This window comes from Gossypium raimondii, chromosome 7 (genome assembly GCF_025698545.1).
Source record: "Gossypium raimondii isolate GPD5lz chromosome 7, ASM2569854v1, whole genome shotgun sequence".
In the NCBI taxonomy this organism is placed as follows: Eukaryota; Viridiplantae; Streptophyta; class Magnoliopsida; order Malvales; family Malvaceae; genus Gossypium; species Gossypium raimondii.
Genome location: NC_068571.1, coordinates 50,694,161 through 50,835,444, shown reverse-complemented (window position 1 = coordinate 50,835,444; position 141,284 = coordinate 50,694,161). Strand labels below are relative to the sequence as shown.

The 141,284-nt window shown below is 32.5% G+C and overlaps 14 protein-coding genes, 2 non-coding genes and 3 pseudogenes across 19 annotated transcripts; 6 read left to right on the top strand and 13 right to left on the bottom strand.

The window, feature by feature from the left end:
• Positions 1-2,335: 2,335 nt before the first annotated feature.
• Positions 2,336-4,715, top strand: LOC105764287 (uncharacterized). The gene is given in 8 exon segments (XM_052633100.1): positions 2,336-2,536; positions 2,690-2,817; positions 2,905-3,008; positions 3,116-3,203; positions 3,381-3,445; positions 3,556-3,623; position 3,807; positions 4,044-4,715. Coding segments are annotated over 8 exon segments (720 nt in total). The 5' UTR covers positions 2,336-2,423; the 3' UTR covers positions 4,197-4,715.
• A 185-nt stretch (positions 4,716-4,900) lies between these two features.
• LOC128032049 (disease resistance protein RPM1-like) lies at positions 4,901-7,770 on the bottom strand (annotated as a pseudogene).
• Positions 7,771-11,069: 3,299 nt separating this feature from the next.
• On the bottom strand, positions 11,070-14,939 carry LOC105764371 (hypothetical protein). The gene is made up of 12 exons (XR_008198029.1): positions 14,730-14,939; positions 14,439-14,598; positions 13,437-13,637; positions 13,292-13,356; positions 12,975-13,002; positions 12,791-12,873; positions 12,630-12,716; positions 12,487-12,537; positions 12,115-12,335; positions 11,850-11,943; positions 11,613-11,753; positions 11,070-11,502 (listed from the first exon to the last, which is right to left on the bottom strand). It is a non-coding gene; the product is annotated as a hypothetical protein (transcript).
• Positions 14,940-17,530: 2,591 nt separating this feature from the next.
• On the top strand, positions 17,531-19,826 carry LOC128042316 (uncharacterized). Its single transcript, XM_052633101.1, has 6 exons — positions 17,531-17,645; positions 17,790-17,918; positions 18,009-18,112; positions 18,220-18,307; positions 18,489-18,550; positions 19,155-19,826. The coding sequence occupies exons 1-6, from the start codon at positions 17,531-17,533 to the stop codon at positions 19,305-19,307; spliced, it is 651 nt and encodes a 216-aa protein (XP_052489061.1). The 3' UTR covers positions 19,308-19,826.
• A 485-nt stretch (positions 19,827-20,311) lies between these two features.
• Positions 20,312-22,742, bottom strand: LOC105803272 (putative disease resistance protein RGA3; annotated as a pseudogene).
• Positions 22,743-24,860: 2,118 nt separating this feature from the next.
• Positions 24,861-28,728, bottom strand: LOC128032045 (sulfite exporter TauE/SafE family protein 3-like; annotated as a pseudogene).
• An 8,969-nt stretch (positions 28,729-37,697) lies between these two features.
• Positions 37,698-38,842, bottom strand: LOC105764494 (60S ribosomal protein L37-3). Its single transcript, XM_012583124.2, has 4 exons — positions 38,690-38,842; positions 38,466-38,601; positions 37,998-38,099; positions 37,698-37,910 (listed from the first exon to the last, which is right to left on the bottom strand). The coding sequence occupies exons 1-4, from the start codon at positions 38,690-38,692 to the stop codon at positions 37,864-37,866; spliced, it is 288 nt and encodes a 95-aa protein (XP_012438578.1). The 5' UTR covers positions 38,693-38,842; the 3' UTR covers positions 37,698-37,863.
• Positions 38,843-42,482: 3,640 nt separating this feature from the next.
• LOC105764574 (indole-3-pyruvate monooxygenase YUCCA6) lies at positions 42,483-45,975 on the bottom strand. 2 transcript variants are annotated; one of them, XM_012583239.2, is made up of 4 exons: positions 44,919-45,969; positions 43,991-44,239; positions 43,441-43,563; positions 42,483-43,313 (listed from the first exon to the last, which is right to left on the bottom strand). In XM_012583239.2, the coding sequence occupies exons 1-4, from the start codon at positions 45,621-45,623 to the stop codon at positions 43,086-43,088; spliced, it is 1,305 nt and encodes a 434-aa protein (XP_012438693.1). In that variant the 5' UTR covers positions 45,624-45,969; the 3' UTR covers positions 42,483-43,085. The 2 variants fall into 2 exon arrangements, 1 of the variants encoding a protein (XP_012438693.1); XR_008197535.1 differs by having other exon boundaries at positions 43,165-43,313; positions 43,441-43,580; positions 44,919-45,975.
• Positions 45,976-66,557: 20,582 nt separating this feature from the next.
• Positions 66,558-69,264, top strand: LOC105764717 (protein ANTI-SILENCING 1). Its single transcript, XM_012583462.2, has 4 exons — positions 66,558-66,690; positions 67,000-67,351; positions 67,969-68,137; positions 68,243-69,264. The coding sequence occupies exons 2-4, from the start codon at positions 67,016-67,018 to the stop codon at positions 68,926-68,928; spliced, it is 1,191 nt and encodes a 396-aa protein (XP_012438916.1). The 5' UTR covers positions 66,558-66,690; positions 67,000-67,015; the 3' UTR covers positions 68,929-69,264.
• A 4,702-nt stretch (positions 69,265-73,966) lies between these two features.
• LOC105764652 (putative pentatricopeptide repeat-containing protein At3g15130) lies at positions 73,967-76,438 on the bottom strand. Its single transcript, XM_012583343.2, has one exon. It carries the CDS (start codon positions 76,223-76,225, stop codon positions 74,147-74,149), a length of 2,079 nt encoding a protein of 692 aa, XP_012438797.1. The 5' UTR covers positions 76,226-76,438; the 3' UTR covers positions 73,967-74,146.
• A 645-nt stretch (positions 76,439-77,083) lies between these two features.
• On the bottom strand, positions 77,084-78,386 carry LOC105764835 (uncharacterized). The gene is made up of 2 exons (XM_012583644.2): positions 78,121-78,386; positions 77,084-77,781 (listed from the first exon to the last, which is right to left on the bottom strand). The coding sequence occupies exons 1-2, from the start codon at positions 78,302-78,304 to the stop codon at positions 77,261-77,263; spliced, it is 705 nt and encodes a 234-aa protein (XP_012439098.1). The 5' UTR covers positions 78,305-78,386; the 3' UTR covers positions 77,084-77,260.
• Positions 78,387-78,510: 124 nt separating this feature from the next.
• On the bottom strand, positions 78,511-78,594 carry TRNAL-CAA (transfer RNA leucine (anticodon CAA)). The gene has a single exon. It is a non-coding gene; the product is annotated as a tRNA-Leu (tRNA).
• Positions 78,595-79,330: 736 nt separating this feature from the next.
• LOC105765170 (potassium channel KAT3) lies at positions 79,331-87,060 on the top strand. Its single transcript, XM_012584167.2, has 13 exons — positions 79,331-79,509; positions 79,643-79,858; positions 81,663-81,824; positions 82,277-82,334; positions 82,431-82,748; positions 82,973-83,212; positions 83,500-83,598; positions 83,680-83,712; positions 84,347-84,532; positions 84,882-84,959; positions 85,109-85,175; positions 86,028-86,180; positions 86,957-87,060. The coding sequence occupies exons 1-13, from the start codon at positions 79,331-79,333 to the stop codon at positions 87,058-87,060; spliced, it is 1,893 nt and encodes a 630-aa protein (XP_012439621.1).
• Positions 87,061-87,314: 254 nt separating this feature from the next.
• On the bottom strand, positions 87,315-88,587 carry LOC105764912 (uncharacterized). The gene is made up of 3 exons (XM_012583905.2): positions 88,448-88,587; positions 87,941-87,992; positions 87,315-87,497 (listed from the first exon to the last, which is right to left on the bottom strand). Exons 1-3 carry the CDS (start codon positions 88,539-88,541, stop codon positions 87,347-87,349), a joined length of 297 nt encoding a protein of 98 aa, XP_012439359.1. The 5' UTR covers positions 88,542-88,587; the 3' UTR covers positions 87,315-87,346.
• Positions 88,588-91,851: 3,264 nt separating this feature from the next.
• LOC105765246 (pyrroline-5-carboxylate reductase) lies at positions 91,852-99,382 on the bottom strand. 2 transcript variants are annotated; one of them, XM_012584509.2, is made up of 8 exons: positions 99,215-99,382; positions 98,808-99,029; positions 97,567-97,615; positions 96,357-96,448; positions 94,523-94,595; positions 93,461-93,581; positions 93,128-93,233; positions 91,852-92,263 (listed from the first exon to the last, which is right to left on the bottom strand). In XM_012584509.2, the coding sequence occupies exons 2-8, from the start codon at positions 99,006-99,008 to the stop codon at positions 92,075-92,077; spliced, it is 831 nt and encodes a 276-aa protein (XP_012439963.1). In that variant the 5' UTR covers positions 99,009-99,029; positions 99,215-99,382; the 3' UTR covers positions 91,852-92,074. The 2 variants fall into 2 exon arrangements, with proteins under 2 accessions (XP_012439963.1, XP_052489446.1); XM_052633486.1 differs by having other exon boundaries at positions 99,169-99,380.
• Positions 99,383-111,980: 12,598 nt separating this feature from the next.
• LOC105765519 (uncharacterized) lies at positions 111,981-113,268 on the top strand. Its single transcript, XM_012584751.2, has 2 exons — positions 111,981-112,348; positions 112,425-113,268. Exons 1-2 carry the CDS (start codon positions 112,199-112,201, stop codon positions 113,055-113,057), a joined length of 783 nt encoding a protein of 260 aa, XP_012440205.1. The 5' UTR covers positions 111,981-112,198; the 3' UTR covers positions 113,058-113,268.
• A 3,145-nt stretch (positions 113,269-116,413) lies between these two features.
• On the top strand, positions 116,414-130,418 carry LOC105765655 (protein ENHANCED DISEASE RESISTANCE 2). 2 transcript variants are annotated; one of them, XM_012584890.2, is made up of 22 exons: positions 116,414-117,145; positions 118,189-118,263; positions 118,532-118,585; positions 119,528-119,593; positions 119,716-119,774; positions 120,218-120,294; positions 121,059-121,184; positions 121,552-121,586; positions 121,983-122,083; positions 122,162-122,257; positions 122,596-122,660; positions 122,745-122,816; positions 123,199-123,369; positions 123,917-124,119; positions 124,276-124,336; positions 124,572-124,747; positions 125,548-125,649; positions 127,526-127,573; positions 128,119-128,262; positions 128,358-128,453; positions 128,991-129,092; positions 129,850-130,418. In XM_012584890.2, the coding sequence occupies exons 1-22, from the start codon at positions 116,840-116,842 to the stop codon at positions 129,940-129,942; spliced, it is 2,328 nt and encodes a 775-aa protein (XP_012440344.1). In that variant the 5' UTR covers positions 116,414-116,839; the 3' UTR covers positions 129,943-130,418. The 2 variants fall into 2 exon arrangements, with proteins under 2 accessions (XP_012440344.1, XP_052489222.1); XM_052633262.1 differs by having other exon boundaries at positions 116,991-117,140.
• A 941-nt stretch (positions 130,419-131,359) lies between these two features.
• On the bottom strand, positions 131,360-132,283 carry LOC105765785 (60S ribosomal protein L39-3). Its single transcript, XM_012585069.2, has 3 exons — positions 132,122-132,283; positions 131,826-131,929; positions 131,360-131,703 (listed from the first exon to the last, which is right to left on the bottom strand). Exons 1-3 carry the CDS (start codon positions 132,122-132,124, stop codon positions 131,655-131,657), a joined length of 156 nt encoding a protein of 51 aa, XP_012440523.1. The 5' UTR covers positions 132,125-132,283; the 3' UTR covers positions 131,360-131,654.
• A 4,193-nt stretch (positions 132,284-136,476) lies between these two features.
• LOC105765733 (class V chitinase CHIT5b) lies at positions 136,477-138,303 on the bottom strand. The gene is made up of 2 exons (XM_012585009.2): positions 137,126-138,303; positions 136,477-136,683 (listed from the first exon to the last, which is right to left on the bottom strand). Exons 1-2 carry the CDS (start codon positions 138,237-138,239, stop codon positions 136,655-136,657), a joined length of 1,143 nt encoding a protein of 380 aa, XP_012440463.1. The 5' UTR covers positions 138,240-138,303; the 3' UTR covers positions 136,477-136,654.
• Positions 138,304-141,284: the final 2,981 nt, after the last annotated feature.

Sequence of the window (141,284 nt, the reverse complement as noted above, 5' to 3'; positions counted from 1 at the left end):
TCGAAATTAGGGTTTATTAGTGAAATTTTGAGAGTTAAGTTAAGTTATAAGTAGAATTTAAGTAAAAATAAGGTATAGATTGTGATAGAAATAGAAATAATTTTAGTTATGAATTAAATTGAAATATGAGCTAAGGTAAGAAATTATGAAATTATTAAATCATATATGTTTATTTTATTGAATAATATAGGAAAGTCATTTGATTGTTTTTTTTCTAATATATAAATGTTATATGTTTTATATGAAATTGAAGAGAAAGAAAAGAAAGGAGAGGACCTAATTGAAGAAAAGGAAAAGAGAAGGCTAAGGAGTGAAGGAAGACATCATCTCAACCTTTTGTTGTAAGTACTACAAGATTATTTTTTAAATTATTTTATTTAAATGCCTATATTATAGTATAGAATTATTTAAAATAAAATAAAATAAAGTAAAATAAAAGATTATGGAACTATGAAATTTGTAAAGAAAATTATAGATGGAAAATATAAGATGGTATATTGTTTAAACATTAAGTAAATATTGTGCACTAAATTGTAATGATGGAGAAATAAGAAATCTTTTTCGAAATAATTCTATAAAGTATTTAAATGAATGAGATTCAGATTTAATGCCCAAGTAGATGGAATTTAGAACTACCAGGATATTAGTGGCATGCCATTAAGGAACTTTAGCGCGCTCTCTGATTATTAGCACGTTGGTACTCTCTGATATTTAGCACGTCAGTGCTCTCTGTTTAGCACATCTGTGCTCTCTGTATAGCACTTTAGTGCTCTCTGTTCATTAGTGCATAATAATGCACCTCTGTATTTGTTCCGTATATCCGGTGTGTTCTATAAAATCAACTTTGGGCTAAGATTATGATTTATGGACAAAAGCGAATCATTAATGTGTTAAGGTAAGTTTTATGAAGTTTATATGTATGTAAATACGTAATAACAGAATGAGTTTGAAATATTTTATTTAGATTTATTTATCTGTTTATTCTTGTAGTGCTTACTAAGCCTTCATTGGCTTAACGCGTAGGTACAGTTTGACTCGAAGAGGTAAAGTCAGATTAGAAGATCTCTTATCTCATCACATCCTCAAGAGCTTCAAAAGTAGGTACCATATTTTGAATTAAAATGGCATGTACATAAGCAGTCAGTTATGTTCCCCTGTATTAGGAACTAAAATGTAAACTCTTGAACTTCTATCTATTTTAAGGTACTTGAAATATTTTGGTATATATATGAAATGAATTAATGAAACTATACGTATGTTTGCAAATATGGTTGGTAAGTTAAAATACTATGTATAAATGTTTTAATTAAACAATATCTAGCTATAACCATTTTGACACCAAATGTAATAGTCTTATACCGGGTCTGTACGATTAGACCAGGTATAGGGTTTTTGGTATATATATTAAATGAATTAATGAAACTATACGTATGTTTGCAAATATGGTTGGTAAGTTAAAATACTATGTATAAATGTTTTAATTAAACAATATCTAGTTATAACCGTTTTGACACCAAATGTAATAGCTTTATACTGGGTCTGTACAATTAGACCAGGTATAGGGTTGTTACAGGTCCACATGATTGTCCATGTACCAGTAGAAGATTCAACAGCTACCGCGACCCCTGCTTCCTCAGGCAGAACTTTGGTTGAGAAGTTACTTGGAAGGCTGCAATAGTCTATTTTCTTTCATCTTGGGCGAAATATGATCAGATGAGGTTAACTCAAACCCTTTTAGTAAAATAAGAACAACACCCACATTCAAAGCCCTTTTCTTACCATTAACAAGAACTTGTTTCAAATCATAAGGAATTCTAACAACTGCTTCAAATACAATAACGGGAAATATTGCTTGTGGATCCTCAATATCCACAGGTTTATTCGCTAAATGGCAATTGACACATACAATACACCCAATTGCTTCTCGTGGATTTTCATACCTCTACCGCGCAAAAATGGGATGTGGATTTGAAATGAAATCTTCGGTTATTATATAAATCATGAACGATACAAAAATAGATTAAGTAACCTCCTCTTTTATCGAAGAAAAATTAAAGTCAAAACTTATTTAAATGGTAATTTATGGGATTTGAACTAGAAATTTAGGTAAAAAGATTAAGTAATTTTTTGTGTTAAAAAGTAAGTTTTTTTTTTTTGAGAAATAAGTAAATATTCTTAAAGCCATGATAAATATTCTTTACATTCATCATAGATATAGATTTACAGATATAATTTAAATAGGATTTTTTTGAATTGGCGGATTTATATTGAGGGGGATTAAAGTATTTTTATGGGTAATTTATCCCAACTTTACCCTACTTTTTAAACCATGGTATGAGAAAGGCTGGTCTCCCAATATTTCCTTAACAGAAGGGAGGAGAACCCTAATTTTGTCTCTCCCAAGAGACGAAAGGAAGGGAAAAATGGTGTTTTACTTCAAAGCCCGGCCAGAAGCTGGCGATTACACCATTTTCATGGGTCTTGACAAGTACGAGAACGAGGAGCTCATCAAATATGGCTTCATCAAAGATATCTGGTAATTTCTTATTTGAATTATTTCTCCAGATACATTGAAAAATTTCGAAATTTCGCCATTGTTGCTATAGAGGAAATTAAATTAGGGCTTTTCCCCCTTCCCTCTTTTAAAATTATATGTGAATTTTGGTGATTGAAATTTGTTTTATTAAAGGTTCCATGTGGATAAGATGTCTTCTGCCCATGTTTATTTAAGACTTAAAAAGGGTCAAACCATTGATGATATAAGCGAAGGCGTTCTCGAAGATTGTGCTCAGCTTGTTAAAGCTAATTCCATCCAAGGTTTATTTAGATTTCGTCAAATCTTTTTTTTAAACGTAATTTTAATAAGTTAGCAAATTATTTATTTTGATTATTATGTGAGGTTAGGCAACAAGGTGAATAATATTGATGTTGTTTACACTCCATGGTCCAATTTGAAGAAAACTCCTTCAATGGATGTTGGCCAAGTTGGCTTTCACAATTCCAAGATGGTAAAACTTCTTTATTACTTTGATTAATGTCACCATTACTGTTTTTTTTCTTTGTTTTCGCTTTGATTCTAGAATAGATCATTTTCTGATTTTATTATGTGATTTAGGTTCGGACTGTGAGAGTGGAGAAGCGGATAAATGAGATAGTTAACAGTTTGAACAAGACTAAAGTGGAAAGGAAACCTGATTTGAAAGGTATGCAAAAGCTGTTAAGACTTAGGATTGATGATAGTGATATAATTGTTTATGAAAGAAACTTGGTGTGATTTCTGTCATTTTTTTGTTTTGCATCTTCAATACTACACTGATTTAAGTATACTGAATATTTTTTATTAAACCAATGCCACTGATGTATATAATATTTTGTTGCAGCTGAGAAAGAAGCAGTTTATGCAGCGGAAAAAGCCGAGAGAAAGCAACAGTTGAGGGAAAAGTGAGCTCTGTTTTATTTGACTGGTTTTTCCCTTACTTGGTCAATTTGAAATTGGCTACATTAACTTATGGTTTATATGGATATCCTTAACCGGTTCTATCATGAAAATAATAGTTATCCTACTTGATTTTGCTCATGGCGAAAAGGTAGTTATATTGCAGCAGAGTCATGAAACTTAGGCAGTAACAAGATGATCCATAAAGAATAAAGCAGAATAGCACATATACATTTTCATTTAATTGAACATAGGTACAATGGTGCAGCTTTATATGCATGATAATATAACACAAATATAATAGAAGGCTGGGGTCGTAATGGCACAATGTTTGGATTTCTGTTCAGCTTTTCTTTGCTAAAAAGTTTAGGGTTTAGGGTTTAGGGTTTAGGGTAAGAATTTCCTATGGTTATATTCATTGTGGGTTAGATGTGGCTTATGTTATCCAGTATTAATAACATAAGTGCTAAATGTTAAAGTGTATTTTGCAATTCATGGATTGTGATTTCAAAACCTGCAGATTATAGTCTCAACTCGTACTATATATGTACATTTTCACATTTTAATTGGATGCTGAAGATGAATCCATTTAATTTCTTTGTGGTAGAAACGCCGAGAGGAGATGCAAAGGCTTGAAAAGGAAAGACAAGCAGAAATAAGAAGCTACAAGGGTCTGATGGTCTCTGAAAAGATGACATCAAACAAACAAATTGCAGCGACAAGCAAGTCTTTCCAGGAAGTAGAAGAGGATTTTATGTGAAATATACTGGTATTTCATCGCTAATTACGATTCTTCTAGCTGCCAGAAACTTGCTGTCTGTCAAAGAAGGGTGGTTTCTTTTTACTTCTTTTTCATTGCAAGCTTAAGTTATTTGCCTTGATTAAGTCGGCTCACTTAGGATTTTTACCTCCATCATTTTGGGTGAGATGAACTTCTGCTATAGGTGCCATAGATTCTATAAGACACGATTCAGATCTCCATTGTTGATTAAGGTGTTGTTTCTCTTTCAATTTATATTTATTCTGATCCCAAATGTGCAAATGATCATGCCGTATGGTAGGATGGTTTTTATGGTATTGCAGTTGAGTGCGTGTTCAAACAAATGACTAGTTTAATTTTCTAGTTGACTCTTGGTTCTGCTCATTGGGTGTGTACTTTAAACTTCGGAAGACGTTATGCATTTAAGTTCTTAAATTGTTTACTTTACGAGGTCTGGTGGATACATGTAATTTGAGTTTAATATTTAGTTGGCTGGATGAGATTGTTGTGATTCTTTTTCGTCTTGTTTCTAATTGATTCTCAATGAGAATGAAAATTGTAGAATTTTCCAAATTCCTGCTATTGAAATATTCCTGAAGTTGTTAAATAAATGTTTGTTAACCTTAGTTAATTATTTGTCGAAACAAGTATGAGTATCTGAAACTTCTCAGGAAAAAAAATTTATTAGGAATATAAAGCTCTTCTTATAAACGGTGAAAATCAATATTATTTTTACCTGAAAAACAATGGGTACAAAAAGAAAAGAAAACGGGAAAAATTATTGTAGGAGGGAAAAAAGGGTTAAGTATGATAGTTTAAGATAAAAAAATCGTTTTATTTGAGTGATATTATTTATATGTATATGATAGTATTTTTACGAACTTTAATTGTTTATGTATTAAATAATTATCTAACCAAATCTTTATTTATTTTACCCAATACACAAATTTCCATATATAAATAGATAATACCTTGCATGAAACACAACAAATCGCGGAGTTGCAACAGGCGCTGGTCGCCAAGTTTGTAGACATAAGATTGCATTGATCCATTGGTGTAATAGAAGACAGCATTTGGTATGCTTAACTTTCCAATGATCTGTTCCTTCATTAGGCAACAACCTTCGAGCAAAGCTATGTGGCACTGGCATGTTATGCAATGCTAAATGCTTAAGGCTATTCAAACAAGAAATGGTCCATGGCAACTCCTCCAAGTAGGGACTGGGCCCAATGGATAGCCATTCAAGAGAAGGGAATGCTCCTTCATCTATTGTCAACCTATTGAATCCATTCAACATACGGAGAGCTAGTTCTTTGAGTCTGAAAAAATCCCCGTTCAAAATGCAGTTGGGCTCCATCATATCCCATTTGTCGGCTGAAACTTCAATAGTTTAGGCAAAACCCCAAGGATTTTAAGCGAATCATCGGATATTCTTGACCAGTGTAACCCAATTCTAACTAGGTTGTGCACTTTAGAAACCCAGTTTGGCAGCTTTGTTAACCTCCCTCGTAGGCACAGCTTCCGAAGAGAAACTGGAGGATAAGACATGGATTGCAGTTGAAGGAACTCTTCATCTTTTATGGAGGTAAGGCTCAATGATTGACGCTTGTTCATTTGCTCTATGGCAGTACAGAAAGCAACCCCATGCTTTGGTTTTAGCTTAGAACTTCCCAGTTTCTTCAACTTCTTCAACCTTCCCAATTCAACGCAAAACTCATCCCCTTCAAGTGTGTCCACGCCTGCACTTTAACAGCTTCTCCAGAGAGTTTAAGTTGGCAAAGCTGTTAGACACCTTCACCTCTTTTCGACTATAGATATTGGAATTTTTATCACAACTTCTATAGTAAGCTGCAAGATACTGTAGGTTATACAGCTTGTTCCCCTCAGCTGGTAGCTCGTGTACAGGAGAACGTTTTAGATCCAAAGACTGGAGATTATGCAACTTACCTATGGACTCTGGTAGCATTTTCACCTTTGTATATCTTGGACTCGAGTATCTCAAGTGTAACAAATCCCCAATTCCTCAGACACATAACTCAAGGAACTCCTGCGAAATCTACTTCTTTCAAGAACTTAAAATCCACTTGAAACGCAATGATGGAATGAACTTGTGATTTACTACTGCTCCCTGGAAAATTATTATTTGCTCTATCATATAGTGATAGATGCCTAGCTTTGCCCTTAAAACTTTCCAAATTCCCTACTGAAGTTTGAATCAAATTCAATTCATCCCATTTGGAAAGGATGACTTCGCGCATCAAATCACGAACTCGACACTCTCTAGCTTGTCCCATCGAGTCGATCTATTTGACTTGAACCTAGCTTCAATAAATGAGCTCCATGAAGTAGTCTCTGGCTATTTCTTCCAATGTTGCATGTTGCTTTTGTTGCACAAAACCTTCTGGGAATATTCCCAAATACAAGAAGCATGATTTGAGATGATAAGGCAAATCGAGATAACTGAATGGTTCCATAAATCATCAAAATCGAGATAACTGAATGATAAGGCAAATACAAGAAGCATGATTTGAGATGACAAGGCAAATACGTGTTCTAAGCTATGCCAAAAACCTTGGTTCCATAAATCATCAAAAACAGCAACATACATCTTGTCCAGTAAATATTCTCTGGATTTGCTAATGAGCTCCTCTTCATCCATCCGACTGATCGCATTGGGAGGTGACTCTTTCCTTGCCTCGTAAAAATCGGCTCAACAGGGTCCTCAACAGTTGTTCCACCTGGAATGACTGAGATACTGTGACCCAAGCATCGCAATCAAAGTGTTGAACCACAGTTTGGTTTTCATACACTTTCCTCGCGAGAGTGGTCTTGCCAATGCCACCAATACCGACAAGTGAAACGATGGTGCGCACGGAAGGTCCGGATATTAATCTATCGACCAACTCATTTCTGAGAGAATCAATGCCCACAAGTCCATTATCCTGGACAAATTGCAGGCCAACTCGAGGATCACGCCGAGCAACAGCCTAATTGCCAGATCCTTTTGTTTCAGAGATGTTCAGCCCATATCTTTTTCGTTTTCGGCCAATTTCACAAACAGATCTTTTGATATCTTGAAGCTCTGATGCTATCTCATGACGTTTTTTCATACTCTTAAGGAAAGCAGCTACTTTGCACAAGTAAGCCTTGATGAAACCATGATGCTTATGGTGGTTTAGTACATGGAGACGATGGATGTAGTCATCCATGTTTCCCTTACAAGTTTCACCCATGTTTCCACTCCATTAATACTGTTACCATCTTGATCTCTAACAGCCCTTGCATCTGCTTCTTTTAAGAAACATGTAATGAACTCAAGTTCAACCTTAATGTCCTCAACTTCTTCATGGATACCTCTTAGCAATTCCACATCTTTACTGAGCAAACTTGTTAATTTCTCCATAACCAAACTCACAGCCACTTCAGCCATCACAATTTCATTCAAATCCTCAAGATTGCAAGTTCAAACAAATAACACCAAATTGGATTTTGGGGCCAAAACAAAGACTTCGTTTACAGGATACTTACTCGCTCCTTTGGCATCTTCTTGTATTTCTGCCTCACATTGTCTTTAATTTTTCTTTTGCCCCAGTCCACAAGTTTGGGAAATTTGTGCCCAACCGTATAAATTTCGATACGACCTATAAAACAAGAGATATTTAACACTCACAATTTTTATATATTTATTTTAGAGTTTGATAAGATATATATATATATATATATATATATATATATATATTTGTATGGTGAGTGAATGTGATGATAATTTTTTTAAAAAAATTACATTCATTTTAGATGATATATCTTTTTGCCGATTGAGTCTTAACTCGATTGGCATGAATATTATTGTCAATGCAGGAGGACGTGGGTTTGAGTGCGCTGAAGCATATTATTCTCTTATTTATGAGTTGAGAAGAGGCTAAGCTGTAACGAGATTATTCAAAAAAAGAAAAATAAAGTTGTATCCTTATTTTCATTTATAATTTGTAAACAATAAGCTTAAAGCTTGTTAACATTTAAATCTAATTTTTAATTATCTCAAAAAAGAATTTAAATTAATTTGAAATTTGAAATATTTTATTTTGTCAAATAAATAGTTATAAATTTAAAAATTTTAAATATAAAATTTAAGTTACCAAATGCTATCTTTATAAACTTATAAAACAAGTGATTGAAATTCTAGTACATTAAGATTTAAGAATAAACCCTTGATAAATTACATTTCCTCTCCTAATATGAATGTATCTATATATACGAAAAACTCATTAACATCTCGTTAAAAATCTAATACAAATAATTATATTCTTAATAAATTTTATAAGATGATTTCCTCTCTGTCCATGCTAGAAGTGACATTAAGTTAGATATCTATCTTAATATAAAACTCAATTCATTTATGATTTGAAAATGATCCGATTATTATTATTATCTAAATCTAAAATCGAATTAAATATTATTAAGTTTGATTCAATTTTCACAAATTATTAACAATATTATCGAAATAACATGACTTTACATGGATATATTGCATATACAAATAATTATATTAATCCAATATGAAAATAAATGTATGCATTTATTTCTTTAAATATGCACAATTGAATCAAAATTAAAGTTTCATATATACATATGAACAAGTCAAATTTCATATGTATAGTTACATCAAATCAAAATTCATGTATAAATTTAATATTTATCTCAACAACATATTCAAATGTGATGATTGTCCAATTAATATATCTTTTGTATCATATTCATGCTTGAGCAGTCTGCTTTTAGTATTTCTAGGATGCCACTAGTTATGTTGGATTTTATTTGAGATTATTTTTAGGTGAAAAATTTTATTGTTTTATTAAAACTAATAAAAAATGAATATATAAAATTTGATAAAATATTCAAACTATACTTTATATTCATCTTAAATTACATTTCATTATGATTTAATCTGTTATTTTATTATTATATTGAAACAAAATAAAAATTAAATAGATAAATTTAAATAAATATTGAATTATACTTTATAATACTATTGAGTTACATTTTCATTATAATTTAAACTATTCAAGCTTATAAATAAACAATATCATATTATTTCTTACTTAAACATAATAAATATTATTATATTAAAACTAAAAATTTTATAAATATTAAATCACACTTTTATATTCATCTTGAATTTAGCAATGTAAACTATTAATTCAACTCTTATATTAACACTAAATAATAAATTCATCGAAGTTAAGTTTTGAATTCTACAAACTGAAGTAATGAAAAGATTAATGTTTGATGTATTGATAGTTTATAATTTTATGCATCATCAATGAATCAAATGATATTACCTACAATATTTAAAAATAAATCTAGGTAATGCATAAAATAAATTTTATATCAAGTTTAAAACCCTAAATAAGCTCAAACTAATTTTGAATATAAAATTTAAGTTACCAAATGCTATCTTTATAAACTTATAAAACAAGTGATTGAAATTCTAGTACATTAAGATTTAAGAATAAACCCTTGATAAATTACATTTCCTCTCCTAATATGAATGTATCTATATATACAGAAAAACTCATAACATCTCGTTAAAAATCTAATACAAATAATTATATTCTTAATAAATTTTATAAGATGATTTCCTCTCTCTCCATGCTAGAAGTGACATTAAGTTAGATATCTATCTTAATATAAAACTCAATTCATTTATGATTTGAAAATGATCCGATTATTATTATTATCTAAATCTAAAATCGAATTAAATATTATTAAGTTTGATTCAATTTTCACAAATTATTAACAATATTATCGAAATAACATGACTTTACATGGATATATTGCATATACAAATAATTATATTAATCCAATATGAAAATAAATGTATGCATTTATTTCTTTAAATATGCACAATTGAATCAAAATTAAAGTTTCATATATACATATGAACAAGTCAAATTTCATATGTATAGTTACATCAAATCAAAATTCATGTATAAATTTAATATTTATCTCAACAACATATTCAAATGTGATGATTGTCCAATTAATATATCTTTTTGTATCATATTCATGCTTGAGCAGTCTGCTTTTAGTATTTCTAGGATGCCACTAGTTATGTTGGATTTTATTTGAGATTATTTTTAGGTGAAAAATTTTATTGTTTTATTAAAACTAATAAAAAATGAATATATAAAATTTGATAAAATATTCAAACTATACTTTATATTCATCTTAAATTACATTTCATTATGATTTAATCTGTTATTTTTATTATTATATTGAAACAAAATAAAAATTAAATAGATAAATTTAAATAAATATTGAATTATACTTTATAATACTATTGAGTTACATTTTCATTATAATTTAAACTATTCAAGCTTATAAATAAACAATATCATATTATTTCTTACTTAAACATAATAAATATTATTATATTAAAACTAAAAATTTTATAAATATTAAATCACACTTTTATATTCATCTTGAATTTAGCAATGTAAACTATTAATTCAACTCTTATATTAACACTAAATAATAAATTCATCGAAGTTAAGTTTTGAATTCTACAAACTGAAGTAATGAAAAGATTAATGTTTGATGTATTGATAGTTTATAATTTTATGCATCATCAATGAATCAAATGATATTACCTACAATATTTAAAAATAAATCTAGGTAATGCATAAAATAAATTTTATATCAAGTTTAAAAACCCTAAATAAGCTCAAACTAATTTTGAGGATCATAGAAGATAAAAAAAAAGTTCTTGAAATATTGAATTTTTGCTAAACATGAAAAGATTAGATGATTGTTCTGATTGAAAGAAAAAAAAAATTGACAGATCATTTAGCAAAATTATTAGCCTTACAATCTAGAGTAAAAGGTTGTCTTGAATATGTAGGTCTTTTGACACCAGCAAGGACAAAGAACCAGGAACTTCCAATAATACAAAATTACAACATGGAAAGTGAAAAAACAATTGGCAAATATAAGTTGGTTGAGTACTCGTTAATACTTTCGGGAATTGCTAAAGTTCGAGACTCACGCTACCCCATTTAGCCTAAAAACAAAGCTATGGCTAAAACTATCGAAATCATTGGTATCTTTCTTGCCTACAACCCAAAGAATGAAACAAATACAAGGGCAATTTTATTGCTTGCCTTTGAGGGAAAAACACTAGGGTAATATGAGGAAAAAACAGAAGAAGAAAGCCTAAAGTGCTAGCTTTCATACTTGCAGAGGTTCTCGAATCCCATATATTCATTATGATGAATCTTGTCAATCATGTTTGATATGCCAACGCCACCTACCAAAATATATTTGAGTGAGCTTTGAATCCAGTGAGTTAGATAGTACCTTTAAAAGCTAACATTCGAATATGGTGATACTGCGACTTATTTGCAAATCAGAGCTCACCTAGTGATACTGCGCTAACGAATATGGTGAATGCTAGAATGAAGATAATCAAAGATGCCCTTCCAAATACAATTATCAGCCTTCTCACGACATGTTGTCCAACAAAGGCAGCAAAAGTAGCCACAGCAGTGAAGTAGAGAGCTGCCAACAAATAAAAGTATGAAAATAAGTTTAACTCCAGAGCAATGTAGAACGACCACTTCCTCCTCTAATCAAATGATGGCAAACAAACCTTACCATAAGGTACTGGAAAACGTTTCAGAAGGTAATATTCTACGACTGACATAGATGAAGAGAAAGTCATGGCAAAGGTTGCTGTGGCACTTGAGACCTACACAGATGTTGATAAGAAGCCTAAAGATCAGAATATAAAAACACTAGATAGACTCATGATCGTAATGAGGTCATGTTACCATCATTTCCAATTTAATGTATGAAGAGAAGGGTGAACTTCAATGTAATAACTTCATGGCATACATTTGAAGGACACAAAGGTACTCACCTGAGGGGGGATACCTAACTCCAAGAATAGTGGACCCATGATAAATCCTCCACCCAGGCCAAGTAGACCACCAACAATCCCGGCTAGTACTCCGAAAAAACAGTAACTAACAAGCTGATGCGCTTGAAAATTTGAGCCTTGTTCTCCTTGGATGCAATTGCTCTATTTCCTTTGTAGAGACTAACTGCCTCATATGCAGATACTGCGACTGAAACTGGGATCTGGGAAACAGAAAGGATGCCTCAAACCAGGTTTAAAAAAAACTGTTACTGTAAGTATCATAATTGATCCATAATGTTCAAATGTTATATCTTGCTCATGCAATTCAAAAATGGAAAAGAGGCAACAGAGATGAAAAAGATTAGAATGTACCTGCAACAAGTTCAACACCCAATACCCTACAGAACAAGTAGTTGTATGGTTCTGTCATCAAATGTCATATTTTATCAGTTCTGGTACAACAATTTATATTCTGCAAATACTTAAAACAGTAAATAGAGCTGAAGAAACAAAACCTTGGAAATCTGCAGTACAAGGAATGCAAACCAAACAAAACAAAGAAGCCCAAGTTCTTTCCAGCAAACGTTGTCCAAAACAGTGACCTGCAATGATAGCATTAAATAAGTTTTTAGAAAATCCGGATTCATGATTAACAGCAGGGTTACAGTCAACCCACTTTTTGGTCTGTGCTATCCTTCGGAGGAACAGTGTTTGGGCCACTGGGTAGAGGCCTGTAATCCACATTTTCACTACTAGTACCTAAAATCATGTGAGAAATATATGGGATTATTTCATAAGAAAAAAAACATGAAAAGATCGCAATGATCTTAAGGATTTGTTAGAGGAAAAAGGCTACTGACCATTTGATTCCAAGCGCCTGGCTGCCTCCTAAAATCCAAGGCAAGCAGATTTCAGATAGCTTTCAAGTAATTATAATAATATAAATATGCCAAACACTGAACGAGAAAGTTTCCTTGAAATTAAGAAGCAAAGCAAAGGCGGAAGGCACAAAGTTATGTTTGAAATTAAGTATCCTTGAAAACTTTTTAATTGCTCATTCGTGAAAGCCGGAAAAGACTTGAACTCATATTTAAAATCACAATAGAATGGAGAAAAGGTATAAAGAGCTCAGAGTTCTGTGCATATCAATATGAGACTGAGTTAAAAAAGTTACTACCTGCTTCAGTATGGTTTCCTTTTTCCATGTTTCGACACCCTTGAAGAATGCCTTAGTTGATGTTCCTACAAGCCACACCATCGAAATTGATAGATAGTGCACATTATCCCCAGTAAATACAACAACAAATCAGAAAACAGCTTACCTACAAAGAGAATAATAAGTAAAACTGTGACCATCCAGTCCGCAAAGATCACATTAAAAGCGACTCCTATGCTAATTCCAAGCATGAGCATTGGCTGGATAAGAAGAGCCAAATCATAATCAATGATAGGCATATCAAGTGTGGGGTGCCTTAGCTTAAGGTTGTAGTAAACAGTTGAAGCTGCTGCACCCATGATCATACCTAAAATTGGCAAAAACATAGAATCAATGAACTCATATAGAGTATAAAAAATCATCTGTGAGCTTTGAAGTTCTTAAAATGCTACACAAAGAACTTACATAATTTATACATATTTTTTCTCATTTTTTCCTGGCCATAGATTTTCAAAATAATCATATATAGCATACAAACAAATGGTAACTGCAACTTTGTCTTACTCGAAAGATGAGTTTAAACCATTCTTGACGTTTTTGAAGTCTACTTTGGGCTTTGCAACAAGCTGAGTAAATTTCAATTTTGTTCTCTTCAGAAAGGAATCATGATTTAACAGCAGAACTCTTCAATAAAATTATAATAAATTCCACTTTTAGCATAAATTCAAGGGCTTATGCAGCCAATATCAGAAACACAAAAACTCTTAAAATTTACCCTTAAATAAATCCATAGATCCCTATATTACTCCTATTAAATCCTTAACCTTTAATTTACATTCAAGTAAGTTCCAACTTTAATTTGTATCCTGATAAGCCATAACCTTTATTTTGCATGCAAATAAGTCCTTAAGATTAATCAATTCAGTGAAGTAAGTGCAATTCAAATGTAATAAGAATATAAAGATTTACTATAGAATAATTTAGGTGTTTTTAGTATTTTACAAAAGGAAATACAGTGCATTTCTTTTCTTTCTTCTTCATAAAAATCTTTACATATTTACTTTACCTAATTCTAAAGTCACACTTGTTCAAATGTAACAATTTCTTCATGCCATTGCAAAGATGTTTTAAGAAAAGAAAAAAAGAAAAAGAAAAAAGAAAACCTTACATTTTGAAATAGCTGTTGCAGACTTTGGATCAAACCCAACAATAAGGCTAAGCATGGGAACAAAAATGCCACCTCCACCTACCCCTCCTACACTCCCAAACGCTGCCCCACAAAATCCAATACAAGTTCCCAGCACAGATTGCCAATTAAATTCCATTTCCTACACCAAAACAAATACTAATAATAATTCCACAAAAAAAAAAAACAAATGATAATAGGCTTTTTGATGACAAGAGGTATAATCACAAGAAAGTATATTGAATTTGAATTTGAATTTGAATATGTTCTTACAGGCCAAACATGGTGATAACCTGATTGATCAGGTTTCCATAAGAAATGAATAGCTTTGACAAAATAATTATCATTCGTTTTAGATTCCTCGCTCGATTCTCCATTCTTCAAGCTTCTCTCAGCTGAAACTAATATGAAAGCCAAACCAAAGTTAATGAAATTCAACATTATCGATCTCGCAACGTCCCGTTTTATTCCAAACCGAGCCATCTTTGAATTGAAAGAGAAAGTGATTTTCGGGGTTTCGGATTTAGGGAAATTATTTGAAAAAATAAAAATTGGCACCAAAATTATATAGAAGGGTCTTTGACTCTATTTCTTTATTACGTCACTCGTCTCTGTGGATGATATCATGATAAGTTTGTGAGGTCAACGTTTTATTATTAATTTTCTTTGTTTGAAGTAGTTAACTTCGAGCGGACCCCACTTCCTCAGGCTTCCCCTTCCATCTCCGCTTTACGTACTTTTTATCTTTGTGTATGATTGGTATGAATATTCGGACCTGAATTTAAGTGTAAAAATGTATTATTCTCTTATATCCTCTACTGCTTCCCAACTTACCCAGACTCTATCCAACTTTCTACTGCTTCCCAGAGCTTTATATCCTCTTCTAGTGGTTCTCAGAACAATTATATGAACCCTCTCCATCATCATCTTCAACCCTTATATCAACAATTGGTGTCATATGTAAAAGGAGAGCATGAAACCATGTTTTATCTAACAAGAAGAATCCAAACATGCAAAACCAAAAGATCCCAGCCAAGTACCAATAGTAGCACAACCTAGTTGCCTTATCCATGCCGTTCAACATAAACAACCAACCCCCCAAAAATAGGCAAATGGTTCCAATTTGACCTCTATATGACTAGTATCTTTATTACAATGACTATTCATATAATGATCCACACTATGATGGTTATCACCAATATGCTCTACGAAACCACACAAAACTCAACTCCTATACAATCTTAGGCATCAAAACCATCTGCCACACCTGTCATCCCTAACAGAAAACCCCACTATTTACAACCTACTCCAAACAACCAATAGTACTCTAAGTTACAAACTCAATTGAAACTCCTCCAAATCCTAGTTTGAACAACAAGAGTTGCTACATTAAAATGTCTAAGAACTTATAAGTGGGTAGAACAATCTTCCCCAAAAGGAGAACCCCACTCCAAAAAGAACTATCCCATAAAACGAAAGACGTAGCTTTCTTAGCCTTTGGTCGACGCAACAACCAGAATAGAGCATCAGGATATGACGAGTATGAACTTTTAAGTTTTTGCTCCTCAATAGAAAATGCACCTACTAAGGAAAAGATGGAAGCATGGAGAAAGGAGATGAGTACTCTACAGAAAAACAGGTCCTACGAAGTAGAATGGGCCACCTCCAAGTTAAAGAGAAATGCCATTTGCGAGAAGTGATGTCAATTAACGATTTGACAAAGAAGTCCCACCCAAACTCAAAGAAAAGGTGGTAGATAGATTTTAACAAAAGAAATGAGAAAGAAGTTGTGGATGATAGCACAACCCTTTGGTGGTCTCCATGATGATCGGTATTATGAGGTCAAGAGAATAATGATTGGCTGTGGTAGTGCAGTTGAAGTGTTGCATCAAGAAGCCTTCTAGCAGATGGGCCTCTCAGAACGAGAACTAAAAATGGTGAACCCCATCTTTAGCTTTACCACCCAACCTATTGAGCTGAAAGGTTCCATATAACCTTCTCGGTCGCTATGGGAAACAACAGACACACTACCATTAAGATGGAAGAATTTAAGTCGACCATTGATGAAGAAAGCCAAGATACTTTTAATGACCCTCCGTGTTAAGGTGAAGTTGTCTACCCCAACAAGAATGGTACATTCAGTCCAACCAACAAAAAACGAGGCAATGTCATGTCATTTTTAATTAATATCTTAAATGTTTTTATAATTAAATTTAAATTTAAAAATATTTTTTATTATTTAAATTGAGTTTGACTTATGGGCCAAATGACCATCCTACCCTTGGACGAGTCTATACTATGACTAAACGGAAGTTCAGAACCCACCCTTATTAGGAACTAGGGTTCCTACCCATCATATATGTATTGTGCCTATTGGATATTCTACATGTATTTGGTATAATTTTATGTTTCCTTTTCATCTTTTAAACTAATCCATATAAGTTATCCAACCTAATAAATTGTTTTTATTCTCAAAATATTATTTATTTATTTAATTCACTCAATTAAATTATTTTCTAAGCACAATTCTAATTTCGTTAAAGTCATTGCAATTTCACCATGAGTAAATGAATTTCACCATGAGTAAATGGATTTTCATACCTCTACCGCAAAAAATGGGATGTGGATTTGAAATGAAATCTTCGGTTATTATATAAATCATGAACGATACAAAATAGATTAAGTAACCTCCTCTTTTATCGAAGAAAATTAAAGTCAAAACTTATTTAAATGGTAATTTATGGGATTTGAACTAGAAATTTAGGTAAAAAGATTAAGTAATTTTTTGTGTTAAAAAGTAAGTTTTTTTTTGAGAAATAAGTAAATATTCTTAAAGCCATGATAAATATTCTTTACATTCATCATAGATATAGATTTAGAGATATAATTTAAATAGGATTTTTTGAATTGGCGGATTTATATTGAGGGGATTAAAGTATTTTTATGGGTAATTTATCCCAACTTTACCCTACTTTTTAAACCATGGTATGAGAAAGGTGGTCTCCCAATATTTCCTTAATGTAAGGGAGGAGAACCCTAATTTTGTCTCTCCCAAGAGACGAAAGGAAGGGAAAATGGTGTTTTACTTCAAAGCCCGCCGAAGTGGCGATTACACCATTTTCATGGGTCTTGACAAGTACGAGAACGAGGAGCTCATCAAATATGGCTTCATCAAAGATATCCGTAATTTCTTATTTGAATTATTTCTCCGATACATTGAAAAATTTCAAATTTCGCCATTGTTGCTATAGAGGAAATTAAATTAGGGCTTTTCCCCCTTCCCTCTTTTAAAATTATATGTGAATTTTGGTGATTGAAATTTGTTTTATTAAAGGTTCCATGTGGATAAGATGTCTTCTGCCCATGTTTATTTAAGACTTAAAAAGGGTCAAACCATTGATGATATAAGCGAAGGCGTTCTCGAAGATTGTGCTCAGCTTGTTAAAGCTAATTCCATCCAAGGTTTATTTAGATTTCGTCAAATCTTTTTTTTTTTAAACGTAATTTTAATAAGTTAGCAAATTATTTATTTTGATTATTATGTGAGGTTAGGCAACAAGGTGAATAATATTGATGTTGTTTACACTCCATGGTCCAATTTGAAGAAAACTCCTTCAATGGATGTTGGCCAAGTTGGCTTTCACAATTCCAAGATGGTAAAACTTCTTTATTACTTTGATTAATGTCACCATTACTGTTTTTTTTCTTTGTTTTCGCTTTGATTCTAGAATAGATCATTTTCTGATTTTATTATGTGATTTAGGTTCGGACTGTGAGAGTGGAGAAGCGGATAAATGAGATAGTTAACAGTTTGAACAAGACTAAAGTGGAAAGGAAACCTGATTTGAAAGGTATGCAAAAGCTGTTAAGACTTAGGATTGATGATAGTGATATAATTGTTTATGAAAGAAACTTGGTGTGATTTCTGTCATTTTTTTTGTTTTTGCATCTTCAATACTACACTGATTTAAGTATACTGAATATTTTTTTTATTAAACCAATGCCACTGATGTATATAATATTTTGTTGCAGCTGAGAAAGAAGCAGTTTATGCAGCGGAAAAAGCCGAGAGAAAGCAACAGTTGAGGGAAAAAGTGAGCTCTGTTTTATTTGACTGGTTTTTTCCCTTACTTGGTCAATTTGAAATTGGCTACATTAACTTATGGTTTATATGGATATCCTTAACCGGTTCTATCATGAAAATAATAGTTATCCTACTTGATTTTGCTCATGGCGAAAAGGTAGTTATATTGCAGCAGAGTCATGAAACTTAGGCAGTAACAAGATGATCCATAAAGAATAAAGCAGAATAGCACATATACATTTTCATTTAATTGAACATAGGTACAATGGTGCAGCTTTATATGCATGATAATATAACACAAATATAATAGAAGGCTGGGGTCGTAATGGCACAATGTTTGGATTTCTGTTCAGCTTTTCTTTGCTAAAAAGTTTAGGGTTTAGGGTTTAGGGTTTAGGGTAAGAATTTCCTATGGTTATATTCATTGTGGGTTAGATGTGGCTTATGTTATCCAGTATTAATAACATAAGTGCTAAATGTTAAAGTGTATTTTGCAATTCATGGATTGTGATTTCAAAACCTGCAGATTATAGTCTCAACTCGTACTATATATGTACATTTTCACATTTTTAATTGGATGCTGAAGATGAATCCATTTAATTTCTTTGTGGTAGAAACGCCGAGAGGAGATGCAAAGGCTTGAAAAGGAAAGACAAGCAGAAATAAGAAGCTACAAGGGTCTGATGGTCTCTGAAAAGATGACATCAAACAAACAAATTGCAGCGACAAGCAAGTCTTTCCAGGAAGTAGAAGAGGATTTTATGTGAAATATACTGGTATTTCATCGCTAATTACGATTCTTCTAGCTGCCAGAAACTTGCTGTCTGTCAAAGAAGGGTGGTTTCTTTTTACTTCTTTTTCATTGCAAGCTTAAGTTATTTGCCTTGATTAAGTCGGCTCACTTAGGATTTTTACCTCCATCATTTTGGGTGAGATGAACTTCTGCTATAGGTGCCATAGATTCTATAAGACACGATTCAGATCTCCATTGTTGATTAAGGTGTTGTTTCTCTTTCAATTTATATTTATTCTGATCCCAAATGTGCAAATGATCATGCCGTATGGTAGGATGGTTTTTATGGTATTGCAGTTGAGTGCGTGTTCAAACAAATGACTAGTTTAATTTTCTAGTTGACTCTTGGTTCTGCTCATTGGGTGTGTACTTTAAACTTCGGAAGACGTTATGCATTTAAGTTCTTAAATTGTTTACTTTACGAGGTCTGGTGGATACATGTAATTTGAGTTTAATATTTAGTTGGCTGGATGAGATTGTTGTGATTCTTTTTCGTCTTGTTTCTAATTGATTCTCAATGAGAATGAAAATTGTAGAATTTTCCAAATTCCTGCTATTGAAATATTCCTGAAGTTGTTAAATAAATGTTTGTTAACCTTAGTTAATTATTTGTCGAAACAAGTATGAGTATCTGAAACTTCTCAGGAAAAAAATTTATTAGGAATATAAAGCTCTTCTTATAAACGGTGAAAATCAATATTATTTTTACCTGAAAAACAATGGGTACAAAAAGAAAAGAAAACGGGAAAAATTATTGTAGGAGGGAAAAAAAGGGTTAAGTATGATAGTTTAAGATAAAAAAAAATCGTTTTATTTGAGTGATATTATTTATATGTATATGATAGTATTTTTTACGAACTTTAATTGTTTATGTATTAAATAATTATCTAACCAAATCTTTATTTATTTTTACCCAATACACAAATTTCCATATATAAATAGATAATACCTTGCATGAAACACAACAAATCGCGGAGTTGCAACAGGCGCTGGTCGCCAAGTTTGTAGACATAAGATTGCATTGATCCATTGGTGTAATAGAAGACAGCATTTGGTATGCTTAACTTTCCAATGATCTGTTCCTTCATTAGGCAACAACCTTCGAGCAAAGCTATGTGGCACTGGCATGTTATGCAATGCTAAATGCTTAAGGCTATTCAAACAAGAAATGGTCCATGGCAACTCCTCCAAGTAGGGACTGGGCCCAATGGATAGCCATTCAAGAGAAGGGAATGCTCCTTCATCTATTGTCAACCTATTGAATCCATTCAACATACGGAGAGCTAGTTCTTTGAGTCTGAAAAAATCCCCGTTCAAAATGCAGTTGGGCTCCATCATATCCCATTTGTCGGCTGAAACTTCAATAGTTTAGGCAAAACCCCAAGGATTTTAAGCGAATCATCGGATATTCTTGACCAGTGTAACCCAATTCTAACTAGGTTGTGCACTTTAGAAACCCAGTTTGGCAGCTTTGTTAACCTCCCTCGTAGGCACAGCTTCCGAAGAGAAACTGGAGGATAAGACATGGATTGCAGTTGAAGGAACTCTTCATCTTTTATGGAGGTAAGGCTCAATGATTGACGCTTGTTCATTTGCTCTATGGCAGTACAGAAAGCAACCCCATGCTTTGGTTTTAGCTTAGAACTTCCCAGTTTCTTCAACTTCTTCAACCTTCCCAATTCAACGCAAAACTCATCCCCTTCAAGTGTGTCCACGCCTGCACTTTAACAGCTTCTCCAGAGAGTTTAAGTTGGCAAAGCTGTTAGACACCTTCACCTCTTTTCGACTATAGATATTGGAATTTTTATCACAACTTCTATAGTAAGCTGCAAGATACTGTAGGTTATACAGCTTGTTCCCCTCAGCTGGTAGCTCGTGTACAGGAGAACGTTTTAGATCCAAAGACTGGAGATTATGCAACTTACCTATGGACTCTGGTAGCATTTTCACCTTTGTATATCTTGGACTCGAGTATCTCAAGTGTAACAAATCCCCCAATTCCTCAGACACATAACTCAAGGGAACTCCTGCGAAATCTACTTCTTTCAAGAACTTAAAATCCACTTGAAACGCAATGATGGAATGAACTTGTGATTTACTACTGCTCCCTGGAAAATTATTATTTGCTCTATCATATAGTGATAGATGCCTAGCTTTGCCCTTAAAACTTTCCAAATTCCCTACTGAAGTTTGAATCAAATTCAATTCATCCCATTTGGAAAGGATGACTTCGCGCATCAAATCACGAACTCGACACTCTCTAGCTTGTCCCATCGAGTCGATCTATTTGACTTGAACCTAGCTTCAATAAATGAGCTCCATGAAGTAGTCTCTGGCTATTTCTTCCAATGTTGCATGTTGCTTTTGTTGCACAAAACCTTCTGGGAATATTCCCAAATACAAGAAGCATGATTTGAGATGATAAGGCAAATCGAGATAACTGAATGGTTCCATAAATCATCAAAATCGAGATAACTGAATGATAAGGCAAATACAAGAAGCATGATTTGAGATGACAAGGCAAATACGTGTTCTAAGCTATGCCAAAAACCTTGGTTCCATAAATCATCAAAAACAGCAACATACATCTTGTCCAGTAAATATTCTCTGGATTTGCTAATGAGCTCCTCTTCATCCATCCGACTGATCGCATTGGGAGGTGACTCTTTCCTTGCCTCGTAAAAATCGGCTCAACAGGGTCCTCAACAGTTGTTCCACCTGGAATGACTGAGATACTGTGACCCAAGCATCGCAATCAAAGTGTTGAACCACAGTTTGGTTTTCATACACTTTCCTCGCGAGAGTGGTCTTGCCAATGCCACCAATACCGACAAGTGAAACGATGGTGCGCACGGAAGGTCCGGATATTAATCTATCGACCAACTCATTTCTGAGAGAATCAATGCCCACAAGTCCATTATCCTGGACAAATTGCAGGCCAACTCGAGGATCACGCCGAGCAACAGCCTAATTGCCAGATCCTTTTGTTTCAGAGATGTTCAGCCCATATCTTTTTCGTTTTCGGCCAATTTCACAAACAGATCTTTTGATATCTTGAAGCTCTGATGCTATCTCATGACGTTTTTTCATACTCTTAAGGAAAGCAGCTACTTTGCACAAGTAAGCCTTGATGAAACCATGATGCTTATGGTGGTTTAGTACATGGAGACGATGGATGTAGTCATCCATGTTTCCTTACAAGTTTCACCCATGTTTCCACTCCATTAATACTGTTACCATCTTGATCTCTAACAGCCCTTGCATCTGCTTCTTTTAAGAAACATGTAATGAACTCAAGTTCAACCTTAATGTCCTCAACTTCTTCATGGATACCTCTTAGCAATTCCACATCTTTACTGAGCAAACTTGTTAATTTCTCCATAACCAAACTCACAGCCACTTCAGCCATCACAATTTCATTCAAATCCTCAAGATTGCAAGTTCAAACAAATAACACCAAATTGGATTTTGGGGCCAAAACAAAGACTTCGTTTACAGGATACTTACTCGCTCCTTTGGCATCTTCTTGTATTTCTGCCTCACATTGTCTTTAATTTTTCTTTTGCCCCAGTCCACAAGTTTGGGAAATTTGTGCCCAACCGTATAAATTTCGATACGACCTATAAAACAAGAGATATTTAACACTCACAATTTTATATATTTATTTTAGAGTTTGATAAGATATATATATATATATATATATATATATATATTTGTATGGTGAGTGAATGTGATGATAATTTTTTAAAAATTACATTCATTTTAGATGATATATCTTTTGCCGATTGAGTCTTAACTCGATTGGCATGAATATTATTGTCAATGCAGGAGGACGGGTTTGAGTCTATTGAAGCATATTATTCTCTTATTTATGAGTTGAGAAGAGGCTAAGCTGTAACGAGATTATTCAAAAAAAGAAAAATAAAGTTGTATCCTTATTTTCATTTATAATTTGTAAACAATAAGCTTAAAGCTTGTTAACATTTAAATCTAATTTTTAATTATCTCAAGAAAGAATTTAAATTAATTTGAAATTTGAAATATTTTATTTTGTCAAATAAATAGTTATAAATTTAAAATTTTAAATATAAAATTTAAGTTACCAAATGCTATCTTTATAAACTTATAAAACAAGTGATTGAAATTCTAGTACATTAAGATTTAAGAATAAACCCTTGATAAATTACATTTCCTCTCCTAATATGAATGTATCTATATATACGAAAAACCATTAACATCTCGTTAAAAATCTAATACAAATAATTATATTCTTAATAAATTTTATAAGATGATTTCCTCTCTGTCCATGCTAGAAGTGACATTAAGTTAGATATCTATCTTAATATAAAACTCAATTCATTTATGATTTGAAAATGATCCGATTATTATTATTATCTAAATCTAAAATCAAATTAAATATTATTAAGTTTGATTCAATTTTCACAAATTATTAACAATATTATCGAAATAACATGACTTTACATGGATATATTGCATATACAAATAATTATATTAATCCAATATGAAAATAAATGTATGCATTTATTTCTTTAAATATGCACAATTGAATCAAAATTAAAGTTTCATATATACATATGAACAAGTCAAATTTCATATGTATAGTTACATCAAATCAAAATTCATGTATAAATTTAATATTTATCTCAACAACATATTCAAATGTGATGATTGTCCAATTAATATATCTTTTGTATCATATTCATGCTTGAGCAGTCTGCTTTTAGTATTTCTAGGATGCCACTAGTTATGTTGGATTTTATTTGAGATTATTTTAGGTGAAAAATTTTATTGTTTTATTAAAACTAATAAAAAATGAATATATAAAATTTGATAAAATATTCAAACTATACTTTATATTCATCTTAAATTACATTTCATTATGATTTAATCTGTTATTTTTATTATTATATTGAAACAAAATAAAAATTAAATAGATAAATTTAAATAAATATTGAATTATACTTTATAATACTATTGAGTTACATTTTCATTATAATTTAAACTATTCAAGCTTATAAATAAACAATATCATATTATTTCTTACTTAAACATAATAAATATTATTATATTAAAACTAAAAATTTTATAAATATTAAATCACACTTTTATATTCATCTTGAATTTAGCAATGTAAACTATTAATTCAACTCTTATATTAACACTAAATAATAAATTCATCGAAGTTAAGTTTTGAATTCTACAAACTGAAGTAATGAAAAGATTAATGTTTGATGTATTGATAGTTTATAATTTTATGCATCATCAATGAATCAAATGATATTACCTACAATATTTAAAAATAAATCTAGGTAATGCATAAAATAAATTTTATATCAAGTTTAAAACCCTAAATAAGCTCAAACTAATTTTGAGGATCATAGAAGATAAAAAAAAAGTTCTTGAAATATTGAATTTTTGCTAAACATGAAAAGATTAGATGATTGTTCTGATTGAAAGAAAAAAAAAATTGACAGATCATTTAGCAAAATTATTAGCCTTACAATCTAGAGTAAAAGGTTGTCTTGAATATGTAGGTCTTTTGACACCAGCAAGGACAAAGAACCAGGAACTTCCAATAATACAAAATTACAACATGGAAAGTGAAAAAACAATTGGCAAATATAAGTTGGTTGAGTACTCGTTAATACTTTCGGGAATTGCTAAAGTTCGAGACTCACGCTACCCCATTTAGCCTAAAAACAAAGCTATGGCTAAAACTATCGAAATCATTGGTATCTTTCTTGCCTACAACCCAAAGAATGAAACAAATACAAGGGCAATTTTATTGCTTGCCTTTGAGGGAAAAACACTAGGGTAATATGAGGAAAAAACAGAAGAAGAAAGCCTAAAGTGCTAGCTTTCATACTTGCAGAGGTTCTCGAATCCCATATATTCATTATGATGAATCTTGTCAATCATGTTTGATATGCCAACGCCACCTACCAAAATATATTTGAGTGAGCTTTGAATCCAGTGAGTTAGATAGTACCTTTAAAAGCTAACATTCGAATATGGTGATACTGCGACTTATTTGCAAATCAGAGCTCACCTAGTGATACTGCGCTAACGAATATGGTGAATGCTAGAATGAAGATAATCAAAGATGCCCTTCCAAATACAATTATCAGCCTTCTCACGACATGTTGTCCAACAAAGGCAGCAAAAGTAGCCACAGCAGTGAAGTAGAGAGCTGCCAACAAATAAAAGTATGAAAATAAGTTTAACTCCAGAGCAATGTAGAACGACCACTTCCTCCTCTAATCAAATGATGGCAAACAAACCTTACCATAAGGTACTGGAAAACGTTTCAGAAGGTAATATTCTACGACTGACATAGATGAAGAGAAAGTCATGGCAAAGGTTGCTGTGGCACTTGAGACCTACACAGATGTTGATAAGAAGCCTAAAGATCAGAATATAAAAACACTAGATAGACTCATGATCGTAATGAGGTCATGTTACCATCATTTCCAATTTAATGTATGAAGAGAAGGGTGAACTTCAATGTAATAACTTCATGGCATACATTTGAAGGACACAAAGGTACTCACCTGAGGGGGGATACCTAACTCCAAGAATAGTGGACCCATGATAAATCCTCCACCCAGGCCAAGTAGACCACCAACAATCCCGGCTAGTACTCCGAAAAAACAGTAACTAACAAGCTGATGCGCTTGAAAATTTGAGCCTTGTTCTCCCTTGGATGCAATTGCTCTATTTCCTTTGTAGAGACTAACTGCCTCATATGCAGATACTGCGACTGAAACTGGGATCTGGGAAACAGAAAGGATGCCTCAAACCAGGTTTAAAAAAAACTGTTACTGTAAGTATCATAATTGATCCATAATGTTCAAATGTTATATCTTGCTCATGCAATTCAAAAAATGGAAAAGAGGCAACAGAGATGAAAAAGATTAGAATGTACCTGCAACAAGTTCAACACCCAATACCCTACAGAACAAGTAGTTGTATGGTTCTGTCATCAAATGTCATATTTTATCAGTTCTGGTACAACAATTTATATTCTGCAAATACTTAAAACAGTAAATAGAGCTGAAGAAACAAAACCTTGGAAATCTGCAGTACAAGGAATGCAAACCAAACAAAACAAAGAAGCCCAAGTTCTTTCCAGCAAACGTTGTCCAAAACAGTGACCTGCAATGATAGCATTAAATAAGTTTTTAGAAAATCCGGATTCATGATTAACAGCAGGGTTACAGTCAACCCACTTTTTGGTCTGTGCTATCCTTCGGAGGAACAGTGTTTGGGCCACTGGGTAGAGGCCTGTAATCCACATTTTCACTACTAGTACCTAAAATCATGTGAGAAATATATGGGATTATTTCATAAGAAAAAACATGAAAAGATCGCAATGATCTTAAGGATTTGTTAGAGGAAAAAGGCTACTGACCATTTGATTCCAAGCGCCTGGCTGCCTCCTAAAATCCAAGGCAAGCAGATTTCAGATAGCTTTCAAGTAATTATAATAATATAAATATGCCAAACACTGAACGAGAAAGTTTCCTTGAAATTAAGAAGCAAAGCAAAGGCGGAAGGCACAAAGTTATGTTTGAAATTAAGTATCCTTGAAAACTTTTTAATTGCTCATTCGTGAAAGCCGGAAAAGACTTGAACTCATATTTAAAATCACAATAGAATGGAGAAAAGGTATAAAGAGCTCAGAGTTCTGTGCATATCAATATGAGACTGAGTTAAAAAGTTACTACCTGCTTCAGTATGGTTTCCTTTTCCATGTTTCGACACCCTTGAAGAATGCCTTAGTTGATGTTCCTACAAGCCACACCATCGAAATTGATAGATAGTGCACATTATCCCCAGTAAATACAACAACAAATCAGAAAACAGCTTACCTACAAAGAGAATAATAAGTAAAACTGTGACCATCCAGTCCGCAAAGATCACATTAAAAGCGACTCCTATGCTAATTCCAAGCATGAGCATTGGCTGGATAAGAAGAGCCAAATCATAATCAATGATAGGCATATCAAGTGTGGGGTGCCTTAGCTTAAGGTTGTAGTAAACAGTTGAAGCTGCTGCACCCATGATCATACCTAAAATTGGCAAAAACATAGAATCAATGAACTCATATAGAGTATAAAAAATCATCTGTGAGCTTTGAAGTTCTTAAAATGCTACACAAAGAACTTACATAATTTATACATATTTTTTTCTCATTTTTTTCCTGGCCATAGATTTTTCAAAATAATCATATATAGCATACAAACAAATGGTAACTGCAACTTTGTCTTACTCGAAAGATGAGTTTAAACCATTCTTGACGTTTTTGAAGTCTACTTTGGGCTTTGCAACAAGCTGAGTAAATTTCAATTTTGTTCTCTTCAGAAAGGAATCATGATTTAACAGCAGAACTCTTCAATAAAATTATAATAAATTCCACTTTTAGCATAAATTCAAGGGCTTATGCAGCCAATATCAGAAACACAAAAACTCTTAAAATTTACCCTTAAATAAATCCATAGATCCCTATATTACTCCTATTAAATCCTTAACCTTTAATTTACATTCAAGTAAGTTCCAACTTTAATTTGTATCCTGATAAGCCATAACCTTTATTTTGCATGCAAATAAGTCCTTAAGATTAATCAATTCAGTGAAGTAAGTGCAATTCAAATGTAATAAGAATATAAAGATTTACTATAGAATAATTTAGGTGTTTTTAGTATTTTACAAAAGGAAATACAGTGCATTTCTTTTCTTTCTTCTTCATAAAAATCTTTACATATTTACTTTACCTAATTCTAAAGTCACACTTGTTCAAATGTAACAATTTCTTCATGCCATTGCAAAGATGTTTTAAGAAAAGAAAAAAAGAAAAAGAAAAAAGAAAACCTTACATTTTGAAATAGCTGTTGCAGACTTTGGATCAAACCCAACAATAAGGCTAAGCATGGGAACAAAAATGCCACCTCCACCTACCCCTCCTACACTCCCAAACGCTGCCCCACAAAATCCAATACAAGTTCCCAGCACAGATTGCCAATTAAATTCCATTTCCTACACCAAAACAAATACTAATAATAATTCCACAAAAAAAAACAAATGATAATAGGCTTTTTGATGACAAGAGGTATAATCACAAGAAAGTATATTGAATTTGAATTTGAATTTGAATATGTTCTTACAGGCCAAACATGGTGATAACCTGATTGATCAGGTTTCCATAAGAAATGAATAGCTTTGACAAAATAATTATCATTCGTTTTAGATTCCTCGCTCGATTCTCCATTCTTCAAGCTTCTCTCAGCTGAAACTAATATGAAAGCCAAACCAAAGTTAATGAAATTCAACATTATCGATCTCGCAACGTCCCGTTTTATTCCAAACCGAGCCATCTTTGAATTGAAAGAGAAAGTGATTTTCGGGGTTTCGGATTTAGGGAAATTATTTGAAAAAATAAAAATTGGCACCAAAATTATATAGAAGGGTCTTTGACTCTATTTCTTTATTACGTCACTCGTCTCTGTGGATGATATCATGATAAGTTTGTGAGGTCAACGTTTTATTATTAATTTTCTTTGTTTGGAAGTAGTTAACTTCGAGCGGACCCCCACTTCCTCAGGCTTCCCCTTCCATCTCCGCTTTACGTACTTTTTATCTTTGTGTATGATTGGTATGAATATTCGGACCTGAATTTAAGTGTAAAAATGTATTATTCTCTTATATCCTCTACTGCTTCCCAACTTACCCAGACTCTATCCAACTTTCTACTGCTTCCCAGAGCTTTATATCCTCTTCTAGTGGTTCTCAGAACAATTATATGAACCCTCTCCATCATCATCTTCAACCCTTATATCAACAATTGGTGTCATATGTAAAAGGAGAGCATGAAACCATGTTTTATCTAACAAGAAGAATCCAAACATGCAAAACCAAAAGATCCCAGCCAAGTACCAATAGTAGCACAACCTAGTTGCCTTATCCATGCCGTTCAACATAAACAACCAACCCCCCAAAAATAGGCAAATGGTTCCAATTTGACCTCTATATGACTAGTATCTTTATTACAATGACTATTCATATAATGATCCACACTATGATGGTTATCACCAATATGCTCTACGAAACCACACAAAAACTCAACTCCTATACAATCTTAGGCATCAAAACCATCTGCCACACCTGTCATCCCTAACAGAAAACCCCACTATTTACAACCTACTCCAAACAACCAATAGTACTCTAAGTTACAAACTCAATTGAAACTCCTCCAAATCCTAGTTTGAACAACAAGAGTTGCTACATTAAAATGTCTAAGAACTTATAAGTGGGTAGAACAATCTTCCCCAAAAGGAGAACCCCACTCCAAAAAGAACTATCCCATAAAACGAAAGACGTAGCTTTCTTAGCCTTTGGTCGACGCAACAACCAGAATAGAGCATCAGGATATGACGAGTATGAACTTTTAAGTTTTTGCTCCTCAATAGAAAAATGCACCTACTAAGGAAAAGATGGAAGCATGGAGAAAGGAGATGAGTACTCTACAGAAAAACAGGTCCTACGAAGTAGAATGGGCCACCTCCAAGTTAAAGAGAAATGCCATTTGCGAGAAGTGATGTCAATTAACGATTTGACAAAGAAGTCCCACCCAAACTCAAAGAAAAGGTGGTAGATAGATTTTAACAAAAGAAATGAGAAAGAAGTTGTGGATGATAGCACAACCCTTTGGTGGTCTCCATGATGATCGGTATTATGAGGTCAAGAGAATAATGATTGGCTGTGGTAGTGCAGTTGAAGTGTTGCATCAAGAAGCCTTCTAGCAGATGGGCCTCTCAGAACGAGAACTAAAAATGGTGAACCCCATCTTTAGCTTTACCACCCAACCTATTGAGCTGAAAGGTTCCATATAACCTTCTCGGTCGCTATGGGAAACAACAGACACACTACCATTAAGATGGAAGAATTTAAGTCGACCATTGATGAAGAAAGCCAAGATACTTTTAATGACCCTCCGTGTTAAGGTGAAGTTGTCTACCCCAACAAGAATGGTACATTCAGTCCAACCAACAAAAAACGAGGCAATGTCATGTCATTTTTAATTAATATCTTAAATGTTTTTATAATTAAATTTAAATTTAAAAATATTTTTTATTATTTAAATTGAGTTTGACTTACTGGGCCAAACAGACCATCCTACCCTTGGACGAGTCTATACTATGACTAAACGGAAGTTCGCAACCCACCCTTATTAGGAACTAGGGTTCCTACCCATCATATATGTATTGTGCCTATTGGATATTCTACATGTATTTGGTATAATTTTATGTTTCCTTTTCATCTTTTAAACTAATCCATATAAGTTATCCAACCTAATAAATTGTTTTTTATTCTCAAAATATTATTTATTTATTTAATTCACTCAATTAAATTATTTTCTAAGCACAATTCTAATTTCGTTAAAGTCATTGCAATTTCACCATGAGTAAATGAATTTAATTGTCTTGTTCAATAAAATTGTGATGACTATTAATTTAATTTCCACTTCAAACTTCAATTATTTAATTACAATCAATTAAATAATAATTCAAAAAATTAATTTAATCTCTAAATCATTTCTTGTTCATAATGAGAAAACACATTCACTGCGGATATTGATACATGCAATATATTTCTCTAATTTATCATTTTTATAGCTCGTGCTAATTCCATGCACATAGATCAACAAATCGACTTATTTGCTGCTGGATTATCAAAACCAATCGAATTAGATTTGAAAATGCAAACACCCCCAATTTGGTTCAAGCAATGAGTTTGGCACAAGCATTTGAGAAGAAACAACAGTTAATTAGATCTGTCAATTTGCACGACACATCATGATAAAATATAATTTCAAACTTGATGGGAACTTCTCTCGTGACACCCATGGCAGCGTCATATGTCAATTCGAATGGAAGTACTTCATCGGAAAAAAAAACTCTAATGTCAGTAAGACAAGCTATCATTTTATTAAAAATTTGACTCCTGCAGAGAAGGCAAAACGAAGAGGTAAAGGTCTTTGTTATAATTGTGACGAACCATACTCGTTCAGATACCGATGTAGAAAATTATTTTGGTTGGATATAAAAGATCCTAATTATATTGTGCAAAATCAAGAGTGTAGGGAAACTGAAATATCTTAATAGGCATAAAAAAATGCACGAGCTGTTCAATTTCGAGCTTGCAAACAAGTTTTTTTTCCAAGATGAAAGTAATGTTAGACGCCAACTAATTATTAAATCAATTAATTATTTTATTAAAAAAATTATTTATGAATATTTTATATCTTTAAAAGATTTTTTTAATTAAAATTATTTTTTAAAAGATATTAGGAGCTTATTTATTTAGCTTATAAGTTCTTTTATTCAAACAAGTAAATTTATGCAACCTCTATTTAAGAGGTTGATTTATTTAGCTTATAAGCTTATAAGACTCTCTTAACGATTACATTCGACGAATTCCATTTGTTCATTATAGATTTGCGCGAAAGAAATCAAAACAAGGGGAAAAGCCTCACAGAGAAATGATTTTCCTACAAATTATTTGGTGACTCAACCCGTAACTCAGTACCGTAACATTGAGGGACTTATCCTCCTTTTAATCTTGCAGGTCCAGATCGACTCACTTGGAGTTGGTCAAAACTCGGCAATCTCTTGGTGGCTGATGCTTTTAGACATCTCATTAAAGAGAAACCAGATAAAAAAGATGATACATGGATAGTAATCTGAAATTAGAAAGGACAACAAAGAATTCAATAATTTCTTTGGCTTCTTTTAAATGATAAATTTCTTACCAATAGCGAAAGATGTCAATGTAGCATGGTGAATGAAGGCACATGCCAAATATATGGAAGGTCCCAACAATCTAAGACTACCATGGTTCACCGATCGTCTAGGGAAGGATTGTAACAACTGATAGATTGCAAAACTTCAACAACTTACCGCTTAAAACTTAGTTGCTCGATAATTTATAGGATGATCAGGTTCAAATATTGATAGGATACCATTGAGCTTTCTCTTTGGCGTGTTGTGTTGACTCATATAGAGAAGTCAAAATCTGATTGTATTCAAAGGTGAGCCTTTTGATTCTGAAGCACTAGTGAGGAAAGGATATGCAATTGCTAAAGTTGCTATGGAAGCTTACATTAAGGCTAGGGAGCAAAAACAATCAAGAGTAAAATTGAAAGTACCACACAAGGGATGGTGGAAATCAAATACTGATGGTGCTTGTACAATGGATGATTTTAAAGTTGCCACTAATGTCACAGGGCTAGATCTTTTATCTTGCGATCCGTGTGGCTTTAGGCGATCCGTTCGTCCAAACTCGCCTAAGTCAGCTTTTACTCAAGTGAGGATTCCTTAAGAACTCCTCCAATACACCAATTTGTATAGCGGAAGCGATTTATGCCAAAAGAAGCAACAAAAGAACAACAGAAAGAACGCACACAATGTGTTTGAGTGAATGCTCTCTATATTCTCTTATTCACAAAGAATAATGAAACAATGAATGGAGTGAGTACAAATGAGGGGAGGCTCTCTATTTATAGTTGAGCTCCCCCAAAACCGATGGTCAAGATACAATTGCATCGACGGATGAGATTAATTATATCCCTTAAATCATGAGATTTACAAGATATGCCATATCAAATCTAATCTAATCTAATCTTTACAAGATATGATTCTATCAATCTTCTAAGATTAGTTACCAAAATAGCCTAAGTTGTCATATCTTCATTATCGGGCCAACCAGGCTTCAATCTGACAGGCTTCTCCAACAGGTTACCGAATCGGGTCAGTTCTTGCAAGCCAAATGATCCCCATCTACATAATAGACCTCCATCGGATACATTTGGTGTGATGGTCACGGACTTTGAACTACGACCCGTAACATTCTCCCCCACCCATTCTCACAACGTCCTCGTTGTGACTTTTGGAAGGCATTAACTTGATTCGCCTCGGTCTCGTCTTGACGCCTTAGCTTTTCCCTTCCTTCGGGACTTATGCCTCGGTTTACGTCGCTTCTTAACTCGCACCGTCTTACTTGTTGCATTTACTCTGGTCAACTGTCCAACTTGCATCACTTCGTTTTCCTTGAAGTCTGATACACTACCCACCTCTCCCATAGGTGGAAGCCTTGTCAATGACTCAGCCAACTCCGACGCTTCTCTCGAATTGAGCCTCAATGGTCCTAGCTTCACTATTTTCATCACAATTTTTTCCTCTAAGTTCAATGACAAACTAACTTCTTCCTTGGGTAGAAGCCCCTCCGATGACTCACCAAGCTCAGAAGTTGCCTTTCTTTTGACTACGACTTGTTTTGGATTGTGCCGCAACTCATGCAGACCACGGCACAAGAAGCATTTTACTCGCTTCTTTTTTCTCCCCGTTACCCTCTTGGCTTCGACTTTTCTCTTGCTCGAACCAAGATTCTTGGGCTCCTTGTTTGCTCCATCATCCCCTTAGATGACAGACTTCTTCAAACACTTCCGCAACCTATGCGGACCATGACGTAAGTACTCTACTAGCTTTTTTTCGCTTTCGGCCTCCTTGGCTTCGGCACCCCTTGTGCTCGAACCAAGTCCCAAGACCTTACCCACCGACTTCTCGTTAAGCGTGAATTTCTTCGGACATTTCTTCAACATGTGTGGACCGTCGCAGAGAAAGCATTTCACCTTGTCCATTTTCCTATAGGGTTTCTTCTTCCCAACTCGTGGTTTCCCTTTACCACCATTGTCGTCGTTGCCATTGCCATCAACAACATCTTCCTTGTGATCCTTTTCACATACGTCCCTTTCCTTGGACTTGGAAGACTCAAGCTTGTCTTTCCCTAAACCAAGCTTGACCACGAATTTCGCTACTGTCATGGCTTCCGACAGCTTTTGAACACCTCTTTGTTCCACCTCCTGTCTGACCCACAGCTTCAATCTATTCTGAAAAGCAAGTAATGCTTTTTTTTGTCACATCTGAAACTTAGAGCATGAGTTTCTTAAACTCTCAAACATACTTCCCCACTATGCCCCGTTGCGTTACCCCTTGCAATTTTGCCCGAGCTTATTTCTCGGCAAACTCTGGGTAAAATTGTCTCTTCAACTCACATTAAAACCCTTGTCACGTCCCAATCTCACATTGCCTTTTATCTGTAGTTCTGCCTCACCACCATAAAAGTGCAATATTAGTAAGAAACATTGAAGCAGTGTTTACCTTAACCACATCACCCACGATACCTTTGGCACGGAAGTAATTTTCCATCATCCTCAAGAAATTGTCCACATCGCATGCAGACCATGTCCACATAAACTTTTTTGGCTTCAGGACATCCTCGCAACTAAGTACTGCACTTGACATTCATTTCCCTACGGCTGATCGGCATAAGGTCAGCTCTCCCTCAAGCTCCTCTATTTTTGTGCTCAAAGCCATCGTCGTTGCCATTTTTTCCTCCTTCAAAGCCATCACCATGGCCTCGAGAGCATTGTTCCTCTACGACAACTTCTTCCTTTGGGAATCTAGCAACTCTTGCACGCTATCCCTATTGAAAGTGAGACAAATGGTCACCTATGCTTTTCCCAAGCGCATTGTCTGACTCTTTCGCGTCCTCTATGGACTCCTCAAGTTTACCCACGCATTCCTCAACAATCGATAACATCTCCCTCAAAGACTTTCTGGCCCACCTTTGTTCGAACTTTTCTTTCGACATCTCAACAGTGCCTTCGAACCAATAGCTCGGATACCACTTGTCACAATGCTAGATCTTTCGTCTCGCGATTCGTACGGCCATAAGCGATCCGTCCGTCCAAACTCACCTAAGTCAGCCTTTACTCAAGTAAGGATTCCTTAAAAACTCCTCTAATGCACCAATTTGTATAGCGAAAGTGATTTATGCCAAAAGAAGTAACAAAATAACAACAAAAAAATGCACACAAGGTGTTTGAGTAAATGCTCTCTATATTCTCTTATTCACAAAGAATAATGAAACAATGAATGGAGTGAGTACAAATGAGGGACAGACTCTCTATTTATAGTTGAGCTCCCTTAAAACCGACAGTCAAGACACATTTGCATTGACAAACAAGATTAACTATATCCCTTAAATCATGGGATTTACAAGATATGTCATATCAAATGTAATCTAATATTTACAAGATATGATTCATTAATCTTTTAAGATTAGTTACCAAAATAGTCTAAGTTGCCATATCTTCATTATCGGGCCAACCAGGCTTCAATCTGATAGGCTTCTCCAATAGGTTACTCAATCGGGCCAGTTCTTGCGAGCCAAATGATCCTCATCTACACAATATACCTTCATCGAATGCATTTGGTACGATTGTCACGGACTTTGAACTGCGACCCGTGACACTAGAAGATATTTCGAGGTAACCGAGGCTGTTGGAAACTGGGTTATTGTGGTAATATTAGGATCGACTTTATTCTTCAGACTGAGCTATGGGCTATACTAGATGGATTGGTGATGGCATGGGAATTGGGAGTTCAACAATTGATAGTAGAAAGTGATAGTAAATGAGCAACTGGTTTAATCATTGAAGGAACAAACAACAGATAACACCACAGCTTTGTTCAGAGACATATCATTGTTTAGTAAACAAGATTGGTCTTTACAATTCAAACATGTTAAAAATCTTGGTGCATATCATAATGCAAATGTGGGACTCCAAGCAAGTCAAGGGCTGAAGCGATTCTATGATCCACCTATAGGCATCAACAATATTCTGTTTGCTGGTGGTGTAGAACCTCCTTATAATCAATATAGATATTCATAATATTTCATTGAGTAATCTGCTATTTTCTACAAACAATAGTGTAAAAGGACCTTACTTCCTCTTAATGTTGTTTAACAATAACCATCTTTGAGTCCAGACTTTAGATCTTCTGGTTGGAACCTGTCAGTACTTAATGTCAATCCAAACCATACAACTCTTGAAGAGTTGCTGTCATGCTGCAACTAGATGGGCACTGATTCATATATTGGGCTACAAATCAAGTATTATGGTTAGTTATGGCAGGTTTACAGGTGAATTGCTACTCAACTTCAGTGATCTCGTATCGTTTTCCATCCCAAACTGTACATTGATTCCTTGTTTACAAACATCTCTTCCTGTGAAAATACTCGTCCAAGTCCGAGTGAAGGTGTTAAGCTTCTAATCATCCAATCAATATTTTGACGAATTTCTCTTGGCATTTTCGGACAAGCAATTACATTCACTTGTATAGTGAGCGTCTTTGATAAATAATGTAGTTGACTAATTTTGAGAAAACAGTTCATTTTCCTTTTGTTCAAAGGGTAGAACACAGTGGTAATTATGCAAGGGGAGTTCAAGTGGTCGAAGCCGAATTTGGGAAGAGCTAGAGACCAAGACCCACTCATTTTGTTACGACTTTCTGTATAAATATTTCTCATTAAGTATATTACCAGTTTTACTTTGAACCCTCAAATTGCCATCCTCAGATTCCCATTAGGCCATAACCGCACCAAATACAAGAGAAACTATAAAAAATGGGGAACAAAGGACTAAACTTCGCCAGATTGTTGCCTCATGGATTATAAGTTATAACAAGAAATGCCTTGTATGTCGCAAATAAAATGGGTTCTTCAACGTTATTTAGAGTTTACAATATCAACAATTCCTTTGTGGCTGAATGAGTTGGGCCTACCACACGTTCAAAGGAATGCTGCTGTAAACGCCCCAAAAGCTAGCCAGGGTATCAGGATTTTATTTGCTTCAGATGCCAAGTAATGTGTCAAACATATGGCATTTAGGCTTGAATAAACGGGGTAAGGAGCAAAGGGCTTTCTCTAGTATCTATAGCGAAAGTTTATTTTTGTCAAGATTAACATGCCGATTGAATCAGCAATTGACCAAAATAAAAGAAAATCAGAAGCTGGAGAGATTTGACCATTGGCCAAAACAAAGCACGCAAGAATATATTCTAGATAACATCCCTTACGATGCATTCCTATGATTACATTTTCATTCCTATTAGATCGGGTAAGAAACAATGGCATTTTATGGCATTTCCATTTTCCAGCATCTAGGAAACAAAAAGTACACAATTATATAGTTCCAGCTCTAAAATAAACTTGAACTGCAAAGCTAATGGAACATATATATATATCTGATTTTGCAAAACATTTCAAGTATTGACGCCTAACTCAGCCTAATAGTAGAGCTTCACTAAGCCACGTTCAAAATCTCTTTGGGTTTTCCCCACACCAAGTGAAAAAGAATCACATCTCCAAATGCAATAAATAGCAAACAAGACATTTACGAAATTTGAGTAATATAAGATAATCTATGGATGACATCACTATCTCACGAAGCACAAAGTATACTCAATAATCAAAATAAGTTGAAAATATTCATAACAAAGTAAAACTTACCATTTGTAAATATTACTTGAAAAATAAAAGTAACACAGTTGATAAAAACAGAAAACTTGTGTTTATAGGAATCTGAAAAGAAAACACCACAATTAAACTTATGAAGCAGCTACAGCTGCCTTCTTCCTTGGAGCTGCTTCAGTACCTGCCAAGAATTTAAGCACCAACCCATTATTATACACATATTAGTCAAACACAGACAACATATAATACAATAAGAAGTTACCATTACCTTCTCTAAAGCCAGTTTTGAATCTCCTGGGCACATGACGAAGATATCTCATGCGGCCAGTCCCGGTGGTTTTTCTTCTAATAGCCTTCATACTCCAGTTATCTGAAGCAAAAAACACAAGCCAGTAATATTGCAATTAAAATCACTGTTCAGCAGACAGAACTGACTGAAAATATAGATCAGCGAAAACTCCAACAGCTATCTTTAACCAAGCCATGACCATCAACAATGGCTTAATATATTTTAACCCAAAATTAAAACTACAGTCAGGGCAGGAAAGATCAAATGATACAACAGGAAATATGGTTCATGAACTGTTAAACTAAAACCTAAATAAGAAAGAAGAAAACTTTAATTTGCCAACCTTCGCCTAAGTTCAGCTAAGAAAATTAAAAACAGAGCTAAAATTACTAAAATAAATAGACTGGGGAAGGGGGATCTAAAGCAAAGAAGCAAAAGAAAATTTACATTTTCGGATGCGGCTGGCAGGATAGCCACAAGCACCGCAACGGCTCTTTTGGAGATGGAAGCTTCGACGTCCACATCGAACGCAGAGAGTATGAGTCTTGTTCCTTCTCTTTCCAAAGCTTCCAGTTCCTTTACCCTATAAGAAAAAAAGGAATCTTCACAATCAATTTCAATTTCTTTATAAGCAACAATAACGAATAGAATCATTTCAAAAATATTAATACCATTTCTTCTGTTGGTGGTGCCGCAAAAACCCTAGAATTGTGAGGGGCTTTGTCTCTGCGAAGAGAGCTTTGACGGAAAAAGTGTTTTTAATCTAACAAATATACGAATTCCGGATTAGGGTTTTTCGGTTCCATTGTGGGGATTGGTTTTAGGCTTTCGGGTCTCCGGGTTTTGGGTTACAACAAACCATCAGACCCAAAAACCATCGTGTTGCAGCCCAATTATTATTTGGATCAGACCATGTTCTAGGAAATATTTTCTTTGGAAAATTTTATATAATTTAACAGGATTAATATATTATTTGATACTCAATTAAGTATTTATCGTTTTTTAGAACACACTTGTTAAGTATTCATTGTGTCACATGATGTCATTTGGTTTTGTTACTAAATTGAATCTTGAACCAAATTAATGTACCAATTTGAGACAAAAAAAAATCATATGTCAAAGTAAACCTTGAAGCAAACTCAAGTACCAAATAGTACATTAACTCAATTTAAAATGATTGGTATGAAAATAATAAATTTTAAATTTTAAAAGAAATAAATTAAAATTAAAATTAATTACTCAATTAAGGATTATATCAATTACTTAAAATGCTTAAATGTAAGGATTATATATATATATATATATGATGGTCGTGATTAAGCCACCACTTGGCACGCGGTGGATGCTTACGTACACTTAAAAGGGAAAGTAAGAAATGGCAAAATTGGGTATCATCATCAGCTTGTGTGGATGACAAAACACAGCTTAGCCAATAGCCAAGGACCATAATTGCTGCTTAACTAACAAACTAAGGGCTGATCTTTAAAAACATACTTTAATGTTGATCTAACTCCATACAACCCCTTTTGTTGGTTGGCTAAACCTAATCATTTTTCTTAAATATTTAAGTCCTAATTTAATTTAGTTCCTAATGCATATCCCAATTAGTAACCAGTAATATAAGGGTGGGATTCACTTATATCGATGTCAATTTGTAAAAGTTTTACATTTTTTATAATTTTAAACAATTAATATTTTAACAATTCAGTTAACATGTAGTTATTTATGTAGATTATGCATATCAAGTTTGGCATAAATTAAATTTTGTTAACTATTAGTTTTATGTAAAATAATTAGTCATTAAATATATATTAATATAGACAATATTTTAAATTGATATGATAGAGACATTTGATCAATTCAAAATTTGCATACATGACAAGTTAAATATCTTAATGATTTCAATGGTTGGATTATTAAAATATTAGCCGTATAAAAAGTTCTTGAAGAGAGTAAAACCACTTTAATTTTACATTGATGTAAGTGAATTATTCTCTTATGGAAAGACAAAATTATAAAATTATATAGTCTTTGGTTTAACCATAAAAGAAAAAGCTTTTACAAGTTTTGAACTTATATCACTTTTCAACATTAAAAAGATTTGAGAAATCAAATGATATAAAATTCATTTTTAAGTATTTCCATTACAAATACAGTACAATCACAAGTACAATACATGTACAAATATATATCCGATAAATTATAATATAAAAGTAAATCAATACAAAACACAATAGATGAAAAATTGAATATAACTAACCAAACTGAGTAAAACTCATACATAACATACATAAAACAAAATAAAAATTTACACAGTACAATTACACCTTTTGAAACTCAAACCCGAAAGAAAATAATTAAAAATTTCATATCAATCGTGGTTTAGAGGAGCTAGCTAGCTAGCATTGATTAAGGTTAAGAAAAGGTGATTAGAGCAGTGTTTATATATTGCTTTAATTAGTTAAAAAGGGGGTCGTCGCAGCATTATCTCTTTTTTTTTCGATCATAGCATAAAAGTAAGATACCAATTAATAGCTTTGAGAGAGATAACGTGGGTTGGTCAGTCAAGTCTCATCTCATGTAATGAATCGTTAGAGATTTTTTCCTTAACTAATTAAAAGAGAAAAAATTTTAAAATTAATAAAAGGGAGAGGAACGAAGATAAGCATGGCGAAGTGACAGTTGATGGTAATAAAAGCCCAAAAGGGGAGGGGTGGGGGTGGGGGTGCAGATGGGCATATGAGAAGTTGTGAACCATACAAGTGCTAGTATCGTGGTCTATTGTTGATTGCCTTTAATAAGATTGCAGTGTGCAGACCAAGAAAAAAACCCTTTTTGACGTTGATGTTTTCTACCTGTTTCTAACATCCCTTGACTCTTATATACTCCAGCACATACATTAAATAACATGTTCCTATAATTTACATCACTATATTGGGATCCTAACAGTTCTGCATTTAGAGACGATATTGTGGCATATATATATACCTACCAACTTTGAAGAAAGTAAATTCTTGATAAAAGCATCTCATATGTATTTCTCGATTTTAATATTGAGTAATTTGATTTTGTCAAAAAATAGAAGTAATTTAAGTTTCAAAATAAGCTATATTAAGAGTAATTAATCACGATATTAATATTTTTATTAATTATGTTGAATTTAATCTTCGATAGGGGTGAAATTAAATTTTTTGAGAGTTCAAAATTAAATTGTATATTATTATGATAGTAAAAATACAATTTCATCATTTTAGCATCTATATCTTTATAATTTTTAAAAAAGTTGAATTAAAATCTCATCATTTTGAGTTTCAAAGTACAATTTTACTATTATTAATTTAAAATTTTATAAATTATTAAGGGGTCAAAGGAGAAATTTTTTATTTTAGGGGGGTCGGATCCTTGCCAGCCATCCCTAGCTCTACCCTTGGTCCTTGATGTTTATACATTTTGTGTAAATGTGAACAAAATGTGTAAATATTACAAGTTAAATTTATTAAATTAGGATCAAATTCATATAATATATAAAATTTGAGAGCTAAATTTATTATTATACTAATAAAAAATACGTACAATTGACTCAAAAATATTAACCTTGTGATTATTTAATCACTTTTAAATTTGATATGATTAAACTACTCCGACTTTTAAAAAAAATTAATTTATTTAATATCGAAATTAAGAAACACATAAATTTTTGTTTACCATAAATACATCAAATTATTTGAAAACAAATTTCATTGCATCAATTGAAATCCAACTGAATTGACAAAACAACTCAAACTTTTCCAGGTGACAAACAATGGTTACAAATTCCATCCTTTTTTTTCCTTACTATGGTGTGGACACTTTGTATAACCTTTTAGATTAAAAGAAAAGATTTGAAGTGGAGGGGTGGGGTGGGAATCTGTATGTTACATCTGCCTGCCCATTGCTCCTTACCCTTTTATTTTTCTAAAATTAATTAATTTCCTTTCATTTTTGCTCAATCAGTTTTGCCCAACTTGCAAAGGGAAAAGGGAGTACCAGCTACTGTTTTCCTTTAAATATATAGATTAAAATCTTACTTATTTAGAATAATATTATTGATTAACATATAATCAATGGGAATTTCTTTCCTTCACAAATAAATTTGAAATATTAATATATTTTTATTGTCATTTTAATTTAAAATGATTTGTTTTATATATTAAAATAAAAATTATCATCCGTCCTATCTACGTTTTCTTTCGTGAGATTTCATCATTGGTATTCATACGTTTATGTCAGCCAAATTTAAGCATAGGATATGAATTAATAAATATATTACAGCAGAGCAATTAATAAGATTTCTGGTCATTTTTAAATGCACATATTTAAGTTCTCATCAATAGTTGGTGGTCCAAAACTTCTACTACCAGGAATGAAATCATTTGACCTAGTTTCTTGGTTGGGATGAAGCATTCTATACAAGCACACCCCATAAACCAGAAAGAAAGATTGTATAAATGAGAAAGATGTAATAAAATATAGGTTGAGAAACACAATTATATTGCTTTGCAAAAACAAATACCAAACATCATATATTCAGCTTGCTCTGACAAATCTATCTTCTTCTTCTTTTTTTCCTCTCTTTGTGGATAAAGAAAAGTGATGCCTAATTACAGAAAAATGAAATGGCAATGTACAATATCTAAGATATATAGTCTAAGGTCCCCCCCAACCCCTCTCCACAATCCAAAACAACATCAACCCTTTTTTCTCTTAACACTTTGAAATTCAACTCCTTTAATCTTCCTCCTTCCCAAGGCCTGGCTGCTGCCTTATCTGGTGTCATCTTCACATTCAAGGCGAAGGGTTCATTGAGACAACTCTCTCCCTTTTTTCTCTTTTCTTTTTTCTTCTTCTTCTTCTTCTTCTTGTCATTTGAAGAATCAAACCTCGCACTTGTAGGTGTTTGGATACAAAATCCAGGCCAGGTAGGGAATTAGGATAGGTTGTGTAGTATGTATAGTTGTTATCTTCAACCAAAATCTGTATGTCTCTTATCTCGCTTCAAAAACTTCGGAAAGAACAAAATCTGAAGGATCATAATGATGATGATTGGTGCAGCAGTGAATTAGTGAAGGCCAAACGATGCTTTGCCTCTTCTTTCCAACACCGTTGAATGTCTTCTGCAATCCTGATAGCATCCATTGATGTACCTAGCAGTCCACGTTTAGTGAACCCCACCGCGTATAGCCCATATTCACCTTTCCATCCATTAGGGAATGGCCTTCGAGGGTACCCATCTTTCTCTGAGAACATCACTTTTTCCTGACAATTTTTTCAATTGCTCTTTTTTTAGCATCAAGTTGTGAAGAATTTAACTTAAATAGCTTAAAGAATCATATATAATAAAAAAAGAAAGAAAGAAAAGGTTGTAAAATTAAGCTTTGTATACCTTTAGCCAAGAGGGTACATTGCTTTTATAACCGGTTGCTAATATGATTGCATCAAAGTTCTCAGTTGTGCCATTGACAAACTCCACAGCATGTCGTTTTAGGCTCTTGATGCTCGGACGTACCTACAGCAACAACAGTTCTAAATTAAGAATTGTGAATATATATACACATAAATAAATATGCAAATGTAGTATGTAATTAGAAAGAAAACTTCCAAATGCAAAGAAAATTCTAAAATTCCATAATCAAAAGTTTTATAATTGACAAAAGAATAACTTTCAAATTCCATCAATTTTTCTCAAATGGTAAAAAAATTGATATTTCTTATATAAAATCGTGTTTTTGAGAAAAAAATTTAGGATCAAAATGATTTTTTTTTTTTAAGAAAAGATATGGAGCGCAATTATTGCGAAACAATATATTCCGGCAAAAGGAAAAGCAAGTGGTACGATTGTTTGAAACACAGTATTATAGGATCAATCAAACACTTGACATTTAGTTGCCAAAGGAAGGGAAAAAAAGAAAAGTGATATGATAAGGGGAAAGTACCTTAATGTCTCCACTTTTGATTTTAGCAAGCGTGCCAACATCTAAAACGGGGGTCTTTCCCGACAGATTCTTGAGTTGAAGGGGACCCAAGTGCGGGCGAGCCAATCCGAAGCGAGCAGTGTCACCGAGCATCAACCATGATACAATCAACAAGAAACGGTCGACCAGTCGCAAAGGAAACCACCTGAGCAGCCACATCGATAATCCGAATGTTGATGTCCCTAGCATCTCTTGTGGGAGGACATGGACCTTCAGTTTCATAATCCAAACACTTTACTTATAATGTCTTACAAACATAGCATAAAACATGGAGTTGAAAAAAAGGGTCGAGATTCATGATGAAGACAACATATACAGATATATAGGATCCTAACTAGAAAATATATATTTTACGATGTTGCGCATGCTTGGGAATCCCAAGAAAGTGAAAGATCAAAGATCTTTGTTCTTTCTTTTTGCCTACCTAATTTTAGTATGGTAAATTTGCTTTGGTCGGTCTCTTTTAACTGATTAAACCCTTTGGAACTTGTAGCCACGCAGATTCTGGCAATATCTGTCAATTACAAGCTCTTAGCTAGCTTGTCTAATGATTCCATTTGATTATACTTACTAAGCAATAATCACCTTTTTAATGATATTTTATCTGGGTTTTTCTCGATTTATATGAAATTTGAGAGAAAACATAAAATTGACGAAAATTTGTTCAATCAAAAACTACCTTTTTTCTTAACTAGATCAAGAATTTTAAAGTCTGAGGGGACAGTTTGAGAAACCCTTTTTTCTTTTTCTTTTTTTCTTCCAATCACCTTTGTGAAAAAACAATCCAAAAAGTTGAAAGAAAAATCCCATAGTGGGTGTGATTTTTGCTTTAATGTTTAGAAAGAGAAGAGAAAATATAATTTTTAAAAAAGAAAAGAAGAGTTCTTACTGTATCTCTGACCACCAGTGAAGGCCTAGCATTATGATTGCAAAGGTCCAAACACACCTCCATGCCTGAGTTCCCACACCCCACCACCAAAACCCTTTTCCCTCTAAACTCTTCTCCACTTTTATATAAACTTGTATGCCTTATGTCCCCACTGAATTCCCCCATTCCTTCCATCTCCGGCATCATCGCCTCCGCATTCTCTCCCGTCGCCACCACCAACCACCGGCACACGTATTCCATCTCTTTCCCTTTAACCCCAACACTTGTCACGCGCCAAAACCCCAGCGTCGGATCATACTCAGCTTGTGAAACCGTCTCGTTGAACCTAGGCTTAATATCAAACTTCCTAGCGTAAGCTTCCAAGTAGTCCACGAATTGTTGCTTGCTAGGGTAAGTAGGGAAACCAGTAGGGAACCCCATCAAAGGAAGCTCACAAAACTGCTTCGGCAAATGAAGACGAAGACGGTCATACGTCTTGAGTTGCCACAAAGATGCTATGCAGTTGGATCTCTCTAGGATTACACTCGGAACACCTTTCTCTTTCAAGCAAGCGGCGGTTGCTAAACCCGAAGGCCCGGCGCCGACGATAACTGGCCCCGGAACACATAAGCAACTAGACGACGACGACGACGATGACTCTTTCATCTTCTCCAAAAACATGGGATCATGAGCTTGTTTTCCTTCTATTTCACTCAAGTAGTCCATGAACTAATACTTATTAAATTACTAACTGGTAATTGAGCTCAAGAAGAACAAAAGCAGGAGTGAAGCGAAAGCATTTGAGATTAGATTTTTATAAGGGAGTTGTCCCTTGAAACTAGGAGTGGATTAAGAATATAAGAGGATTCTTATCCACTTATATGAAACTGAGTTGTTTTGAATGAATCTATCTGAATTTTGGTTCTTTATGAACGGTTTAGCGAAAGATGAGCAAAGAACTTCGGGGGCTTAATCAGCATTCATTCATTTAAACAGAGAGAGAGAGATGGGAAGAATGAAAAAACAAAATTGAAAGAAAATAAGATGAAGAGAGAGGAAGATGGTGATATGTCAGTAACATCCTATATATATAGATTTATATATATTCCTTTTGTTCATTCAAGAATTTATTTTCATAAGGGAATTAAGTTTGAGAAGTGGTAAAGGAGGGGCAAATATTAAATCAAGTAGGGACATTTTATTAATTTAATAAAAAAAGGAATTGAATGTCAGGAACTGTAAATATTTACTACTCAAACACCTCTCCACTGGGACGTCACCCTATCTGTCATAGCAGAAACTTAGAGAACTCATTGGGTGAGCATTTAATTAGTAAAAGAACTATCGAGTTTCACCTCTTTTTATAATTAATCCTTAACTTTAATCCCAAATAGGATAACTTAGAGGTGATTACATCTAGAAGATTGTTGGTACGATTTTCACTGGATTTGCAGTTCTGATTATGGTCATATTCCATTTCCATTTTTTATTTTGATTCGAGGGTCGGTTTTATTTAAAGACAATGGCGGTCTTATGTTTCAACTAGGAAAGCTAATCGAGAGTAAAGATGGAAAGCCATTTTCCTCTATCACTGCTCAATTGAAGTGATGAATGACCTTACACTTCTTCATAAATTCTGTTCTATTTTTCTGATTTGGTTTCTAACTGTGACCATATATTTTAATTGCGCCCTATTTCAACTTAAATAATATTTTTATTTAAATTTAATGATAAATTTATAATTGATTGAGTTTTAAATTAGTTGTTAAAAAAATTTGAGTTAGTTGCATTTTATCATTTTTGAGTTTTTAAGTTTGAGGTAGGTAATAATATAAATTGTATTAAAATTATTATAAAATGTTATTTTTATAAATTTCGAGCTGTTACCTACCTCATCTCATGAAACATGTGCACTACGAATGATTGGCTAAGTTATTGTCACTCATCGTGCAGATCTCAAGTCAATTAAAAAATATCAAATATCTAATTATTTTACAAAATAACAAACATAGACTTTTTTGTCTTTTATATAAAATTTATAATTTATATAAAAGCATGAGTTTAAAAACTTTTGAACTAATGACGATACTTTTTATTTTCTATCATATTTCTGAAATCACAATTAAAAATAAAAAAGTTTGAGTATGATAGAAGTTGTGATAATTATATAATTTTAAAAATTATAATTTAATCGAATTATGATAATTATGAATTTAAAATAATTATAATTTAATTTAAAATTATTAGTTAAAAAGTTAGGCTAATCTTGAAATAAAGTTATTACTTGAATGAAAATTTAATCATAAAATATAGGAAAAACCTATGATAATTATAAATTATCATAAATTATAATTGCAATTACAATCACAGTTATTAGTTAAAAATTTGAATATAAAATGAATTCTTTATTAATGTAAAATAAAGTTATTACAAACTCTAAGCATCTCAAATATCATTTAATTAATATTAGAGTTAATTATTAATTAATTATTATTTACCTTAATTACATAAAGTGAAATTATATTGTAGGTTGAATATATTAAACATGCTTTAATTATGATTCAAATTTTTTTATTATAATATTTGAATTGATAAATTAATATATTTTAATTATATTTAATAATTTAAATAATAAATACTGCTTTATGTTAATTATTGTAATAAAATATAACATTGAAAAATCAATTAAATATTAAACGTGTAAAATTACATACAACAGTTTTAAAACTACTTCAGAAAAATATAAAATTTAATATTTTAACTTTAATATTTCAACTAAAATTTTATTTAAATTTTTATATAATTTTTACTCACATTTAATATTTATCGAGAAACGATAAAATATTGAATACAGTTAAGGGTTACTGAAAAGTAGAGGAAACGGTTGTAGGGTAGTAATGATGGAGAGGATGTGATAGTGGTCACAAATCTACCGTGGTGATTATAAAGTATGAATTAAAATATGCTATGTTTATTTATTAAAATTTATTGTAATATTTGTAATATTTCATAAATATTACAATTGAAAATATAAAATTAAAATATTGTTGAGATAATTTTATCTCGTATCTTATTAATGAAAATATGTAGGTATTTATATATATTATTACTATTCCGACATGACTCTACTATTCTTAGGATTAACATTTTGAGTGGACTTCAGGAATTTTTGACTCATGTTTTACTCTGGATTGTCTGTCGGATCATGCGATCTCCTTTCCTTGAGTATATACGAATTGAGACTGTCACTTTTTCTTGGTTCGCGCGAACTCTCCTTATGAGTTGGGTCTGCGAGCTCTCTTCGTTGTCCTCTCATAGTTTACCTCATACTCAATCGTTTAGTGGGATCTATTTCAGATTGGTGATCACTTATATTTAACAATCTAGTCCCTAAATTCATTTATATTTTAAAATAATTTGAGAAGTAGAATTGAAGATTAAATAAAAGGTTTAGAGAGTATAAAAGAAAAGAAGAGGAAAGAAGGAGATGGTGAGAGAGACCCTGAAAATCAGATTTAAGCTGAAATGATGATTGAAAAATATCAGGAAAAAAAGAAAGAAGTGAATGAAAATGAATCCTCTCAAGGCAACTAATATATACATGGTGGAGAGAGGGTCTCGGACTTGGACAGGACAAGCTTAGGTGGTGATTAACTACCTCTCTCTCAGGTAAGCATTCGTTCCCTCCCATCCTGCTTTTATGTATTTTTCTCATAAAAAAATAAAGATGTTAATCAGACGGCATTTATTTCAATAACTACTATGTTTAATTATAACATATACAAAGTTTGAAGCTTAATTAAACATTTGATGTCCGGATTTTTATTCTCCGCATGATCACGGCGGATCAATAAATGTACAACAGGAATGTTTCTGTCATCTTGCTCCCCTTATTATTATTAGCCACTGCTTTTTTTTTTTTCTTTCAAAACTAGCAAATTAATTTGAAAGCTATGAGTAGGTGAGACAAAACAGATTGAAATTTTTGTTTTATTTTTAAGCAAAATTGATTAAAATTAATTTGGATTGATATGTTATTTTATTAAATAATTTGATTTTATATTTTAAAATAAATAATATTATTATTTTAGTTTAAACTTAATCTTATTCAAGCTAACCAACTTAACTAAATGGACCCAATGTTCCATGGTTTCTTCTTACAAGTTTTAAACTTTTTTATCTGAAATTCTTGCGACACATTACGTTATTGTTTCTGGTGTTGAAATGTTTAAGATTGTTGGGGTTAGATTAGAAACGAAAATGTAATGGCTATATTACTACGTAATTTGTTAGATTCAAGGGAGCGAATCGAAACTTCTGTCAATATACCGAATAAGGAAAAAGAATTGGAAAGTTCCAATGTTGGCGCTGCAGCTTGAGAACAAAAATTCATATGATGTTGGCAACTCAATATTATTTCATCAAAGCTTTTATGTTTAATCATTTTTGGAGTTAAAGTTGAGTTGACCCATTTATATATATATATATGTTTTTTTTTTCTGATTGCTTACAGTTCAAATCCATAGGCCAAGGGGGACCAACATCTTCAATATTTAGAGACGTCATGTTGTAGGGTTCTTTTTTTTTGCTATAATTCGTCCCATTTCAACCCGCAAGAGTCCAGAATAAATTGATGAATACAAACGTCGTGAAAAATATTAATGAAAACAAACTGAATAAGCTTTTGCCAAAAATCTTTCATGATTAAAACCTATATTATACCCTTGCATTATATCCCCTCACCAGAGTAGTTCACCATTATGGAGATTTCGCGACGCGAGTTTGTTAGAAGAGCTCGGCTTTATAGCCTCTCGTAAATATGATACTTAGTAGGTTCACACAATTCACAAAAAAATAAAGTGTAAATTACATCAACAGTCACTCAACTTTGGAGTAGTTGACAAAACAATCACTCAACTTTGACAAAATAATAAAACAGTAAGTGACATAGCATCCTATTGTGTAAACGGCCCCAATTTAAAACTCTAGCTGGGTTGGGCATTAAAAGAAAAATAAGCAGAGAAGAAGAAGAGAAATTTTTCAAAGCTCCACTCATCACCAAGGGCGTATCACCATTACTTTCAAGCTCCTTAAACCCACTTTCAAATCCCTAGAATCCATCAATCCAAAATCTCATTCAGGTTTCTCGAATTTTGATTTCATCTATAGAGGAGAACAAAGCCCCACAAAGGAAAAGTGATGGCCAAAATTTCATCTATATCTAACAGTGGAGTTGGTAAATGAGGGTATTTTGATTTCTCAAACTTTCAACATGTTTTTTATTCTCAAATAGATGGGTAAATGGTCATATAGATGGGTAAATTTTCGACATGTTTTTTGTTTTCTCAAATTTCGCAGCAATTGATTTGCTTTCGGATTCTTCAAACAATCCATTCTCCCAACCTTCCTTTACTCTTCTCCTATCTCTTTTTCTCTTGATCGATTCCACGATGCCAACAACTCTGCCTTTGCTGCTTCACACAAATCTCTTGATGCCAACAACCTGCACAATCTTGAGTTCCCTTTTAGTAAGTTCAACCCAAATGAATTTCTCCGTCACTTCCCATTCCTTAGTTCTTCTTTTCTCTGGCAGGAACCATTTTTTCTTCAAGGCTTAAACAAGGTGAGCTCTTCTTAAGTGCTTTCCAAACATCTTTTGATCTAGATTGTTGATTGTTGAATGGATGATTGGATGATTGAGATAAGGTGGTAGTGGTTTGGAGGTCAACGATGGTGACGCCAAAGATGGTTGTGGCGGAGACACTGATAACAATATTCTTGGATATAGAAGAAATGTAAACATATTAGGCCATTTACCTAAAAATTAAAAAATATTGGGCTATTTATTAAGAAAACAAAAAAGGACGAAAAAAATAGTCACTAACTTTGCCTTATCCAACGTGGCAAGTTAACTGGCCACATCAGTTAGTTACCTGGTCACATCACCTGTTCTGTTAGGTCTGTAACGGAAAATGTTAATGAGTGACTAATTTGTCAACTTTTGATAATGTTAGTGAATGTTTTGTTATTTTTTGAAAGTTGAGTGACTGTTGGTGTAATTTACCCAAAAGTAAATTGGGAAGGGTCCCTGACGACATCTACAAATCTATCACATTTGGTAGATGTCTCATCTAGTCCTTTTAGGTTAACTTCAAAAGTTCCTTAGGTTGTAACATGTTACCTTATTATTGCACTAGGAAGACTGCTAGGAACCACACTAACTCCAACCCTATAAATATTCATTTATCATTAATGTACAAAGACAATAAGACTTAGTCCTTACTCTGCCAACAATTCATTCTACACATTCTTAAACCTCTAAGTTTAGCAGTTCTTCGCACCTCTCACGGTGTGAACCACCTCGTTGTAGTGACTCTTTGAACCCCTCACGATGAAAATCACTCTGCTATAAAACCCAACATCCCACATAGTCTTAGCGTTGTAACAATTTGCGTCATCTTCGGAAACCTAAAAAAAAGCTATGTCTCTTCTTTTAAAGGATATAATCATTAAGAGCGAGAAAGTCAAAGCATTTCCTGTAACCCATGCAGAAATAAGTTTGAGGAATAAGGCCAAAACAATACAGTGGAGGCCTACCACCCTTTGTACCTACAACCACAACAATGGAATGATGAATTTGCATGTCTTCTCTCATTTGCCTTCTAGTAGACCATTAAGAAGAAGAATATTGTCATTGTCCTAAAGAAGAAGATAAATCCTAATCAATGATATAATAGTATCAAGAGTTGTAAGACCAAAATGAGTTTCTTTGGTCTCAGCTCCAAGAATATGCCTAAGAAAAACTTAAAGGAGTTAATAGCAACTTGGAAAAGAAGAAAATATGTCTTGGAACCAAAGACGATCCCTAAAGTAGCATCACAACCTTGATCTAATAGAACACTCGAATTGTCAATTCACCTAGTGGATATTCTTGTTATTTACAACTTGACCCTAAAATTTTAGAGAAATTACAAAATTACCAATGGGGTAATTCGAAGCGAGCCCACACTCAGCAAACGTGAGTTTGAGGATAACGGAAAAGACTACTCGATCGAAGCGTTCATCCTAAACGAATCATAAATGTACGATTTTGATTAAGTGTTTATTACTTTAGATAACACAATGAAGTTCTTATTTTTTAAAAAAAAACTTTGGTTTTTCGTTAAACCTATTTTTTGTTACGCTTTACGAACCCAATTTTCCAACATACTCAAGTACCAAAAAACCTCCCTAGAAGCTCAAGACAACAAGAGAAGAAGAAGTTTCAGAATATTGGTGTAAAAAACGTTCCATGGATGTACATAAATACACTTATTCCTACGAGAGGATCCCCAAATGTCAAAACAAATAAGAATCTCCATGAGGAAGAAAATGCCTTAAAAGAAGTGAAAGGAGGACTTTTTCTAGGAGAGGAGGTTCACCCCACCAAATTGAAACATGATAAGGGCAACTCGAAGTATGAACTATGAGAAGGTTCCTATGAGGAAAGGTGTCGAAATGCTTGACTTAATTAAAATAATGTTTGGAATAGTATAACATTAGATATTTTAAGAGGCCAACAATGGTACGTAAGAGGTGGCAATGAATCACCATCAAACATATCGCTTTGTCTCTTAATAAGGCCACTCTCACAATTGCAATTTTAAGAAGTAAATCTCGTCTTGGCATAAACATTGGCGTCGTTAAGAAAGGAAGAAATACAATCACCATTAGGCGAGTAGATAAGCAAGTATGAAGGAAGAAATACAACTGCCTCCTAAAATAATGATGGATCGATAAATGTTCTATGGTAAGAAAGCAATCCTAGATCTTTGGCCCCCCATTATTATCACTAGGCATCTTGTTCAACTTCTTCAATACACCACATTCAAAGCACCGAGACGAAAGACAATCGCCACCTCTTTTAGATGATAGTTGTAGTAGAAGGAAAAAATATAAATTAATGAGTAGGTTGAATAAAAAAATATGAAAAATAAAAACTTGATATAAGTCGAGTTGTTTGAAAGATTTTTGGAATACAAATATACAAGTTAAAAAACCATAATTAATCATAGTTACAAATATACAAAAATATCCCTAGAGCAACGTGGTGCACTTGGAGGATCTTTACTAACCATATGTATAGAGCTAGATGAAAGCCTACTTCAAACATATGTAATGGAAGGAAAAAGCCCCTTCCAACTATTATGACCTCACTCATCCGATGAAGGCTCGATGAAATCGAAACTAGTACTATAATGTACCATATGCAAACACTGTAAGTGTATCATGGTTGTCATTTCCTCTATGGTAGTAGTACACAATAGCTCCTCACTCTCTACCAAAATATCATCTATTAAGGGATTGCCAACCATTTTAAACAAAAGAAACAACAAACAAAAAATATAGAGAAAAAGAATAAGCGATCGTGCAATAAAAAGGAATAAAGGAAGGAAAGTTAGGGGAAGAAAGAAAATGCAAAGTTGCTATTTTTAGGCTCCGGCACGCAACCTATTTATAAGTGTTTCGAAAAAAATAGATCAACATTCCAAATGAAATGCCCGCGATAAGAAACAATGCATTCCTAATAAATCCAATCAAATGTGACCATACGTCTAAGGGCAATTAATGCAAAGGTACGACGACCGGTGAGATAATGATGATGTTGCAAAACCTTGTGAAAGCCTCACCAAATGAACATAGTTAACCTCACTACAACATTAACTCAAGCAAACCACCTTATAACTTGCCTTTCTTCTAAGAGGAAAATTGTTATACCCTTACCTTAAGCACCCCTCGCTAGAACAATTGACCATTATAAAGACTTGACGACGTACAACCTCACCATGGCTTGGCCAGAAAAGCTAAACCTGATGGCCAGGCCCAAACAATCCATAAAAGATATATTGAAAAGGGTCTCTAATAACATTATAAATCCATTATATTTAACAAATGTCTCGTCTTATCTTTTTAGGTTGACTCCAATAGTGCCTTAGGTTGACACATGCCACACTATCACTTCACCTAAGGGGAGGGAAACTTAATGCCTAAGACCCACACCCAACCTCCATAACTTATAAAACCCCCTCATCACTACCTCTATTGTAAAACACAACATCTTGTGTAGTTTTACTGTTATAGCAATTAATTATACCCTCGCCTTAAATCCCCATCGTCTGAACAGTTGACCATTACAGAGACCTAGCAAAGCTCAACCTAGCTGTGGTTTTTCTAGAAGTGCTCAGTCTCATGGCCTGGAATAGATATATTAGGAAAGGCCCTAGACAACACTTCTTATCAATCCACCGCATACAATAGATGCGTCGTCTAATTCCTTTGAGTTGACTCCAAAAATGCATTAGGCTAACACATGCCACCTTATCATTGCACTTAGGAGGAGGGGAACTCAATAGCTGAGACCCACACTTAGCCTCCATCCTTATAAACATCCCCTTATCTCTGGGTAAATAAACAAGAATGAGATCTAGTCTTTATTTTGCTGATAATCTATCCCACACACTCATAAACCTCCAAGTTTAGCGGCTCTCCACACTTCCTACAATATGAATCGTTGTTGCTGTGACAACTCTCTCTCATACTTGTGTAATAAAACAAACATCCTTGTAGTTTTAGTGTTATAACAATATCTTTCAATTGTATTGATTTAAGAAGGCAGGAATGGATTAATTTCAAATCTTAAATACTATCTAAAAAAAAGGATTTTATAGACCAAATCCACTTAAGCTGAAGTACATGGGAGGGCTCTTGAATGAAAGCCAAATGTTAATCAATAATTAATTTAAGCATAAAGGTTTAGATAATTCAAAATTTAGCGAATGTAAAATAGCATCACCCGCAATATCTTAAACATGATCTATAATTGATTAAAAAAATGATCCCTAAGTAGTCTAAAAAATATTATCCCTAAGTTAGGTCACAGGTTTGCTCAATATCTCCCCCATCTTCAGCCAATTGCTTCAAAAATTTCCATTTTTCACAACTTGGACCTTTGTCTCATTAATGCACTGAAAAGTCAGGCTGAATATTTATCACAATTTTAGCCAGCAAGTAATAAAGGTTTTCAATGGCATGATTATTAATATTATATTCAGTGGAGTATGCATGCTTCTCTTGTTGCTCTTCTACTGTACTTAATTTAAAGGTTTAGTTTTGTACTTTAATTTGCTTTATTTTGGTCCTTGTATAATTATTACTATTATGACTTGGTCCAAATCATTAGTAAAAGAAATAACTATTTTGTTAATAATAGAAGAAGGTAAGATATTTAAAATTAAGACATACTCAAATCGGGTATAAAATAGAGACAAAAGATGATAATTTCCTCTTAAAGAATGAAAGACCCTGGCTGTCAAAATCAGGTGATTAGCAAAACACAAATGGGTTAACTTTGATCGTGCCCTGATGTGTACATACGTGGAAAATTTGAAAAATACCTGACAAACATATTCCTTTTGATTCAAATCCTATCATCTTGTTTATAAATATATGCATTTATGAATAACCACCTGATTTAGAATTGGACTAATCAAATAAAATGGTTCATAAATAATTTACAATTTTTTTTTCTAAATTCTGACATGATGACCGTCCTTTAATATATATGAAATTAGTTTGGGTAGATTTTGATGATTGAGTTGGACCCGTTTATAAAACGTCTCAATCTTGAAAGAAGCTTGTGAAATTTTGTAAGCCACTTAGGGGGGCTAAGGACAAATGTATGGAGTCCTTGACAGTTGAAAACAGTAACAACATAAATCAATGTCTTAAATGAAAGCCTGTGCCAAATAATTTGGTAAGCATCAACCATATGTTCCTTAGAGAGAGAAGATTTATATATTGTAAGGTGACCCCTTTTTCTTCTTTTCTTTTTTTTTTTTTTTTGTCCCTAACATCTCTATTGTGACATCTTCACACCTTCAATTGTTATAAAGTTGAGATCCTCGCTGTTTCTCCTGTTTGATGTGTCACTTATTGTATTGGGAAGTTAAACCCCTCGGGTGGAAAAAAGAAGAAGAAAACACAGAGTCTTCCTCCACAGCAGTAAAGGGAAAACCCATCATTTCTTCGTTCTTGTTGGTTCTAAAATGGGTTTTAAGATTGGGATTTTCAAGGTATTTTTGTCGCTAATAAGTGACCGAAAGAAGTAAAGTGAATATCATTTCAATAAATTTTTTAAAAAGGGTAAAGTACAATTTATTCATGATATTATCATGTGATTTCTTAAAAATTAAAAGAATTATATAAGCAATTATTTAAGTTTTAGGCGACTTCCAACCCTCCTTTTACGCCTACTTATATGATTAAAAATAATGTATTTATCACATAATTACGAATGAAATAAATTATAATAATTTTGTTTAATGAATGTTATAGTAGGATTAGGGCTCCAAAAAGAGATATCTAAGAAATATATATTGGTTTTATGGATTAATCCTCAAACACATCTTTTAATGAAAGCATTAAGAACCATACAAAATTAGAATAAAGTAACAAATTGCTTTAGATATTGCTATAAAAGCCGAAGAAAAAAGAATGCTGCAAAAATATGAAACAAGACAAGATAAAAAAGTTGGTGGGTTTATACTTTTATTTATAATGGCGGAAGGCTTAAGAGCCGAAAGTTACACATTATTATTAGATTTAAAATGAAGAAAGGGAGGCCTATGGTCTAATGACCTACCAATACTAGTCTCCAATATGTAAGGAAGAGGGAAGGTATCTTATTTACACCTAATATCAATACCAGTTTGAGAACTCTGAATAAAAATAGTTGATACTATATATAGTATTATTCCATTACTTAATTTTCATATGCCCATGGCTTTAGCCTTTGCAGTTTCCACTTTCCAACCCAACCCAACCCATACACACACACATATATATATATTATAATTATTAGATTAATGGTAGCAATGTATTGATTCCTTTTTAAATAGAATTAACTTTTTGTTATTTCTAAATTGTACTGGTGTTTATTGATTGGGCCAGCAACTCAATCAAATACTTTAAGTTTGTAAAAAAATAATGTAAATTACACTCTAGGTCATTAAACTATTAGTAAGTTTATGTTATGATCACTCAACTTCAAAATGTTATGAAATGGTCACTGAACTATTTGAAAGCTTTCATTTAAGTCACTGGTTTGTTAAATTTGTTACTATATGACCTTTTTTTGCACCATTCACACCAATCAAAAGCTCTTCTTCTTCTCCTTCTCTTCTACAGTTTTTTTTTATGAAATAGCTTTGAATGTCATGAATCTACGGACCAAAATTCAATCAACTTTTTCTTTGATCTCTAACACTGACCGTCAGATCGAATTGGATCTGAGGTATGTTCTTCTACTCGTCGATGGGTACCGATCCACCGTACCAATTATTGAATTGTCGCTTAGAGCTCGCTAGCCAAACTTTATTAAGAAAGAAGAAGCTTAACAGCCCAATGACTTAAATAAAAAAATTTTCGAATAGTCCAGTGACTTAAATGAAAACTTTTGTATAGTTTAATGATCATTTTGTATCTTTTTGAAGTTGAGTGACCAAAACGTAAACTTAATAATAATTTAATGAATTTAGGTGAAATTTACCCTAAAAAGTAAAGACAAAATATTATATATTTTATGTCCCCTTGAGCGGTAGCTCCTAAAGCCCAAACCAGCCAATAATATGGGCTTAGACCTACCGTGTGAACCGACAATAAAATAATGTGAATTATGCATTCTATTATATAATTCTTTTTTATATTATGTAGGTTGGTTTTATTGTTTATATTTAGGGTTTTTCTCTAATAATGTGTCTTATCGTTATTTTTATTAGAAATGTTAACTTAAATTTTCATGTGATTTTACTGAATAAAAAAATCATGTGATTATTAGAAAAGAAAAGAAAAAAGACGCAGACATGATGGTATTAGTGTTAGAAAAAAATCGATGGTTCTCATACACACTATCCATCTTTATTCTATTTAATTCAAAATGCCTGCTTTAGCTAAGCACTCCAATATTTGTACGATAACTTTATGGGATTGGAAATTGGAAGGCTAAAAAACAGCAAAGGCAACCCATGCCTATCTTTCTTTTATGAAAGCAATAATGAATTGCATATATAAATATGGCCCCTACGTATACTTAGTTTATCATTTTCAAGTATGAAACTGTGATTCCACGTTATTTTTATCATTTTTCAATAGGAGAATGATAACTCAGATTTTTCTTCCTGATTTTTAGTTTTTTCCTCCTGAAAAAATATAATTTGTCATTCTCTTATTGAAAAGGGATAAAAATGATATGAAATCACAGATTCATACAATCCTTTCTCTTTTGGCATAACTATAATATTAAAATGAACATAATAAAATATAAGTTATTAACAAGTCAAATTTTATATTTACGTAATACTTTAATTACGTTTTTTGGTTATATATATAAAAAAGGAACAATTCTAAAAAAAAAAGAAGGAGAGGAATATTAATATAAATACATAAATTACACATACCATTACTATAAAACCTTAAATACTATAATTAGAAGCTCATCTCTATCACTATCATCATGTGAATTCAATACAAAGTCGCTATCATTTAAGGGCTAATATATTTAGTCAATAAAAGTAATGTGGCCTAATACGAATGGTAGGGTCATAATTTTAGGGTGTATATTTATTCTTGCGATACACATGTTTATCGTATGTATTAATTATATTATATTTAATTATTTTTAAAAAGCATTAATAATATGGTCACGAAATTAAAACATAATAATATAAAAGTTTAATTTTAACAACATAATGATTTATATTAAACTGAATTTAAGTAAACAACATTTTAAAATTATTTTAAAATATATATTATAATAGTAAATAATGTGAAATTCTGTTTTATATATAATTTCTAACTTAATATTAATTATTAATTAGTGAAGGCAGATTATTAAATAAATTTAAATATTGTGGCCCGTTAAAATTTTATTATAATATTATTTATATTCTAAATATCTATTTCATCTTAATAATGTATTTAATTAATTTGTAAAAGAAAAAGTGGTTTAAATTATTTTAAAATTTGTAGTGGATTACGATATAAAATTGTGAGTTGAATTATTGAATATAAGCAAATTGAAAGAAATTATTATGAAAATACAACTTACAAAACCCCATTAAAATTATATAAAAATGCGGAGGGTTTATGTTGCAATTTTCCCTCCACATATGCTTTCTTTCTTTTCTAGCCACATATCAAAATTTCATAGTGTGAACACATTTAAAACTTAAGGATCTTGTAATATATAATATACATTAGATTTAAGGTTTAGACGTGTTTAGGTTAATAATATTTCATGGAGACAACAAAATGAAAAGAAGTAAAATTTTGCAACACTTACAAAACATGCACAAAAAAATCAAAACACAACTTTGAATACTTGTAATATTTAGGTTTGAGTTTAGTTATTAATAATATTTTAGCAATTTGTAAATAATACAAACAAATAGTAGTTACATTTAATTAGTTGACAACTTTGATTCAAATTTATAAATACATATTCGTTTTATCTTTTAAAGAAAATTCATTTTTTAAGTCTAATATGATATCGAGCATAAAAACTATACAATTAATTTTTTCTTGCCATCTAAACAAAATTTCTTTTTATTATTATTATTATTATGTCAAACTTCTTTATTGATATATCTTTTAGAGATCGATTTGAACATATTGCCTTCATCAATTAGATAATTCAACCTTAATCTTGTGTCTTAACCCTTTTTAGTGACAACTACGATTTTTGGAAACAATCCATGCTAATGGCTCTAGCTTTCAAGAAAAATAGTAGATTTATTAATGATTATCTTCAATAGTTTGATGCCTCTGTAGAATAGATTCTAGATCCATTTATAAATTTTGTTCACTTATAACGATCATAGTGTGATATACCTAAATCAAAAGTGTATGATGGACTATACATGCATGACTCATATATTTTTATCTAAAGGAAAACATGAGTTCTACATAACTCAAAAAAGAGATGATTGATAACCTCACTTCCTCCATCATCAATAGGTTTCGACCTAAGGTGAAAGTTATAGAAAATTAGCGATCGTGAAGTGACCCTTTGTAATGATTTACTTGCACTCCCTCGAAGCCCGTGATTTGACAATCTTGTGTCCATGAAGGAGTAGATTTAGATTGAAGGCTACTCCTGGATGATCTTTTACTTTCTTCTACTTTATTTTCATCTATTTTAGAAAGTTTATAATTTTACTTTTTAGAATTGAACTTTTTGAATGTTATAATGGTTGGATTTTTTTTACATTGGTGCACATTTGCTTTTCCACTCCTTACGTATAATTATAGTAACATTAATTCTAGACAAAGCATTGGTGATTAATTTACTTAGTTATAAATAACTTATCTATACCGTCTTCATCCATATGATACTTACACTACTATTACACTGTCAAATTGTTTTCAGCACTTACCCAAACACTTGCCCAACCGCCCTCCGATCATCACCACCGTGCAAAGGTCAACCTTTCTACATACACCAAATTAAATACGAACAATATGCACATTGTCATGTGGGCAGTATGTTTTAGAGAGCAAAATGATACAGTTAATAGTTTTAAAGAATTAGTGATTAAATTAGTTTGACTTAAATGCCAAATTCAGTTAATATTTTTACAATAATAATAATAATGTACTTTGATTTGAAATCTCCTAAATTTTTGCTAATTTAATTACTTCCGTCCAATAAGGTTAAAGACGGAAAGCAAAATGTAATTATTTCTCATTAGCAATTTAATATTAGTGAAACCAAATTTAGAATCTAATCATCATCAAAATTAGTGGGGTAGGAGAGACCAAAAATAAAGTAATACTAGCATTACACTTTTGGATTAATTTTGTGTTTTAATCAATAAAAAGTGGTGTCCACATAAAAAGTTCAATGCCTTCGTTCCCAAGTTTGGAAATTATTCACGCACAAATATTATACCAACTCTACCGTTTTCAAATTAAAGAAAAATGGTGCTAAAATATTTCTATTAATATTAAACATAACTATCACATAATTTAATTAGGGTATTATAATTTCGCCTCCTTAAAATAGCATAAACATGTAGCCTTTCATATTGGTAATGCTCATACCTACATTCTAACTATACCTGATCATAGATAGGCCATCCGTTTAACTTTGAAGGTTCATCTAAAAGAAAGATTTTTAATAAAAATATAAACCCGAAAAATGAGCTTGGACAAAAAATAAAGTATGTCTTTTAAAAGGGCTAAGCTCGAGTAGATTTTTTTTGTCCAAGCTCGGCCCGACCCGAATCACATGTCTATACCTTTTTATGAATTTTTAATTTGTTGGGAAATATATATTTTTAGCGTATTTGATGTATTATATTCTTAAATTTATTTTATATAAAAATAATCTAAAAAATTTTATTATGGTCGGACCGGATCGAGCTCATGTTTAACATTTTTAATATGAGTCGGGTTTGAACAAATTTTAAATTTATTTTTTAGCCAAATCTAGATCTAAAAAATAAGCCTAAAATCCTAAATCCGACCCATCTAGCCCATGATCAAATGTAATTATATGTACCAATTAAAGAGGTGTTCACTGTTTGGTTGGAAATTCCAATCAATTTTTTAAAGAATTGCCTTTTTCATATTCGTGCTGATCCAAAAATCAATTACATTATTTAAAATAAAATAAATCTAAATATTTTTATAATTAAATTTAAATACAAATATTTTTATTATTAAATATGAAATTAAGTTATATTGGGCCAGTCTGAATTCACAAAATATCTATTTACGATCCGACCTATCTGGTTCAAGCGTACCCCAACCAAGCAAATAGCCCAGCCTATTGAAATGGTACTAAATGGGGTTTGCAAAAGGGATAAATCTCAAAATTATACATCAACTTTGATTTAATGTGTAATTTGATATATAAACTTTAATCTGGTGCAATTGTACACATAAAAATTTGATTGTGGTTCAAATGTATATATGAAACTTTAAATTTGATTCGATCATGCACAATTAAAGAAATAAATACATCAATTTATTTTTATATTGGATAAATATAATTATATGTGTATGCAATATATAAACATAAAATTATGCTATACCAATAACTATGTTAATAATGTATGAGAGTTGGTTCAAATCAAATCAAAATTTAATGTATGAAACTGCACAAAATCAAAGTACATGTATAAAATTGCACATTAAACTAAAATTCATGTATAGTATTAAGATTTATCCCTTTGTAAAAAGATCGATTTAATTAGAATTCTTTTTGCTATATTATAATAAATTTAATTGCAATTCCAAAACAATAAAGGTAAAATTCATAAATGGTTACCTAATTATTAAAAGTTTTCTTATATTCCGACTTTAATAGTTGAATGACATGTAATTTACCCTAATTTCAATTAAAAATCTCTAGTACCTAATTTTATTTCTAATAGTTGGCATTCTGCTAGTGGTTTAAATATATATTTTTAATATTTTTAATGGAAAAATTAACGGTTGTTTCTTAAATTCATGAATTCTTTTTATATTTTATAAATATATTTTAGAAAAGTAAAATATTTATTCTTAATCTTTCTTCAACTCATGATTAAAAAGAAAATGTGCTTCAAACACTTGAACTCGTCACATCCTACTACATTAACAACAATACTAAATTCAAATATTTTTTTAATTATATGTTTAGGTGTTTCTTCACACCTCAAATGATTGCATGAGTCTCCTTCATATTATATATAAGTTCAAAAATGTGCTTTTATTATTATTATTTAAAACAAAACACAAAGGAACACTTTGGGTTGGAACAAAAAAGTGATTGTGCCACATTTGATGTGTCTATTTGATAAAGACAATTCCAATTAAGAAAAATCTCAACTTTATGTGAAATATGATCTTCCACTCCCTATAAATCAACCATATAATATATTACAATATTGGACACAGAATCAAGAGGTGGGTCATCTTTTCCACTCTTTCAAACCTTCATTCTGTTTTTATTTTTTAAATCACTTCTCAAAGCTTGATTAGACCGTCGTGGAAACTTGGCTTTTCTCCATGATTTAAAGTCTACTTTGTCCCTACCTCAACTTGCATTTCCTTCCTATACATTGCATATATTTTATACCATATTAAAGTCTTCAGTTTTTCTTTTCTTGATAAGATATTAAAGTTTAGTTGGTCACGTACAAAAGTTTTAGGTTATAACTGTTATTATTATTATTTTTATATTTTATGAAATTTTAATTTGATTATTTTTAGCTAATGTATTTTTTAATTTAATATTTTAATCCTCACGAAATGATGATGGTTAAATTCATTAAGTTATGCTATTTTTAAAGTCTGTTGCAAGAAATATATTATCATATGTGTAATAACATGTCAACTTATTATTTTCACATATTACTCACTAAACATTTAGTTAGTTGATTAGGAGCTGTCATTTGTGTCAAGACTAAAATTTCAAATTTTAAAAGTATAAGGACTTGAAATGACCCAATTACGAATATAAACCAAATCTACAATTGTATGCATAGTACAAGATTAACAGTTGAATTTAACCAAATAAATTTAACTGTTATTGTTTTAATCAAGATTAAACTTTCAAAATTTAGAAATTACAAATATATATAAGGACTAATATCAAAATTTAACCAAAATTCACTGTCCAAATAATTGTTAGCTCAAAGATAATATAAGTATATTATGGAACCTTAGCAATGTATATATGTATATAAATGAGACAATGGTTGAACAATAAAAAAATCACATCTAATCATTAATTCATCTTTGGACATATAAAACTCTATAAAGTTTTCTTTTCTCGTTATCGTTTCAAAAATTGGGAGTTGGGAGATTCCCTTCTCCATTTACTATATTTTATCATTTGCCATCCCATTTTAGTTCATGAACCTTGTTCTTTAGCTTACCATTATTTTTTTTTCTCTTCTTTTGTCAACTCTCCCCTTATTATTAACTCTTTTAGAAAATTATCGATTGAGTTTTTAACTCGATTGGTATGGACATTGTTATTAATGCATGAGGATATGGGTTCAAGTGCATTGAAGCGCATTATCCTCCTATTTATGGATTGGGAAGAGGCTATAGATAGTTCTAAACATTGTATCAAAAAGAATAAATATGATTATAACTTATAATAAAATTGCTCAAAAAATAAAAAACACAAAATATAACTACTAAATAGATTGGATTTTCTTCATATTCAAATTATTTTAGGCATGAGCTTTTTTGGGCATGGACTTTTTTTATTCAGATTGGTTCAAGTTGAGCGGACTTTGACAGATTCAAATAATTATTTTATTTATTTTATAAATATATACCATATTATATGCATAAATTTTGTATATTTAAATTATTATAATAATATATATAAAAGTGCGAGTTTGAAAAAGTTTTAATTGATGAAAATAGCTTTTATTGTTTATTATATTACTATATTGATAATTAAATAACTTTTATCTTTTTATTAAATTTATAAATCTAATACTCATATTTTAAAGTATTTATTTCAAGCTTTAAAAATAAAATATTTATCCCAAAACCCAAATATATTGTTCAGAGTCCAAATCCAAATAACATACTCATTATTATCCAAACCCAAAATAATTAATTATATCCCAAATCTCAAGTCCAAAATAAAAGAAATCAAACCCAATACTCAAGTACAAATTGTAAAATTAAAACCCAACTCAAAATCTAATTTATAAAAATAATATTTTATTAAAATATTAAATTTTAATAATATTTTATGTATTGCAAATTATATATATGTATTGTAATATATTAAATTACACATGCTATAATATGTATTAATATATTATGTAATACTATAATGCATACTATAATTTATCATATACGTATTATTTATATTTAATAATATATATCATTATATCAACTTTATAAAATATATCTTAACATTACTAGCATTATTAACAATTTAAATGAATTTAGGCAACAATTTTAATATTATATCTATATGGAGTTATATTAATAGTTATATAATATATAATTATATTATGTAATAATTTATCTATATCTTATAATATATTAATAGCTCTATATGCATTATAGTTATGGTAATAATGATATAATATTATTATATTATGTAAAAGAGGATCCGCTTACATTAATGTAAAACAAAAACAGATTACACACATTTGTAACTCTTCATACAATTAATATTTTAACAATTTGATTGTTAAATTTCATGTTTTATTTACATAGATCGTTCATGTCAAGTTTTGAATAAATTAAAATGTCTATCAATTTGTTTAATATAAAGAACTTTCAACTATCGAATATATATTAATAAAGACAATATTCTTGATTGATATGAAAATATATCAAATTGATTTGAAACTTTATGTGCATGACAAGTATAACTATGTTGATAAATTAAATAGTCGGTTTGTTAAAATACATACAGAGAGTTATATATGTAACTGCTAAAGAAAATTTTGAACTAATTACAAAGCGTCACATGTCAAGTCAAAATTACCATGGTCAAATTAAAATTATTGTGAGTAAAAATGATGACATCACGTCTTGTGTCATAATTATTACTTCTCTTAATTAATTTAAATATTAGCGATAAATAATAAAAATATATTATTATTTCTTGAATTAATTAAATTAATATGAGATAAATAATAAATATAAGAGAAGCTTTTGAAATATGAAGAGAAGTTTTGGTACGCATTTCTACAATAATGTCGTTAAAATTTGATAATGTGACACTATCAACTAATAATATGAAGACACGTGGCAACCTCAAATCAACTTTTTTTTTGAAAATGCACAAATTTATAAAAAATTATAAAATCATTATACATAGAGAATTAACATGGACAAGCGGTTGCCATTTAATCCCTATATATTTTAAAAGTTTAGTCTCTCTACTTTTGATTTCAAAATTCAAATCTAGTTGTTAACATAGTTAATATGTTGTTACATTTGTTGATTTGACATTTTGAAATTAAAAAAACTTAATTGATAGTCATGTAATTAAAAAAATGATGTTGTAATGAACTTAAATTTAACAAATTAAATCTATCAATGTTATTAATTGAACTGGATCTCGAAATTTTAAAATTAGAAGGACTAAATTCTAAAAATAAAAGTATAAAATTAAATTTCAAAATTGTGAAGAGTATAGAGACTTATTACATATTTTAACCTCTTTCTTCTTTTTCAAGTTTTTCACTTGAATTTGTTCATCTCTTTGAAACTGGTTTGTTGTTTTTTTAATAAAATGATAATTATTTTAAATTATAAAAAAGGAAAAATAAATATTAAAAGTTTTATGAACTTTTAAAATTTTAATTTTAATTTTAAAATTATAAATTTTATTTTATGTATTTTTAAAGAGTAAGGACCAAATTAATAGACATTATAAATATTAAGGGCTAAAATAATTATTTTATCTTTTTATAATTACCACATCTACAACTTTAATAGAAAAATTGGAGGGACCAATATTTTTAAATAAAAAAGGCAGGAACTACAAGGACTAAATTTTAAATTTCAGAAATGCATAGGGACTTCTGACATATTTAAACCTAATAATAATAATTTAAGACGCACGGGGAAGATTAAAGTCGAAGCAGAGACAGCAAAAGGGTTACAAAGGAGGAAGATTTAAGGCTGCTCTTCTCTATTTTATTATTATTATATGTTTTCTTTATTATTTTATATATTAGAGCTAAGCATACGCTTCCACTCTCTTGCCTCTTCACAAATCGTAAGTTAATTTCCCGCCATCTTTATTTGAAGATTTGAGTAGCCATTATTGGCGGCATTGCTTCTTATGGAAGAAAAAAGAATTAGGGTTTATTGCTGCTTTTGGTGTCCCTTAGAATTTAGTTCCTTTAAAATACTTTGATGGTTCCTGTAAATCAAAGTTTATTGATGTTTAATTTCTCATCATATATCTTGTCCTATTTGATAATTTGGGGTAGATTTTATCTTTAACAAAACATGTGAATATTCCCTAAGAATTAATATGATGTATTTGCTTGTTGAATCATTCCGTTATTTTTCTTGGTTTCAGGTTGTGCCATTCAAGTATGGCAGAAGTTGAGAACATTGAATTTAAGTGGGGTAAAAAGAGAGGAATTGGTGCGAGAAATAGAGATGTTCAGTTTTATGAATCATTCACTTATGATGGCCTCTGTTACACTCTTTATGACAATGTTTATCTTCACAAAGAAGGCCACTCTTTAACTTTTCTAGGGAAACTTATAAAAATATGGGAAAATCCCGATAAATCCAAGAAAGTGAAGATTTTATGGTTTTTCCGACCTTCTGAGATATCAAAATATCTTAAAGTTGAATTGAATCATCCTAATGAAGTGTTCTTGGCATCTGGTGACGGAGTTGGCCTATTTAACATTAATCCCTTGGTAATTGGAATTCCATAACTTGTTTCAGTACTCCATATTTCTTTCATTATCTGAAATTTGACAATTGTAGTTTATATTTGTGGTTACTTGTGTATTTACAGTCCAGTATTTGAGTTTTGGTAGCTATCGAGTTTATTAATTTTATTTTTTGCTTTTTACTATAGGGAAAAACTTTGAAGAGGACAAGTTCAAGAGCTTTCCATTCATAGTGTTAATATCTTCTTTTAGCTACTCTGTTTACATCCTGTTAAATTTCTTGCATGAAGTGGGTAGATCACAAGTTTCAATGGTCTAAGAGTTTTCATCTTTCCTAATACTTTCGAGTTTGGTCATACATGTTGGATTCATAGTGGTCTCAAGTACAGAAATTTGGTTTACAAATCTTGTTACTTATTCTTGAAAATGGTAATTTGTGTCCAATTCACTTCGGCCTTGAGGATAATTATCTTGCTAAAAGGGGTTTGTATTTAAGTTTTGCAGGCACTCAGTTTTAAAATGTAATTTTGCCAATCATTTTGATACCTGTTTTTAAGCATGTAGCATTCAGATATGTGTTCTATTTAAGTGTTTAGCAGACATTTATCTGACTAGCTACTAATTTCTCTACTTTAATTCAGGAAGCAATTGTAGGAAAATGCAATGTAGTTTGCATTTCAAAGGATAGCAGAAATCCACAACCCTCAGATCAAGAGCTCCAAAAGGCTGACTTTGTATTTTGTCGTACGTTCAATGTTAAGCGCTGCATTATTGTGGATGAAATGGATGAAAAATTTGCTGGAATTGATGGTATTACTATTTATTCTTTTATCATTTAATGTTACTTCATTGTGATTTCCTGTTCTGTGCTGGTTGTATAAATTGTTGATATTTTTGTTTCTGGAATTGTTGCAGTTAAATTTATTTTTAACCGAATGGGTTCTCTAAAGCCCCCTTCTAGTCATAACACTGATGTGGATGATAAACATACTAGTGAGACTGCTATGGCAGTAAATAAAAAGGTGATTTTGTCTAATAAGTTGAACTCGTTTGAGACTCAAAATTTTGAAGATAGACAAGGGGAACAGAAACCCGTTGTTGAAGAAACCTTTGCTGCTGATGATAGACAAGAGAATGTCTTTAACTACAAATCTGCTTCAAGCCTTAAAGCTGAAGAAAACAAAGAGTTGAAAGTTGATGAGAAATTAAAGTCCATTGAGGATTTGGGTGAGTTAGATGAGAGGCCATATAAGAAAGCAAAGCTAGATAGTTTTGGGAAAGTCTCTGATTGCAAGAACGAGATTGATGTGCTTGTACCAAATATCATTGCTTCTGAAGACGAACCCAGATGTGCTGCAAATACCAATGGGACATCAAACTCTTCCACGAAGCTGGAGTTGGGGGATGACGAACTCACAAAACCTACTTGCAAGTTGCCGAACGAGTCTTCTTCATGGCCTTCAAATGATATCATCAAAACTGATGACAAAGCATTGGAAGTTATTAGTAGACCTGATTTTGAAATTGGTGTTCTGGAGTTATCTCCTTCTTTCCTTTCCTTTTGTTTATCCCTTGCAACATGGAGTTCTAATGTGCATTAAAGATTGTGAGCTTGGTCCTATAATGTTTGAAATGGATTGTTAGCTTTAGTTATTGCAGCCTTAACACCAATACAGTAGCATCTGAACTTCAATGCTTCTCGAAGTGATTCAATTCTTTCCTAGGATGGTACGATACCTAGTAGTTGATCTCTGCCTCTTCTGTCTGTTTTGGAACTTGCCCAGTCTGCATCTGTATTGGCTTCTAGTTTTAAAGATAATAGAAGGCAATTTACCCTTAAAGTATATTAGTGTTCTTAATACAACTTGAAGATGGGATTTTTGTAGGATCATGTATGAATTGACTCACAACACTAGTTAGAATATATTTCTCTATCATTCTCTGATATTCTCTTTCATCCACTGCTTGAATATGTTTCTATTGCGAAATGCTATGGGCTAGCTACCTCAAACCCCAAAAAATATCTCGGGCAAGTCTTTGATTTCAATATCTTTTGTAGGCTTTAGCTTTCAAAGCAGCTATTTCTTCATGATCATCACCTGTGACCAATGACATGATGTACATACACAATTAATGTAGTAAGTCCATTTTTCAAGGTATTCTTTATAAATAGAATGTGATCACCTTGACTTGGAAGGCCGCCTTAATTTCTCATAGCTACCGAACTGAGAATATACAACGCAAATTTACAATAAAGAAAGGATTGAATAAATCATGACACAATCTAGGAATTGAATGTCATCCTACTTTTAGAATTCTATCCTCTAGCTTCGAGGATAGTCTAATACGTGCCTTTAGTCACATGTAGAAAGTGTTATTTTGGGAGTTTTTTTTAAATAACCTTATTATAAGTTCTGGTTATATCTGTTCTGTTTGACACTATCCTCAGAATTATACATAATCTTTTCCTAATTCATAAATAGAAGAATAATTAATTTTAACGTATTCGAATCTATACTCTTTTACATTAATAATAATATCTATACTAATCTAACTATCATTCAATTAATTACTCTTTTCAGAATTAACAAAGAGTACGGAAACAAAACTTGATCACTTCAGTAATCATAACATCCATTTTGCATCCATTTTAATAGATATAATCTAATAAATGTAACAGTCACGCAACAAAGTAAGACTTTCGGCGGATTTAAATTTGGACACGTTAAAGCTGGAAAATGTGGGGCCCCTCTTTCTAGTTAGAGTACTCGTTTGGCTGGCTGGAGGAGCTTAGCCTAACTTCTTTTCTACTAATTTATCCATTTTCATTTGTTTATTATCGAGATAATGATAAGTTTAATTCTTAAATTATTTTTAGATTTCAAATATTTTTAATAAAATGTTAATTCAAATATTAATTTTAATGTTGTTGGTATGACATTGTATGATAGTTTATGTTTATTTTATCTTGACATGACATTATTTGTCTATACATCACATCAATAAATAATTTAAAATTATAAATTCAAAAATTAAAATTCAAAAATATTAAAAGCTCATAAAAGAAAAACATGAAGTACTCATACATTGTCATACAAGTTGCCACATTTAAAATTTAACATTTTAATTAGTGTTTTGTAAAAAAATCATTTCAATTCTTTTTCACAAAGTTGATGGTCAAATTTAACTTCAAAAGAAAAAGAAAGAATAAGGGCCAAATTGACAAGATATAAACATTAGGAGCTAAATTTGACATTATGTCTTTATTATCTGGGTAAACTACACAAAAGAGTCACTCAACTATAAAAGATTTTTATTTTAGACACCCAAAATAAAAAGTTTGCAATTTAAGCACCCATATTATATAATTTTGCCATTTTGGTCATTAATCCTGTTAAAATCACAAACAGAAAGCTGAGGTGGCTATTAAAAATTGGTATAATAATAAATTTAGCTCTCAACATTTACATATTACATCAATTTAGTCAAATTTTAAAAATTTGACCTTCAAAATTACAAATATTTTCAATTTGATGCTAATTCTAAAAGCTCAAAGAAATATATAAAAATCCATAAATATTTTTAAAAATATAATAATAAATTTAAATTTTATATTAATATTAATATTAATATTTTTATTAATGATTCACAAGATTGGGGTAGGGTTGAGAAAAAAAACCCGATCAAATCGAAAATCGACTTGAATCGAGGTATTTGGGTGATTTATGAAATGTAAGTTAAAAAATTGTAGTTACCCGAAATCGAATCAAATTCTTTTATTTATTTAATATATAATTAATTCTAATTTTTATGATATAATTTTTTTTTTATGTTTGAAATAGTGAAAATGATGTAAAAGATCTTGAAAAATTGTTGTTTTTTAGAAATATTAATGAGAAAACCTTGAAATTTTATCAAATAATATTCAAAAACTATAAAACAAAACTCATTTTTTTATCAAAATAAGTCTAATAAAAACAAATCAAAAAATTAATAAGAAAAATCAAGAACTAAAACGAGCCGAATTGAATTATTATGGATAGTTCAAATAATCTAAAAAACCCAACTGAACCAAACCGATATCACCCCTAGGATGGGGAAGAGGGAGAGGGACGGGGTGAGGAAGGGCTTTTTATTTTATTTAATATTAATATAATTACTTTTATTTAATATTAATATTAATATTAATGTAAAATTTAAATTTATTATATTTTTGAAAATATTTATGTATTTTATATATTTCTTTGCATTTTTAGAATTAGGGTCAAATTGAGACTATTTGTAATTTTAGAGAGCCAATTTTTAAAATTATGATTAAATTGATATGATATATAAATGTTGAGGGTAAATTTACTATTATACTGATTTTTAATTACCACATCATCTTGTTGTTTGTAATTTTAACGGAAGTGATCAAAATGACCAAATTATGTAACATGAGTGTTTAAATTGAAAACTTTTTAATTTGAGTACCTAAAATGAAAAATTTTAATAATTGAATGACTATTTATATAATTTACCTTTATTATTTTGAGATTCCTGTTACTTATTATTATTATTATTATTATTATTATTATGATATCAATTTCAACAAACGTTTTAGGTGAAAAGAAAATATTCTTACTATGATTTATGTTTTATTGACCCATTGGAATGAGTTGTTGAGTTGGTCATAGAGCATACCCTTTTATTTTTCACACAAAATATTGATAGCCAAGCCGTATATGCAGCCAAGCTATTTGACTTCATACATGCTTAATGCTGACTTGAGCAATAAACTTTTCTCTTTCTCTTATATATATGTATGTATGATAGGGTTAGTCACGTTACATGCATTTATATAAACCTCATCCTATTATTCACTATTTCTAGCCATGGAAATCAAAATGTGGCACAGACAGAGCTCCGGCAGAGAAACCATCACATTAGGCCGTAGCTACACGCAGCGTGGCATCAAAGATGATCGTTCTAAACCGAAGTGGACAAACTTTTGGAGGAAACTTAGAAAAGAAAGGAAGAAACTGTTCAGTTCTGGTGGTACATTCCAAGCTTCTTATGAACCAGATGCTTACTCCCAAAATTTTGATCAAGGAACGGGATGGGCGGAGCCTGATAATCTTTCTCGATCTTTTTCAGCTCGGTTTGCCGATCCGTCGAGGATCTCGAGAGCCAAATTATGAGTTGTTTGCATTCATGTAATTAAGAAGTAGAAATAGGAAAGTGTTACCATGTTTAATATATCTTTTATAAGAATCCAAACTCATGGTTTTTGCATACCATTTTCTCCTCTTTTTTGAGTTAGTTTTTCTCTGCATTGCCATTTGTATATAGTTCATGTTAACTGGTTGGACTTAATGGTGAAAAAAACTCAAGCAAATTTGTTAAACCCGGAATTTTTTATGTTTCAAAGCATTGTTTGGATGTGTTTTCTGGGTCTTTTTGAATATCACAACCCAAGACAAAGAAAAGCATGGGATGTTGCAACTTTTACTCGCTCTTTGCTTTATTCACAAGCAAATGAAGATGCTTTTGAGCTTCTTCTTCTTTTTTTTACAGGTTTTCACTAGTGGACGGCACATTATTGAATAAAAAGCATAGAGAATCTTGCAGTATTTACTGTTTGATTTGCTCATATTTTAATGAATGTAGTCAGTCATTCTCAAATAGCTAAGTATGTTTTAAGTCATGTTCCACTGTCTCAAAGTTCCTTTGGCTGAAGGAAAATGAAAATAGCCAAGAGAAGTAAGAAGAAGAAGAAGCAGTCGAAGTTCAAAACTATGTGAAATTGGCACCGCCAAGCCAGCTATCATGATTATCCCCTTCAACCCCCCTGTCAGCCATTAAATTATTGCTCTCAAAAAAAATAAATTATTGCTTTAAAAGTCAATCAAGCTATAGTAGACTTTTCTTTATTTTATTATTGCACATTTTTTAAAAACATTTTTTATTTTCAAGATAAGAATATTTCGATATTATTTATCAAAATAGGTTTTTGTAATTAACCAACCACCTAATTGTGGATTGAATTTTAATTAGCATGATTATTATTATCAATATAGGAGGATATGGATTGAGCCCATTGAAATATATTATCTTTCGTTGGGGAGAGGTTATAGATAGTTCTAGACATTGTGTAAATATTTATATGATCAAAACCTATAATAAAATTATTAAAAAATTGAGGAATTGTGAAAGGAAATGATTCACCTCAATACTTAATTTAATAGGTCTCAAATTTATCCATGATAATTATAATTTATTTTTATTTTCTCTTCTTTTGTTTGAAATGCTTATATATACTTTCATCAATTTTGTTTCCATTAGAATTTTGTAAATAATAATGATTAATTTATTTTACATAAAATAATTTAATAATTTTAACGGTCAATAGCTTAATTAAATATAAAATTTTAATTTAATTAAGATTAAGATTAAGATTAAAATTTTATTAATAAAATAATTTAATATTTTCATTTTAATCTCATTATCACATATACAATTTCATAACTATTTTAATTTCACTACTACAATATATAAATTTTTCATTACTATTATTTTTAATCTCACCTTCCCATAAGTTCGCTGGTTTAACCGGTTCAATTAAAAATTATTAAAAATTAAAAATAAATAAAATAAATAAATTCAATTCAACCTGTTCATACTGATTTATGATCTAACTAATTTAAAGTCATTCTTCGAACGATATCTCGATCAGTTTTCAATCTAACCTATCTAATCAAGTTAAAATATCATTGCATATGGTCCATCGTTATTTCATTCTGTGCGCAAGAATAGGTAAGCAAAAACAACATTAGCACTTTACCAATAATCTCTGCAAGAACAAAGGCCATCCTTGAACTGATGAAACCTATTAGCATCTCTCACCACGAAAACAACCTTCACAATCTTCGACAAGCATTTTATGAAATCATGACAATCCCCACAAATTCTCAAGTTCTTGAACACCCTTATCACTCTTGCTTCATCCCACCCTCCATGGCAAAGTGCCAATCCGATTGCCAGCTTCTCACTGTGAACCCTCAAGCTCTCCACCTTCGACTCTTCGTCTATATCCCGCAATGCAAATTTCACCCCATGAACATACCCCATTTCTTCTTTCATCCTTCTCTCCATCTCCTTCAACACTTGATGAATCTTGTCTACCATTGGGTGAGTATCGTCTCCGCCGTAGAAAAAGTGGACCACCTTGTCAATCTCCACCCAACTACGCCCTGCCTCTTTCCTTAACCCCTTTGCTTTTGCCATTTCTCTTACTTGCTCGTACTCCTTCCAGTATCCAGCCTCGGCGTAAATGTTTGAAATCATCACATAGTTGACAGGGTTTTCGCCATCCAATGTCAAAAGATTTTGGCCTACTTCTTTCCCAAGTTGCAAGTTCCCATGCACCCTACATGCACTCAGCAGCGTTTGCCATATCCCTACATTTGGCTTTAATGGCATGTTCTCTATCAGGTCTTTGGCTTCTTTCAAGCGTCCATCTCTACCAAGAAGATCAACCATGCAAGCATAATGCTCTATCCCAGGTTTAACCCATCGATTACGACATAACTGTGAGAAATATTCTTCACCTTCCTTGATGAGTCCTGAATGACTACATGCTGATAGTGTAGCCAAATAAGTCACCCCATCGGGCTCGATATTATTCGACTGCATTTGGTTAAATAAACGAATTGCCTCTTTGCCAATGCCATGTTTCCCATACCCGGTGATCATTACTGTCCAAGAAACCACATTTCTTGCTGGCATTTCGTTGAAAAGTCTTTCGGCCTCATCTAGAAGTCCACACTTCAGATACATATCAACGATTGAATTGGACACAGATATCTCCGAACCAGAAGGAACCTTAACAGCATACGCATGCATTTGCTTGCCTTGCTCCACAAGTGCAAAATCAGCAAATACACCCATCATACTTGATAGAACGAAGCCATCCACTTGCTTGCTGTTGTTTTGAAGCTGCTTAAACAACTCAATGGCTTCTGCCAAATTCCCTTCTTGAGCAAACCCCAGAATTAATGCACTCCAAGATATTACATTCTTCTCTCCAATCTGATTAAACACCCTTCGAGCCTCAGCCAAGTTCCCGCATTTCACATACAAATCAATAAGAGAACCTGCAATGGCTGCTTTTCCAGAACATGGAAATCCACTAGTGATCAAAAAACCATGAATCATTGATCCTTCCCGAATCTTCCCAAGACGACTACATGCTTTCAACACGGTTGTTAATGTATATTCATCAGGTATCTCTCCATTTTCTAGCATTCTATGAAACCAAAGTAAAGCTTTCTCACCCTGGCCTGCAAGTGTATAACCTGCTAGCATTGTGTTCCAACTTATTAGATTCTTAACTGGCAAAACATTAAACATCATTACTGCTTCGTTGATTCTTCCACATTTTGAATACATATCAACTATTGAATTCCCCACCACAGGGACAGTTTCAAAGCCAGTTAATACACACATACCATGAATCTTCATTCCAATCTCAGGAACATTCAAAATCCCACAAGCTTTGAAATTCGTGGAAAAAGTATACTCATTTGGTTTCAAACATGAAAATACCATCTGAAAGAAGAGTGATAATGTTGCTCTGGCATTACCATTTTGTAAATGGCCACACATGAGCGCCGTCCAAGAAACCACGTTTCTCTCAGTCATTCTGTCGAACACAAGAGAAGCAGTGTCCATTACACCACATTTTGAATACATTTCTATAAGATCATTGCTCAACATCAAGTCAAAACCAAATCCCATCCTCAAACTAGCTGCATGAACCTGAACCCCTTGATCAAGCAACGAGTTTTTTGAGCAATATCTTAAGAGATTGGCTAATCTCTGCCTGCCACTCCAAATCGGAAACAACAACCGAATCATTGATTATCTTGCAAAACTGCGTCTCAGTTTAAGACTTTTATTCAGTGAAAAACATATGTAACCATTTAGCATAATTACGAGAGCTATGAGGGAAACCTATGGCCATATTTCGAAGAGTGAATTCTTGGAGACGAAGTGTGGTTTTTGTAATAAAAGCATGTTCTTCGAGTAACTCTTCAGTTTCTGGGTATGTTTCATATGTAGGTAAAAGCAATCCATTTTGCCCCTTTATGAAAAAAAATAAATTTTTTTCTATTGTATATTAACATGATGTACACATTATTAGTATTGTATTCTTTCAACCACATCAATTTTAATAATATAAATGGATGAAATTTTAACATTTTAACCATTTTTAGTAATATGGTGGAATTGCCTCTTATTCATAGTTTGTTAAGACGTAATTGGAAGGTTCTTATTTGTCACATTCCGAGATCACAGAATACAATTGCGACAAATTTCACGGGTATTCAATGGTTTAGTGAACCTCCAAAGTCCGATCAAGATTTAGTTGAGTTGGGCTATGTTAAAGATTGGAGAGATTAATGTAATCTTTAATTTTCACCTGAGGCTGTCTTTATCTAAAAAGAAGAAAACCTCCATGATACACCTTCATTTGCATGGATTTGGGACCTAAGCGAGTAATTTTCATTGCATCAAAGCAATATGTATTACAAGTAAAATTGCATATGAATAGCGAGTTTGGATGAAAATTTTATGACCAATTGGATTTTTATTCCTATTCGTTTATCAATGTTAAATAAACAAAAACATATTTTTGAAACTCGTTGATTAAACACGAACAAAGTATGTTTAGTTCAGATTCATACCATAATTTGCAGTAATGCAATGTAAGAATAATAAAATGCAACCCAATACTTCATTGAAGATAGTTTTGAAATACAGAAGCATAACTTGCAAGTAACCCAAAGAATACCATTCTTGATCCATTCAACTTGAAAAGTTCAGCAGGGGTGCCTAGAAAGATACATCATAATCCCTAACACATCAAAAAACAATCAAAACAAATATATGCTATGTGAAGGAGAGGCCACATATGACAATTATTGCATATACACTACAATCCATGAACACTGCATCAACCACCTTCTTTGCTACCAATCCTACATCCAAAGTCTTGCTTAATTGCTCAGCCCAATTATAGTCATCTGTGGAAGTGGCTTTGTGCTCTTCTCTAATGGTTCTCTGTGAACTTCCATGATCACCGTAAAGAAGCCGCCCCATCACCAATGTTACATTGGTCAACAAAACCAAGTAAAGTGGCCTAAAGTTAAGAATGCTCCCTAAGAACTTGTTTCCTGGAAGAGGAAACCCCAAATGCAACAATACAACTACAGCACCCACAATTACTGAACATAAAAGGCGTGCTTTCTCAGATGCATCAATGGCAGAACTTATTTGTTTAGGGGAGAAGAAGTTATGTTTCCGAGCCGATGTTTCTGAACCCTGTACTGTCCCTGACGTGGAAATTGGTGAACTTCGATCATTTGATGAAACCAGAAATGAATTCGGTTCATCGTCGACATCAGGAGAAACTGCATGCCAAAAAAAACCCAAAAGTAATCAATCACAAGAACATGGAATCCATCAAGAAAACCATTTTTATTAATTTCGTTTCAGACAGTCCTTCAGTATTCTAGTAACTTGATGACATCAATGGAGGACATTTGATGGGGACTTACGAGAAGCAAGTCCAAAGCTTTACCAAATGCAAAATTTAACTACAATTGTAAATCCAAATTTTCATTTGCTAAGATTCAACTAAACCTAGATCCTTAACAGACTCATCCAATTAACAATACATAATAAACGGAAACGACCCTTGAGTTCAAGATACACAAAAACAAGAATCGATGGAGGGGGAAAAAGGGTACCGGCGGGTTGTGTCGAAATATCAGTAGGTGGATCTTGCGGCGGAGGAGGGTTGGCGTGGAGTTGTTCATGAGAGTGAGGAGGAGGAGTAGGCAGGTTTTGGAGCTGACCCGTAATATAAGCCAAACGATCGGATCCTCTGTCGAGGATTTTCCTACGCCGACTTTCTCTGGCGCTGGTTGCCATGTTTGAGACTGAAATCTTTCGTTCCAGAAAAACACGGCTGTTGTCGGTTGAAATTTACTTGAGCAAACCTAAGCGAAAAGACCACAAAATGAAGATTTCCGCTTTGCTTTGCTTTGGAACATTTGGGCCAAACTTTGGGCTTTTGTTTACTGGCTTGTCTCAGTTTGGGCTTCTGTAAGAATGGGCTTAAAAAATTAAAAGCATGATGTCAGAAGTGGGATTTGAACCCACGCCCTCTCACGAGGACCAGAACTTGAGTCTGGCGCCTTAGACCACTCGGCCATCCTGACAAGATGTTAAGTAGGTCATCAGAAATTTTTAAAAGTTTAAGCTAAACTCCAATGAGATATATGCATCTTCATGTACAGTTGTAACTTAAAAGCAGATTAAATCTTATCAATTAATTCTTCATCCATTACCTTTTAGCATATTGGTTATCATTATCCATATGTGTATGATACACTTATGAATTATGTAAATCATATGATTAAATTTGTATTAAATAATGATGAAGGGAAACTTGACCCCTAATAATCTATAATGATGTAATCAAGGCACCCCCACTAGATATAAAAACAAGGGGAAAACAGGGTTTCTGCTTTCTTTTTATATGTATTTTGCATTTCTAGATCATCTTATCCAACAACAGGCTTAGCATATATACATATATGGTGCAATTACAGTAGTTTCCATAGCTAGAAAAGTGTGTCCATTTTATACATAAAATATATAGGGAAAAACCATATTAAATATGTAATTCAAGACGATTATTCGGCTAAGATGATAGACTAAGCTTCTAGATCAAAATATGACTAGGGAGTTCTCAATTTGGGATTGAAAATCACTAGGTAGTTTTCTTTGGGATCCTCCTCCACTTGGGCTTGTGTAGGTGATATTTTGTAGTATGCAATTGCCGGCTTGCTTGCCATTATTAACATATTATTGTCCCTCGTTACTTTTCTTCCTCCGAATATCTCTTTACCAAAACAAAGTAGCTGCTAGTGATCTGATCCAATCAGAGATGCAATGGCAGAAAAAGGGTCGTCAACTGCACCGTTACTTTTTCGGAGACGATCGAGCAGTGAAATGAAGAACAAGTCAGCCTCCGTTTCGAGTAGCCTATTACCGGCATTTGGAACCGTTGTTGATGATGGAGACCTGCACCTCAAGAGAAATGTTATTGCTCCTTATGATCGTAGGTACCGGTGAGTAATTCATTTTCAAATCTAAGGAAAAAAAAAAAACAATTAGGATGATGCTCTTATAATGTTATAGTTAAGGTTAAAAAAGGAGAGGAGGATTTGATGATATTTATATATTATTGGGAAAGGGATGCAGATGGTGGCAAACGTTTTTGGTAGGGCTGGTGATATACTCGGCATGGGCATCTATTTTGGAGTTAACTTTCGATAAGGCAGCAAATGGGGTGCTCTTGTTCATTGATTTGGTCGTTGATTTCTTCTTCGCCATTGATATCATCTTAACTTTCTTCGTTGCTTATTTCGATACTTCAAATTTTGTCCTCGTTGATGATCACTTGAAAATTGCGTTCCGGTATGTACTTTTTTTACTCATTTCTCCATTAATGAATGACCAGACTGTTTTTTTTCTTTAAGTTGGAATATGCTATAAGAACTTTTAGTCTTCATAAATTTAAAATTTATTCTTTATACTTTTACTTTTATGAATTTAATCCTTTTATTTTTAGATTTCAAAATTCAAGTTTAGTTATTAACACTTTTACAATTATTTTGTTAAATTTTAAAATTCATTATAATTAACCGTAAGAGAAGCTAGAAATATTTTTTGTTTTTGAGACGAAATTAAGTTGTATATTTTACTATAGTAACAAAAGCAACCTCACCATTTTAATAGCTTATATTTTTATAATTTTGAAAGATTAAATCAAAATTTTATCATTTTCGGAGGCCAAAGTGTAATTTTACCATTATTAATTTAAAACTTTATAAATTATAAAGAGCTATAAAAGGAAAATTTTCCATTTTAAAGGGATGGGGCTCATGCTAGCCCCTAGCTATACCCTAATTACATCATTTTTTTAAATACATTGCTATCAAGAAAGTTTATTTTTAGTTTTAAAATGTCATATCAACGAATTTAACAAAAAAAATAACAATATATCTGAAATTTGAAATTAGAAAAGTAAAACTAAATTTTGAAAATAAAATATAAGTAAATTTCAAATTTGTGAGGAGTACAAGTACCTATGCACGCGTTTTAAGGTTTATGTACTAATTTAGTTAATTTACTATGGGTTGAAAATGCTATAAAAAATGAAATGTCACAATAATTTTTTTATACATGTCAAAGTGATGGAAAAGAAAAAAAATATCTTTCACTATATGGGCCAGGCCGGGTTGGTGGGCCTGAAAAATTTCACTGGTCCTAGGCTCGGGCCCCCGCCCAAAATATGGGCTTAGAATTTTGCCCAGCCCACTCGAGAAAAATTCATAAGCCGGCCCGGCCCGCCCGGCCCGCCCGTTTTTAAATAAATACCAAAATTTATTTTAAAAATTAAAACAAAATTAAAAAAGTATTTTAAAAATATTTTAAAATTAAAAAAATTAAAAAGTATTTTAAAAATTTAAAATTTAAAAATTTTAAAAAGTATTTTAAAAGTATTTTAAAATTAAAAAAATTAAAAAAAAATAAAAATAATTATTATATTCGGGCAAAGTAGGGCAGTCGAGCAAAAAAAGTGGTGCCCGAGGCCCGGCCCGTTTTTTAATCGGGCCTCATTTTTTACCCAAGCTCATATTTCGGGCCTATATTTTTACCCAAACGGGCCAAACCCTCCCATATTTCGGGCGGGCCGTCGGGCCGGGCCGGGCCGGGCCGCCCGGCCCATGAGCACCTCTACTATCCACCCAGTTTAGCAACTTTTGGGGAAATAATACAAATCTTATTTATTTAACTTTCACTAAATAATAATTATATAGCGTATTAAAAAAAGATGAAATATTACCATGTGTCTTTTAATATTAAAAAAATTAAAATAAATTAAAATCGTTATTTATTCAACCTAATTTGTAGAGTTAAAACTCCATTATATAAAATAATAACCTATAAATATTTTTTCTAAAATCTAAGTTTCCTTAAACGCCATTAAAAATAAATTGATTTTGTATTTTCATTGATGCTTTTATTTACTTTTTAGTAATATTATCAATGAAATTGATATTAATTCATGATTCTAAGTTAACTGCTTGATAATAGATAAATTTTAACTTTAAAATTTTAATCTATCTATGTTGGAATATATACTAATCTTAACGTCGATGATTGAATATAAATAAATAAAGATATTCTAATATTTTTTAAAAATGTAAATTTTCAGATACGTGACAAGATTCTGGTTATTTATGGATGTAGCATCTACAATACCTTTTTCGTTAATAAACAAAATCCTTATCGGTGAATGGCATACCGGCCAGGTCTTTGGCCTCCTCAACTTGCTTCGTCTTTGGCGTCTCCACCGTGTTGGTGAACTTTTCAAAAGGTAAATTATTTCTAGTTTGACAATTTCTTGCATTTGTTTTTTAGCTACTCTCATTTTCAAAAGAGTTTACAAGAACAATACAAACCACAAATAATACATGTTCAATCAAATAGAACTAAAATCAATTCAGTACAAAGCACAACGAGCTAAAAATTAGAATAAATTAAACAAAAATAAGTCTAGATAGGAACTACATATAGTAAAACTTAAACCTGAAATAATCTAAAAAATATATACATGACATTTACACATGATAAGACTCAAACCTGAATGTTGTACATCCATAACTTAACCATCACTAACATACCATAGCCTCGTAGGCTATATAATAGAAATATTAAACATATAATACCTCATACACGATTATGACATGTAAAAATAACACACACGAGAAATAAATACACGGATTATCAGGACAATTTTCTTATCAAATTTGAACTCTTTTTTGATAGGTTAGAAAAGGACATTCGCTTTAGCTACTTCTGGACAAGGCTTCTTAAACTAATATGTGTGAGTATTATTTTCTACTCATGCTTTTTTACTTATACAGTCTCCTATCTCTAACCAAACACTTAGAATTAAGCTTCATTGTTACTCAAATGGCAGGTTACCTTATTTGCAGTGCACTCAGCTGGTTGCTTCTATTACTGGCTCGCTGCACGCCACAAACCATCAGAACATACATGGATTGGAAGATTGATTGGAGATTTTAAGCAAAAAGGTGTCTGGCATGGTTACACCTGTTCCATTTACTGGTCAATCGTCACTCTCACCTCAGTCGGCTATGGAGAGTTTTATTCAATGAATGAAGGAGAGAAGATATTTAACTCTATCTATATGCTATTCAACATGGGCCTCATTGCCTACATAATTGGTAACATAACAAATCTCGTTGTCCAATCTGTGGTCAAAACCTTTGCCATGGTGATTCTCTCTTCTCTATTTTCATTTATAGGCAACAACAATAGCATACAAGACTATCATACTAATGTTGTTTATATTGAAATGATCGTATTTTGAATAAGGTAGCTCTATGATGGTGAAATTTTCATTCCTATATTTCATATTTGTACATTGCAACGCTGCTACTTCTTTACATTTTAATTCAAATATATTGAATAGACCGTAACCGGATCATGTCTTGACAGAGAGATAGCATCAATGAGGTAATGCGTTATGCAATCAAGAACCAACTCCCGGAAGGGATGAGAGAACAAATGTTGGCACACATGCAACTCAAGTTCAATACAGCTGAGTTACAGCAAGAAGAAGTGCTAAAAGACCTGCCCAAGGCAATAAGATCCAGCATTGCCCAACACCTATTCTGGAAAACCGTAGAAAAGACCTACCTATTCCAAGGAGTCTCCGACGACTTTCTTTCTCAATTGGTAACTATATTTCCAATTTTTTATGTGTAGTTACATGGGAGATTCAAATTTCGAACTTCTCATTTAAGCTGCAGTGCAGGTCCCTAGTGCATTATGGAAAAAATAATAAAAATAAAAAATGGTTCACCCTAAACAAAATTACATTCCAACATATCATTGAATTTCCAGTCGTGAAATGATAATCAAAGCTGACCATCTTACTAAAGAATTACTATGTTAGAACAGAACTTTAATAGCTATAAATAGCTTATCAGCCATTAGATTTCTATGGGGATTTCTTCTTGCAGGTATCAGAGATGAAAGCAGAATACTTTCCTCCAAGGATTGAAATTATTTTACAAAATGAGATACCCACAGACTTCTACATTCTGGTATCAGGAGCAGTGGTATAGCATCATTCATTATTAAAAGTTTTTTTCCATTTTATTTAACCTTGGAAGCAAAACCTAAACTCAATGAAACTGCAGGATATGGTCACATACAAGAATGGGACGGAGCAGGTATTATCTTTTTCTAAAAGTATAGTTTAGAATGATCAGAGAACTTAATAACAAATGCACAAGTAGGTGGAACATTTGTAGACTCAGAGCATAATATTCCTACTGACTCCGAAAAAGGGTCTTACGAACTACAACAACAGATTTGAAGAGTATATAAGTTTTATTTTTTGCCCGTAGATTTCCTAAAATTTTGGGAGCTTGGAATGGGGAAAGCTCAAACTGAAACTAGATATGATGGGAGAGTATACTAAAAACACAGTATATATATCAAAGAAATAGTTTAAAAGATAATGTCTCAGACTGCTGATAGGTTCAGAAGTAAACGGCTCCGTTGCAACACGACAATTTGACTCTTCACATTTTATACCTTCAAAAATGCTGCAGTAAGTAAGAAATTATTAATTTAACAAAGGTATACTTAAACCAGGAAATAGAGATTTCCAGTCTGCAAAAAGAACATGAAGATTGCTGCATTGATCAAGAGACCCAGATGAATGTTAGTAACATGAGAGTTATATTATTGGGATTATTAGAGTTAAAAAGCCAAAACACATACAATACCAGTAATTTAAACTAAAACATCTTTCTTTGCAATTGGTCTTATTACTAAAGTTCCAGTCTTTCCTTTTTCAAGTTTTTGTCAAATCTAGAATCTGCAGATATGGCAGGAGAAATTGGAGTAATTTTCAATATTCCCCAACCTTTCACAGTGAGAACTAAAAGGCTCTCTCAAGTTATCCGAATAAGTCATCACCAGTTCAAACAAATGGTGCAATCAGAGAGTGGAGATGGAAAGATAATTATTGCTAACTTCATGGAGGTACGTAAACTTTATCATCTACGGAAATAGGCAATCTATAGACAGTTCTACGCTATAAAGGAAGGAAAGAAAAAAAATAAAGGAATGAAAAGACATTAATTGCAATTAAAAGCATTCCTTTAATGTGAAATCTTCCACATGGATCCTAAAGCTGTTGAAAAAATTTTAGATCAGAGCACATAACAGAGATTTAAATTTGAATAAGCAGTTCCATCAATGGTTTGGAGAAAAATAAACAATGAAAGCTCACCATCAATTCATGGACAATAGAAATCTTCATCCATAAAAGTTTTAATAGTTTAACCAAAAATTTAAGAGCGCTTATTTACTCCATCTCCTCTATTCTCAGTACTTGAGAGGCTTAGAAAAAGACATGCTACAGGAACTACCTTTCCTAACAGAATTGCTGGCAGACCAGAATGTACAGGTATGTTTCCATCCTAAAGTTGAACTAACTAGACTAGAGAAACGTGAGCCAGAATTGTGCTTATCAAACAAAGAACAAAGATCACATTTAAGAAAATCTAGACCATCATTGTGTGATAAGCAGATTAGGTTTATTATGTTTCTTTGCAGCCTACCTCACAAAATGAGGAGAAACAAAACAGAGAAACAATGGATTCCACGTATGGAAATCCTACAGGTAAATAATTGCTTCTTCATTAATCGTATCAAATGGACATAATCACTTTTAAGGGCATTTGGTTCAAATCATCTTAAATTCACAGGGATAATCATACATTTCGACATAATATTCTGACGTTTGGTTTGCAAAGATTACCTTAACCTGGTAACACATCCCCAATAGTACTAAAATTTTGGAATATAAGGGTAATCTAATTTCGAACTCTTCCTTAAATAATGTATGATTTTGAGGTAATCTTTATCCTTTCTATAACAATGACAATTTAGTAAAATCTGCTTTTAAATAATATTACATTACGTTAACCAAACAACAAAACCTTACATTCTATTACCAAACAGCATAATTTAGCATACCTAGTAATGTGCTAAGTAATCTTAACTTACAATAATCTATTACCGAAGGAGATCTAATATTCCATGAACCAAATGCACCCTTAAGCATTTAAGGATTATTGCTGAAACTTACAGTAGCAGCAACAAGTTATTATCATAAAATAAACTATTTTAATAGAAACATTGACTTATTTTCTTTATATCATGTCAACTCTTGACTAGTATCTATTTTTGTTTCGACATGTAACACATTTGAGCATATGAGTCAGTCCTTTTTTTATGGAGGAAAAAGAGTGAATCTATCATCTATCTTGAATGATAGAAACTCTATATCCAAAAATGATGTCTTATAGTGATGATGACATTAGTTTTCTAATGCACGGATTACACAATATTGATGATATGCCTATAGCCTTATACCAACCAATTTGTCAAATAAATCCAAATATAAGTTCTTATAATAAAGTGCATAATATTCTCTAGATAATTGCATATTATTGATTCAACCATCTTGCAGGAACATCAAACACTTCCGATCCTTCACTAAGTGCAGGTACCATCCGGGTGATAATATATGGGTATCATCCATCCAAGAAAACAATGTCTGGTGACAGATTCGGGAAGCTTATATATTTGCCTAACTCAATCGCAGACCTGTTCAATCTAGCAGGTACAGAGAACTACAAGCTTCTCAAAAAGAAAATATTTGTTTTTAACTTCTGCCTAGCAAGCTAAAGACAGAAGGAACGCATAAAACTGCCAACCAACCAACCAAACAACAGAAATATATAACCCAACTAAAACTCGTTCCTAAGTTATGAGATCAGAAAAAATCAACCCTACTCATAGGAGACAATATTTAACGTGATTCAACCTTCTAGTCTACATCCACAACCCAAAAATAGTAAAAAATCACTCCACTAACATAGATTTCATCCCTCCTCTACTCGATAATTTTAAAATCTAAACCTTAATGGCTGTTTATAAGCCTATTACGAACAGCAAGAAATCTCATTCACTAAGATTTCCTGCCTATTGAGAACATCTACTTCATTAATAAACTTAATTGTCAAATAATGTCTAACCAATAGAATTACAATAGAATCCCAATTGAATATTGACAACCAGATTTTGGGTGTCCAAGTGCATGACGGCATGTTGAAAATTTTTATCTTGAGATTTCAAACATGAAGCTTAGCATATTAAACCAGTAGAAGAGACAATTTCATTTTGTATCACAACAATATAGACTTAGAACACTTATTGTATAAGATAATACTTTTAGCCAAATTAATTTCATTAATACATGATTTGGAAAGCTTGTAAACTTACTTGAGAGGAAAACAGCATGTTCATGGCTATGCTAATATACACTTAAAGAAAAAAACAGGTGATAATTGTGTATCAATACAGGATCCTGAATTTCGTTATATCTGGTTAATGCAGAAAAGAAACTTGGAAAGAGAGGGAGCACTATTCTTATGGCAGATGGCTCAGAAGTTGAAGATCTTAGTGCTCTAAGAGAGAATGATCATTTATTCATCGTTTAAATGTTAAAATAATATTTATCAGTTATCAATATGTTGATCTGGTTAAGTGATGATCATTCTAAATGTCTAAGAAGTTATGATGCATGACATTTCTAAAGAAAGAAATATCTGCAATATAGCTGCATATGTATGTGAATGGATATGTGCATATCCACCGTTTGTGGACAGAGGCAATGAAAAATTTACCCATTGTGCTTTAGCTTCAATGATAATGGTAGAGTAGTATTTATTTATTCCCCAATATAAACCCAAAAATTTACCCGTTTGTGGACAGGGCTTACGATTTTCATTCTCTGCTATTCAGCATGTCCAAAACAGTGTATGCAGCTTTCTGAAACTTTTCCTTCTCTTCCTCCAAACTTTTCTTCCTTTCAAGAGCAGATTCTTTGCACTTCTCTACCTCTTCCATTATTCCCAAGGAGTTTTGATCAATTTCGCTGCAGAATTTTATTTAAAAGGTAAACAGAACATAATTTTTAAGAGAAATACGGTGTTTGCAACAATTTAATGATTTATTAAACTTGTCTCCCCTCTTAAAAGAACGTCTATGGAAAGAGCGAGGCAATAAACAAATATTGGATCCCAAAAATAAAGAATGGGCAGTCCTGGAGGACAACATCGCCTGTCTATGTTTAACAAGAGAGAACACTTAAGAGGAAAAAAAACAGCAAGTTATGCATTCTTTATCATCTTTGTGTAATTTTCATAAGAGAGCTTAAGAGAAAAAGAAGAAAGTGGATATGCATGAGTAAAACACTAATCATATCTGTGTGTAATTTTCATAAGAGAGCTTAAGTTTAAATAACGAAAGAAAAATAATTAACAACTATTCCAAGATAAGTTCCACGCCATTAATCACCGGATGAAGTAATTCACTTACTTTATCATCTTAAGCATATTCTCCATTGCCATCTGAACATGTTGTGACAAATCTGCATTAATTAAATTAAAATTACCAACTAATATTGTGAGATAAATAAAGATACGGAAAATAGCACGATCTGAGAAAATAAAATTGTAAAAGCTTTAGAAGGACCTATTCATAAAAGTGAAATTTGTCTGTTTCAACTTATCGTACTCAAAAGTGTACCGAATCCACAAAAATGACGAGGAAAACAGGCGATCTCAAGAAACTAACTATGAATTATGGAATTTAAAACTGATTCAAGCCTAGACCCTCATGTTTCACAGTGTTTCATAGAAAATTTGAATTACGCTGGTAATAATAACAAAATGCATTTGTTACACGTGAAGCTTTAGATCATGCTATCGGTTAAAGGAGAAATCACGTAACAAAAGAGAATACTAAATGTAATTTGAAACGTTAAGCGAAATGAAAGTAATTATTGGAGAAAGGGAGAAAAATAAACAGAGGAAGAGAAATAACCAAAAACGAGAGAAGAGAGGAGAGATTCAGGTTCTTCAGCCACAGGCGGAGGAAGAGAGTGATGATCAACCTGCTGAGGTGGTGAAGTCGCCATTCCTTCTTTTCCAACTTTGAACAGAGCGTTCTTTTTTTACTTTCAGAGCGTTTGTCAATTGATTGGTATGGACTATGGGACTAATATTTCATGCATCCAACTATTTAAATCTAAGCATACTCACTTACTTTCCCTCTAATAAAAAAATTATTTGACCATTTAATTTTTAAGCAAATTTTAATTTAATGTAAATGTATGTCACATTAATAATTAATTATTTTTTAAAATTAAAAAATATATTTTTATATTTTTTAATAATATTAATTAATGTGATTTGATGAATTTAAAAACTAAAAGAAGTGTAATATTAAAATATTAAAATATTTATATTTCAGTAATAAGCAGTTATTTATTAATTTAGTTAATTGAATCTTCATTCGACGGAATTTCATTATCTCTGATTCCACCTTCTCCTATAATAGTCATTCCCTCCTGATCTAAAGAATAGCATTACAGAGCTTCCACTGAATTAAAAAAAAAACATAAACTCTCATTATTTCCCTTTACCACTCTCCCTAAGCAAACACCTCAAGCACCACACCCTAGCCTTGTCTCCTCGTTCCCGTTCAGCTATTCTCATCCCACGACCATCATCGACAAAGATCTCGACATTGTAAAAAGCTTCCCCAAAGTTGAGACAAGTAAAGTTATTGTTCTCCTCAATCTCACTTTCATCTCATTGCTTCTCTACTTGTGTATTTCGCTAGTAGGGAGCTGTTTCATTTGCATTTTTAAAATCGATTCTTCAATTGTGATTTACCTGGTAAACATTTTTTCATTTATTGATGATCTGACTGCTTGGGAATATACTATGTTGTGAATGATAATGCGAGTATAGGGTCTCATATATCGAGTTTTCTAACTTGTTGAGCGGATATTTTCCAAGAGAGTTTGTTGGTTTCTATTTAAGGTCTTATTACATGTAAGGTTCCTTGTAACGTATTTGCCTACAATGGTCAATAGCTTTTTATGTTCTTTTCACTGACAGGAACTTGTTGAAATTCGAGTCGTTCTTCTCTTTTTCTGGTGTTTTAGGTGGAAAATTAATAGCACAAAGATTTGATGGGTCCTTAGTCAGTGATTTATAGTATCTTTAATTGCATTGTGTAGGTTTCAGGTCGAAGTGGAATAGACTGTGAAGGGCTTGAAACTAATTAAATGTATCAAAATTTTAAATATAAATAAAATACATTACATTAAATCTATATTATTCGTTTTTACTTTTACATGAGATCCTTTTATTACACATGTTTAGCAACATAAAAACAATTTGTAAATTAATGAAAGTATGTCAAAAATATACAACATAACAAGTTCATTAATTCTTTTGTTGTACTTCAACATCTGTCTTTAGTAGAAATATTTGAGACAAGATAAAGACATGTATTTTCCATTTTTTTAAATTATTCTTTAAGTAGCATATAGATTATGGCATATCAACTAACTTTTTGTTAATGTATGAATATTATGTTTGGACATAAAATATAATTCTCAAGCTATTTATTACTTCTAATCTTTTGTTCTTTTGTTTAGAGGATAATTAAATTATCTATTTCGCTAACGATATTTTAGTATATCTATCTAAAAATTTATAATTAAATTATTTATATTATTATTGTTAAATTATATTTAATAATAATTTTATTAAAATATGATTAAATTTCTTATTAAATTATATTTAGTAATAATCCTATTAAAATTTAATAACAATAATCATTTATCTAAAATATTCTGCTATTAAAATTAAATTATCTATTTAATAATCTTTTTGTCTTATGCTATTACAACTCAATTCCATTCAACCAAACACAAAATACTATTATAGTTTTATTTCATTCCATTCAATTAAACAATTGAATTATTGATTATAACTTTATTTCATTACAAATTCTATTCTATTACAGTTGAACTAAACGTGGTATAAATATTTTAACCCCCTTCCCTTAAATCGTAACAAAAAACTATAAAAGTTATTAGAGGCATTGATGTGTGTGAAACTTTTAAGGTAAACTTCATTGTCATCCAAATATTGGAGTGTTTCTATTTTAGTCACCCAAAATAAATAAAATCATTAACAGGATGCAGATATGATATTTTTATTTGCATAATAACAAATTTTAACTCTTAAACTTTAGACTTTCTTAATTTATACCGATTCTAAAAATTAAAAAATGAAAATACATAAATTTATTAAAATCCTCAAAAACATAAAAATTATTAAAATTATTAAAATTTAAAATATATATATATAGAAAATATAAAGAAATATACAAAATTTAGTAATGCGAGACTAAAATACTCCTGCAACGATGAAATCTCAAATATCCAAGGGCTTATCAAGCGAGTGAAGGACATACATTCAAAAACATCCTAATTCAATTACCAAAAGTATGTATTTTCACAAAGCAACAATTTATTTTGTGAGTATTTTTATTTTTACATATTATTTTTAAAAATTATCCACATGATGAGATTTGAACTCGTAACATCAATTTTATTATTTCAATTTTACCATTTTAATTAAAATCATATTCGTTTTATCATTTTTTTATGAATTTGTTACATAAATACCTAGAATTACACCATTGGTCACTCAACTATGTATAAATTAAACTTTTGTTTTGATTACCTAACCTCAAAAGGTTACAATTAAGTCAGCCAATTTTTTATCACCCAACCATTAATGGCTAACAGAGGGATAAGTGGCTAATTTTTAATTGTTATAATAGTAAATTTAACCCTCAATATTTACAAATTATCTAAATTTAACTATAATTCTTAAAAATGTTAATCCTCAACACTTACATATTTATGTCAATGTAATCCTATTATTAGAAAAAGTATAAAATACATAAAAGTTCTAAATATACAAGACAAATTATATTAAATTAAAACCTTCATTTAATTTTTTTTATCAGACACTAATGTTTTCCTTCAATTTTCTTTTCTTAATTTTGAATGATCTTTAAAGATTAAATCAACCATCTCAATACCTAGTTTGAGACGGCCATACTTCCATTGAAGCTCAGAATTCCAAGCTGCTTCGGCTGATGGGATGTAAACGCTCTATCTCATGAACCCCAACTACGTTCCCTAATCTTGACACGCACCAACCATCTGCTGCTGCCATTAACATGTTCTTTAACCTCAAGAAGCTTACCCCAAGCACCACCACCTGACCATCAGTGCTTCCTTGGTCTCCCTATCCCAACATCATCTACCTCCTTCAGACCAGTCAATTCCGACCATCACCCGTTCAATGGTGTCACCATAACAAGATTGACTGAACAAAACGAAAACTTGAGAATAATTGAATAACCAACCTCTTAGTTTAGTTTATTTAAAAAAAATTTTTTTGCTAGACTGAAAAAAAAAAAGCCAATACAAAACAAATTTATATGTAAATCTTAAACCCTGCAAATACATATAAAAGCAAAGCTAAACTCATTGGTCGCTCTCTCATTGTTAAATAAAATGATTGTCCAGCAATCATCTGTTCCAAGATTTCAAGAGAATCAAGTGGTCTGACTCTTCTACTTCCTGGAAAGTTCTTGGCTACGCTTAGCAGCTGCCACAACTGCATTCATCAATGTTCCCCGGAAACCATTCTTCTCTAACTCATGAATGCCGGCAATTGTAGTCCCACCAGGTGATGTAACATCGTCTTTCAGCTGACCAGGGTGCTTCCCAGATTGAACAGCCATAGCAGCTGCTCCCAAAACCTGCAAAAGAATGAACCTAATTATCATCTTAACAAATAAATAGAGGCAAAGAGCTAGAAACTAAGAGATCCCTTGAGAAAGATGCCATCAAGTCATCAACTAGTAATTGCTGGTATTAAAATCACTGATTAAAACGCAATCCTCTACTCAAGAACCAAGCGCTCTGCAATCAAGGTAAAGCAATTTATTATGGGAGAATTTAAGGGTAATGAGAGAATCGAATAATTAAGTCAACTTTGCTTATGGGAGTAGCTTCTACTTTTTCCCCTTGTTTTTCTTTCTCCTTTATGAACCCACAACTTCCAAGTGCTCCACAATCAAAGTAAGGAACTTTTTACAACCACGTGATCAAGCACGTCCATCATAATACCCATTAAAAATGGATTTCTGGTAAGCTTACACAATGAATGTATCTTCCAAAGTTGTCAGAACCAGACTTGACTGACTGGTTTAATCGATCGAACCAAAAGTGGTGGTCCGACTGGTGGTACACAACCAGAAATGGATAAACCACTGTAAACTGGTAAAAAAAAAAAACAGAAACCAGGACAAGTAACCGATGGTTAAACGGTTATGATTTTTTATATTGTTATCTTTTATGATTTTTTTATTTAATTATTTTTGAACTGGAAACTGATTGTCTGACCAGTCCCACCAATTTGGTTCTTACCACATTGATCAGCAAATTTATGTATAAACCAAAGGGCAAATTCTCATCTTTAGCCTTACATGGAAATTCAAGGTAAAATTGTGCCAAGAGTTGTGGAGAGGTCAAGGATCTTTCTAAGAATATTAACGAATCACTAAAATGCATGATTTATTTGTAGTAAACATAACATGATGCATAATGTACAACTGACTTACAGTTTGAGAAGCAAGTCCCAATGCTAGTTCTCGCGGAAGACCAGCAGTCACTCCCCCATCAGCCAAAGCTTCAATTGCTAAATATATATAAGCGGGACCACTGCCACTGAATATTTTCAGGGAACATATATCTTGTTAATCTAACTTTTGTTGGATAATCAAAGACAAAACATGATAATTCATTTTCAACCTTATTCAATGAATGAGGTAACTCTTAAGAGAAAGAATTCAACCCAACCAATCAGCCTCACCAACCGCTGCAAAATGCAGGGACTATTGAGGCATACTATAGGTAATCAGTCTGTTTATTCTGCTATTAAAACAACCGAATACCTAAGGCCAGTGACAGCATCAAACAGTTTCTCATCAGCTTTCCATGTCTTGCCAACTGCTCCAAATAATTTACCAACTAATTCCCCATCCTGTTCTGTTGCAGCTCCTCCCAAGCTCATAACTGTACATTATGGAAAAAGATCAGACATTTGTATTGCCATGCATTGCTATATAATAAAAGATTGCAAAACAAACTTGTGAGACAAGAAGAATCATATTTTAAAAAAACATACAAAAAAAAGATGATGATTTCTCTTATGGCTCATTTTTTAATTTGTATTATTACATATTAATACTTGGTCAAATTATATAGAAGAATAAGAAATGACAAACTTATGGATCTCTACTGCTACCATTTGTACCCAACATGACATAGAATCCATAGACTGAAGAAGAAGAGGAAGATCCCAGTTACCAGACCACAATCCTCTAGAATCTAATGACACCCTTTAATTGCTGGTCTTCTACAACAAGCTAACATGAAAACGCCAAAAGTAACCATCTCCAGGAGTATGAGGCAAGACCACAGGTATTCTAGCCCCATATTGTAGACGAACCTAAAGCAAACAACTGCTATGACCTCTATAGTAGATAGTATATCTGACCTTTTACTTCACATATCGACTCCAACAATATTTCTGACCACATTGATCTACACAAATATACTTTGCTATTCCAGAAAAACTCAAAATAAAACAAATGATGATGGTACTCCCACAACAACTTAATGAAAAGCTCTCAACACTGGGAAATCCTTTCAACTAACACCATATTACTCTACAGAAATAATCGTGCTGAATTGCCATGTTACGTGCATAGCTTCTACAGTAACTTATAGAGAGAAATTTTGGCTTGAATCTGACAATCTGAAGACAAGGGTGACACATCAATAAGATCAAAATCTTTCAAGTAGATATAGTTTCCATAAACGGTCCATTATTTGAAAAAAAAAAAAAAGGCAGCAACTCATAGTTTAGAACACAACAAAATGCTACATTGGACATGATAACTTCAAAAATTGCTTTGCTCATAAGCATTTAATGGGAAAAAAAAAAGTTATACCTGAAGCTCCCATACCAACAGCAGATGGAGTGTTAGGCATCACCCGGATAAATCGGCCATGGCCAGCCCACTCCTGAACAAAATAAAATTATGATTTTATTGATATCTGACATCACAATGGCACATGAAGACAGTGAGTGAGGACTATTTTGCATAGAAAAGAAAAAACAAGACTGGTTTAAAAGAATTCACTGGTGCTTCATCTGAAAACATGAATTTCAGACTGAAAATTTGGAATTTGTTTATATACAAAATGTCAGAATGAATGTACACATCACATGTAAATTACAAGAGATTAAAACTACCAATGCATTTGAGAAAGCATGAAGGGTAGCTAAATTTCATTTGTCATCCAAGTATTTCTGATTCACTACTACATCAAAATCATGATTTAAGTGTAATAATGAATATAATAAGATGTTTTAATGAGTTCTATAGCATAAATGTATGCATTTGAGCACAAACCTTTTATTCATATTTAAGTTAGCAAAACCCTAGGATTTAATTTGGTCACAGATATCAATAGAAAACTTTCTAGTTGAGTCCCCTAGAATGCACCAGAAAAATATTACGGTTTTTATTGCTTCCTTTTATAATGTTCCTTCTCTTCATATTTCTTTGCGCAAACACTCTACATACCTTTTAGTGACAACCAGCCCATTCATTTTAGAACTTATCCCTAAATCTTAAACTAATACCCTCAACTAAAACCAATAATTTAAATCCATACTCCAGTACTGATAATCATGAAACCAAATGCTTTTAACTGACCAAGATCTCTGGTAACAGGTAACTTTATACATTGTCAATGGTTTAAAACTTGCATTCTATGAGCAAGGATCCAACCAAACTGGTAAGTAGGAACTTCTAATCCAGCTTAATGAAATCACTTACAAAAATCATCTGCATTTACCAGTGCACAAAGAACCAAAAGCCAGAACATCTTTATGTCCTTTTGTTTTCTGTATTCTTACTATTAAGTTCTATTAAGAACTGCAAGTGTTAGTGAATAATACTCAAGCAAAAACTAAGATGAATATATTAATAACTATGAACCACCAAACTTATCACATTAGGAACGAGAAAAAGCTAAATATTTGTCTGTGTTTGTTTGCACACTTCAAAATTAAATCTATTCATTTCTAAACCAACAAACAAAACTTAAGAATTTTCCTGTATCACATCGTCAAGAAAGGTTATCCACCAAAAGCTCAGATTTTTAAGTTGATGCAACCCACTTCTTGAAGGAGCTTAATATCTTAGAGGGAAGTTAGCCTAATACTTTTATAAATCTTAATGTTCTAGAAAGAACTCGCACACTAAAAGGTATTTTATTAACAGTAGAGCTAGAAGAGTCTATTATATTTTTCTCGTGCATTCTATTATACGAATGAAACCTTGAAAATACAAGTTCTACTTAAAATCAGATATTTTCCCGTAAAGAATTAACCTAATCTCTTCACAGTTTTATTCAAAAAATAATAATCTCTTCACAGTTTAAATTAACATTAAGAGTAGAAAAGATAAAAGAACTCAAAAGACAATAACACTCCAAATTGGCATTATGCTACTTAGAAGGTTCAATACTCTCACAATGGCACTATAAAGGGAAGTTGTATCTCTCTTTTATCTTCTTTTTTTTCACCAAAGCTCATAAAACTGAAATGCTGATGTCAAGATTTCATGAAGTCATGAAAAACTATGTCTGGAATGAAAGGGGATTCTTTTAAATCATATTATGCTACTCTTCAGTGAATAGCATGATAATGCATAATTTATACTAGCACCATGTGGTTTAGGCTTTTGTAAAGGCAAAGAGCTCAAAAGGACATACTTCCAGATCCTGCAGTTTTACTCCTGCAGCAATTGAAACCAAGAGCTTTTTCTTTGAAAGTAACGGCCTCAGCTGCAAGACCACATTTTTAACTGCAAACCACCAAGGAAGAGGTTTAGACTAAAAACAGAAGGTTGGAAATCATCCTGAAGATGTTCTGCGCGCATACTTTTTGTTTTCTGTTTCTCTTGGTGATATCTCTCTTCATTTAAGTTCGATATCATGATCAAATTAATAAATGCAAACTTGCAAAACCATAGTGCTCAATGTGTGATGTCTTTACAAGAAATTATGCAGTCCATGTATAAACATATTTGAGATAAAAACAAAACAAACCAGATCATGTTTTACTGCAGTTGTTAAACTACAATACTATATTGTATTTTCTATAATTAAGGTAAAATAACAGAGACTTTAGAGCCTCATTCACAGTTCATATTCTAAACATTTAAAAAAATTCATTGTAAATCTCCTAACATAATTTTCAAGCTTCTCTAAAGGAGAAAAGATGTATCACAGCTGGTATATGTTTGGTAGGTTAAAAGGTGGAAGAACGAATAAATAGTGAAAAAGTAGAAAGTTTCCTTTTAGTAGGAAAGAAAAGTGAGAAGGAAAAGAAAAGTAGAAATGTTAATCAATTTCCACTCTTGCTCACAAAAAAAAAATACTACAAACTAGAAAGAAAACTAGAGAGAAAATGGTAGAGGTGTGAATCAAGCATTACATAGTTACAAGAATATCCATCCTATTTAGATCATAAATTTTACATCTTAACTAGCAAAATATATAATGGTAAAATTGCATTACTTTTATATTCTTTCCTTTCGTTTTTCAACTCTACTAGAGGGAAGGAAATACCTTCTTTCCTACCAAACACATCTACGGAAAATTAATATGCTTTCTATCTTTACATGTTTCTCCCCTAAAAGAATTTCATCTTTACACATTTCTAACCACTCTGCCAAGGGAAGTCGAAGTTTCTAGCATTTCATTATAATAATTGAGAAAAAAAAGTACCTGCTGCAAGAATGGTATCACCAACTCTAGAACTTCAAAAACAAAAAGGGAAGCGCACAGAGGCAATGAAAGAGGAAGCATGAGAAAAAGGTACCTACTGCAAGAATGGTATTGCCAGCTCTAGAACTTCAAAAACAAAAAGGGAAGCACGCAGAGGCAATGAAAGAGGAAGCACTCAGGCTAATAGCATTACCTACTTGGGGTTTCACAGAAAAAATTATCACATCACTAGCATCCACAACCTGCTTCCATATATCCATAACTTGGATCAGAAACAAAATAAAAGTAAGAACACCATATTATTAAAACTAAACAGCATAACAATCTTAAAGGATGATTATTTCTATTCTCTTTTTTTCTTTAATTAAGTCTTCAGTGACATCTTTTCACTTCCTTCCAATTCCACATACAAACAAAACTAACAGAACACATGTTGTTTTTGCTATTTGTTTTCCACTTTGTAAAGAACAAAAATATGTATATGCAAATGGTGAAAAGCAAAATAAAAGTAAGTCAAATAGTCAAAACCAACTTGGTTCTTTGTTTGTTTTTTTACCCCTTATATATATATATCAATGTTGTTAAGGGCGCCAGGTGCACTCGAAGCGCTAGGACCTTTATATAGCCTGAGGCACAAAAAAAGCACTCACCTGTCTGAGGCGCAAGCATATAAATATAAATATATATGTAAAATGTATATAAAAGCATATGTAACTAATACATATAATCAATAAGTATTAATTAATTAGTAAAAGAAAGATAAATTTTAATATAGTTCAATTTCTAAATTCAAAACATTGTTCAATAGTTCTAAGTGTAATAATTTTCTTAATGTATTGTAAAATAAAACACCATAAGAACGAAATTAAATATCATCACCAGAAACTAGCTCTAAATTTCGTTCATCTTCTCTTGAAAAGTTTTAACTTTTAAGAGTTAACTATGCTTTTATATAATAAAATTAGATCAATAATTAATTAAAAAAGTCATCTATTATATTTTATTATGTTTTTCTTTTAAAAGTCAAAATAAATAAATAAAAATAAACAGGAGAATGGAACGCCTCTTTAGTGAGGCGGGCTTTTTTGCGCCTGGCTTTGCAACAAAGGCGCCCGAAAGTCTGATTGATGTCACCTCGCCTTGAGGTGGCTGAGGCGGTAACGGCCATTCGCGCTGCGCCTTAGCGCCTAGGTGCATCTAGGTGCTCACCTTGACATCACTGATATATATAGAGCTATTTATTTATTCTTATAAAAAATCTTTAAAAGTATTAAACATAAATATCTATATAAACATAATTGTCCAATAACCAAAGTAAAAAAGAACTAACTAAATTTCTTTGCACCTGGGAGTAAATATCTTATCTTTAATAATTCAACATAATAAAAACGGTACTAAATGTAACAAGAACAAGGGGGAAAGAAAGCACCATACGTCGGTGTTGTGACTATAAACAGAGATGCCGAGTGACTGGAAGGGAGTACCACGACTGGGATTTGAGTGGATTGCTGTAGAAATGCGTTGGGGAGGCAAAACACCAGATTGTACCACTCCTCTGGCAATGCTCTCTGCCATTTTCCCTGCTCCAATGAACCCCAGCTTGAAGTTTTCACTCTGTATAGGCACTGCCTCCATGTCGTTGCTTGGATTTTATGTCTGGGGAAAAATTAAAATCAAATTAACATTACAGAAACACAAAATTAAAAAGGTTTTACACATTTCTGTCATCCAATGATGTTTTCCAAATATTTGAAAAAATCTAGAGGAAATAAAGCTAGTTAAGTAAGACCCGTACAATAAAAAAACAAAAGCAGTGAGTTGACTGGGTATTCAATCTTAACCTTAATCTGAAAGAAGAAAAACAGTTAAAAAGAAGAAGAGAACAAGTGCACTCCACGATCCCCAAATCAGTCTGAGATTTTGAGCATCGAAGGATATTGGAAACTGAATGAAGGATGGAAGTTGGCAATTAAATGAGAAGCGGAAAATCAAAACTACCGACGGCTTGAAACCCAAAAACAAAAGACCGCTTCTTTGGAAATTCTAGCCTTAGCCCTAGAGGTACTCCTGGGCTAGGTCGGGCCTAATTCGAGCCCATAGACAACTTATAAAGCCAAGATCAATTGGTCTCGGAAGGAGTCTAATAATTTCACTTGTGCCAAGGTAAACGAAGCCTTATCAGTAGCACGAGATTCATTCTCCTTGGACAATTCAGCCTTCAAATCCTTCAGGTTATTGTTCTTCTCCTCCGCCTACTTATCTTTCTCTCCCAATTGACCCTTTAAAGTCTGCACTTCCTCATGTAACCTTTTTATTTGCCCCTCAAAATTAGTTGCTTTTTGCTGGCTTCAAATGTAGCTTTCTTATTCTCTTCCTTGAAAGTTTAGCCTCATCTTTTGCCTTGTTCCGAGCTATTTAAAAAGTTGTTATTTCTCAGGCCACTTGGTCACATGCTAACTTCAAAGTCAACACGGGCGCCATAGAATCTGCATAAACAAACACCATCAAGAAGGAAAACAAAAAGCTATCATGGATGGGAGGACAACAATGAGCATCGAGGGAGAAACTCTTCCGACGAAAGAAGAACCTATCATGGCTGCAATAGGTTGAATTGAAGAAGCAATCGTAATGGAAGGATTTGAGTTGTTAGCAGCAACAACAGTAAAAGGGGTGGAGATGTGGTAAAAAGTACCACTAGGAGGATTGACCTCAGTGGTCAAATCTTTGGCACTAGAAGTGGCACCCTCTCGATGTTGTTCCCCACCTGTTGAGAGTTCGGAAGGGGTTGCCTTCCTCTTTTTGTTTACTCGTTTCCTCGAGGCAAGAAGAGAGATAGACACCTCTTTCAATAGCTATTTTACTATGGCGTTTGCTTTCTCCATGATATCTTCACCTTCCATGGTTGATCCTACACGGACAGGTCAGAAACACATTAGTAACGTAAAAAAAAAACCATAAAACAATATTGTATCTTACAACATTTCCTTTTCCCCGAGCCAAGGGGAGAAATAATGAAATTTGTATCCTTCATGAATTGTTCGGTCCAATCTCGGATCATTCCGTAAGGACCTCCAATTGGAGGTATGAGAGGCAAGGGATTAACCACTGTACTCCTTAATACAGGCCACTTTCGATCAGAATAAGCTCCTATATTCACTAAATGGTTCCAAGGTTACAGAGTCCTCCCCATTAACATTAGGCTATATGCGAGACACAAGCAAAGGGGCATGACTCAGCTAGAGGTTTCCAGTGCCTTGCGAAGTTAAACCTTTTTGCAAGATCTACCTCTGTATACTCGTAACCCCTATCCAAAAGATAGAATTTAACATCTTCATGTCAGGGGATAACAAGCAGACCCTCTCTGTAATAGCCCATTTGTAGTGAAACCAGAACAGTGGTTTCGGGATCACAAATTTGAGTCCGTAAGAAAAATTATTTTAATATTATTACATGGTCTGCATTATAATAGGAATGTCGTATAAAAATTTTGTTAAAGAAAATTTTATTGATTACATGTCTAATTTGATAAAAGACCAAATTGTATAAAATACAAAAGTTGAGTTCTAGTAGCTATAAGTATCAAATAGCTATGAAATTCAAAATTTAATTTGAAATAGACCATTAAGAGGAGATAGTAGATAAGTTTGATGATTCATCCATGAAAATTAGAAGAAAAAAGGATAAAATTGAAAAGATAAAAAATAAAAGATGATAAATAATAAAATAAAGAAAATTTTATCATCATCTTTCCCAAATAAATATGGAAACCCTAGCCATAAAGAATTGAAGAAAGAGAAAACTTATTTGGTCTAATTAGGTGAGTATTCAAGTCCCGCTTTTAGTAACTTTTATATTTTCGAGATCGTAATAGCTTAATCTAGCTATCTCGGGATTAATTTGTAAAGTTATCAAAGTATTAAAGTTTTTTCATGGATGAATATACGTGAATTATAAAATTTATGGTAGAAAATAAAAGGTTTTGATAGATAAACAACTTTTGTAAAGTGAATTTTCTTGAAATTGTTATTTAGGGACTAAATTGTAAAGATGTAAACTTCATGGAAAAATTCTAAATTTTATGAATTACATGGGCTGCAAATGTTATATGTAAAAATCGGTTAGGCCTGGAATAAGGATTAAATTGCATGAATTTCATTTTCCAAGTTTAGGGACGAAATCGTCATTAATTAAAAGTATAGGGGCAAAATGATAATTTTACCTAGGATGTGAATTGAATTGAATATGAATTGTATTAAATTGAGTTAAATTTAATAGTATAGCTCCGGATAGACCTAGTACGGAATTGGATCGAGGAAAACAAAAAGTATCGGATTAGTACTTTACAAACACGAACATTGTCGAGGTAAGTTCGTGTAACTAAATTGTACATTTATGTGATATGCTTGATTTATATGCATGTGATTTGTATAATTTTTAATTATGAAAATAAATCACATATCCGATAAGAAATAAATCTCGTTTAAACAAATGAAATTAGATGGATACAGGGTTTCCAGAGTGGTTGTGGTTTTGCATATGTTGCGAACACACCATAACTCGCAAGAGCGTCCCATTATAGTTCACATGATCATTCTGATATAAGCTCTCTTGAGCTTTTTGATACATGGTTCTTCCAAGCTTCCCGTTTATATGCTTTTATAAGCATTCTGATCGGTAGTGATCCTGCATATGTTGCGGACACACCGCAACTCTTATGAGCGTCCCGATATATGGCTATCCGAAGCTTCCCGATTAAAACCTCTTTCATGTGCTTCCTAATAATAGCTCTTTGGAGTTATCCGTTAAGCTTGCATGAGCTTTCTGATTTAAGATCTTATGAGCTTTCTGTTATTAAGCCTGGATAAGCTTTCCGATACAAGCTCACATGAGCTTTCTGTTATTTGGCTTGGAAGAGCTTCCCGTTTATGTGCTTGTATGAGCACTCCTGAATATGAACTGACGGATTTCAGATTCGTACACTTCATGTGTACTACCCTTGTATCCTTCGATATTTTAAATGATTTAACGGGTAAAGTTCTAATGTGAGATGATATGAATTCAAGATGAATTACTATGATAAATACTTGAAATACAAAGATATGATATGTACATGTTCATGGACACTTGAAGGGATAAATACATGTATGTGGAAATTGAATATTGATGAGCTCATTCATGTTTCTTAGTATTTATGTTAATTGCTTGACTAACATGCTTGATGAGGACATGTGCTAGGCAATTGGCCAATTTTGGTTTGAGCATGTTTATTTGCTTACCTTAAATGTGAATTTAATTAGTAAGTTAAATTCTTGTTATATGAACTTACTAAGCATAATATGCTTAATCTGTTTTATTTTCTCTGTTTTACAGTACTTCGGAAGCTTGTTGGGTTAGAAATTTGGCGGAGATATCTCACACTATCCATCAGCTCACTTCGGTATAAATAATAGGCTAATTTTGGTTATAATGGTATGTATAGATTAATTAGCCAATGTTGGCATGTAAACGTTTTGGTTGAAACTAGCTATTGAAATGACTTATGCTTGGTATGTTATTATATGTATATAAATGAATTTATCATGTTTGAAGTATGAGTTTGATTATGCGTAAGTGCATTTGATTAATTAAGTAAATATGAACTTTAAGTAAACATGATAATAAATTGTTAACTAAAGTGCCTAAGAACACAATGGTTGTATGTTGTAATATGTCATGTTTAAGGCATAATTTGGCTTGATTTGAAAATCTTGAATTGGTTGTTGAATGTGTTTAAATGTTAATGCATGTGGAAGACAAATTTGGTGAGAAATATGACATTGGAAAGGGCATATTTTTGTCCACACGAGTAGAGACACAAGCATGTGTCTTAGTCGTGTGTGACACACAGCCTAGCACATGGGAGTGTGATTTGGTCGTGTGTCCCCTGTATCTTTAAAATTGCAAAACAAAATGCTCAAGTATTTTCACACGAGCAGGCACACGGACGTCTGTCTCAGTCGTATATGGCACACGACCTGGTACACGGGCGTGTGACTTGACCGTGTGGCTCCTGCACCTAATTAATGTAAATTAAATTATTCACACAACTTAGCACATGGGCATGTGGTTTGGTCGTGTGTCTCTTGTATCTTTAAAATTGCAAAACATAATGTTCAGGTATTTTCACATGGGCAGGCACACGGACGTCTGTCTCAGTCGTATGTGGCACACGGCCTGGCACACGAGCGTGTGACTTGACCATGTGGCTCCTACACCTAATTAAAGTAAATTAAAATGTTCACACAGCTTAGCACACTAGCATGTGGTTTGGCCGTGTGACCCAAGTCTGTAACCACTCTAATTTAGACACGAGCTGGAACACGGCCATGTGTCTCTATTTTGAATGTCCACACGGCTAGAGACACGAGCATGTCTCTCGACTATGTGAGACAAACAGCCTGGCCACACGGAGGTGTGTCCCTTGAATCTTGGAAAATTTTTTAGATTTTACAAAAAATTCTCTGAGTTCCTGATTTAGTCCCGACTTGTTTTAAATGCATATTTTGAGCCTTGAGGGCCCAATTAATGTACCATATGATTGATTTCGGATATGAATAGTAAATGATATGAATTAACTATATTTGTTCTGTAAACTCCGGTAACGCTTCGTAACCCTGTTTCAGCGACGAATATGGGTTAGGGGTGTTACACTCTCGGTTAATAATTTTAAATTATTCTCGAGCATTGAGGTCTCTAATTAGTGAACGCCTAAAATTGCAAACTTCCTTGGGTGGTAGAAGCCACTTGGTGGGGAAATTGAAGTCACTCTGGTACATGCACAAATATGGTGAATTTTATTAAATTTCATTAATCGGAGTTGTCAATTTTCAAGTTTGGAAAATCAATAGGCTTGTAATAACTTTTTGGATGAGATCTAGGCATTTCTGGGCTGAGATGTCTCATAGTGTTCAAAGATCTATCTCTTAGCTTCAAAACGCATTTTAAATCACTCAATTTCAAGTTTGGGAACTCAAGTTATGATCATTTTAGTGAAGACTACACGAGCAAAATTTTTGGACGAGGTTGTTACGAAATTTATGAGTTTCAGGCTTTTAATTCAAGTTTAAATCATATTAGGTTTAATTTTTAGGATTAATTTTAATAGACCTTTTTTCTCATGAATTTGTGCAATAAATTCTTTTTTTTTTCCTTCTTTCATTGCTATCTCTTCTTCTATAACGCACTTTCCGTTAAGGCTTGACCCGATCAAAGGGAGGTGCAACTTTCAGGTTGAGTAACAACAGTTCTCGTTGTTAGAATCGGGACTTTTATCATAGGTTTAATAAGAGAAACCTTAGGCCAAGCTTTAAAAAAAGAATAAGACTGGCCACTCGAGGAAATTGAACACCAAGAGGTATGGTCAAAATTCATAAAATCATGGCTAGTTACCCCCTCGGACCTCGTAAAAGTTCCTCTCCCAATTAACCCCTCTCGTGGTTGTTTCCTTCTAGAATACCCAGTGCTTTCCCTAGACCTCTTCAAGACTTTTCCACTTCAAACCTAACGAAAAACGAAAAAGCATACGAGGCTAATGGACAACTCTCGTTGTTTCAAAAACCATCCCATATATAATTGGGAGTGTCCCCACAAACGTTTTCCTTTCCAATATAATACTTGAAAACATTCCTCAAGGTAATCTCAAGAGAGACCACTAAAATTCCCTTTCTATCATCATTTTATGCTCGCGAGCAGGTACATCCGATAGACACGAGCAGTAGTAACATTTCTTAATGAAAGAACCCGTCCACTAGATAGGAAAATCAAACCTCCTACAAAACTTCAACTTTACGAGAATGTACTTGCTATGATCAACATTTATTCCTACCTCCCAACTGTAAAACAAAGTCTCTATCCATGGAGCAGTTGTCCAAGGATGGAATTCAAACAAAACATCCTATCGGAAGGGTATATGCCTCTTATATGACACATCATAAATTACCTAACCAATAACTACTGGGAAAGGCCTGTCAACTATTTCGGTACTACATTAAAATCATAAAGGACATTCCTAGATGAAGTTTAAAAGGGGGAGAGTAAGACTCGCCTCAAGAAGAAAAAATGGAAGGAATAACCCAAGCTTCCCGTTAGTGGAGTCAGGGCCAAACAATTCGCTAAGATGATGCGACCTTTTAGGAATGCTGATTTCATACTTGTGGTGTTCCACAAGTAACCCACTACACATCAACAAGTTTTTAATCTCTCAATGGGTTGTGGAATATGGATAACTAAGGCTAACCGTGGATTCATCATTTTTTCTTTTAGACTTCTTCACAATAATCTTCCGCTCCTTCACCACATCTCTTGGCAAAGCATTTCCAAAATGACCACCACCTCAACCTTGAGTTCAACCAAATCTTCCATTCTCTCTAACCATTTCTTTAACAACGATGACAAAATGACTCTGATAACAACAAGAGCTAAAAAATGAATCAAATTATAAATACCCATCAAAACCAGAAATAGTTATAGAAATCAACCAAAACCAGAAAACCGACAAAAAATAGTTATGGAAATTTCAAAATAAAATAAGACAAAAGTAACTTCGAAGAAGAAAACCTATAGAATATATAGATCTATCTTTTGAAACACATCATTTTGAAAAAAAAAGATATCTAATGATGACTCACCACTTATTTGGAAAAGTTGTTATTCATCATTACCATGACTCCCCAAAAACAAAGTCTTAAATTATATTTATAAAAAAATATCAAAATTTCTGTCACAAGTTTCATTATCAAACCCAATCACCATCCATTGAAAAACCTTTAAGGAAAGGGAACAATAAGACAATGTGTCGCCAGAAGGGCCTCTTTATAACCCTTCCTCTCAACTTGAACTAGGGAAAGGGGAATATTGTTATACCACATCTATATAAATACATGTGGCAATTCGAAAGGACATCTGAACGACAAGATAGCCAACAACGAATCAAGACGTCACCCACAAATTCGGCCTTCTAGCACAAACATCCAGACAAGTGCATGCCATCTAGTAGCCAAACCTTTAAGCTTATGTTGGTCACCAAACACCACATGGGTTCAATTGCACTATATCGTTAAGCTAGAATGAATGACAAGATTTGTCCCATCACAGACATCCTCGCCCCATCGACAACATCCACCCCACTGATTCCATAATGATGACTGTCATCTTACATGGGACCCTTGCTTGTAAATACTTTTAGGAACAATGAAGAAATGATTAACACTCCAAAGATACGAAGCCTACACTCTGCCAACTTAACTTCAACATTCAAAAATCAATCTTCTTACTCTCATCTTCTTCATTCTTTATAACCTCTGACTTTCTGCCCCGAATGGGTGAACCGGCCTCTATGACAACAACCACTGTCTCCTCTATAGATCATCCTTGTTGTATTATTCCATGTAGGATGAAAGCTTATTATAGCTACAAATAGAATAACTTCACACAAGGTTTAAAAGTGCATGGTCTTTCTATTTTAATATAGTATATTAATTTTTAATAAAAATAAAATATATTAAATTATGACATGTCATGAAATGGGTGAAAATAATTATATAATAAGTTTATAAAAGAATAACATGAAAGCAAATATGGGTTTAATTGAATTAATGAAGTTGAGGGAGTGAATGTCATGGTTTTTTAGGTTCAAATCCCATATTTATGTACTATATATAAAATGATTGGCTGAGTTGGTGTCGAGTTGACTCATGACACCAACTCAGTTGTAAAATTCTTAAAATACATTTTTTTAAAGGCAGTTAATATTATTATAAGGGTATTTTTTTGAAATAAAGTTCGTTTAATAATTTGGCCTGAAAGGCCAAATTAGAGATGTAACACCCCTAACCCGTATTCGTCGCCAGAACAGGGTTACAGAGTATTACTGAAATAAATAGATCAAATACAGACATTTCATTTTATTTAACATTCATGTCAGACATTATTCATAAAGTTCCTTATATGAGCCCTCGAGGCCCAAAACATACATTAGAAACAAGTCGGGACTAAACCGGGTACTCAGAGAATTTTTCACAAAATTTCAAAAAATTTTCCTAGGAGTAGGGTACACACGCCCGTGTCTCAGGCCATGTGGGTATTCGAAATGGGACGCATGGTCGTGTCCCAGCCCGTGCTTGTACCCGTGTAACTCTTTGACTTGGGTCACGCGGCCAAGTCACACGCCCGCATGCTAGGCTGTGTATAGGTGCAGGGGTCACACGGCCAAGCCACACGCTTGTGTGCCAAGCCATGTGATCAATTCTGAGCATTCTGTTCTGAAATTTTAAAGATGTAAGGGATACATGGCCGAAACACATGCCCAAGTGCTAGGCTGTGTGTCACACACGGCTGAGACACACACCCGTGTCTCTACCAGTATGGATAAAATAAGACTATTTCCAGGCCTTATTTCTCACCCAAACTTGTCTTCCACTTACATTAACATTTAAACACATTCATTAACCAATTCAATACATTCAAATCAAGCCAAAGTCATGCCTTAAACATAACATATTACTACACTCAACCAGTATGCTCTTAAGCACCTCAATTGACATTTATTATCATTTCTACTTAGTGTTCATATTTACCCAAATAACCAAATACATATATGCATAATCAAGCTCAATACTTTAACATAATAAAGCCACTTATATATATATATCAAAACATATCAAACATAAGCTATTCAAATGGCTATTATCAATCAAACATTTACATGCCAACATTTTGGCTAACTAACTTATACATGCCATTATAACCAAAATGAGTTTACCATTTATATCGAAATGAGCCGAGGGATAGTATGATGATGCTTTAACCAACCTCCAACCTTTACGAGCTTCTGAGTACTATAAAACAGGGAAAATAAAACAGAGTAAGCATATAATACTTAGTAAGTTCGTATAACATGAAATTTAACTTACCATTTAATAAAAATTAAGGTAAGCATATAAAACATACTCAAGCAAGATGGCCAAAAGCCTTATCATATATCCTCATCAACCATGTTAAACACTTTTTTTCATATAAATGGCAAGGAACATGTATGAGCTCAACAATATCGAGTTTTCATGTTCATAATTTTCCACTTCTTGTATTCATATATCAATTCCATATACTTTATGTATATTCGGGTAATGATTCACTTTGAATTCATTTATTTTCTCATATCAGGATTTTTTCCATTGAATCATTTAAAATATCGATAGATACCCGAGTAGTACACTCGAAATGTACAAATCTGTAATCTGTCAATTCATATTCGGGAATACTCATATGAGCATATAAACAGGAAGCTCTTTCTCGAGCCATATAACGAGAAGCTCATGTGAGCCATGTAACGGGAAGGTTTTCTGAGCTGTATAACGGAAAGCTCATAAGAGTCATAATCAGGAAGCTCATGGGAGCCAATAACGGGTAGCTCTGAAGAGCCATTAATCAGACAACTCTGGATAGCCATATATCGGGAAGTTCAAGCGAGTCATATCGAGATCTTCGGATAACCATTAATCAGGAAGCTCACAAAGAGCCTTTAATTGAGAAGCTCACTAAGAGCCATATATCGGGATACTCATAAGAGCTGCAGTGTGTCTACAACACAAGTAATATCACAACCAATCGGGATGCTCCGGAGAGCTATTAACGGGAAGCTCGCAAGAACCATATAACGGGAAGCTCAAAAGAGCCATATATCGGGATGTTTATGAGAGCTAATAACGGGACGCTCTTTTGAGCTGTGGTGTGTCCGCAACATATGTAGGACCACAACCAATTCGAGAACCCTGTATCCATCGAATCTCATTTATCCAAACGGAACTTATTATTTATCAGGTATTATCGGATATGTGATCAATTTCATACATACGACATTTATACAATTCACATATATACAACATCTAATTCAAACATATAAATATACACAATTTAGTTACATGAACTTACCTCAACAATGTTCGTGCACACAAAAGTTACTAATTCGTTACTTTCTCTTTTCCTCGATTTAATTCAGTACTTGATCTATCCGGATCTATACAAATGAATTTAACATCAATTTAATACAATTTACATTCAATTTCATACAATTTACATTCAATTCAATCCAATTCACATCTTAGGCAAAATTATCATTTTGCCCATATACTTTTAATTAATTCTAATTTCGTCCTAGGCTCAGAAAATGAAATTCATGAAATTTAATCCTTATTCCAAGCCTAAACGATTTTTACATATAACAAAAGCAGCCCATGTATTTTACAAAATTCAGAATTTTTCCATGAATTTTTACATCTTTTCAATTTAGTCCCTAAATCATAATTTCATCAAAATTCTCTTTACAAAAGTTGTTTATCTATCAACAACCTTTCATTTTTGTACCATAAAACTTCATAATTCATGCATACTCATCCATGTCAAAACCCTAGTACTTTGGTAACTTTGCAAATTAATCCCCGAGATAGCTAGATTAAGCTATTACGATTTCGAAAATATAAAAATTACTAAAAACAGGACAATAATTCATACCTAATTAAGCCAAAATATTTTGCTTGAACTCTTTATCCTTAACTAGGGTTTCCATGTCTTTAATTTTAGGAAAGATGATAAAATGATGATAAAATGATGATATTTTATTATTTTCATATTTTCATCTTTTACTTTCCAATTTAGTCATTTTATTTACTTAATTTTCCATGGATGACTAAGCATACTTATCTACTAACTCCTCTTAATGGTCTATTTGTCATGTAAGGACTTCCAATTTTAAATTCCATAGCTATTTGATACTCATAGCTACTAGAACTCAACTTTTCATTTTTGCAATTTGGTCCTTTCCATCTAAATAGACATGTAACCAATAAAATTTCTCTACAAAATTTTCATATGATATTTCAATTATAATGCAGATCATAAAATAATATTAAAATAATTTTTCTTTTGGACTCGAATTTGTAGTCCCGAAACCACTGTTCTGATTTCACTGAAAATGGGTTGTTATAAGAGAAGCTTACAACAACCCAAAAAAAAAAAACTAAAGGAAAAAACCAAAAAACAAAAAATAGAAATAGGGCCCAAAACAAGAATCTTCTTCTCATTTTTGCAGTATTCCATGCTCTTTGCAAATCTGAAAACCCCCAAAAAATAAACGGCTAAATCCTCCAAATTCCCATAGAGATTCAACCAGAAGAGGGAGCAAGTTTAGACAAACAACCAGATTATCAAGTTTCTCAACTCAACAACATCACAAAATAGGAATTATGGTGGTCGACTGAATCATCGATCAGAATTAGCCACTTCCAAGACTTTCATTGGAAATATACTTAAAAAAATCACATCTATCAACTAACTTAATAAATTTGATTAGAAACATACCAAAAATGAAAACACCCAAAATCCAAGATAATAATTTTCATTTTTTCTCATTCTTTAAAATTAACCTCCATGTCACAAATAAAAGTGAGCCTATAAAAGATGACCATATTACACAATGTGTAAATATTAAGAGCTATTTTTTGGAATCAAGACTAAACTGACACAATATATAAAAGTTGAGCATTAAAACGGTTATTATGCCAATTTTAAAAGCTGCCAAGTTATCTTTCTGTTAGTAATTTAACGCTTGGTGAGAAAAAAAGAAAAAATTGAATAGTTAGGTAATCAAAAAAAGAAAAATTTGAATAGTTATGTAATCATTTTGTAACTTTTTATGATTAGGTGATTAAAAAATTAATAGTTGGGAGACTACTAGTATAGTTTACCCTAATATATATATATGTTAATATTTAAATTAAATAATACTATATTAAAATTATGTTATATATTACTATATTAAAAAATAATACTTTATTGTTGATTGAGTCTTATCTCGATTAGCATGAATATTGTTGCCAATGTAATAGAACGTGAGTTTGAATGCGCTGAAGCGCAATATCCTCCTATTTATGAGTTGGGGAGAGGCTATGGGTAGTTCTAAGCATTATTTAAAAAATAACAGATATAATCAAAATCTATAATAAGATTATTCAGAAAGAAAATACTGTATTTTCTTGTAGTCTTGTTGAAAGATGGGCCGGAGGTTTACCAAAAAGTCTTGCATTCAAATTGCATTTCGGCTGGAATTTTCTTCTTTGATCTGAATATTCTCTATTTTTTAGGGTATTGACACATATTGTCACACGAGTTTTCAAAATAAACAATTTTGACCAAAAGCCTATGACGACGACGATGATGATATTTAAGAAATGAAAATTTTACTTAAGCTTAGCTATCAAAGAAAGCTACAGGGATAAGATAATATTTAGCGTAATTTGTTTAATTCAATTTTAATTTTATCATAGTGTCATCTATTAAAATTAAAACTTTCTTTTATCAAATTTCAAGATTTTGTAAACAATTTTATTATAAATTTAGATTATATTTGTTTATTTTATATAATATCTAGAACAATCACCTAAAATAATATAGTTTAGTGTATTCAAATCTACATCCTTTTAAATTATTGAAAATAATATTCATATCAATCGAGTTAAGATTCAATATTAAGATTTAAATTGACAAAAAAAACTGTGAAATTTAAAGACTACGCATGTATCCCAAAAGAAGAAGAAACAGAATAAAACTTTGCGAGCCTCCGTCGATGCTTGGCACCTTCACCAGTTGCATCATGGATACACAATTCTCTTTTGTCTTCCCTTCCTTTTATCTTATCTCGTACTTATTCCTGGGAAGCTATAAATAAGAAAGCAGAGTAATTGGTGGGTCACTCATCATCTATCAAAACCAAACCAGAGCAAAAACAAAAAACAATGGCAAATTTGTTCATCAAGCAAGCAGAGCAGTACGCACAAGGTCGACCAAGCTACCCACCACACTTGTTCCAATTCATTGCCTCAAAGACTTCCCAACAAGATCTTGCATGGGATGTCGGCACTGGTAGTGGTCAGGCTGCTCGATCTGTAAGTATAAAATTTTAATTTTATAGCAATTCAACACTGTCGCTTGAAGATTAATCAAGTATTTCTTCTTTTTCAGTTGGCTGAGATTTACAATAATGTGATAGCAACAGACACGAGCTCAAAACAGCTTGAATTTGCTACAAAACTCCCCAATATCCGATACCAACAAACCTCACCAACAATGTCCTCGGCCGAGCTTGAACAAAAAGTGGGAGCAGAATCAAGTGTAGATCTAGTGACCATAGCCCAAGCCATGCACTGGTTCGACCTTCCTGTATTTTACAAACAGGTGAAATGGGTATTGAAGAAACCCCATGGGATCATCGCGGCATGGTGCTACACCACCCCAGAAGTCAACGACTCCATGGACAAGGTGCTTGAACGATTTTACAAAAACCCATACTGGGATTCAGCGCGACAGATGGTGGATGATAAGTACAAAACCATCGATTTTCCGTTTGAGGCAGTCGATGGAGAGGATAGTACAGGACCGTTTGAGTTTGAGAATGAGAGATGGATGGGTTTAGAGGATTACTTTACTTACTTAAGATCATGGTCCGCGTATCAGAAGGCTAAGGAGAAGGGTGTGGAGCTTTTGAGCGAGCATGTGGTTGAAGAGTTCAAGCGTGCTTGGGGTGAAGATGAAAATGGTGGGCAAAAACTGGTTAAATTCCCGATTTATCTGAGGATCGGAAAAGTGGGTGCATAACTACCATGATTGGTTATCGTAATGCTAAATGAGAAGATCAGATGAGATAACTGGGGTCTAATAATAAATAGCTTTTTTTTATATTCTTGCGGTTTCCATTATTAGCTCTTTGAAAGGAAAAAATATTACATGTGATAAGTAACATAGACATAATTTTATTCCAACATCTCTTTCCTTTCTTATAAAAAGAAGTTATTGATGTCTTCTTTCATCTTCTAGTATTCTTTTTATGAAAAAAAAATTTATAATTGAGATAATTTAGAACTATTAATGAATTGGGTTATCCATTTAAGCTTGAAGGTTCATTCGAAATTTAAAAAGATTTGGATAAAAATATTAAGCTTAAAAAATAAATTTTGACAAAAATTTGGACCCATTTAACTTATGAATTGAGCTTGGACTCGAGCTTGAATATTCAAGACCCGAATCAACCCGACCTGACTCACTTTTAAATTTATAATGTTTTATATTATCTTATTCTTTTTACATATTATATAATTTATAACATAAAAAATTAATTTATAGTAATATATAATATTGTTATAATGTAAACATTAAAAAAGTTAAAGATAATTAATATAAACATATGTTTTTAAAAATAATATGCTCAAATTTAAAATAAATTTAAATTAACTATTTATAAATATGTATGAATTTAAGCAAAATTTTAAATTTATATTTTAGATCATATTGTACTTGAATAAGTATAAAATATATTAATATAATGCATAAACCTCTCTTAAATAATTAAAGGGATTTTCTAATGTTGTGGTTCCAAATTAATAATATTTGGGTACCAAAGGCCAAACATATACAGTAGAAATTAAGAAACCTGGCTATTTTATTAAACTAGTCCAAAAAATATTATATTTACAAAAATAACTCAGATTTAAAAACAATCACTAAAATAACCTAAAATGAACAGTACTCACTCATTTTTTGCACCCATGATTGTCTAATAGTTGTGTCCGACTTAAAAAAATTAATTTTTTAGGTTTTGGCCTGTCAATGGCATGAACCCAGGTATTTTTTTTTAAATTGTATAATATTGATATACGAAAAAAGGAAAAAGAAAACGAAAAAAATTTTTGGGTCTGGTTTATCAATGGCGGCACCAAGACAAATTAAAAATATATTTTTTTTCGTGTCAGAATGAGATATAAATATACGAAAAAATAAAAAAAATTTCTTGGGTGCTAGCCTGTCAATGGCCGGCACCCAGTACAAATTTAAAAAAAAAATTATTTTTTTTCGTGTCAGAATCAGATATAAATATACGAAAAAAATAAAAAGAAATTTTGGGTGCTGGCCTGTCAATGGCCGGCACCTAGTATAAATTAAATTTTTTTTCGTATATTTATATCTGATTCTGACACGAAAAAAAAGAAATTTTTTTAAAAAAATTTGTACTAGGTGTCAACCATTAACAGGCAAACACCCAAATTTTTTTTATTTTTTTCGTATATTTATATTAGATTCTAACACAAAAAAAGATTTTTTAATTTGTATTGGTGCCTACCATTGACAAAGCCAAGACTCAAATTTTTTTATTTTTTGTATATTTATATCCGATTCGACACGAAAAAAGAATTTTTTTAAAATTGTCTTGGTGCCGCCATTGATGTGCCAAAGACCCCAAAAAAGTTTTATTTTTTCAGATATTTATATCTGATTCGACACGAAATTTTTTTAAATTGTATTGGTGTCGGCCATTGACAGCCAAGACCCAAATTTTTTAATTTTTCAGATATTTATATCTGATTCTAACACGAAAAAAGAATTTTTTAATTTGTCTTGGTGTCAAGCCATTGACAAAGCCAAGACCCAAATTTTTTTTCGTTTTTTCGTATATCAGTATTATACAATTTAAAAAAATACCTGAGTTCTGGCCATTGACAGGTCAAAACTCAAAAAATTAATTTATTTAAGTCTAACATAATTATTAAGCAATCATGGGTGCAAAAAACGAGTAGGTACTGTTTATTTTTAATTATTTTAGTGATTATTTTTAAACTTAAATTTTTAGACTAGTAAAATAGCCGAGAAACCTATGAAGACGTGGCATAATAGCATAATTTAACACAGACAACTGAATCAACCCCATATTTTATTATCTTTTTCCATGCCAAACAAAATTTTGAGTGGTTAGGAGGTTGAACACATCATATCATCTTTAATGCTATCTAACAATAATCTTTATAGGAAAAATATAGTTTTCAAATTTGACAATAATGCTTGATTGATTGATTATACATATATGATATACTATATATTAAAAATCTTCACCTTGTTATACTTTTTTAGAGTTTAGTCCCTTTAATTTTTCTAATTTTTAACTTTTAAAATGTAAATTTAATTATTAAATGGTTACTGTCGTTTTGGTTTGCCATCTTCATAAACTCATCAGATCATTGCCCTCTTCTACTTTCATTGGAACCGGGAGTGTCCAGACAAGCATATAGACCTTTCCGATTTAATGCTGGTTGGTTGTTACATCCTGGATTCAAGAAGATGGTTAGTGATAATTGGAGCTCTAATAATGATTTGCTTATTAATGTGATGCAACTCACAGACTCTCCTAAAGATTGGAAAAGAAAAGTGTTTAGCAATATTTTTGGAGGAAGAAGGATGTAATTGCACAGTTGCAAAAGGTTCAACATAAGATAGATTACCATGAGTTGGCTAGGTTGCGAGATAAGGAAGTTGCTACCTGGTTTAAATTGGAGGAGGTGTTGTACCAAGAGAAGTTACTTTGGAAGCAGAAGGTGCAGTACTGTGACTAGTTGTGTCATGGAGATCATAATACTAGGTTTTGCTACAAATTCGAGTTGGGATACAGTGAAGCTAACGAAGGCGATAACATTTGAGGAGGTCGGTAGTGTCTTGTTTAGTATGGCACCGTTGAAGCCTCCGAGTGTTAATGGTTTGCTTGCGAAATTTTATCAGTCGCAATGTGATATTACGGAACTGTATATTTGTGAACTGGTTCGAAGGGTTTTTATAAGTGATGCGGTTCCGGCTGACATTAGTCGAAAACCTAGAGGATAGTTTTACCTTTTATTTTGATATTTGATGTCATTATTATAAATTACAAAATAAACTACAATGGAACATAGAGAAGAAACAGGGCGTTGAAAACTTGGTAAGGATGGTTTCCGTGTCATGGACGTGTGGGACCTACTCCACTGCTGCATTCAGTAAGATTTCGCCACGTCAAGGAAAAACAAAATTGCCTACTTCATTGGTTCCTGCCTGCACCTGCAATGACAGTTTCTTAACCGAACACCAACTGTTCATATGTGGCAACTGGCAACTCCAACGTTCGTTTTTCTTTTCTTATCATTTCTCGACGGGGTTGACCACTTTGAATATATATTTTTACAAATTTAATTTTACTCGAAATAAAAACAAGAAATTTATTGATGAATTTCATCCCTTTACTTTTTTCAATACTTTTATTTTATTGAATTAATTTCTTAATTTTGTAAGATAAATTTTGATAAATTAAATTAGGAGGATTAAAATTTTAATTTTTGTAAACTTGACCCATTTGCCAACACATCTATAAATGAAAAGTAAAAAACCAAAGAATGGCGAAAATAAGAATATATTCTTCCATTTCATCTCTTCCCTTAGCTGCAATCTACTGTCTCTCTCCCTCAGATCCGCTTTTGATAAATTAAAACCAACTTAAATTTTTTTAAAAATTGGGAAGAAAGCTACAGGTTAAATCAAAACCCAATTGAAATTTTGTTTTCTCATTGGAACTGAGTTTTTAGAATATGGAAACAACAAAGGCGTTGAAGGAGGAGGGAGGCGAGGGAGGACAGGAGAAAGAAGTGTTGTTGGATGGCAGCAACGGAAGCAGTAGCAGCGGCGACGCCAATACTAAAGGGGCTCCTAAACATAGGCATACCCCTACAGCCAGCTATGGTGGGGATGAGAAGGGGATTTATGAAATTTTCGGATGGGTGTATCATATTGGAGCCAACTCGATCGGCCACGAGTATTGTCATCTTCGCTTCCTCTTTATAAAGGGCAAATACGTAATGATGTACAAAAGAGATCCTCACGAGAACCCCGGTATTGTACGTCTCGTCACTTCCTTTTCTGTTTTTTTGGATTTATTGGAGCTTGCCATTATGTATATGCCTGCCATGTAATTTTTAAGTTATGCTGATTTGTTCATTGTTTGGATTCTTGAGCTGTTGAAGGATATTGATTATTGACAATTAAAGAACTTATTTAGGTAGTCTTCCTTCTAGTTAGGGTGTTCCAGTGAATGGATTGACATTGAGATTGTTGAGTTTGGGGTCTAATTATTTGGTATATCTCCCAACTTTGTTGAATTAGTAGAGTGAGGGAAAAGAAGGCTGCCTTAAGCTAATTTAGCATAGGCACGGTAAGGAAAAAGAAGGTTAAATGCATTGCTGTTGAGGAAGTATATAATCTTTATGAATCGTGCTCATCCTTTAAGAAGTTAGTATTTGTTTTCTCAGATAAGAAAACCTGGTTAAAAATTTAATATATAAGTTGAATGAGGAAGCATTTGCAACATTTTATCTGGAACTAATTTATTTGCTTCTAGGAGGTCACCATTCAGAAGAGAGTGCTATTCTTAGAAGGCTAGACTCTTTGGAGTTTGCGGAGAGCTGATTAAAGTTCGTTGATATGTGGCCTTTTAAGGGTTACATGATCTAAATAACATGGCTTCACTATTTTATTTTTAGAAGTATCAATTTCAGTTCTTTATAGAATTTAACTTGCCTTTACATTGTTATGAAAAAAGGCTCTAAATGCCTCTTACTCAACTTGGGGCTTTGATAGTAGAACTGTCTTCTGTTATTGGAAAGTGACAACTCATGTAGGCATCCAATTACAAAGTTCAAATTCAAGGTTGTCTTCTTTGTAATCACATTTGAAAGGAGACCTTTATTTATTTACTTATCATGATGGTATGCATGAAAAACCTTCAAATACAATATTATATGAGGAAATTGTTTTCAACTCTCTTGCTTGTTTTTTATTATCTCTTGCCAATGTGCTTGAAGAAGCAATTACTTTGGGTCGGACCATTCTTCCAATTTAATTGTTTATGAATTATTGGTTTCTGATATGTTATCTTGTCCAGAAACCTATTAGAAAGGGTGTCATAGGACCTACATTGATGGTGGAGGAGTTAGGACGGCGAAAAGTCAATGACGGGGTAAGTGTGTAGTAATCATTGTTTGCTTAGTTCATTGATATTATTCACTATCATTTTTCTTTCAAAACTTTGCTCTTAGATAGGATATTGTGATTCTCATTCTTCTTTTTTCAGTTTTCTTTTTCCCACTTGCTCTTTCAGGTGGTTGGTTGTCTAAGCTTTTTTTCATTGCTTCGTGATTTGCTTTTCGATTGGCTATTTTAATGTTTTTATGGTCAATCAATCTTCATGTCAGACTTGACAGTTTTCTTTTGTTAACTATTTGTAGGATCTATATGTTATACAGTTCTACAATCGATTGGATGAGTCCAAGAAAGGAGAAGTAAGTTTGTTTCAAATGATTGAACTGATAATGGTTGCTAGATTTTGGCTTTTATTGTGCATGACATATGGCATTCTGTTGGTATGTATAATCTTTGAGTTTGTCGAGTTGTTGGAAATTGTAAGTTTTCAAGTTATTATACAAATGGTTTGGGTGATAGCATGCTTGCCTTGGCTCATATTTTCAACCTCTCCCTTCAATTAATTTTGAAAGATGTCAAAAGATATTAAATCCTGTGGTTGGGATCAGTAACTGATTGAGAAGCTTTATAAGTATTTCCTCTTGCCTAGCATGTAATATAAAAGGGAAGATGCAATTATTGACAAGAATATACCTGGTTGGCTTATGAGGACTACTATTTCTATGGGCATCCTGGCGATATATTAACCTTATTGACTTATTATTTAGCTTTTTGGCTGGCTTTATTTTTAGTTCTTTTTATAAGTGCAACTGAATCACTAGGACAGCTTGTCATTCCTGGTTAAAGCTGACTAGCTGAACCGCTTTGTTCTTGTTCAACTTCAAACTGCCATTGAGTGCGACAATAATCCATCTTTGAACCTAGCTGTTTGGAAAGAGATAATGGATCCCCATTCTCCTACGGCAACTAGAAGGAAAACCTCTTGTACCTCTCTGAGAATATAATTTTCTCTTGAGTTTTGATTATATTGCTCCCATAAATGTGATCGCTTCAGTAATCAAAACCATATTTTTTTCCCTTTAAAATTTTGTCTGCAAGTCCTTCATGTCTTATGGTGAGTCCATGTTACATTTTGTTGGTTCCTCCGGTGATGTTACTTCTTGGCATAGGACAGGGAAAATGACAACTTTTACTTTTTCTCTACAGAAAATTAGCTCTTTAAGTTACTTTTCTTATTAATGGTTAGATAGTCTTGTGTGCTGAAGTGTCTTATGACTAACTTAGCATTTTTCTGCTTCAAGATTGCTTGTCCAACAGCTGGAGAAGCTCGAAAATGGATGGAAGCATTTGATCATGCCAAGCAACAGGTACAAGGAAGTCAGTTAAAATGATTTGAATCATATATGTGGTTGCTTTCCTAGAAGAGAAGAATTTATTTTCCTTATGATTTTTCTTATGCATTCACGTAACTTGCCACCTATTTTGACAGGCTGAATATGAGCTTTCAAGAGGAGGTAGTACCAGAAACAAATTAAACATGGAGGCTGAGTAAGCCATTTTTCCTTGGCCATCTTACTATAGTAGCCTTACTTGAGTTTGCTAATAATTAAAGACTGATTTTAGACAAATTTTATGGATCCTGACTGTATGGTGAAGATTGGGGGGGGGGGGGATTTCCATTAATAGATTCCAATTATAGGTTCAGAAGAGACTAATAATAGAATAAAATGCTGTATAACTACATAGTTCTTTGATGTTAACTTAAGCTGAGGCTAAAATTTTGGTTTTGGTATTTTGACTGGTGATTTAATTTCAATATATATGTTTATTTTGACCATGTAGCTGAACTATAAGGTATAATAGCTAGTAGGCACCTGTAACAAAGTCAAATTGTTTTCTAGTTTCTTCAACTGTTCTACAAATTATACTTTGTTTTGCCTACATTCTATTTTGGAAGAAACATCAATTACTCTGCCTGTTTTCTTTTGAAGTATTGATTTGGATGGCCATCGACCACGAGTAAGGCGGTATGCACATGGATTAAAAAATCTTATAAGAATTGGAAAAGGTGAGTTGGTAGTTGTCATCATTATGGTTTTGGGCCATTGCATCTTTTGCATTAAAAAAGGATTCTGCTATGTCCACTTTGTTGTATAAAATGATCTCTTAGTGTATCATAGTCAGTATGCTTCCTCATGTAAATTATTATGGAAAACTATTTCAAGTGCAGTTTTATGTGCAGCTTTTAGATATTACCAATAAAATTACTGTCGGATCATGGTAAACTAATGCTTTATGCTTCAATCTTCAGTTAAAGAAAATGCTGCATCTCATAGTCTACATTCTACAAAGCATTATTTAGTTACTGTCTTGCTGGAATTTTCCAATCTTAAATGACGGTGATAGAAGTTAAGTATGCATGTTAGTTCAGTCGGACAGTTCCAAAATAGTTGACTTTGGGATATTGACAATCAAGATAATGGTTTCTTAAAATTGAAAACATGTTGGTGTTAGAGATTTCAGCCTTTTAGGCGTGCATTTTTGTCATGTGAAGCGCAGAAAATCCTTGAATAAATGTTCTGTAGAAAATTTGTGATTTGGAGAGATTGAAAAAGAATTACCGCGTCATATCCATGCAAAAACCTGTGTGAGGAAGTGAGAAGTTAAATTAGGAATTAGTTGATATGAAGGGCTTCTTTTTATTTATTTTAAAATTTTAAGACTTGCTTTTTATGTTTCTAATATGTATGTTTTAATGATTTTTGTACTTAATATAATTATTTTATAGTGCCGAGTTAAATTTGTAGTTTTCTTTTATTTTGGCTGTCATAGGTCCAGAAATGCTTTTGAGGCAAACCTCAAACTTGGGTGGTAGTGGTACGTCAAATAGATACTTTGAAGGGGAGTTTGGAGATGCAATTGAAGCACATGAATGGAAATGTGTTCGTACAGTCAATGGTATGCTTACACATTTTTCTTTTGGTTAAAACAAAATGCATTAATCCAAAAAAAAAAATGTCAAGATATTGAAGTGTAAATAATACCAATAGGATCAAACTTTTGGATTGGAGCAATCATCTATATAAAAGCACTGTAGACAATAATCCGTACTGAACTGGAAAATCTGTAATGATGTATTTCTTATACTGTCACTGTTAATGTTTTACTGCAATTAAAACTTTCTGCTCCTTAAGATGTGGAGGATGAAAATTTTGAATCTGTAATTTACTTTGGGTTGCTCAATATGCTGAGAAAATGGTGTGGTCCTAATAGAGAAACAATTTTTGTATAACCATTTAATAGTTTGGTTTCTGCTTGGTTTCAGGTATTAGAATCTTCGAGGATGTGGCTGATTCTAAGGTACTTATGGGATCATACTTATTATTTCCTTTTTCATTTAGGACAAGTGTCGTGATAGGCTTTCCCACATACTTTTTGGAAGTTTGGAACTTTAGCCTTACTCCATTCATGTTGAGAAAATATGTACAGGAACATTGATGATAAAGCAACTTTAATTATTAACTTAGCAGTTAAAACTTAACTCAGTGCCAAACATGCAGTTTACAGATATTGCTAATTGAAGTTGTAGATTTAAAATTTTTCAGTGCTTGTGATTGTTGCTGCAGCTTTCTTTTGTGTTCAAATAATCATTGGTCGCTTGTTCTTATATTCCTAAACAATATCAAAATTTTACAATTACTCTTCATCAGATGAACGAGTCATTCTTTTCTTTAAATTATCTTTGAACATTTATAGCGTGGAAAAGGTGCCCTTGTAAAGGCTGTTGGTCTTGTAGATGCAAGCGCAGATACCGCTTTTGAAGTAATCTTAAATCTGGAACGCCGTAAGAGATATGAGTAAGTTGTTCCTTCTATGTTCCTCGATTTTATATTCCCAGTATGCAAGTTTGGTTTCTCAACTAATGATCTTCACAGGTGGGATATGTTGACTGCTGACTTGGAGCTGATAGATTCTTATGATGGACACTATGATGTTGTCTATGGAACATATGATCCAAAATATCTTACTCGGTAAGTTTTGCAGAAGGGGCTACTACTTTCTGAAGCACCATTTTCCCACAATGTGTAGTGCACATGTAGTAACCATATCAAGTGTACTTTATCAAGCAAATCCAGAGTTTGTACTTATGATTGATTTGATGTATCCTCGATTTTTTTCTTTTCCTCTAAAACAGATAGTGATAATTAAGAGTTAAATGATATTTATTTTTCTTTTTAAAACAGATAGTGGTAATTAGAGGTTGAACAATATTAACTTCCTCAGTTAATCATCAACTAATCAAATTGGCATGAATCTTGTCTCTTCTGTCATTGGCTTGCATTTATTTGTCATATTGCATGTTTTCTAGATGGCAATCCAAGAGAGATTTTGTCTTCACTAGGCAGTGGTTTCGAGGGCAAGATGGGGCATACAGTAAGAGATAATATGTTGATAATATTTTTAGTTTATTAACTTTGCTCCTTTTTGCTCACATATGATATATGTTTGTTTTGGCAGCAATTTTGCAACTTCCAGCTGTACATAAGAAGCGGCCTTCAAGATCTGGATACCGTCGTACACCAATTAACCGTAAGAATCTGTATTCTTAGTTGGAAAATTGTTTTCTATCTGAAGTCTGTATTGATCTCTATTGCTTGAATGCACAGTGCATCTAAAATAAGAGGAAATGCTATCTTTCTTATTTGCATCTCTACTTCCTCTACATACTTAAAATTTTGAAGGGATTGATTGATCCATGTAAATGTGATTATTTTTGTATGTTCTATTGGTAGCAGCAAATGCTAGTTTTAGAGGTCTATTTCCATTATGCGGCAATTCAATTGTTCATAAGGTAGTGCTAGGGGGCCGTGGAGCACTATGAGATAAGCCTTTTATAGGTTTCATTAGTAAACAGACCACGTGTTGCTTTATCTCTGTTCATAATATATATCTCTATGTTTGTTGATGGCAGCATCTACGTGGGAGGTTAGAAGTTTAAATTCGCCCATGGGTTCAAACACCACAAAATGTCTTGTAACACATATGTTGGAGATTCATTCTTCTGGATGGCTTCGATGGAAGAAAAATAGCAGCTCAAAGTTTGAACAGACCATCCCATATGCTTTATTATCACAAGTGGCAGGTTTAGTTATCTGATCAAGTTCTTATCATCTGACTTATGATCTGATATTAACAAGTAATGACTTAGAGACATCTAGTTATGTTGTCTCAGGAATTCATATCTTCTCTCTCTATTAGACTGCCGGGCTTCAGATTTCTTATGCATTTTAGAGACGTGATCAGCTAAGACAACCTAACTACACTGATCTTCAAATACCCAACTATTTTTTCCTATCCCTAGGGCTTTCATGATCTGGCCATGATGGACTATCTTCAGTGGTAAAATCTATTGAACAGGATTGATGTTTGACTGAACCATTTTATAGTTTATAATGAGTATATATTGCTAGACTTTCTGACAGTGTGGCCATAAAGGAATACCTTTCTTTCCTAACACTGCACGCAGATGTTGATTGCTGGCTACACCGAGAACATAAATGACTATTTTTTAGGAGTTACTGTAAAAACGCATCTAAATGCAGGGTCAAAACCTGCAGGATTTTGCCACAGATATCATTTATGCCTCTGCCCCTGTATTGTAGTTAAATCTCCTTGTAAATATGTTTCAGGGTTAAAGGAATATATTGGAGCAAATCCATCACTGAGTTTTGAATCTTCCGCCACGGTTGTCCAGTCAAAACTTTCTGATGTTTCAACTTCCAGCAGCGAGTTTGAGGATTTAGAAGTGCAGGATGAATTCTATGATGCAATTGCTGGTGATTCTACTTCATCTTCAGAAGATGAAGAGAGTGAGGATGATACAGAGAAGAAGGTAATTCCATTTTGCCTCAATGAAAATCACAAGTGCCTCACCTTTCTCCCAAAGAAGAGTTAAAATTTGTTGTACTATTTGATCTAACAGATATATTAATTGTTTTCTTAAAAACCTCTGTCGTTGATAGCTTGCTCTCAACTTTATCATGAACAGAAATTTAAGCTGAAGAATGTATCATGGGCCATCTCAAGCTTAGCTTTGAAGCGAGTTTCAGGTTCTTTCTTTTCTTAAAATTTGTATTGCAAAAGATCAATCTGCTTTTACCTTTTATTCTTATTTGAAAAGGAAAATTTTATGGAGGAAATCTGTCACTATTGACTCATGCACTCTGTTTTCATTTTTGGTTGTCAGTAACAAATAATTATAGCTTATAGCTTAAACAATGTCTTATCCTTAATACATTTGTGAGCTATTACCTTATGCTAAGTATGAGGTCACTGCGTATGCAGCTTCTGATGCAAATAAGGAATTGGATCCTACTGTACCTTCTGTCCATGTTGATGCAAGCCAATTCAGTGGTTCCCTCCATAAAGGAAGGGATGAGACTGACTCAAATTGTTGGACTTCTCCTAGTGGTACGGGATTTATGATAAGAGGAAAGACTTACTTAAAAGATAATGCCAAAGTGAGTGTTCCTTTTCTTCTAAATCATTTTACATCCATTTGCCTTGTTTTACTTGTTTTGGGTGCATTCATCTATTTATTTTATATAATCAAAGTATGAATATATATGGATTGCCAGAGTTTGATCCTTGGTCATTGGAACTAAGAGTCCAACAGTCTACCAACAAACCATATGCTTGTTGGCAAAAGATCGAAGCTTGATTTTCTAGTATATTATTATGGCAAATGAGATGGACATTGGAATGACAGTCAGTGTCTGCTTGACTGAAGTGCTACACATTCTGTCTGTTCTCCTGAGTTGATAAGTTTGCTTTGTTTTCCAGTTGCAATTAATTCTGTTTATGATGGGTCACCAGTGTGATTTAGTTTCCTTTAAATTCTGAACTGAAATTGGCTTTACATGTGTATGTGCTAGTGGTATTTGCTGTCTCACTGTTGTAGTCTTTGTTTGGTTTAAAATTTGAGACCCTCTGGTTTAGTTCAGTCGTTTCAGGTGCTTTGTTTGAACTATTATCACATTTTGATTCATTTCTTAATTTTAGCTTTCTTTGATTGCTTTGAAACTGTTATTATCTTGGCGTAATGAATTTTTTGTGAAATAATGTGCAACTTTAAATGCAAATAAGGAATTATGGCTTTTCTTATGATGGAAAAAAATCTTTTTGTTTCACATCTGACAGAGGGACAGTCCTCCTGCTTTGGTTTTAGTATATATGTGATGTTGGCCTATCATTCCTTGTTCCTGCTGAGATACTGGTTATTCTGTTGAGAATCAATTAATGGTGTAAACCTTTTTCACAGATAATGGGTTCAGATCCCCTTCTCAAACTAATAGCTGTTGACTGGTTCAAAGTTGATACAGCCACAGATAAAATTGCATTGCATCCAAGGTCTCTAGTTCAGGTATTATATTAGGGTTTGTATTTTGCTCCCCTTTCTTTGCAACTGTGTTGTAACATTGTGTGAAATTGATTCGCTTTTAGCAATTTTGCTGCATTTGTGATTTTTGGTTTTTATTTTTTCATTTTCTTTGACTCATTGTGCACAAAAGCCTTACTACTACAATTCAGTGTTATCCTTCTAGATCTTTCATTTTACATTCTCAAAATTTAATGGTAAAATGTATAAAAGTAAACAGTAGCTTTCTGTATTCATAATTTTTCCTGCTATGGGTTAGCTATTCCTATGCTAAAGGAATACTTTTTATTCTGAGCAAAATTGTATATATCTTGTAGGTTTTTCTTATAGGATACATTTAGCCTTACTTCTGTAGATAATTAAATAAATGGACCAGCATTCATCTAGCAGAAAGTTATATTTAGTATGCTTGTTACTATTTATTACGTTTACTTTGACAGTTCTAAGTGGGGCTGTAATATAGTTAAACTGAGCATAAATAGTGGTAAGCTTGAGCTTGATTTGGAACTTGTGGCTCGATACTCGGTTTGATCAAGTATCATTTGCTAAGCTCGAGATAAATTTGAACTACTTGAGCTTGACTTGATTAGGCTTGTTTACTAAATTTCCATACTCAAGCTTGAACTAACCTTTTGCCTTGAAAAAAAATTATAATTAAATCTAAGATAATACAATTTTTGGGGAAAAAAAACTAGATAAAAAGCATTACAAAGAATAATATAGATGATAGTTTAATTTCAGTGAATGTAATTGGCAGGTCTTTTTATTATTGGGATTGGTTTAAATTAGTCCCAATTTAGTCCCTATACTAGTGAAAGGAACCAAATCAGTTCAGATTTTAACAGAGTTAATATTTACTGTTTAAAATTTTAACTTTATTTGATTTTTTACTAGTACAAGGATTAAATTGATAATTTAATAGTAGAGGATTGATTTAAACCAGTCCTTATAATAGAGGGACCTGACAAGTATTCTCATCATTTAATTTCTAAGAATTCCAATCACAAGCATACCCGTCCCTTATCAGAAAAAGTAACAAAAATAATAGATAATAACATTTTTTTCTGGACTCCTTAATAAAAAGGGTGGAATTAAAAATGACTGAATGAAAATAAAAATACCAGAGAAATATTTAAAACCTTACTTTTAGATGAAGTTTGCTGACTGAAGTTAAGGAATAAAGATTAAGTAGGTTGGATGATGATGTGTCTTTGACTCTTTTTGGGCTAGGTCATGGATATGTGGGAGCTTGAGAAAGTAGATCGGATGAAATGAAACCATTCTTAGTTTCTTCTGTTAATAACTGTCTAACAATAATAAGCAAAGCCCTTTCCCACTTCAATGGTTTCACTAACCCAATCTTTTCCAGATCATATATTTATTGTCATATCTTTTCTTGTACACCCAGTCGGCCTTTGTAGCATCCTCATCCCAGCTGCACTCATTTTTATGTATTATGACACTTAGGTAAGTAACTATCAAAATGCCAGGTGGATTTGCAGTTGTTTAAATTTTTTTTTTCAGTTTGGAGATTTTCTATTTTGAGAATTATTGAACTGACTGTTTATACTTGCATTATATCCATCAGCAAATAGTTTGCTACTCCAAGCAGTTAGAGACTATAAATTTGTTTTGGAACTGTCAAACTATCTATACTTGCATCTTTGTATCCTAGTGTATTGGAGCATCTCTGTTTTACAGATAAATAACACCTTTGTAATACTATCTATCACACGGGACAGAAAAATCTCCTTTCCTGATATAACAAGCTAATTTTGCAAATATTTGAGCTATCATGTGGTTTTGTATGATTGAAAAACAGCTTTTTGATGTTAACCTTACTTCTATTTTTCATTTTCAGTCAGATGCTGGAAAAAAGCTTCCATTTATCCTTGTGATTAATCTCGAGGTATGCATTCCAACCTCTTTTACTGGTGCATGCTCATGAACGAAATACCTGTCATATACTGGGATTTTTTATTGAACTCTTTCCTTCAGTGGCATTCCATGATAAAAGACTACTACTACAGAAAACTAATCGTTAAATGCTTGGGACATATAATTTTGGCATTCTGACCTTTAAGTCCCTGCTCTATTGTAGGATCATTATTGGTGATAATGCTTAGGCCATAGTTTCAGAAAAGAATATGATGAGTTCATTTAGAGAAATGCTAATCCATAAATAGGCATGTTTGTACATAGTGAATGATATGAAGGCTAAAGTAGAAATTATTGAACAATTTTTATTGTTGTAAATGGTCAACTAAGATCACTCTCTGGCCTTCATATTCACTTCTAATTTCCCTTTTCTTCAAGGAATGCGGACTCTGGAGGATGAAAATGGGAAGAATTGTAGCATGCAAAGAATTTTAATTGAATTCTTTTTTCGGTTGCCACTAGTTTGATTTTGGTCTTTCAAAGAGGATATTATATGCTTTGCTGTCTCTCTTTCAGGTCCCTGCAAAACCAAACTATAGTTTGGTCCTTTACTATGCTGCTGAAAGGCCTGTGAATAAAAATTCTTTATTGGGAAGATTTGTGGATGGAACAGATATGTTTCGTGATGCCAGATTTAAACTGATACCAAGCATTGTTGAGGTATGAAATGCTATATTGTAGACATCTCCAGTGTCAGTTATTTATTTTATTGTAATGCTATTGAAAGGCTTATTTATTTGCTCTCATATGCACAGGGCTATTGGATGGTCAAGCGTGCGGTTGGAACAAAAGCTTGCCTACTTGGGAAAGCTGTTACCTGCAAGTATTTCAGACAAGACAACTTTCTTGAGGTAATGCAACCTCAGTTTTGCTAATTTGCTTGCCTCAATAGGCATGCTAGTGATATATGCATCTAATTTTATTTTTAGGTATGAAGTTAATGCAGTTCATCTAAAAACTACAAATAACATGAAAAACATGAATTAATTGCATGGGATCAAGCAGGAACTTTGGAATCTACATTTTGTTTTAGGTATGAAGTTGATGTACTTCATCCTGAAACTACAGATAATATGAAAAACATATATTGTGTTCATAACATGAATTAACTAACTGCATGATATCAAGTGGAAACTTTGGAATCTCATATCTTCTGCCTTATACAGGAAGACAAAATCTGCAGATGTTCTTATAATCTTAAAGTCTAGGTTGTATCAGGAGCTAAAATTTTTTAGATTTGTCTATAAACTTAGAAGTTCTACTGCAGAGATATATACTAAGATTTTCTCTATTTCTATATTGAGAATTAATGCCTACCTGGTGTCAAACTCGTTAGATGAGGATGTTCTGATCTTGATGATACTGTTGCTGAATCTATTCTTATGCAGATTGACGTGGATATTGGGTCATCATCTGTAGCAAGAAGTGTTATTGGCCTTGTCCTTGGATATGTCACAAGCTTAGTAGTAGATCTTGCAATATTAATAGAGGTTTGTGTTTTTCTGCTGTTGATTTTCAAGCTATTGTCTTCTGACGCAGCCTTTTGTTTTTGGCCTAGACAGGAGCTTTGTTAATGGTTGGGATGTTTTATGGTTAATTCTCATGCAATGTCAAGTGAATGTTGTGCATTTGCTGTTTGAATCATCTTTGAAACTTTGGGGCATGCTTTAGAACTGTGTACTGAAAAATTCTGTTATCAAAGGGAGACTTTTGCAATTTGTTTTGAGAACAAAATCAGAAAACAAACAGCAACTCTAGCAGCACTTTTCCTTTTGTACTTTTTGCTTGTCTAACTCAAGATTGTCGGAGTTAAGCATATTTTCTCTGGGTTGTCTGGTTTTTTGTATTGCAGCATATCTGTTGCTTTCCTATGCTACAAGTTTTAAAATGCCCAAACTATTTTTCCCCCTTGGTCTCTTTTTGCTGCTGCAACATGCATGAAATAAACAATTTTAGTACATGTTGTTTTCGTAAGAAGCAAACACCCAAAGTTTTGGCTGCTAATTAGAAATATGATTGGGTTCTGGACATCCCTATTCTCACTGTTGACAAAATTTTGACATATTCCTTCCGTCAACCACTTATTCTTTGAGTAATACCCTCTGTTGGCATTTTGAAACTGTACCATGTTTTATTCACAATGATGAAAGTGTTTCTAAAGTGCTGTGTAAGATCGAATTGTTCCTAGATTTTAGATTTAAATTTACACGTCTGAAGCACATGTATTGACACTTGCTCATTCTGCAGGGAAAGGAAGAGGCAGAATTGCCAGAGTACGTATTGGGCACTGTCCGACTGAACCGAGTGAAGCCTGAATCTGCTGTACCACTGAAGGCTTGAAGTTAACCACTGTGGCTAAGCCAGTCCTTAACCATCTTGTACTGGTTGGTATGAATATGAGTAGGCTCCAAGTTTAATAGTTTTATTTGATAATAGTATTAAATGATGGATAAGTTAGGTTGGATTTGCACCCAGTTTTTCACTCGTTTCAGCCTACGATTTGAGAAGACTAGCGTTGGGTTAATAGTTGATCTTCGAATTGGGGGTTGATCTTGTGCTGAATATAATTGCCTCTTTATATGCTTGGTTCAAGATCATATAGGTTGAAGAACCAAATGGCCTCTTTATATACTTGGTACCTGATCATCATATAGATGGAAGAAACAAATGGTGTACTTTGTACTTAAAATTTTACCACAGAATTTGGGACATATTTGATCCGTCACTTGGGACTTGTTTTGATGGATAGTTTGTTTTAATGGATTCCTTTTATCCATAAAGAATTTGTGGAGTTTTCTCTGCATCTTTCCATTTAATTTCATTGTTTAAGTTCTTTAGTTACTGACTCACACCCATCGAGTTGTAATACATATATTATAGATAGATTAATATTTGGGTACAACTAAATCAGCAGTCTCTAAACTCTGTTTAAAATTATGTTTCAATAGTATATTTCAATTGCTTGACCTAATACTCACTAATGTTAATTTTTGTTAAGGAATGACCTGACATGTTAATAAAAGACTTACCAAAATATAACAATTTAAAATTGTTAGTGACTATTAAATAGCTTTAGGAAATTGGGTGATTAAAACATAAATTTAAACAAAATTTAAAATTATTAATAGAATTTACTTTCCGTTAAATTTGTATTTACTATAAGCACTGAACCGTAGCAGTCAATTTGATTATTACTTCTATTCGAACATCATCCAAATTTTATAATTAGTTTATTGCTTTCTATAATTTTTATAATATAAAAACAATTTATATATAAATTAGTAAAAATTAGAAAGCATATAAAAATATTTTTAACATTTTTAAAAACTGAATGGATGAAATTCAATTTGGTTCAATTCACAGTCAGCATATAAATTAATCTAATATGTTAATTATAAAGATTCATAATACTATATTTATTATTAATTTTTAATATACCAAAAATTAGACATGCACCGTCCATGCAAAAGAGAGATGATTATTTAGAAAGAAGAGATGTTCACTTGGCAAAAGTGCTGGACTTCTTCCATTTCATCAGAGTAAGATACAAATCTAATAGAAAGCAGCCGCTCCACCACTAACCCATTACCAATTCTAATCGGTAAAAATACCACAAATCTTTATATCATTGCATTTTATCTTTTCTATTTACTAAATTTACATAAATCAAACACTATACGTTATCTGTTTGAGTATTTGATATTTTCACCTCTTATGGTCTCCAATGGCACTACACAAATTTAATGCATACATCACCTGAAAAACCAATCTCTAATCATTTCATTCATAATACTGCAAAAATTGTCAATACGTCACTCTTAAATCTCAATCACATACAGATCATCCAACAGAGAATAGCAACCAGAAAAGCACTCAACTCAAGATAACTCTAAAAGCAAACATTAGCTAAACCAAAATCATGAATTCAAATATTGCCAATAATTTCATCAATATCTCTTCCTAATAATATTAAACCCCACATAAATAGAATTCAGCAAAAATACTTGGGAAAAACAAAATTTAACTCTTTAATCTAAAGAACCCCATCGAGCTTAGAACCCTAGCTTGGTACGGCGCCAGTGCCTTCGCTTGGCGTTGTACCTGCACACCAAAACCAAAAATCGAAAGAACCCATTAATAAATGCTCCAAAAATACCAATAAAACGAAAGAAAAACAACGAATTTGTGAACATATCCAAGAAAATGAAGAAAAATATATTGACCTGATGGTGTTATCTGTGCGCATACGAATCCAATAAGGGATGGGCCTGTTTTGCCTCATCTTCTTGGCCAGCTTCTTCTTGATCATGAAGGTCTTGTGTGAAGGCTGTCATATCAAAATAAACCATTCAAAAACAAAAATTTCAGATACCTATCTTTCAGAACTCTGAACATTCTTTGCATATAAACAAGGATAATAACCGACCATTTTTCCAAAAGAAAAAGAAATAAATAAATTCAAGCTTCAAATAAATGAAGATTATAAAAAAGGGAAAACAAAAAGAGGAAGGAGATTTACCATGTTTGAAAGGTTGGGGATGCGGCGCTAGTTCTTGATGTTGCAGAGTTACGAGCGGTTGGGAATTTCAGGGTTTAGCTTTTTGTGGACATTTATTGATGAATTTCGGCCCAATTTAAGCTAATTTTGCCGTCTATATGGGCCACTTATATTCATTCTTGAGGTCTTCTCCACTTGAAGCACTTCAAATTGGAAGCTTGATCCTATATTTGAAAAAGTTTAGACAAAATTTTAGATCTAAAAAAATACGAGTTAAAAATATAAATCGGTTTTGGACTTTCGGCTTATTTTTAATGTTATAATATATATTTTGTGTATAATCAAAGTTAAGGAGGAAGGATTTGGATCTTAGATCTTAAAGTGCATTTTATTTTTATATATTAAGTCACATAAAATTAAATTTTATAATAATATATAATATTATAATATAAGCATTAAAAATATGTTTGCCTAAAACCATAAATTATATAGGTAAGTCTTTGATTTATTAGAACATTAAAATTACAACATCGATTTTGACTGTTGGAAATTGATTGTGTCACTTTTACATCAAATGAGTAAGATTTTGGAACCATCTTTCTCTTTCTTGAATGCTTATAATTTGGCAAACACAAAATCTCTTAACCATTTTATTTTCTATTTAGTTATATGGAGTTCTTTGCTTTATTTGTTTGTTGCCGGTCATTTTCTTGTGAGATTGAAAGCATTTTCCATTCACAAAATGAGATCATTAGTGGAATCAAGAGATGTTTATGTGAAGCTCGAAATGTGGTATTTGGTAAAACATTTTCATAGTGGTCATTAAACTAAGAGGTATTATCTGTTAGGAATCGACCCGATTTAGCAACGAACAAGTAAAAATATCAGAAGAAATTAAACACACAAATTTAACGTGGAAAAGCCCCTCCAAAGAGGATAAAAAACCACGGGCAAATACAATTTTACTATAATGGCAAAAGAATGAAAAGTATAAAAGATGGAGATAAAAAATTAAACCCCGAAAATAAATAACCCTCAAAATGTAAACGTAAAATTCTCTAAATGTGTTATGAGTTCTAATATCTAATTGGTGTCTATTTCTAAGGTTGTAAAAGAGCCTATTTGTAGGCTAAATTAGTAAGTCAAATAAACTATGCTAATAAATGCTAAATATATTATACTAATAAATACTAAATATTCTAGAAAGAAAATATATTTTTGTTTAACTTGACTTGCAAGCAATCTCTTAGAATTTGGATCACACAACTCTAACAATCTCCACCTTGACACGAATTCTTTCAACGTTATCTTTGCCAAAGCTCGCCACGGGCCTATCTTGAACTATGCAGGGAATTAATTGAGTCGAATCTATGCTTAGAAGCTGGAAGACTTCTAGCCTTCGACTTGTGCACTGCCAAATCAAAACTAACCCGGGTCTGATTTTCATGAACACAGTGCCCTAACTTTTCAAAACCTGCATCCAAAAGAGAACCTCTCTTCAATGAAACAGTCATACCTTTTTTCCTCTTATGACCAAGTTGTCTCCGCTCCAAACGAGTTGACTTCGACTCTGTAACGGACGAGAGACATTCGATTTCACCGATCACTGTAGAACCTTCCAAAATATAAAGACTGTCAGTTCTTTTACCTTTTAACAAAACGAGAGCTCCACGAGATATTTTAATGTCGCTCGACTCGATGTTGATTCTGCATCTTTTCAAGTCTAAAATACTCAATAAGATTCAAGGAGATGGGATTCTTTCGTAAACCAGGTACGTACCTGACATCTGAGAGTGTCTTAATCGTCCCATTGTGTATACTAATTTTAACAGTTCCAATACCAATTACCTTACTAGATGAATTGTTTCCCATGCCCACAACTCCACCTTCAACCGAACTGTATGTGGAGAACCATTCTCTATTAGGACACATGTGGAAAGAATGTCCCGAATATAGGATCCACTCGGACGTAAGCTTGGAGTTGTCGCTCGTTGACACTAATAAGAAATCATCACCACTTTCATTGGCCAAATTAGCACCATATACATATTCCTCATTACTCTCAGCAGCTCTTTTATTTCGCAGTTTATAACAATCTGCTTTGACGTGACCTAACTTTTTACAGTAACGACACCTTTTGTCTCGTTTCTTTGATGCTACCAAAACGGAAGCCTGCCTATCTACCTTGTTATCCAAACCAAACTCATTGTTGAGTTTGTCTCTACTCAACAAATAATCATTCACATTTTCGAACGAGAGTTTGTCTCTACCATAAATCAAGGTCTCCCTAAAAGACTTGTATGAAGTGGGTAAAGAGCACAATAATAGCATAGCCTAATCTTCATCGTTAATATGAACCTCAACATTCTTTAAATCATTTAAAAGAGTAATGAATTGACTGGTGTGGTCTCTAAGAAGCTCACATTCGTTCATGCGAAACGTAAATAGATGTTGTTTCAACACTAAACGGTTAGTCAAGGACTTAGTCGCATAAAGAATTTCTAACCTTTTCCACAAGACAGATGAGGTCTTCTCCATCAATACCTCCTACAATACTGTATTCGCGAGGCACAACTGGATTGCGAACAAGGCCTTTTCATCAAGCTCTTACCATTCTGTTTGATTTAGGTTCTCAGGCTTTTTCCTGATAACAACATTTTTCAAGCCAGTTTGAACTAGAATTGCCATCATCCGAACTTGCCACAGATTAAAATTTGTCTCACCATCGAAATTTTCAATTTCAAATCTTATTGCTGCCATCTCTAAACAGGCTGATCTATGAAAATTAAACTAGCTCTGATACCACTTGTTAGGAATTGACCCGATTAAGCAACGAACAAGTAAAAATAGCAGAAGAAATTGAGAAATTGAACACACAAATTTAACGTGGAAAAGCCCCTCCAAAGAGGATAAAAAACCACGGGCAAAGATAATTTTACTATATGGCAAAAGAACGAAGAGTACAAAAGATGGAGATAAAAAACTAAACCCCGAAAACCCGAAAACCCGAAAACCCGAAAACCCGAAAACAAGAATCCTCAAAATGTAAACACAAAATTCTCTAAATGTGTTATGAGTTCTAATTTCTAATGGGTGTCTGTTTCTAAGGTTGTAAAAGAGCCTATTTAAGGCTAAATTTGTAAGTCAAATAAACTATGCTAATAAATGATAAATATTTTATACTAATAAATACTAAATCTTCTAGAAAGAAAATATATTTTTCTTTAACTTGACTTGCAAGCAATCTCTTAGAATTTGGGTCACACAACTCTAACATTATCAGATTCGGATGCTTTTATAGATTAATTACAAGCTTCTCAAATTTAATTCAGCTTAGATAAAGTTGGGGTTATAAATGATGGTAGAGATGTGGTATAACTCAAAGTCCATGGCAAATTGACCTGCATTCCATTCCACTTAAAAAATTACTATACTTGAACAAAATCAAAAGAACTTGTGCCAAATCCAAGAGATGTGAGCCTATTTCTTACACAAGGGTTTAAAAGATAAAAGTGTTGCACAGATGGACCGATTAAGAGGTGTAATGTTTGTTTGGTGGCTTGAGAATTCTTTCAACAATATGAACTAAACTACGATGAAATGTTTAGTCTAATGGCAAAGCTTATGACAATGAGAGTCTTACTAGCACCAACAAGTAGAAAAGATTGAAACTTATGGTAGAAGGATGTGAATAATGCATGTTCACATGGACAATTAGATCGAGAGATCTAGACTCCAGATCATCCTAAATGAGTGTGCGAGTTATGAGAGGCACTTTATATGTTGAAGTAAGAAATGAGAACTTGGTATGGTAAGATTGCTAAATGTCTTACTTATAATGGTTATTTGGTGACATTTGCAGATTTTAGTTTGCTTGACAAAACTAATGAAGGGAAACTTGTTATTATTCTAGTATATGTGAATGGTTTAATCAATAAGAGAGTGTGAAAAAGAAATTATCCAAAGGAGAAATTATCAATTCACTTTTAGATGAACAAATTTGGACAAATCAATTATTTTCTTGGTCTAGAGGTTGATTGTATTTAAAAAGGAATCTTCTCGATCAGCAAAAATATTTTAAAGATCTATTGAAGAAGATTGGAATGTTTAAGTTGAAGCCAATTTCAAAGCTAATGGAGCCATATACTAAAAAGCACAGTTCATAAAGGGAAGGATTTGGAAGATGCAACAATGTATTAATTGTTGAGTAATTTAATCTACTTAACTTTAACAAGATTCAATATTTCTTATGTAGTTAGCGTGTGACGCGTCGGTCTATACAAAGTCCAATAAAGTCTCATTTGAAAGCATTTTAATTAATTTTAACATATGTGAAAATGATATTGAGCTATGATGTTTCATACAAGAAATGCGAAGATTGCAAGCTTGTTGGCTAGTGATTTATTATTTCCATTTTGAAAGATACAAATAAAAAGAGATCAGGTTTGACATTGAATCAGCATAACTTAAAATCAATCTTCCAATCGCCATTTATAGATCTCTCTGCCTACAGTCTACTTGGAACTACTACTACTGCTACTTGCCCCATATTGCTCATTCACCAACAACCCACGCTCTTGAAGCTGCAAAAACATCAAAGCATAGATTGAATCTTAATTAAATCATGTCGCAGGTTTAAGCTTGAACCCAATTATCCTATTAAATTTGCATTTAATACACCGGTCATATATGAATTTATACACTAACATTCAACCACATGCAAAGTATTTTATTAAAAATCTCTAAAATTAAATATAAATAGTTAAATTTATCGTCCTATTGTATTTAAGCGAAATAAATTATTAATATATTCATATGTAAATCCAAAGATCCTTATGAATGACAATGCATAAAAAGTCAAATAATAATTAAATTTGATGGTAATTATTTGTTATTATATACATGCCTAATGTGTAGGTAGCTATGGTCTCAATCCTATTAAATTGAATGTAACTAAATCACTTAATCACACTCTCTAATTCTTATAGACAAATTAAGTAGAGAAAAATAAAATGTGAGTGTTACCGTATCTAGAGATTTTCCACTCGCTATCGTAGCCAATAGCCCAAAAGAAATAGCCACGAATCCCAAGTGCCTGGGCGAACCCAACCTTCAAGGTTGCTGATACAGAATCATCGTACCCAATCCATACTGAACCCGCATATGAATACGTGGAAACAGTTTCCATGTCATGTTCTATTTTGGCTCCATTCTTCTTGTTGAACTCCTCAATCTCCACATTCGTAAGCACCCCAACATCTCCTGGACCCACACTAATCGCAGCTGACCCGATCTCATTCGAATTCGGATCCTTTAGCACCCATGTCTTCCCATAAAGTGGCAAACCCATTACCAGCTTGCTCCTAAACAGACCGGCTTTGATCCATGACCTAAGCCCATAACTAGTGCTTATGTTGCTGTTTGGGTCATAAAGTGCTGCATGGGCCCCCGTCGCTGATGTGTCCCAGCTTCCATGGTAATCGTAACACATTGCGTTTATCCAATCCAAGTTTTGATTAATCGACCATACTGGGAATTTTCTATACACTTCATCCAAGAAAAAGTCGACCGAGAAGTAAACCGCCGCCGTGAGAAGTAGCGGAGCACGGTGGGTTTTTCTAGCCTCGTAGTTGATAGCTCGTCGCCAGTCCATAAACAAAACGCCCAAGTTTTTCATATCTGTTGGGTTTTCAGGGAATTCCCAATCCAAATCCATCCCATCGAAACCAAGTCCTCGGGCAGTCTCTATAGCTGAATTTATAAAGGTTTGACGTGACTTTTCATTTGAAACCATGCGAGCAAAGAGATGAGAATCAGTACCTCCGCCGCCGATGGAGTAAAGGGTTTTTACCGGTGGATTCTTGCGGCGGAGGGTGGTGGTAAAATTAGAAAGCTCTAGAGCTGTTGAAGTTGAGATTTCGAATTTGTAGGTGTCAGTTGGCATGAGAAAGGCGTAGTAAATATGAGTAAACAAGATTGTATCTATGGCTGATGGCGGGAACGTCGTCCATGAAGGCCAATAAGCTGCTTTGACAGCCGGTGGCGACGCCATTACAACTCTTGTAGATATAGGTATGGTTAAGGAAAGAATGAGAACGGCAAGGGGCTGAAAATATGTGATAGAGCCTCCTGCCATCATTGCAAGAGGAAGGTGTCGTATGATTGTTATCAAGATTCTCCAATCATATATATTGCAATCAGTGGGTAGCCAATAGCCCGTCAGAAGATAATTTGATTAAGTTTTTTGTTTATGGATTTTATATGTTTTACTTTTTACTCTTTATGATAATTTTTCATCTATAAGAGTAACATACAGAAAGTATGAAGTACATATAAGCGAATTAAAAATATATATATATATATATATTTCAATAAAATATTTAAATTTTATATAAAAATGCATTAATCATATTTTTAAATGAAACGATTTTTAATAAATGGAATAACTTCATTTATAAATTTTATTAAAGATACAATCTAAATCTCTCTAACTAAAAATTAAAATATAATTTAAATTTCAAATACTATTACAAATGTCTTAAATACTTTTTTATAATATTCAAAATTTTGATATGATTAGGGGTTAAAAGTTGGTGGGTTGGGTGAAAGTCAACTCGACCAATTAAATTCAAATTTTGTTTTAGAAAAGAAATTGAGTATGCTTAATGAGGGTTAAAAGATAGTGTATTAATCACGAGAGTTAAGTAAGATAATGGTAAATGTTTTTCTTACTTTAATCAGTAGTTGAGGATTTGATTCTCGTTTTGAATGTGAAGAAGTTTTAAAATTCACGACTAGTATTCACCCTATTAATTACTGAAATATATTAAAAAAAAGTAAAAAAACACAAATATACATATTTTATAAGCAATAATGGTGTGTTTGGAGGTTTATATAATGGAGTTTTGTGGTGGGCTGGACATGAATGAAAAGACAAGTGGGTATCGCACTCTTATTTAGGTAAAGCATAACCAAAGAAGGCGGCCACATACCAACAACTTGCCTCTCATCAAAATCTCTTATTTAATGCATGAATTCAACATCTCTTCTTCAATGCAGTTACATATAATTTTCAACTTTTTAATATATGTTGTGCGGCTTACCCCTTTGATTTTTCAACCTCGTGAAAAGCATTTATTCAAAGAAATACTACAAATAAAGAGATAATATTTAAAAAATATTAAATATTAAATACGTAAAATCATATGTAACACATGTGACATTAGATATTTTATGAAAATTTTAAAAAGAAATTACAAAATCTAATTAAAAATTTTTAAAAATTTCAAAGGTTTAATAATAATTTTAAAACTTTTGGGGATCTATTTAAAATTTTCAAAAATTTTAAAGGTATAACGAAAATTTTCAAATATTTGGAGGAACCAAGACCCTCCGATGCCATAATGAGGACATATAGCTATTCTTTAAAGAGAATAAAGGAAATTGCTAGTGTTAAAATTTATAAGTGTTGAATTTATATTAGAAAATTGCTTGGTAAATTAGTAAATACAGTATTGAATATAATTATGTTATTTCATAAAAGTAAATATTAATTTTAAAAGATTGTTTAATTTTAATTTTAATCTTATTATAGTAATTTAAATATCTCATTTTTAAATGATAATTTATGTGATAAATAGCTATCTACCTAATTATCTCATTCAATACCTTTTTGTTCAAATTTTTATATTAAATAAAATATTAAAATAATTATAAAATATATTTAATATTACAAATTTAAAATATTAAATGTTGAAAATTTTCAAATGGTTTATTGGTAAATCTTATAACTATTTCCAGATATAATAATAAGAAGGAACTATCATAAAACAAATGAAGTGAGATAATTAGTGGACTCTATTAATTTTCTTTTGATTGGATTAGTTTAGTATTGCTATTAGAAAAGTTTGGTAATTACATGAGTTAAAGAGGATCGGTAGGATGTAGTTAGGCCCGACCCTCTTAAAATGAAAAATTTTCTATTTAGGCTTTTTAAAAATTTAAATTAGTAAAGGTAAAATTGCACTTTGGCTCCTTAAAAATTATAAAGATATAGACTATTAAAATAGTGAAATTGCATTTTTGCTATCGTAAAAATTATAATTTAATTTTGGACCCCCTAAATAATTTTTGACTTTGCCCTTGGATCGAACTAACTTAAGAGAACGAATCAAGTCAAATAAGATCAATTAAAGTCAATGAATAAAGTGACAGTCAATGGTCAAGCACTGATTAACTATTGTCCTAAGTTGACCGATGCGTTAGGGAAGGTGTTTCTGCGTAGGCGATGTCGGGAGGATGAGTGGTGTAACAATTCAAACTTAATCTGAAAATTCGGTTGAATTCAGAATGTTACAATAGATGTTGGAGTAATTTGCTGGATTAGTTATTCAATTATTATACATTAAAATATAATTTTTAAATGTGCTTATAAAAGTAAAATTAACATTAAAATTATTCAACAAGTCTCATTTGAATTGCCAATGAGTAAATAGAACCAAACCTATCAAGATTATATGAAGTAATGTCTTTTCAAAAATAAGGGTTTGCAGAGATTGTTTGGTGATGCTGCTTGATCACGAACTTATGAGTCATTTATAATTTGCACACGAAATTAAAAACTCTAATACTAAGCTTTCACGGCTTAATAGTGAACTCTAAATTCTAACTTTACCAATATTAAAATTTATTTAAAAGCAATTTAAAAACAAATTTTAAACCTTTGGAGTAAGGTAAGTAAAATCCATGAAACATTTCTAGAATGATATAAAAACAACCATCCAATGATTTTCGCAATTCGTATAATTCCATAAAACATTTTTCATAGCAAATTGCAATTTGGCAACTTTCATAACACAAAATTTTCAACGAAAGTCAACAATCAAAACTCTATTTTTTTTTGTTAGTGTGGAAGTTTGGTGTGGAAAATCTCAAATTTACGAATGAGAAAAACAACTCGAATAGAAAAACAAGACAATAGAACAATGTTTCAAGGCATGTATAAAGCCACTATTTATAAGGTTTTATTTTCCCCACCTATATCTAGTGTGCAAATGAATTTCAAGCAAATGAGCATTGAGGATACAATGAAGCCCGATGATTATTTCCCTTTTACACTGACGAAAATAATTCACAAAGCACTGCGCATAATATAGAACAATCTAAGAATAGTAGGATATTGAGG

Excerpts from the sequence above, each read along its gene's own strand:
- LOC128042316 (XM_052633101.1), top strand. The coding sequence starts at position 17,531 with ATGGTGTTTTACTTCAAAGCCCGCCGAAGTGGCGATTACACCATTTTC. Across the intron at positions 17,919-18,008 it reads TAAAGCTAATTCCATCCAAG|GCAACAAGGTGAATAATATT; the intron begins GTTTATTTAGAT and ends ATGTGAGGTTAG. Across the intron at positions 18,551-19,154 it reads AGCAACAGTTGAGGGAAAAA|AAACGCCGAGAGGAGATGCA; the intron begins GTGAGCTCTGTT and ends TCTTTGTGGTAG.
- LOC105764494 (XM_012583124.2), bottom strand. Across the intron at positions 38,100-38,465 it reads TGCCAGCCGCATCCGAAAAT|ATAACTGGAGTATGAAGGCT; the intron begins GTAAATTTTCTT and ends TTTTTGCTTCAG. Across the intron at positions 37,911-37,997 it reads CAAAACTGGCTTTAGAGAAG|GTACTGAAGCAGCTCCAAGG; the intron begins GTAATGGTAACT and ends AATTCTTGGCAG.
- LOC105764574 (XM_012583239.2), bottom strand. The coding sequence starts at position 45,623 with ATGGACTACTTGAGTGAAATAGAAGGAAAACAAGCTCATGATCCCATG. Across the intron at positions 44,240-44,918 it reads CACTGGTGGTCAGAGATACA|GTCCATGTCCTCCCACAAGA; the intron begins GTAAGAACTCTT and ends ATGAAACTGAAG. Across the intron at positions 43,564-43,990 it reads TCAAAAGTGGAGACATTAAG|GTACGTCCGAGCATCAAGAG; the intron begins GTACTTTCCCCT and ends TTGTTGCTGTAG.
- LOC105764717 (XM_012583462.2), top strand. The coding sequence starts at position 67,016 with ATGGCAGAAGTTGAGAACATTGAATTTAAGTGGGGTAAAAAGAGAGGA. Across the intron at positions 67,352-67,968 it reads TATTTAACATTAATCCCTTG|GAAGCAATTGTAGGAAAATG; the intron begins GTAATTGGAATT and ends ACTTTAATTCAG. Across the intron at positions 68,138-68,242 it reads AAAATTTGCTGGAATTGATG|TTAAATTTATTTTTAACCGA; the intron begins GTATTACTATTT and ends GAATTGTTGCAG.
- LOC105764652 (XM_012583343.2), bottom strand. The coding sequence starts at position 76,225 with ATGATTCGGTTGTTGTTTCCGATTTGGAGTGGCAGGCAGAGATTAGCC.
- LOC105764835 (XM_012583644.2), bottom strand. The coding sequence starts at position 78,304 with ATGGCAACCAGCGCCAGAGAAAGTCGGCGTAGGAAAATCCTCGACAGA. Across the intron at positions 77,782-78,120 it reads TATTTCGACACAACCCGCCG|TTTCTCCTGATGTCGACGAT; the intron begins GTACCCTTTTTC and ends TTTGGCATGCAG.
- LOC105765170 (XM_012584167.2), top strand. The coding sequence starts at position 79,331 with ATGGCAGAAAAAGGGTCGTCAACTGCACCGTTACTTTTTCGGAGACGA. Across the intron at positions 82,749-82,972 it reads TGGTCAAAACCTTTGCCATG|AGAGATAGCATCAATGAGGT; the intron begins GTGATTCTCTCT and ends ATGTCTTGACAG. Across the intron at positions 83,713-84,346 it reads ACAAGAATGGGACGGAGCAG|TTTTTGTCAAATCTAGAATC; the intron begins GTATTATCTTTT and ends TCCTTTTTCAAG.
- LOC105764912 (XM_012583905.2), bottom strand. The coding sequence starts at position 88,541 with ATGGCGACTTCACCACCTCAGCAGGTTGATCATCACTCTCTTCCTCCG. Across the intron at positions 87,993-88,447 it reads CCTCTCTTCTCTCGTTTTTG|ATTTGTCACAACATGTTCAG; the intron begins GTTATTTCTCTT and ends TAATTAATGCAG. Across the intron at positions 87,498-87,940 it reads AATATGCTTAAGATGATAAA|CGAAATTGATCAAAACTCCT; the intron begins GTAAGTGAATTA and ends AAAATTCTGCAG.
- LOC105765246 (XM_012584509.2), bottom strand. The coding sequence starts at position 99,008 with ATGGAGGCAGTGCCTATACAGAGTGAAAACTTCAAGCTGGGGTTCATT. Across the intron at positions 97,616-98,807 it reads TTTATAGTCACAACACCGAC|GTTGTGGATGCTAGTGATGT; the intron begins GTATGGTGCTTT and ends ATATGGAAGCAG. Across the intron at positions 93,234-93,460 it reads GATGCTGTCACTGGCCTTAG|TGGCAGTGGTCCCGCTTATA; the intron begins GTATTCGGTTGT and ends GAAAATATTCAG.
- LOC105765519 (XM_012584751.2), top strand. The coding sequence starts at position 112,199 with ATGGCAAATTTGTTCATCAAGCAAGCAGAGCAGTACGCACAAGGTCGA. Across the intron at positions 112,349-112,424 it reads GTGGTCAGGCTGCTCGATCT|TTGGCTGAGATTTACAATAA; the intron begins GTAAGTATAAAA and ends CTTCTTTTTCAG.
- LOC105765655 (XM_012584890.2), top strand. The coding sequence starts at position 116,840 with ATGGAAACAACAAAGGCGTTGAAGGAGGAGGGAGGCGAGGGAGGACAG. Across the intron at positions 123,370-123,916 it reads TTTATTATCACAAGTGGCAG|GGTTAAAGGAATATATTGGA; the intron begins GTTTAGTTATCT and ends AATATGTTTCAG. Across the intron at positions 124,120-124,275 it reads AGGATGATACAGAGAAGAAG|AAATTTAAGCTGAAGAATGT; the intron begins GTAATTCCATTT and ends TATCATGAACAG.
- LOC105765785 (XM_012585069.2), bottom strand. Across the intron at positions 131,704-131,825 it reads CGCACAGATAACACCATCAG|GTACAACGCCAAGCGAAGGC; the intron begins GTCAATATATTT and ends TTTGGTGTGCAG.
- LOC105765733 (XM_012585009.2), bottom strand. The coding sequence starts at position 138,239 with ATGATGGCAGGAGGCTCTATCACATATTTTCAGCCCCTTGCCGTTCTC. Across the intron at positions 136,684-137,125 it reads GTGGAAAATCTCTAGATACG|CTTCAAGAGCGTGGGTTGTT; the intron begins GTAACACTCACA and ends ATGTTTTTGCAG.